Source organism: Arachis hypogaea, chromosome 19 (assembly GCF_003086295.3).
Source record: "Arachis hypogaea cultivar Tifrunner chromosome 19, arahy.Tifrunner.gnm2.J5K5, whole genome shotgun sequence".
In the NCBI taxonomy this organism is placed as follows: domain Eukaryota; kingdom Viridiplantae; phylum Streptophyta; class Magnoliopsida; order Fabales; family Fabaceae; genus Arachis; species Arachis hypogaea.
The window spans coordinates 2,914,601-3,058,779 of NC_092054.1; the positions used below are offsets into that span (position 1 = coordinate 2,914,601).

Sequence of the window (144,179 nt, forward strand, 5' to 3'; positions counted from 1 at the left end):
TGTACATAAAAAAATTAATCACTTATATAAATATACATATATTAAAAATGTATGAATTAATATATGTATATATATAAATAAATATATAAAATAATTTAATAAATAATTTTTAATATACACGTAATATTTTTATAAAAAGGGAAGAACAAACATATAAAAAGGAAAGGACAACCAACTTCACTATTTATTGGTACAAACTGATGGCGATACCCTTTTAAAGGTGTGTGGAATCATGTATGAATAATTTGACATTTCAATCATGTAAGAGTTGAATTTTGCTAGGAAAGTGTGTAAATTAAAGAATTGTGAATTTCAATTATATATGTACATGTAAATCAAGTTTTAAAAATATTTTATCACATCCAAATTATATAATTATATATATATTGAAATCTCTCTAATTATTCATACCTCCTGATCTCCAAATATTCAGGGGAAAAAAAACTATAACGACTATATATATAATATATATATATATATATATATTACTGGAATAACAAATTAAAATTGAGAGGGAATCTAGGAAATATATATGACGTAATAACAGTAATTATAAAATATTAAAATTTCAGTTTTCGTCTTCAAAAATTTTAGTTCCTTTTGTCTCTACTTTTTAAAAGTACTGAAATACTGAAATTTTAGAAATAGAGACTGAAATTTTAATATCAATCTCTAAATCAATAAACATAATACTGAACCTCAAAACAAACGTTACTTAAAAGAAAAAAATATAAATTCTATTGCAATAAAAATTACTTTTAGTGGCATTTAAATAATAATTATTATACGTTTTATTTAACTTATATTTTACAATATATAATTATATATTTATTATTATTATATATTATAATAATAATTATATTTTTTGTAATTATTAAAAAAATTTATTAATAATTATATAGTTATTACTAAAAAATTTTGATAACAAAATATAAGATTATTAATATATAATTATCGATAAATATATTAGCGATTATTTTATTATCGTTAAAAACAAAATAAATAACTAGTAAAAAATAATTTTTCCTTAGTAGCCCTACAAGCCTACACTAACACATGTGATGTGCCATTGTCTTGTCTTGAAGCTGAGGATAACATCAAAATCAAACCCTTCCACCAGCTCGGTTAATGGTTATGGTCACATTCATTCACTATAAGACAACATATCATAGGGCCATAATTTGCGTCACTATTGGCAAAATAATCAATAGCAACAACACACTATTTATCATATATATACAAATTATTACATTTTCCTCATTCGTTACACGTATATAATTCCATATAGGTAGGGTTTCGATGTGACATATTTAATTAGTACACCATTTTTTTTAAATTCTATTAGTCCCTTGGTATATTCAATAGCTGCACTACTTTTTACCACTTTTTAATTTAGATATTAAAGGAGAAGTGATGTAGAACACAGTTATGAAGTGTATAAGTATTTTATATAGTTGTGGTGTCAAAAGTAAATTGAATTCTTTGATTTATGTTAAAAAAATTAAAAAAATTTACAGTACATAAATCAGACCGCCCAATTTGTATTTTAGACAATTAAAAAAATTTAAATTTAAAATCAGACCATCCGATTTTTGTTTTCAAAATAAAAAAAATTAAAAGTACAAATCGGACCCTCCGATTTTTTCTCCTACATAAATCGGACATCCGATTTGTGTTCTTAATTTTTTTAATAAAAAATTGGACAGTTCGTTTTCTTCACTTCATAATTAAAAAAAATTATCTCCATATTTATGTCTAGCACCACCCACTTTTATCACCATACACAACACAGACAGAATTTACATATCCAAAAAATTGAGCCACTTTTTACCTACCAGAATGATGTGTACATGGAGCACTATATTTTCCAAATTAAACTTAATTGACTTATACGGGGATTAATCCAGTGACACATAAATATAGCTAGAGCAAGATGATAGGAAGCACCGACACGGATAAGAATATTTGAAATGAGAGTGCGATACTATATTTTTAAAATACCAAAATGGGAGGGGGTACCGACATATAGTGTGTAAATTAAATTAAATATTTTGGTTGCATATATAATTCTAATATTCTATATCTCAATCTCTTAATTTTGTCGAAGATAAAGTATTTTTAAAGAAGAGTTATTAAAAGTAAAAATCTTTGCGGCTTCACTTCGAATTTTGTTGAATTTGAGAAGTTTATTGTCAATACAATGATAAAATAAAAAATTTAGTTTGACACTATAACATACTCAAAGTAAAATATATACACTTTAAAGTTAGTGAAGATTTATTAGACTTTTTGATCCGACAAAAAAGTCAAAATTAAATATATAACTATGTATTTTTTGTGCATTGCAAAAGAAAAAAAAAAGAAGTACATAGTATACAAATAGTTAAGATAAAAAGCATACTTGTGAAAACTGATATATATGACGAAGATTAATTCTACTACTTTGAATTGAGTTTAGAGACAATTTTAAAGTTTTTAATGCTTCTTCATCAAAATTGAAGTCATTCAAAATTTCAAGGTGTGTTTTGTTGTGCAAAAAATTTGACACAAATGGTCGATATCAGAAAAAATTCGATAGTTGAAGCGCACCATAGTCGGAGAAAATAAAAATGAGTTAGATTTGGTGGTCAAGTTACTTTATTTATGTTTGGTGTCTAAATTTGCTTAAAGTCTAAGATTATTTGAAGTACAAAGTTATACCAATTAGTTTAGAATTTTTTCCTATAAATAAGATTAGTTTTAATAAATTTAAAGAATTTCTATTTATTTACACATTCGCTCGTTCTAAAAGTTCCTAATCACACTGACACATAAAAACATAAGTCATGAGTCCATATAAGTATTGAAAAGCTTAATTTTTATTTCAGTATTTTTAATTCTGTTTTTTATTTCTGTTATTTAATTTGTTTTCATTTAGACTCTTGTAAATTTTTGTATATTTTAATACAAGTCTTATAATTTTTAGTTATTTATTTTTTTATATTTATTTTTTTTATTTTTTACTTTTTATAATTATTGTTTTTTACACTTTTATCGGACACAATTTCTAAATCATAAAAATAATCAGAAAAAAGAATTGTATCTATTTTTTGAATTAAAATCATTGATACAAATTTAATCAACACCTCCGATCGAAATCTAAAATACAAAATCCACACGAAAGAATCATCCTTTTTTATTCTTTCTACTCTTTGTAATATAGCCAAAATTTAAAAAAGGGAGATATAACACATTATTTGATACTATAATTTAATATCGGTGAAAAGCTAAGAAAGGAAAGGAACATATAATTGTTTATATTATCATATATAGTAATAATTTGACTTTTGAAAGAGAAAAAAAAAATAAAGTTGATAAAATAGAAACACAGAGACCTCTAGAGAATTCAGTAATACTCGTTATGAATAGTTCGCTGCACTTTAGATTCGGCTGGTCGAATAATAATGGACAATAATGTTCTTGGAAAAATGGAAAATTTTGAATATAAATTTAAATCTAAATTAGAAATATTGTTGTCAACACCATGGTAGCTACTAGTTTTTGGAGGAGTTCCCTTGAGTTGTTCAGCATTTCACCTGACCCTGTTTTTACATACCAAAACTCCATCAATGCAATAATATTATATGGGTAAAGTATATTTTTTGTCCCTGAAATTTGGTAAAAGTTTCACAAATATCCCTAAGTTTTATTTGATTTCAATTTTGTCCCAAAAATTTTCGATTTGCATCAAATATACCCTTAACGGCTAAATTTTCAAAAAATTTAAGACCAATTTAACAATAATGCATGAAAATTATGCTTGATTTGTTTGTGTTGAGTGTTGTTCTTATGAAATTGTTGTTAAATTGGTCTTAAATTTTTTGAAAAATTAGCCGTCAAGGATATATTTAATGCAAATCGAAAACTTCTGGGACAAAATTGAAACAAAATAAAACTTAGGGGTATTTTTGAAACTTTTATCAAACTTTAGAGACAAAAAATATACTTTACCCTATATATATATATATATATATATATATATATATATATATATATATATATATATATATATATAACTTTAATCCAAAAATAATTCGAACAAAATTCAGTTTATTAGAGATTAAGCATTAATTAAATCCATTTAATTTTAATATTAAGTGTTAAACTTATAAATAGTGTCTCAAAAATTTAAATTGATAAAAAAATATATATAAATAATTATATTTTTAATATATATTTTTGCATAGGCTTTATTTTTACTATATGCAAATTTTTTTTTTAACAAAATTCGAATTCTAGATCTTTTAGTTATAATATTTTTAATATTATTTCATGAAATTATTTATCTTAAATATTTAAATTAATAGAATACATATAAATAAATATATTTTTAATAAACATATATATAACAATAATATTCTACTCAACCGTAATAACAACAAAATAAAGTGTTAGAAAATTTTGTGATGTTCTTGTTGCTTTTTATCAAATCCGTGTAATATATACATATATAATAATAATTTTAAGATTCATAAGTGACTATGGATACCAATTTATTGTTTTGTGCAAATAAATAAATAGATAAATACATAATCATCCCCTGCTTTTCCGAAAGAAAGTAAAAAAATCAAGAATTTTTTTATTCTTTTATTTTTTTAACTTGTTTGATAAAAGTGAAGTACTTACCGCCGGAAGTTGGAGGAGGAGGGGAGGCAGATTGTTGAGGTGGTGGTGATGGCGGTGGATCTCCGAAGCCAAGATCAACTCCATCACTACAATTTCCTTTCATAGCACCTACAACACATTCATCAGATCATAATGATAATTTTAGTGACGTAATTTTTTTGTAAAAGAAAAAAAAATCTTATTAAAATATAATTAATATTATTTTTAATTTGAATTTAATTTTAATGTATTAATAGTAGAAAATATTTTACACAATGAATTATATCTGTTTTTTTGGATGACTATTCATATGGTCAATAACAAGAATAGTTATTTTTAAAAGAGTCACTTAGATAAAGACGTGTAAAACGTTTTTTTTTAAAGATGTTTTTTAGTAATTAAAATTTAATATATATAATCAATTAAATCGTGTTATTTTTGTCAAAATTAGGCTAAACAAATTAATTTCACCAAAAAATGGTGAATCAAATCTTGAACCGAACTAAATTAATATTATTTTTTATAAAAAATAACTACAATATTCTTATTATAAAAAATGATTAAAATACTCCTATTATATATATATATATATATATATATATATATATATATATATATTGAAAACTCTAAATCCTAACCCTATAATGGCGGAGAAGTAAAGGACTAGAATTTAGGATTTTCGAAATTAATATTATATAATAAGAGATTTTGATTATTTTCTATAATAAGAATATTGTAGTTATTTTTTATAAAAAAAATAATATTAATTTAGATCAATTCAATATTTGATTTACTATTTTTTGTCAAATTAATTTGTCTGACCTAATTTTGATAAAAATAACACAGTTTAATTAATTATACGTATTAAATTTTAATTATTAAAAAATATCTTTAAAAAAAGATGTTTTAGACGTCTTTATCTGAGTGGCTCTCTATTTTTAATGATATAACGTTACGTGATTAGATATACGTGTAAAATTGCTTTATCTAAACAATACATCAAAATTAAATTATTTTAATTTTTGGACAAATATTTTAAAATAGAGAAAAGAATAAAAGAAAGTAATAATAAGTGTAGTGATAAATAAAAAAGTTACATTTGGGGAAGCAAGGGAAGAGTGGATTGTTGTGGAGATTGGCGGCACCATGATTGCAGTGACAAAGAGTGTTGTATAAGCCTTTTGCCTCACACTCTCCATCTCCACAAAATAAACAAGCTGTCATATAAAACAATTAATTAAAATAAACCTTCAAGTTTGATGATGATGAGAACTGAGAAGGGATTATGAACTTACATTCAGAGCGATCATGAAGCTGCGTTGGAGAGGGAGCTGGAGGAAATGGAAGAGGAACAGGTAGTATATGACATTGCCTATCAAAGGTACCTGCACCTAGGGGTGTAAGTTATCGAACCGAACTGAAATTTACCGCAAAATCAAGTCGAAATTTATAACAACCGAATAAAAAACCAAAAAAATTGATTTTTTTCGAATTAAACAGATCGGTTCGGTTCGGTTTTCGATTGGCTCGACAGAAATCGAATCGAACCGAACCGAATCGAAAAAGTGGCTTAGTAATGCATTGAAATGAAAATTTTAGACTTAACAAATGTGTTTGTTTTATGTTTAGTTGTTAGAATGAATTGAAATTGTGTTGAATTTGAATGTAATATAATGTTATTTCAGTTTATTGATTGTTTTGAACATCATTTTAATAAGATTAATTTTCTATTAGTTAGAATTTAAAAACCGAAAAACCGATCGAACCAAACCACTTTTGATTCGGTTCGATTGTTACACAAACAACAAACCAATTGATTAATATTCTGTAAAAACCAAATAAATCGATTCGATTAGTTTTTAATCTAAAATCAAACCAAACCGAACCGATAACACTGCACCTCTTATTATCCACATTAATATATTCACTATTTTGTTTTTTTATTTCATTACACCTATTAATCAATGCAAATTTGTATCTTTTTCGTCTTCTTCTAACCATATATTAGCTATATATAATCATATAAAATTATTTATTTTTGGTCAATTATTTAATATTGAATAATTGTTCTTTTTACTTTTTTTACTATAACAAAGTATCAACGTCTAATCAATTTCTAATCATCCAAATAATTAATCTAAGCGGTTCTTATTATTGGTCTAAGTCATTCCTATAAATAATAACTTGTTAATGTATTAGGAACTACTTAAACCAATAATAAAAGTGTCTAGACTAATTATTTAAATAATTAAAACCAATTAAAAAATTTTTGACTCGTAAAAAAATATTTTATTCTCTGAATAAATGATCAAAAATAAAAAGAGTACTTATTTTTTAATATTTGATACTTTTTTAGAAAATAAATATTTCATTACATGAAGAGGCGGGACTAAAGCAATTTTTAAGAAGAGACTAATACAAATATATAACTCTAAAATAAAATAAAATAAAATAAAGTTAATATAAAAATTAATGATCCTTATACATTAAAATTTTTAATTTGAGGGCCATTGCCTTCTTTTCCAATACTAACTTTCATCCCAGATAACATGTATATAGTATTGAAAGAGTTTTAAGTGTATCGAAAATACTGATATTTTAGTTGTTTTAATCGTTGATGTAAATTATAAAAAATATATATAATATATATTAATTGAAATCAACGATTAAAACAATTGGAACACCGATATTTTCGATACACTTAAAATTTTTCTCATAGTATTAGAGTTACAATGCTCTAATCCTTTTAATTTTTTATTATATCCATTCTCTTGTAGAGTAAATTTTAATTGAGGTGGATTTTTGGTTGGAGTGAAGTAGCCTTCACTAAAATTCATTCTGGAATCGCCTCAATTAACTCATCATATCGGTGATAAATACAAATTAAAGTGATAGAAATAATAGATGAGGTCGATGAAGATCTTACCAAAAAAAGGTTATATTGTAGGAATTTGTTAACAGAAATTTTAAATTTTTTTTATAAATTTAATTTTAAAAACAAAAAATTTTATCAACAGAAATTTTTATTTTAAATAGTAAAAGGATAAAAAACTATTGTAATTATTTTGCAAGATATTTAATTTCGTCGGGTTATTAAACTGTCGTAACGCAATTTACAAAAGTTAAAAACCGTCGCAAATTAAAAAAAGAAACCCGCAAAATTAACGTGTTTTTTTTTTTTTTTTTTTTTTTTTTGTAGTGAGACGAGAAACTCAAATTTTTTTTTTCCTTTCCTCGCTTTTATTTATTCACGTGGATTATATCTTTGCATCAACAATTTTAATGTGAGTGAGTCTTATAAAACGATTTAAGCGTGATATTTATATGATAGATTTTACAAATGCTAAACAATTCTCTTCTCACTATAAAATATATTAACAAAATATATAATTGTTTTATTAAAAGGGATATTAATTAAGAAGATGACTCACAGTTAGGAACAATGCAAGCAGATGAGATGGTAGGAAGAGTAATTTTCGACCAACCACGCTTACAATCGCATCTATAACCTGGAAATTCTCTTGTTTGATGGCATGTTCCCACCCCACAAAATATCACTTGGCATATATCTATATCTGCACACACCCACCAAAATAAATTACAATTATAATATATTTATACTAATATTTGGCTATTAATCAGTTATGTATAAAATAATTTATTTATACTCTGTATGTCGTTTTGCGACGGTTAAAAACTACCGCAAATTTCCAAAAAAACCGTCGCAATTTTCTGTGTGTTTTGTAGTGATATATATAACATTTTTTGTAAAATTGTATATTTGTTTTGGAAAAAAAACAAAGATATGTCATATGTGTACGTACTGTAAATTGAATTAAAATGATTTTTTTTTCTATCTATTATGTATGTTTTTTTTTAATTATATACAAAATAATAAAACAGCTCATAAGATAACTCACACTTCTAAATTTTTCAAAGACTTAATCTTTAAAATATGAGACTTAGCTTGTAATATAAGAATAAGTATAGGGAGCCAATGACCTAAGCGTCCAATGTGTACAATGGAGGTTTAGGAAGTATTAGAAATATGGCCATTAGTGTTATATTGTCCTGTCAGGTTATGCTTTTGGGATGAGTGGTTTTATGATATGGTATTAGAGTTCTAGATCCGAAAGGTCAAGAGTTCGATCATTGGTGAACCCTAAAATCAGCTTAAGCTTTTGGAATAAGTGATTTTATGACATGAGATGTTTATTATCCTTGGTATCCGAATGATTATTCTGGATAGTATGGGTGATGAACTACTATGCATATATAGAAACAAACCATTAAATTTTTTTTTGTGACTAAACAAACCATTAAATTAAAATAATTTGTATGTCTCCTTACACTATTAATCAAAATAACCAATTCAATTCCAACACCTATAAATAAATTAGACAAATACTATATATATGTTAAAATGTTAAGTATATGTATACCTTGGGATGTAGAAGAATGGTTGCAAGTGAAGAGAGTTACTAAGAAAACAACAGCCAAATCTCTGCATTTGAACGTTCTCATTGTTATTAGGAAGAAATTAAGGAAGGAGAGAAATATTATAGTTTGATGAGAGAAAATTATAATGTGTAAGCGATTTTATCTATCAAGAACTGTTTCAGCATTATGTATAGAGGGCTCTTAAATCTTAATCCATTTTTACAATATCAAGAAAAGTAATCTGAATATGTCAAACTAGATTATAATTAAATATAATTTGGAAACTATGAGAATATCCTTGACCGAACGCTCAGTTAAAAAACAAGAAAAAAATATCAGAAAATTTTGGAGCGAAAAAAATATTTATATTTGAAAGGATTTTGTATGCACAGAAATTAATTTTTAAATAATTTTTTATAGTTGATGTAATTTATGAAAATGGGTAGTTAGGATAATTTATATATATCTGGACTGGTCTATTTTTCGCATCGAACAAAAAGTTAGAAAGTCATATTTTTCGTAACTTGTGAAATAAAGAAATAGATAAAAAGAGATTCTTTTTCTCAATCCGTGAAAAATTCAAAAAATAATACGTATAACGGGTTACTTTTTGCAGTCTATAAAATGTGGCTCATATCAAATAAGGTTTTTTTTTTTTTGCAACAAAAATTATCTATATCAATATAATGAGCAATTTTTTTAGTAGATAGATCACATACAAAAAAATTGTCTAAAATTTGACCGTCCATATTAAATTTTTTAGATACGTCCTTGATAATTGTTTACAATAAAATAAATAAATAAAAAATGCAACTTCTTCAAGATGTCATTTGTCTTAGACGGTCTAAATTTGGATATTCCCATTCTTTTTCTTTTTATAGCTTTTCTGTTTGCAGCGAATAATAATGATTTTGATTAAGAATAGTGTTAAGCTCTTGACAAAAAATCAAAGATATGATTTTGCCTCTTTCAACCTTGTTGGATCACACCTTTCTCATATTCAGTCATAAGATTATTGAAACAAATGGAATTTTATTTTTACTAATTTATTTGTTAATACAAATTTAAATCCAATTTAGAAATATTGTTGCCAACACCATGGTAGTTAGTTTATGGAGTTCCCTTGAGCTGTTCGGCATTTCACCTGATCCTGTTGTTACATACCAAAACTCCATCAATGCAATAATATATATATATATATATATATATATATATATATATATATATATATATATATTCCAAAAATAATACGAATAAAATTCAATTTATTATAAGTATCTAATTTTTTTTGGGGAGGGGGTGTTTAATGCCTAAAATCTTGAATTATTTAGAGACTAATAACTGCTAACTAAGTCTATTCATTTTTAACACTGTGATAAACTAAACACATATATAATAATGTCAATGAGTAATAGCTCAAATGGCATAGACTCCCCATACTCAATTAAGAGGTTGCGGGTTCGAGTCTCCTATCTTTCCAAATTTTGAGCCAATGAGTAATAGCTCAAATGGCATAAACTTCCCATACTCATCTAAGAGGTTGCGGGTAGTAAAAAAAAAAACACATATATAATAATAAGTTTAATTAGTCTGTTGATCTCTATTGTTTTGCGAAATTTTTAATTAGATTTCTATACTTTTTTTCTTTTAATTGAGTTTTTACACCAATTTTTATTTTTAATCAGGTTCCTATACTTTTTTTTCCTTTTATTTGAATTCCTGTACCAATTTTTTTTAATTGGGTCCCTATATAATTAAACCAATTACTGTTAAGAAGGACCTAATTAAAAAAAATTAGTACATAGACCCAATTAAAAAAAAAGTATAGGGACCTAATTGAAAATTTCGCGAAACTATAGGACTAACAAAATAATTAACCGATAATAATATTCTCAACAGTTAAAACAACAAAATAATCTGTATGAAAGTTTTGTTATTTTCTTTCTTGTTTATATTGAATCCGTCTAATATATAATACATAATAATAATTTTAAGATTATTAAAGATATAATCATTTATGTATTTTTTTTATCAGATTAAAGTTTTTAGATAAATAATTTTATGACATAATATTAAAATTTTTATGATCTAAAGATTTAGAGTTCTTTTTTTATTAACCAAAAAATAAGTAGCATAAGACCAATAAAAAAAATTATGTAAAAAAATTCAGGTTCTTACCCAAGAGAATATATTAAAAATTATAAGAATTCATATATCTTCTCTTATCAACTTAATTTTTTAAAAGAAATAATTTTACGATAAAAATTAAAAAATTATACATCCCATCCGGGCGCATTACATTAAAAATATTAAAAGTAAATTTGGTATCAAAGTGAAGTGCTTACCGCCGGAAGATCTAGGGGAGCCAGATTGTTGTGGTGGTGGTGATGGTGGTGGATCACTTCCGAAGCCAAGATCAATTCCATCACTACAATTTGCTCTTATAGCACCTTCAACATATTTCATGTTAACTAATTAATGATATTTATCATAAAAATACATTGCAAAACTGTGTAGCCATATAATGATATATATTAGTAATATCTGTGTGGGAATTCATCATAAACCCTAAACCCTAATTAACGTCAAAAATAATTAATAATTTGCATTATTACCTTAGCTTGATATTACAAAAAAAAAAAAAAAAAAAACTTTGGATTTAGTACATGAATTATTGATTGATTTCCAGTGTAAAATTTATCATATCATCATCGTCATCTTGTTCAAAAATAAAAAACATACATACTAAGAAAATTAATAAATGTATATATAACATTATTAGTATATATATATATATATATATATTTTGTTAAAATTAAAGTCATACTCTTTTTATATGTTAGTAATATATATATTAAAAAGTATAGTGAAATTAAATAATAAAAAATATTTTATTTTAATTTTAATAATATTTTTTAAACTACTATAGTCATCGTAGCACAGTGTTATAGACATTTTAGAATATACCTATATATATAACTAATTTTATTTATTTCAAACAACTAAGTTAAAATTAATACTATTCTTTATTTGTGGACAAATATTTAAAAAAGGGGGAAAGTAATAAAAGAAAGTGATAATAAGTATAGTAAGAAATTGAAAAGCAGTAAATTAAATTGATTACATTTGGGAAAGCAAGGGAAGTGTGGATCGTTGAAGAGATTGGCGGCGCCTTCATTGCAATGACATACAACGTTTAATAACCCTTTTTCCTCACACGTTCCCTCTCCACAATAAAAACAACTAGCTGTCACATAAAACAATTGTTACCAAATCCGTTTCGAATGCTGCATGTATAAGGTGGGATTCAATCTCCGACATTTACTTAAACAGATAAGTGAGCTGAACACTTGACCAACTCAAGTTAGTTATGTGACATGTTACTTTATTATATACACAAAGAGACATTTAAATTTTTGAAAACTGTTTAAACAAACGGGTAAACTAAAACTCAGGTAATCTAAATTGGTTTAACAGTGAACATATATTATAATAATAATAATAATAATAATAATAATAATAATAATAATAATAATAATGTGTAGAATAAATATAAATAAATTGATTATGAACTTACATTCATCAGGAGGAGGAGGAGCAGGAGCTGGAGGAAGAAATGGAAGAGGTACATGACATTGGCTATCAAAGGTACCTGCACCTCTTATCCACATTAACATATTCACTAATTTGTTTATTTGTTTAATTACACCTAATAATTAATGCAAACTTTTAAACTTTTAAACTTTTTTTAACCATATATTAGGTATATATAATCATAATCATATAAAACTATTTATTTTGGATAGTTATTTAATTTAAATATGATTCGTTACATGTACATAGTATTAGAGTTGCAATACTCTAATCCTTTTAAACATTAATTTGATGGATATGTATAAATGTATAATGTGGACTATTATTGTATTAAAATAAATGAAATTTAGCTATATATTGTGTAAACTATAAATCCAACACAGAGAGACATTGAGACAATGCTAGCAGACAAGAAATAGAGAGAGAATGGTGATAAATACAAAGGTAGATGAGTCGATGAAGACGAGAAACTCAAATTTATTTATTTATTTATTTATTTATTTATTCCTTGGTTTTATCTGTTTACGTGGATTATATCTTTGCATTAATAATTTTAAGGTTTAATTACTCTGTTGGTCTCTATAATTTTGTAAAATTTTCAATTAGGTTTCTATATTTTTTTTTTCTTTTTAATTGGATCCCTGCACTATTTTTTTTTTTCAATTAAGTCCCTCTTAGTAATAATTAGCTTAATTTTATAGGGATCCAACTAAAAAAAAGAATTGGTATAGAGACTTAAATAAAAGGAAAAAGAAAAAAAAAGTGTAAAGACCCAATTAAAAAAAATTTTGATGCAAGAACTCAATTAAAAGGAAAAAAAGTATAGAGACTTAATTGAAAATTTCATGAAACTATAGGAACCAACAGAGTAATTAAACCTAATTTTAATATAGTGAATCTTATATAAAACGATTTAAAAGTGATATTTATTTGATAGATTTTATAAATGCTAAACAATTCTCTTCACTATTATTCATAACAAAAATTATCAAACTAGACATGTTAGTGAAATTTCTTTTCTTTTTTCAACTATATAATTGTTTTAAGTGGAAACTTAGGTGCAGTTAACTTCTTGTAAAGTTGATAGTTGAAAATCATTAAATAATTTGAGAGATTTGACTAAATTGTTATATGACTTTCAGTTATCAATTTCACACTGCACCCGAGTTTTTACCTTTGTTTTATTAAAAGGAATTAAATTAATTAATTAATTAAGAAAATGACTCACAATTAGGAATAACACAAGGAGATGAGAAAGGACCAAGTTGAATCTTCGACCAACCATGCTTACAATCGCATTCGAAACCTGCCCATGTTTCATGGCATGTTCCCATCCCACAAAATGCTGTTTTGCATTCATCTGCACGCAACCACCAAAAGAAATTACAACAATTATGTTTTATTTATACTAAAATTAGTTATTAATTACTCACATCTATAAAATAATTAGAATATAAAACATTATATTAATTTTTGGTGTAAAATATGATAGAAACTCAAGTGCATGGTGTAAAATATGATCGAAATTCAGGTGCAGTTAACTTCATGTGAAGTTGATAGTTGAGAGTTATTAAATGATTTGACAGGTTTGACTAAATTATTATCTAACGACTCTCAGTTATCAACTTCACATGAAGATATCTGCATGTGAATTTTCACCAAATACTATATATATATATATGTTATAATATTAAGTGTATGTATACCTTCCGAAGTAGAAGAATGGTTGCAAGTGAAGAGAGTTAATAAGAACAGATAAAATGGAGCAACAGAGAAAACTCTGCATTTGAATGTTCCCATTATTATTAGGAAGAAATTAAGGAAGAAGAGAAATATTATTGTAGTTTAATTTGATGAAAAAAACTTATAATTAGTATTCGGTTTCATCTATGAAGAATTGTTTCCATTATATATAGAGAGAGAGCTTAATCAGTGTTTACAATATCAAGGAAAGTAATCTTAATATGCCAAACTAGATTATAATTAAATATAATTTGGAGACTATGAGAATATCCTTGACTGAAAGCTCAATTCACAAAGAAGAAAATATCAGAAAACTTTGGAGTGAAAAAAAGAAAATATTTTTATTTAAGGTTAAAGTTCACTTTGGTTCCTCTAAATATACACATAAATTATATATTTTAATAATTATGTTTTATGTAATCTGAAATTTTCATTGTTTTTGAAACCAAACATTGATACTTCTTATAATCGAGTTTTGATGGTCAATAGTTTTATCTCCAATATTTTTTCCAACACAATAACTTGGAAAAAATAATAGAGTTTAATTTTGATGCATTGAATGTGCAATCACACCATTCACGTTATCAATGTAAAAGGTAGTAATTTTTCTTGATGTGACGATATATAATTAGATGTACGTGTAAAACTACTTTACACTATTAGTGCATCAAAATTACATTCAAAATAATAATAAATAGAAGGGAGATGAGCAATTAGACATTTGAATGTATGTAACAGAATTCAATGAGTACAAAAACAAGTGCATTGCATCTGCATATCTATGTTGAACTGAATCACTGTTTTTTAAAATCAAAATCAATACAAATATTAAATTTAAAAACCTTGCAAACCTACAAGGCTACAACCTTCTTATTCAAATTGCAGCAATTGCAAGCTTTTTGTTCCACTTGCAAAATGGACCTTTCTTCTTTCTTTCTTCTGTTTTCTCCTTTAGTATACATTTTCTTTCTTTCTTTTCTTTTTGTATAGAGATTTGCTACAAGTTTCACTCTTGCTCCTTCACCAAACCATGCTTAACCAATTCTTCCAACCCTCTCTTCAACCTTCCGGCCGCTTCTTTGCATTCGCTCTCTATCAAGCCGCCAAACGAGATTCTAAGATTACCGGGCGAACCGGAAGCACTTCCAGGGATCACGGCGACCCCATGTCTATTAGCTAGCCAGCGAACGACTTCAAAGTCATCGTAACCATGTCCTTCAGGAAGCTTCGCCCACAAGTAAATAGCACCTTCTCCTCCCTTCACAGAACCCTCTCCAAGAGGGGAGAGAGCTTCTAGGACTATTTCTCTGTTCTTAACAAGAGTCTTGACGCGTTCTGTGACCCACTCGGGTCCCATTTCTAAGGAGTGGAGGGCAAGGTGTTGCGAAATTATTGAAGCGCAGATGGGAATGTTGTCTTGTACTTTGAAAAGTTGATCAGCAAGTCCTTCTACTTCAGATGGATATGCTATCTACAACAGATAAAAGATAAAAATTAGTAGAGATTATAACTTTTTTTTGAAAAAAGATTAATGAGCAAAGTTAATGTAATATGCAATCAAAAATTTGTGTCAACTATAGGGAAAGGAACACAATCTAGACCAAAAAGAATTTTAAGGACTTGGGGAATCCTCTAAACATTTGTCACATTGCTCGATTAGGAGTACGCCTCGCTTGACAATGTACTCGGCCGTTAGGCCTTGTTTGGTAACTGTCTTAGGATAAGGAGACATAGAAAGACACCTAAATGTCTTCTTTGTCTTGAAAAAAACGACTATCTCCGTTACCAAACAAGCATCAACAAATATTCCAACTAGAGAGCACTGGTTATCTACATTTCTACAGCATCCGATGGTACAAGAATGAAGAGATTGAAAGAGTTTACTTACATATCCGACGCGCCATCCCATCATCCCATAAGCTTTTGAGAAAGAGAAAACATTAACAATGTGATTTCCCTCAACACAAGAGTGTTTCAGACCATCATACATGAAGTACCTGCATGTATATTTTATTTTAAACAAAATGAAGTACCATAAGGAAGACTAAGATCCATAAATACAATAAAATTTGTGCATGCCAAGTGCAGCCCCTCATGTTCTGTTCTGTCTTCTTCTATTCTTTACCCTATATTCTACTCCAATGGTACCAGGATCTTACATATTATTAATAAACAGAATATATCATAAACATATATCTGAGACTTCTTTCTTGTTTAATTTTCCTTTCATATATATGAAGGTGAAGATAACTTAAAAAACTTACTCATATGTGTTGTCAACAATAAGCCAAGAGCCAGCAGTCTTGCAGAGATCTGAAATCCTCTGGCCAATTCAAAAAGAAATACTGCTTGCTCAGAAATTTTCAGAAAAAGTAAAACAAATAATAATGATAGAAAATGAAACAACTTGTAGTTTTAAGATAATACAAAATATTCAAAGAGAGGTGGATTGCCTTCATAAGAGGAATGAAAAAGAGGCGGTAGAAATAAAACTTGAACATAAAATTCTTAAAAACAACATTGAGAGACAGAGAGAGACCTTAAGAAGAGACTCTGGAATATAGGTACCGGATGGATTGCCGGGATTTACAACGGTGACAAGCTTTGGGACAGGTTTAGTTTCTGATAAAATTCTTTCCAACCAATCTGAAAATCAACAAAATTAAAATAAATGGCCAAAACAAAGAAACCATTGAACTATTAAACAGGACAATGTTGTATGATATGCTTCAAGGATTTAGCAATAAATGTATTCCACAAAAACTTAAAACCAAAGTGGGATAATTATGCATGTGTGACATTTTAGCATATTGGTTCCTAGTTTGTCAATCTTTTCTAGAATTCAATTAATCCAGAGCTAGTCCATCAAATTACTGATTGGATCAATAATATAGTTAACAAAAAAACAAATTGCGGTAACTGGATCGTGCAGCATCTTACCTGCATCAGGATAAAGTGTTTCTGGTTTACCAGGACCAACTAGTATATTGGTAACGCCCGTCATCTGGAAGGACATGTATGAATTGAAGTAGTAAGGGGCAAACATAACCACCGAGTCCCCCGCATCACACAGTGTAAGAACTAGATTAACAAATGCCTGCACTGCATATGTTTGGAAATGAGTACCACAACACAATAGACAATACTGATTATGTAAACAAAATAAGACACCACATTGGAGCTAAGCCTAAGATTTACAAAACTCATAAAATTTTAGTCTATGCCAAGAAAGCTGCTAAATATAGGAATGGTGAAGTTTTAAAAGGAATATATAGATTAACAAATCAATTGGTTGGTCGGGATAGTATTGAATTGTCTCATCTGCAGTTTGCAAATGATACTATTCTATTCTGTCCCCAGGAGGAAGATACTATCAGGAACTATAAGTGGCTGTTGAGGTGCTTTGAGCTAATGTCTGGGTTGAGCATTAACTTTGAAAAATCAAGTTTGATTCCGATCAATTGTGAGCAAGGCTGGACTCGGAGGATGTGCAGGCTGTTGGGGTGCAAGGAAGATTCCCTACCAGTAAAATATCTTGGAATTTCCCTGGGTGCAAATCCTAGACTTGTCAAGACTTGGAAACCAGTGATAGACAAAGTAGAAGCAAAACTCAGTGTGTGGAAAGCAAAAACACTCAATAAGGCTGGTAAGCTAGTTCTGATTAAGTCTGTCCTTAATAGCTTGCCTGTGTATTATCTTAGCCTGTATAAAATGCCAAAGTCTATGGCGGAAAAGTTAATTTCCCTACAAAGGAGATTTTTTTGGAGTACTAAGAACGGAAAGGATGGGATGCCGCTGGTAAAGTGGGTCCTAGTGCAAGCTCCGAAAAGACAAGGTGGTCTGGGAGTGGGAGATGCAGTGATACGCAATACAGCCCTCTTGTTCAAATGGTGGTGGCGGTTTTTAAAAGAATACTGTCCGTTATAGAAGAAGATTGTGTGTTCGTGCAATAACTTGGATCCATCAGAGATGCTCGCTAGTCAACCTGTTCCTAAACAGGGTGGGCCTTGGAAGGATATTTGTCAGTTACAAATTACTAATCAATGTGTAAGGGAGAGGTTGATTCGGGGATTGAGTTGGGAGTTAGGTGATGGAAGGAGAGTTCGGTGTTGGAAGGACATCTGGCTACAAAGTGGTGCTTTGAAAGATATTTTTCCTAGACTTTTCTCGGTTTCAAACCAACGAGGATCTGTTATCGGGAATTGTGGTTTCTGGGACGGGTTAGAATGGATTTGGAATTTTCAATGGCGGAGGGAGTTGTTCCAATGGGAGTTGGGGTTACTTAATCAGCTCCATGAAACTTTACGGTTGGTCGAGCTAACTACTGTGAGGCAGGATCGAGTTATATGGAAGTTTGATAAAAAAGGCATTTTTTCTACTAACAACTTTGTGCAGATTATGCAGGCAGACATGCTCCCGGAGGAGATCACCATTTATAGTTTCATTAGCACTATTTGGAGAGGTTATGCTCCACCAAGAGTATAATTATTTGTGTGGTTTGTATTGGTAGGTAGGGTAAACACTAAAGAGAGATTGTGTCGTCTAGGAGTTATTGGGCAGGAAGATAATCTTTGTGTATTGTGTAAAAAAGAGGAAGAGCACATGGTTCACTTGTTTATTAGTTGTTAGTATTCGTGGCAGGTGTGGTGTGCCTGGTTGTTTGCGTCAGGTAGACTGTGGTCGGTCTCAGGAAATATTAAGCAACACTTTGAGAGTTGGATTGAAGCTCCAAAAGGGAATAGAGAGCACAAACGATGGTTGCTAAGTTTCTTTGCTATTATCTGAAATATTTGGCTTGAAAGAAATGACAGGATTTTTAAGAACAAGCACTTGGGTGTAGAGGATATCATCAAGAGAACGGTGAACAGCTACCAAGAATGGCAAGGTGTTGAGTCCAACAGTTGTTGATGGCTATGCCGGAGATGACTAGGTGTTAGAACTGTTTTATTTGTTATATGTTCATGCACTCCACCTTGTTGTGTTGAGTATTTACTTCAAAAAAAAAAAAAATCAAACAACCAATGGTAGTTGAAGAGAAGAGAAGCACCTTATACTATGGTAATTGTAGATAGTATTTTTACATGAAGGAAGAAGCATTTCAAATGCTTATACACATGAACATAAGGAATCAAATGGAAGCTGAAATGCTTATAAAGTGCACTGTTTTCACTAACTATGTGTGATTTTTTTTTTTGTCACGAAAAAATTATAAAAAACATTTATATTTCTGAGAAGTGATCACCTGATTGGCACCTGCAGTAACCATTACCGAGGACTTGTGCAAATTGTTTTCATCGCGCAACTGCCATCAAAAGCATAGGAGTTAATAGAAGGATCACCAATTCTCAAGAATTTCAGCTACTAAAAACAGTTCTAACTTAATATGCAGTTGACCCTTATTGAAATCCAAGTTTTATTCCAAAAAGAAGAAGTCGCAATCAGTTAAGACACATTTACATGTGGAAAGAAGATAGGGTCTAGATTGTTTCTGTTTACCTTTTTTATTAATGCCGCTCGAAGTTCAGGAAGACCATCATCGCCACCGTAACGACTAATAGAAGGTTCAAATACAAGTTTTTGCACCTTCTCCAAGGCTTCCTCCGGTGGTTTCCAATAAACCACACCCTTAAAAAGTTCAACAACCCCATCACGAATCACACGTTAAATAGAAGTAAGGATCAAATAAGATGTCGAGAGTTCATTAAATACCAATTAGTCAGATCATTAAAATCCAAAACATGATTAGTAAACTCCAAATTGAAATTTATAGCCTTTGGAAACGCAAAATTCTAGTCTCCAATGAGAAAAGCCATATGGAAATGCAAAACAAACAACCTTTCCAGATAATCAAAGTTTCAGCCTTCTCAACGGATTTACAATGCTGTGATCCCAAACCCTTTGCAATGACTGCCATTTTCGCAAACCCACACCAAACAGGCCTTTCAGTTTTAATAAGAGCTAAGAACACATGTCTGATATTCCATTTCTAGATACAAAAGGGGTCATATATGCATAGCTAAATTTGAAAAACACTTCCCAAAAGAACACTAGCATAAACCAATTCTCCTTGGAGTTCTAAGCTCTTTTTTAAAGAACAAGAACAGGAACATGAATGTTCTCTATGGTTTACATTTCCAACAAACACTCACACATTATCCAACTAAGCTTTAATAGAGTTTAGACCAATTTATAATTCAGACATTAAAAAAAAAAATAAATCAATAAAAAACACAGATCACATAAACCAAATACTAAAATAACACATACCTGAGCCAAAGACACACAATTCTTAGCTCCTCGGAGCAATTTCTGCATCTGCAAACACAAACAAGAACACACAAAACAAAACCTTGATTTCTGAAATCAAAAGTGTCAAACAAACAAACCAACAAAAAAAAAAAACACTCATTGAAAACTCATCAACATGCCGAATTCCAATGACACACAAACATAAAGAGCAAAGTAGAGAACATTTTGTAGAGTGAGTTGAGATTATTTACCCGAACCATTACCGGCATATCTGTTTCCAAAGCCCTCGTTGCTAGATTTCTGTTCGAACCCATCTCTCTCTCCTCTCTCTCAGGGACACAGACCCCAACTGATTCTTTCTCTCTCTCTTACCGAATCCTTTGCCTAGAAAGAGAGCTTCTAAATTCCAATTGGGCTTCGCAGTGAAACAGTGAATTCAATACACAAAACAAAACACAAAGTCACAACCAATAAGAAAATGAAACGTCAAAACTTGGACCCACCTAAAAAACAAAAAGAAAGTTAACTTTTCATGTGCCACGCAAGTTCACCGTTCACACTTCACAGTTCACACACCAACCCCTTATTTTCCAAAAGCCAAGGTACTTTTCTCTTAATTTGTAAAAATTAATTAACGAATTAATTATATATTATATATTATATGCATCTCTTTCTGTTGTTCTTCTTCACCAACCTTTCATCCAACTGATTGCATCACTGATCATTGATCAACAACCCCACAAAACTCTATGGTGATTTTTTTTTCGTGTTTGGTTTAAAGATTGAAACTTTGTCGTAAAAAAATGAACTTTGCAAGTGGGATATCAGGGAATCACTCTACCGACTCTTGTATTCAACGCAAGTTACCACAGATTAATGATTCTCTGAATTTCGATATTTTCCCGGAAAATTTTGCGCCTTTTTTCCCGGCTACACAATTATTGGCTACTGAAACAATAAACAACTACAACTTTGTATTAACTAATGAGATTTGAGAGAGAGGGGGATTTTGTTTTGTTCATCCTTCTTCAAAGTTCAAAGTTTCAAACAATGCAGCTATGTGGATTTGTTACTGTGTTAGCTTTGGTAAGAAATTACATAAATATATTAATAAATACAAGTAATACACTTCAAAAGAAATTCACTAATTCAGATAGTTCTTAATTAATTATACCTGTTTCACTAATATTATATTAAAATTAAAATTATATTTTTTGAAAAAAAAAGTGTTCCATATAATTGTATAAATAAATTACATAACAAATATTAATAAAAAAATTTTGTGTATTAGCATTATATTTAAATAATTTTAAATTTATTCATAATGGCGAAATGGTAAAAGTTTTAAGTATTGAAAAATAGATCCTATGAAAAGTTAAAAGTTGTAAGTATTTTTGGTGCATTATATAGGATAATAGAGAGATTTAGGATTCAAGTAGATTGGTTAAAATAATGGAATGCATCTGGTTTTATATGTGACAAAAAAATGCCTTTAAAACTTAAAGACAAATTCTATCGCACTGTTATCAGACCGACTATACTTTATGGTATCTAGTGTTTGACGGCCAAAGAGAAACACAAATATAAGTTAAATGTGACAAAGATGAAGATATTAAGATGGATGAATGGTCATACGCATTTGGATAGAATAAAGAATAAAGATATAAGAGAGTTGGAGTACCTATTGTGAAAAAAATGGTAGAATGTTTGGACATGTGAGAAGTAGATGGATAGAGCAATGAGTGGATGAGATGGAAGATGAACAAGGAGTGAAAGAAAGAAAAAAACCTAAAAAAATCATCCATGAGATGGTCAAACAATATCTATATATAGTCACAAAAAAAATAATATCTACATATAAACGGTCTCTCTATAAATATGGTATATGATAGAGTTCAATGGTATTGTTTGATCCATGTAGTCAACTTCACCCAATGAAACAAGGTTTTATTGTTGTTATTATTATAGCAGTATTCATAATAATTATAAATAATTATAAATTTTAGTTAAATGAAAAATAAGCACTATAAAAATATATGGTATATGATAGAGTTTAATAGTGTTGTTTGATCCATATAATTAACTTCACCTAATGAAATAAGGTTTTATTATTGTTGTTGTTATAGCAGTATTCATAATAATTATAAATAATTATAAATTTTAGTTAAGTGCAAAATAAGCAATATAAAAGTATACTTGTCCAACAAATAACACTAAACTCTGTGCTCATAATGTACGTGAAAAAAAAAAAAGAATTAATTCAGTTAATTATGTGAATGATTCAGTAAATTAGATTGGAGAACAAAAAATAACGTGAGTCTTTAAAGTTGTGCTGCCTCCAATAACATGGCCTTTTAGGATTGTATTGCGTCCAATCTCTATGTTTTGTGAGCCCACTATCTTTTAGGATTAGTCAAGACTCACGTGCATGGCTGGTTTCCCAATTAACTGGAGGGTTATTAGCGTTGTTCTTAAGTCTTAACTATAATTGTTTGGTGAATAATTAAGTAAATTAAATTGGAGAACAAAAAGTAATATTGATTTGTACTGCGCCCAATAACATGGCCTTTTAGGATTACATTACACACAATCTCTGTGTTTTGTCAGCCCACTACTTTTTAAGATTGGTCAAGACTCACGTGCATGGCTGGTTTCTAGGTAACTGGAGGATTATTAGCAATTTGCATTGCTCTTAAGTCTTAATCATAAGATGTGTGTTTGGATTACTTTGTAAACTGAAATTTGTATAAAATTGATTTTACAAAATTAATTTTGATTAAAAGTGAGTTGGTAGTAAAGTGGTTTATATTTGGTAATTTTTATTTAAAATGGATTATAATAAACTAAATATTATTTAGATTACATTATTTAAAATCACTTTTAGATGAAAAATTACAAAAAAAACATAAATTTAAATAATTATTTATATTATTTTATAATTTTATTTTAGATATTTAAATAAATTTTAATATTTTTGTAGTATTCTCAATACTCTTTAATACTCTAATAAAATTAATAGAATCATATTCAAAGTAAAAAAATATTCCATACAAAAAATAAAAATAGCGATAAAAATTTTATATAAATAAAAAATAATAAGAGTTTTATAAAAAAAATAAAAATATGCAAAATAAGCACTATAAAAGTATACTTTCCAACAAATAACATTAAACTCTCTGCTCATAATGTACGTGAATGTGTAAAAAAAAAAAAAGAATTAATTCAGTTAATTGTGTGAATAATTCAGTAAATTAAATTGGAGAATAAAAATTAACGTGAGTTTTTAGATCTGTGCTGCCCCCAATAATATGGCCTTCCAGGATTGTATTACGTCCAATCCCTGTGTTTTGTCAGCTCACTACCTTTTAGAATTGGTCAAGACTCACGTGCATGGCTGATTTCCCAAGTAACTGAAGGGTTATTAGCGCTGCTCTTATGTGGGCCTTTAGGTTTGTACTGCGCCCAATAACATGGTCTTTTAGGATTGCATTACGCCCAATCTCTGTGTTTGTTTTGTCAGCCCACTACCTTTTAAGATTGGTCAAGACTCACATGCATGGCTGGTTTTCTAGGTAACTGGAGGGTTATTAGCGATTTAGCATTGCTCTTAAGTCTTAATCATAAAGGAGTAGTAAACTGAGATTTGTATTGGTAATTTTTATTCAAAATGAATTATAATAAACTAAATATTATTTTATAATTTTATTTTAATATTTTTTTAATATTCTCAGTACTCTTTAGTACTCTGATAGAATTAATAGAATCATATTCAAAGCAAAAAAATATTCCATACAAAAAAATAAAAATAGAGGCAAAAAAATTATATAAATAAAAAATAAAAAAAGTTTTATAAAAAAAATAAAAATATGCATGAAAGAATATTAAAAAAGTAATATTATAAAAAAACAATAAAATTTATCATATAAATAATAAAGGACACAATTGATACATAGAAATAAATTTCACTCCAACATGAAAATTTAAATGCAAAAGCTAGAAATTGTAGTTTTTGGTAAACGTGGTTTGAAGGGTAGAATCAAAGTTTACGTTTAAAGAGATCATCCATGAAAACAATATCTATATATAGTCACAAAAAAAATAATATCTACATATAAACGGTTTCTCTATAAATATGGTATATGATAGAGTTCAATGATATTGTTTGATCCATGTAGTCAACTTCACCCAATGGAACAAGGTTTTATTGTTGTTATTATTATAGCAGTATTCATAATAATTATAAATAATTATAAATTTTAGTTAAATAAAAAATAAGCACTATAAAAATATATGGTATATGATAGAATTTAATAGTGTTGTTTGATCCATATAATTAACTTCACCTAATGAAATAAGGTTTTATTATTGTTGTTGTAGCACTATTCATAATAATTATAAATAATTATAATTTTTAGTTAAATGCAAAATAAGCACTATAAAAGTATACTTGTCCAACAAATAACACTAAACTCTGTGCTCATAATGTACGTGAAAAAAAAAGAATTAATTCAGTTAATTGTGTGAATGATTTAGTAAATTATATTGGAGAATAAAAAGTAACGTGAGTCTTTAAAGTTGTGCTGCCTCCAATAACATGGCCTTTTAGGATTGTATTGCGTCCAATCTCTATGTTTTGTCAGCCCACTACCTTTTAAGATTGGTCAAGACTCACGTGCATGGCTGGTTTCCCAATTAACTGGAGGGTTATTAGCGTTGTTCTTAAGTCTTAATTATAATTGTTTGATGAATAATTAAGTAAATTAAATTGGAGAACAAAAAGTAATATTGATTTGTACTGCGCCCAATAACATGGCCTTTTAGGATTGCATTACACCCAATCTCTATGTTTTGTCAGCCCACTACTTTTTAAGATTGGTCAAGACTCACGTGCATGGCTGGTTTCTAGGTAACTGGAGGGTTATTAGCAATTTGCATTGCTCTTAAGTCTTAATCATAAGATGTGTGTTTGGATTACTTTGTAAACTGAAATTTGTATAAAATTGATTTTACAAAATTAATTTTGATTAAAAGTGAGTTGGTAATAAAGTGGTTTATGTTTGGTAATTTTTATTTAAAATGGATTATAATAAATTAAATATTATTTTGATTACATTATTTAAAATCACTTTTAGATGAAAAATTACAAAAAAAAATATAAATTTAAATAATTATTTATATTATTTTATAATTTTATTTTAGATATTTAAATAAATTTTAATATTTTTGTAGTATTCTCAATACTCTTTAATACTCTAATAAGATTAATAGAATCATATTCAAAGCAAAAAAATATTCCATACAAAAAATAAAAATAGCGATAAAAATTTTATATAAATAAAAAATAATAAGAGTTTTATAAAAAAAATAAAAATATGCAAAATAAGCACTATAAAAGTATACTTGTCCAACAAATAACATTAAACTCTCTGCTCATAATGTACGTGAATGTGTAACAAAAAAAGAATTAATTTAGTTAATTGTGTGAATAATTCAGTAAATTAAATTGGAGAATAAAAATTAACGTGAGTTTTTAGGTTTGTGCTGCCCCTAATAATATGGCCTTCCAAGATTGTATTACGTCCAATGTGTTTTGTCAGTCCACTACTTTTTAGAATTGGTCAAGACTCACGTGCATGGCTGGTTTCCCAAGTAAGTGGAGGGTTATTAGCGCTGCTCTTAAGTCTTAACTATAATTGTTTGGTGAATAATTCAGTAAATTAAATTGGAGAACAAAAAGTAATGTGGGCCTTTAGGTTTGTACTGTGCCCAATAACATGGTCTTTTAGGATTGCATTACGCCCAATCTCTGTGTTTGCTTTGTCAGCCCACTACCTTTTAGGATTGGTCAAGACTCACGTGCATGGCTGGTTTTCTAGGTAACTGGAGGGTTATTAGCGATTTAGCATTGCTCTTAAGTCTTAATCATAAAGGAGTAGTAAACTGAGATTTGTATAAAATTAATTTTATAAAATTAATTTTGATTAAAAATAAGTTAACGGTAATATGGTTTATGTTTGGTAATTTTTATTCAAAATGAATTATAATAAACTAAATATTATTTAAATTACATTATTTAAAATTATTTTTAGATGAAAAATTATAAAAAAAAGACATAAATTTAAATAATTATGTTATATTATTTTATAATTTTATTTTAGATATTTAAATAAATTTTAATATTTTTTTAGTATTCTTAGTACTCTTTAGTACTCTGATAGAATTAATAGAATCATATTCAAAGCAAAAAAATATTCCATACAAAAAAATAAAAATAGCGACAAAAAAAAATTATATAAATAAAAAATAATAAAAGTTTTATAAAAAAAATAAAAATATGCATGAAAGAATATTAAAAAAGTAATATTATAAAAAAACAATAAAATTTATCATATAAATAATAAAGGACACAATTGATACATAGAAATAAATTTCACTCCAACTTAAAAATTTAAATGCAAAAGCTAGAAATGGTAATTTTTGGTAAACGTGTTTTGAAGGGTAGAATCAAAGTTTACGTTTAAAGAAAGAAAATACAGCCAAACAAAAAAGTGATCTTGTTTACGTGAGAGTTGGATTGAAGCTCCAAGGGGGAATAGAGAGCACAAACGATGGTTGCTAAGTTTCTTTGCTGTTATCTAAAATATTTGGCTTGAAAGAAATGACAGGATTTTTAAGAACAAGCACTTGGGTGTAGAGGATATCATCAAGAGAACGGTGAACAGCTACCAAGAATGGCAACGTGTTGAGTCCAACAGTTGTTGATGGCTATGCCAGAGATGACTAGGTGTTAGAACTGTTTTATTTGTTATATGTTCATGCACTCCACCTTGTTGTGTTGAGTATTTACTTCAAAAAAAAAAAAAATCAAACAACCAATGGTAGTTGAAGAGAAGAGAAGCACCTTATACTATGGTAATTGTAGATAGTATTTTTACATGAAGGAAGAAGCATTTCAAATGCTTATACACATGAACATAAGGAATCAAATGGAAGCTGAAATGCTTATAAAGTGCACTGTCTTCACTAACTATGTGTGATTTTTTTTTGTCACGAAAAAATTATAAAACACATTTATATTTCTGAGAAGTGATCACCTGATTGGCACCTGCAGTAACCATAACCGAGGACTTGTGCAAATTGTTTTCATCGCGCAACTGACATCGAAAGCATCGGAGTTAATAGAAGGATCACCAATTCTCAAGAATTTCAGCTACTAAAAACAGTTCTAACTTAATATGCACTTGACCCTTGTTGAAATCCAAGTTTTATTCCAAAGAGAAGAAGTCACAATCAGTTAAGACACATTTACATGTGGTAAGAAGAAGATAGAGTCTAGATTGTTTCTGTTTACCTTTTTTATTAATGCCGCTCGAAGTTCAGGAAGACCGTCATCGCCACCGTAACGACTAATAGAAGGTTCAAATACAAGTTTTTGCACCTTTTCCAAGGCTTCCTCCGGTGGTTTCCAATAAACCACACCCTTAAAAAGTTCAACAACCCCATCACGAATCACACGTTAAATAGAAGTAAGGATCAAATAAGATGTCAAGAGTTCATTAAATACCAATTAGTCAGATCATTAAAATCCAAAACATGATTAGTAAACTCCAAATTGAAATTTATAGCCTTTGGAAACGCAAAATTCTAGTCTCCAATGAGAAAAGCCATATGGAAATGCAAAACAAACAACCTTTCCAGATAATCAAAGTTTCAGCCTTCTCAACGGATTTACAATGCTGTGATCTCAAACCCTTTGCAATGACTGCCATTTTCGCAAACCCACACCAAACAGGCCTTTCAGTTTTAATAAGAGCTAAGAACACATGTCTGATATTCCATTTCTAGATACAAAAGGGGTCATATATGCATAGCTAAATTTGAAAAACACTTCCCAAAAGAACACTAGCATAAACCAATTCTCCTTGGGTTTCTAAGCTCTTCTTTAAAGAACAAGAACAGGAACATGAATGTTCTCTATGGTTTACATTTCCAACAAACACTCACACATTATCCAACTAAGCTTTAATAGAGTTTAGACCAATTTATAATTCAGACATTAAAAAAAAACAAATCAATAAAAAACACAGATCACATAAACCAAATACTAAAATAACACATACCTGAGCCAAAGACACACAATTCTTAGCTCCTCGGAGCAATTTCTGCATCTGCAAACACAAACAAGAACACACAAAACAAAACCTTGATTTCTGAAATCAAAAGCCAAACAAACAAACCAACAAAAAAAAAAAAAACACTCATTGAAAACTCATCAACATGCCGAATTCCAATGACACACAAACATAAAGAGCAAAGTAGAGAACATTTTGTAGAGTGAGTTGAGATTATTTACCCGAACCATTACCGGCATATCTGTTTCCAAAGCCCTCGTTGCTAGATTTCTGTTCGAACCCATCTCTCTCTCCTCTCTCTCAGGGACACAGACCCCAACTGATTCTTTCTCTCTCTCTTACCGAATCCTTTGCCTAGAAAGAGAGCTTCTAAATTCCAATTGGGCTTCGCAGTGAAACAGTGAATTCAATACACAAAACAAAACACAAAGTCACAACCAATAAGAAAATGAAACGTCAAAACTTGGACCCACCTAAAAAACAAAAAGAAAGTTAACTTTTCATGTGCCACGCAAGTTCACCGTTCACACTTCACAGTTCACACACCAACCCCTTTATTTTCCAAAAGCCAAGGTACTTTTCTCTTAATTTGTAAAAATTAATTAACGAATTAATTATATATATTATATTCACCAAACATGCTGAGACTCGTGCATCTCTTTCTGTTGTTCTTCTTCACCAACCTTTCATCCAACTAATTGCATCACTGATCATTGATCAACAACCCCACAAAACTCTATGGTGATTTTTTTTTCGTGTTTGGTTTAAAGATTGAAACTTTGTCGTAAAAAAATGAACTTTGCAAGTGGGATATCAGGGAATCACTCTACTGACTCTTGTATTCAACGCAAGTTACCACAGATTAATGATTCTCTGAATTTCGATATTTTCCAGGAAAATTTTGCGCCTTTTTTCCCGGCTACACAATTATTGGCTACTGAAACAATAAACAACTACAACTTATTTGTATTAACTATTGAGATTTGAGAGAGAGGGGGATTTTGTTTTGTTCATCCTTCTTCGAAGTTCAAAGTTTCAAACAATGCAGCTATATGTGGATTTGTTACTGTGTTAGCTTTGGTAAGAAATTACATAAATATATTAATAAATACAAGTAATACACTTCAAAAGAAATTCACTAATTCAGATAGTTCTTAATTAATTATACCTGTTTCACTAATATTATATTAAAATTAAAATTATATTTTTTGAAAAAAAAGTGTTCCATATAATTGTATAAATAAATTACATAAAAAATATTAATAAAAAATTTTTGTGTATTAGCATTATATTTAAATAATTTTAAATTTACTAATAAAACCATAGAAATTTGTGTGTATTAGCAGTATTCATAATGGCCAAATGGTAAAAGTTTTAAGTATTAAAAAATAGATCCTATGAAAAGTTAAAAGTGGTAAGTATTTTGGGTGCATTATATAGGATAATAGAGAGAGTTAGGATTCAAGCAGATTGGTTAAAATAACGGAATGCATCTAGTTTTATATGTGACAAAAAAATGTCTTTAAAATTTAAAGACAAATTCTATCGCACTGTTATCATCTATCGCACTGTTATCAGACCAACTATACTTTATGGTATTTAGTGTTGGACGGCCAAAGAGGAACACAAATATAAGTTAAATGTGACAGAGATGAAAATGTTGAGATGGATAAGTGATCATACGCATTTGGATAGAATAAAGAACAAAGATATAAAAGAGTTGGAGTACCTATTGTGAAAAAAATGGCAGAATGTTTGGACATGTGAAAAAAAGATTGATAGAGCAATCAGAGGGTGGATGAGATGGAAGATGAATAAGGAGTGAAAGAAAGAAAAAAAAACCTAAAAAAATCATTCACGAGATGGTCAAACAATATCTACATATAGTAAAAAAAAATAGTATCTACATATACGGTCTCTCTATAAATATGGTATATGATAGAGTTTAATGGTGTTGTTTGATCCATGTAGTTAACTTCACCCAAAAAACAAGGTTTTATTGTTGTTATTATTATAGCAATATTCATAATAATTATAAATAATTATAAATTTTAGTTAAATGAAAAATAAGCACTATAAAAATATATGATATATGATAGAGTTTAATAGTGTTGTTTGATCCATGTAATCAACTTCACCTAATGAAACAAAGTTTTATTATTGTTGTTGTTATAGCAGTATTCATAATAATTATAAATAATTATAAATTTTAGTTAAATGCAAAACAAGCACTATAAAAGTATATTTGTCCAACAAATAACACTAAACTCTGTGCTCATAATGTACGTGAGAAAAAAAAGAATTAATTCAGTTAATTGTGTGAATAATTCAGTAAATTAGATTGGAGAACAAAAAGTAACGTGAGCCTTTAAGGTTGTGCTGCCTCCAATAACATGGCCTTTTAGGATTGTATTGCGTCCAATCTCTGTGTTTTGTCAGTCCACTACTTTTTAGGATTGGTCAAGACTCACGTGCATGGCTGGTTTCCCAATTAACTGGAGGGTTATTAGCGTTGTTCTTAAGTCTTAACTATAATTGTTTGGTGAATAATTCAGTAAATTAAATTGGAGAACAAAAAGTAATATTGGCCTTTAGGTTTGTACTGCGCTCAATAACATGGTCTTTTAGAATTGCATTACGCCCAATCCCTGTGTTTTGTCAGTCCACTACCTTTTAAGATTGGTCAAGACTCACGTGCATGGCTGTTTTCTAGGTAACTGGAGAGTTATTAGCAATTTGCATTGCTCTTAAGTCTTAAATCTTAATCATAAGGTGTGTGTTTGGATTACTTTATAAACTGAAATTTGTATAAAATTAATTTTGATTAAAAGTGAGTTGGTAATAAGGTGGTTTATGTTTAGTAATTTTTATTTAAAATGGATTATAATAAACTAAATATTATTTAGATTATATTATTTAAAATCACTTTTAGATGAAAAATTAAAAAAAAAAACATAAATTTAAATAATTATTTTATATTATTTTATAATTTTATTTTAGATATTTAAATAAATTTTAATATTTTTGTAGTATTCTCAATACTCTTTAATACTCTAATAAGATTAATAGAATCATATTCAAAGCAAAAAAATATTCCATACAAAAAATAAAAATAACGATAAAAATTTTATATAAATAAAAAATAATAAGAGTTTTATAAAAAAATAAAAATATGCAAAATAAGCACTATAAAAGTATATTTGTCCAACAAATAATACATGTGTAAAAAAAAAGAATTAATTCAGTTAATTGTATGAATAATTCAGTAAATTAGATTGGAGAATAAAAAATAACGTGAGTTTTTAGGTTTGTGCTGTCCCCAATAATATGGCCTTCCAAGATTGTATTACGTCCAATCCCTGTGTTTTGTCAGCCCACTGCCTTTTAGGATTGGTCAAGACTCACGTGCATGGCTGGTTTCCCAAGTAATTGGAGGGTTATTAGCGTTGCTCTTAAGTCTTAACTATAATTATTTGGTGAATAATTCAGTAAATTAAATTGGAGAACAAAAAGTAATGTGGGCCTTTAGGTTTGTACTGCGCCCAATAACATGGTCTTTTAAGATTGCATTACGCCCAATCTCTCTGTTTGTTTTGTCAGCCCACTACCTTTTAAGATTGGTCAAGACTCACGTGCATGGCTGGTTTTCCAGGTAACTAGAGGGTTATTAGCAATTTAGCATTGTTCTTAAGTCTTAATCATAAAGGAGTAGTAAACTAAGATTTGTATAAAATTAATTTTGATTAAAAATAAGTTAGTAGTAACATGGTTTATGTTTGGTAATTTTTATTCAAAATGGATTATAATAAACTAAATATTATTTAGATTACATTATTTAAAATTATTTTTATATGAAAAATTATAAAAAAAGACATAAATTTAAATAATTATTTTATATTATTTTATAATTTTATTTTAGATATTTAAATAAATTTTAATATTTTTATAGTATTCTCAATACTCTTTAATACTCTAATAAGATTAATAGAATCATATTCAAAGCAAAAAAATATTCCATACAAAAAATAAAAATAACGATAAAAATTTTATATAAATAAAAAATAATAAAAGTTTTATAAAAAAATAAAAATATACAAAATAAGCACTATAAAAGTATACTTGTCCAACAAATAATACTAAACTCTCTGCTCATAATGTACGTGAATGTGTAAAAAAAAAGAATTAATTCAGTTAATTGTATGAATAATTCAGTAAATTAGATTGAAGAATAAAAAATAACGTGAGTTTTTAGGTTTGTGCTGTTCCCAATAATATGGCCTTCCAAGATTGTATTACGTCTAATCCCTGTGTTTTGTCAGTCCACTGCCTTTTAAGATTGGTCAAGACTCACGTGCATGGCTGGTTTCCCAAGTAACTGGAGGGTTATTAGCGTTGCTCTTAAGTCTTAACTATAATTGTTTGGTGAATAATTCAGTAAATTAAATTGGAGAACAAAAAGTAACGTGGGCCTTTAGGTTTGTACTGCGCCCAATAACATGGTCTTTTAGGATTGCATTACGCCCAATCTCTCTGTTTGTTTTGTCAGCCCACTACCTTTTAGGATTGGTCAAGACTCACGTGCATGGCTGGTTTTCCAGGTAACTGGAGGGTTATTAGCAATTTAGCATTGTTCTTAAGTCTTAATCATAAAGGAGTAGTAAACTGAGATTTGTATAAAATTAATTTTGATTAAAAATAAGTTAGTAGTAACATGGTTTATGTTTGGTAATTTTTATTCAAAATGGATTATAATAAACTAAATATTATTTAGATTACATTATTTAAAATTATTTTTATATGAAAAATTATAAAAAAAAGACATAAATTTAAATAATTATTTTATATTATTTTATAATTTTATTTTAGATATTTAAATAAATTTTAATATTTTTGTAGTATTCTCAATACTCTTTAATACTCTAATAAGATTAATAGAATCATATTCAAAACAAAAAAATATTCCATACAAAAAATAAAAATAACGATAAAAAATTTTATATAAATAAAAAATAATAAGAGTTTTATAAAAAAAATAAAAATATGCAAAATAAGCACTATAAAAGTATACTTTCCAACAAATAACATTAAACTCTCTACTCATAATGTACGTGAATGTGTAAAAAAAAAATTAATTCAGTTAATTGTGTGAATAATTCAGTAAATTAAATTGGAGAATAAAAATTAACGTAAGTTTTTAAGTTTGTGCTGCCCCCAATAATATGACCTTTCAGGATTGTATTACGTCCAATCCCTGTGTTTTGTCAGCCCACTACCTTTTAGAATTGGTCAAGACTTACGTGCATGGCTGGTTTCCCAAGTAACTGGAGGGTTATTAGCGCTGCTCTTAAGTCTTAACTATAATTGTTTGGTGAATAATTCAGTAAATTAAATTGGAGAACAAAAAGTAATGTGGGCCTTTAGGTTTGTACTGCGCCCAATAACATGGTCTTTTAGGATTGCATTACGCCCAATCTCTGTGTTTGTTTTGTCAGCCCACTACCTTTTAGGATTGGTCAAGACTCACGTGCATGGCTGGTTTTCTAGGTAACTGGAGGGTTATTAGCGATTTAGCATTGCTCTTAAGTCTTAATCATAAAGGAGTAATAAACTGAGATTTGTATAAAATTAATTTTATAAAATTAATTTTGATTAAAAATAAGTTAATAGTAACATGGTTTATGTTTGGTAATTTTTATTCAAAATGAATTATAATAAACTAAATATTATTTAAATTACATTATTTAAAATTATTTTTAGATGAAAAATTATAAAAAAATACATAAATTTAAATAATTATTTTATATTATTTTATAATTTTATTTTAGATATTTAAATAAATTTTAATATTTTTTTAATATTCTCAGTACTCTTTAGTACTTCTGATAGAATTAATAGAATCATATTCAAAGCAAAAAAATATTCCATACAAAAAAATAAAAATAGCAGCAAAAAAAATTATATAAATAAAAAATAATAAAAATTTTATAAAAAAAATATGCATGAAAGAATATTAAAAAAGTAATATTATAAAAAAACAATAAAATTTATCATATAAATAATAAAGGACACAATTGATATATAGAAATAAATTTCACTCCAACATGAAAATTTAAATGCAAAAGCTAGAAATGGTAGTTTTTGGTAAACGTGGTTTGAAGGGTAGAATCAAAGTTTACGTCTAAAGAAAGAAAAAACAGCCAAACAAAAAAGTGAAACTTTCAAAAAAACTAAAACTAACTTTTGATACTTCAAACACTAATTCAAACACATCCAAATGGATTGGTGAATAATTTAGTATTAAATTAGAGAACAAAAGGTAACATGGGCCTTTAGGTTTGTACCGCGCCCAATAACATGGCCTTTCAGGATTGATTGCATTACGCCCAATCCCTGTGTTTTGTTAGCCCACTACCTTTTAGGATTGGTCAAGACTCTTTCCCAACTAAATGGAGGGTTATTAGCAATGCTCTTAAGTCTTAATCATAAGGTGTGTGTTTGGATTACCGTTTGTAAACTTAGATTTGATTAAAAGTGAATTGGTTGTAACATAATTTATGTTTGGTAATTTTTATTTAAAATGAAATATAATAAACTAAATATTATTTAGATTATATTATTTAAAATCACTTTTAGATGAAAAATTACAGAAAAAAAACATGAATTTAAATAATTATTTTATATTATTTTATAATTTTATTTTAGATATTTAAATAAATTTTAATATTTTTTTAGTATTCTCAGTACTCTTTAGTACTCTAATAGGATTAATAGAATCATATTCAAAGTAAAAAAAATATTCCATACAAAAAAATAAAAATAGCGATAAAAAAATTTATATAAATAAAAAATAATAAGAGTTTTATAAAAATAAAATAGAGAAATAATATTATAAAAAAACCACAAAATTCATTGTATAAATAATAAAAGACACAATTGATACATAAAAATAAATTTCAGTTCAACCTAAAAAATTGAACGCAAAAGCTAGAAATTGTAATTTTTGGTAAATAGAATTTGAAGGGAAGAATCAAATTTACGTTCAGAGAAAGAAAAACAGCCAAACAAAAAAAATGAAGCTTTCAATAAAACTAAACGAACTTTTGATACTTCAAGCACTAATTCAAACATACCGCGGTCCATAGATCGAAACTGGCATTCTTCAGAAAAAAAAAAAAAAAAGACTCACGTGCATGAAAAAAATTGTTATAAGATAATTTAGTTAAATATATTAATAATTATATTATGTGCATACTAAAATTAATTATTAAAATTAGTTATCAGTATAAAATATATATTAAAATATAAATATACATTAAAAATAAATTAAACTACACATATATTTATATATAAATACATTAGTAACTAATTTTAGTATCCTAATAACATTTTTTATATACTAATCTAACGGCTCTCAAAAATATAAACACATAAGTTTTCACCTTTAAGTTTTCATATTTATGGCCCCAAAAACAAAAAGAAATAGCAATTAATTATTAAGAATATAACTAGAAAATTATTTTTTTAATCAATTTCAACTGATTTTTAGAATTTTATTTTTACCTTCGCATTCATGGCTTCTCGAAAACCCCGTATATGTAGTCGGATTTCCAACTTAAGTTTTATTTTTATTTTTCCATGATCTTATTAAAATCTCCAAATATAGTTACTTTTTAAGTTTTAATTACCCATTAAAACCTTATGCTCTCTAGGTTTGTCTACTCTCACCAATTTCAACATGCATATCTATACGGTTTTGGAACATAGATATATATTATGTTGATCTTTACTATATTGTTCCATTATTAGAGAGATTTTTATTCAAAAACACTATTCATGTTGTGATTTCATCAACGGCATAGAACGAAGAAGAGTAAATAAACTTGATGGTGAATTGGTGAATGAATATATACAAGTGAGTGAGATAATGCTATAGAATATAAATTTTAACTAACTAACTAACTAGGTGACTAAATTATTTTCTTAGGACCAAAATATAAAATAAATTGTTTTATTGATGAAAAATAACGATTTTGTTATTACTAAATCTTAAATTTTAAATTAATACGGAATAGTAAAACGTATATAGACAAATCCATCATTATTATTTTCCTCTTTTGTCATAAACTAATTATTTATTTTAGAAAAAAATGAGATTTATACATGGTAATATATCCAGTGGCATGTGATGTTTCATTTAATTTGAATGGAAAAAAAAATTAAAATGAGAAAATTAGTAAACTAATAAAATAATATTTTAATTACTAATAAATTTATAATTTAATTTTTATCATGAGTGAGTTAATTGTGAGGGTGCAGCAAGATCTGCTTATCTTGGACAAGACAACTAAATTCCTTTCCAATTATGAATAAACCGTCACTCACATTGCATGATGAGTATGTGAATAATACTTTGTATTTGAATATTATCGTGTTATGCATCTTAATCACTTGTTTGATTATCTAAAAAGGTTTCAATTGTTTATTTGGATTTGTTCCATAGAACTTAAATGATTTCACTTATATTATATTTAATTTGTATTATCGGTGAGACAATTATTTAAATTATCTATGTGCCAAGATATCACGGATTAATTTTGTTTTATTAGTTTTTCAACTTGATTTTTATTATCATCATCTAACAATACTTACTTGTGATATAAATGTTATTAAATGTTAATAAGCTATATTATATTTAGCTATTAGTATAAGATGTATATAATATTTTGAATAATATTAATTTTATATTTTATATTTAGTGCTTGTTTGGATGTTGTTATTTTGATGAAAAAAGATATTTTTTTTTTATTTTTTAGTGTGTTTGGTAAATTTTTAGTAATAAAAGTAAAAGTATTAGAAAAATAAAAAAAAAACTTTTTTAAAAAGCTGTAATTTACATTTTTTTTAAAAGATTTTTTTTAAAAAAAAAAAGATGTTTTTTATCTAATAAATAAACAAAAAAGTATTTTTATATCCTTATATCCAAACATAATTGTCACAAAAAAGTATCCAAACATAATTGATAAATAAAAAGATTTTTTTGCATACGATATTTAAATATAAAATTATTTTTATTATTTTATAAAAATATTAAAAAAAATAATTCGAAAAAAAATATTTTCTTAAAAGTTCACCCAAATAAACTGTTAGTGGTTAATTTTGATAGTTGATTTTAGTATGGATGTTGTTGAAAAAAATAAAAACCCTAAGCGTAACCTCAATTCAACAGAATCAGAATCCGATCAAAACCAGCATCATCGACCTCTTTGTTCATACGTTTCGGCGAGTCAAGTAAGTACTCCGCGGTCTCTTCTCCGATCCACATAATTTGTGATTTTGTGCGTCGTTGAATTCAAACTCCGCGTGTTTCTCTTCTGTTTCTGTGTTATTTATTGATTGATTCTGAAATCAGATTGGCCGTTAGAGAGAGATGGCTAGTGCTGGAGATAAAAGAGGTAGGGATGATGTGGATGATAAACTGAATAACACGGTGGGAGTAACTTCTTCTGATGAAGATGGCGACGACGATTGTGGTTCAGAACCAGCTGTAATCCGTCCCTATATGAAGAAACTCACTGAGGCTGAACTTTCTGAGTATTATAGCCGGTCCTTCAGGAGCCATGTGCACACAATTTACCTTATTTTTTTTTCTTTTTGTTCTGTTTTATTCCTTTTATATAATATAATAATCTAACCTTTTAGGGTTTTGAATTTTTCTACCTTGTTCACAGGGATTTGATGTTCCCGAGTTTGGATGTGCATTAGCTGGCGGAATTAGACCCATTAAGTTGAGTAAAAAATATGACGAACTCGTGAGCAATTTTGCTAAGCAAGCCTTGCAAGTCTACAATAACCAAAATGTATTGTCTATGATGGTTTTTGCTTTATCGATATTAGTTTAAGTTTATGTCTATAATCTCATTCACTAATGATTATTTTTATTATTATTTGTGTTGTTACCATGTAGAATGCGAAGTTTGAGTTTGATCATCTTGTCAAGGCTAATTGCCAAGCTGTTGCCGGCATTATGTATTACATTACTTTTACTGCACGCTCTGGGGATAATGCGCTTCAAACCTTTTGCTGCAAAGTATGGCAAAAAGTAATGAAAAAGGGAACAGAAGTTAAGTTTTGTGTGATGGCAACTGATTAAGCAAGGTACCATCATGATTTATCTGATCTTTTATGGTGTATCTTGGCATTGTTTTAGTTATGACTTTGTTGTTTGTGTGGGGAATGGGGATGCATTTGTACTTCTAAAATGTTTTGCTTTGTGATTACTTTATCATAAGATTTGCATACACTGTGACTTAGATAATTATTTGTGATTGTTAAATTCCTTGCATGAGTAATCATAGTTACTGCCTATTATAAAATTATCAATACTTAAGTGATATTGCTTCTATTTTTTACCTTGTCAAGATATCTCATTTGATTTTAGCATGATCTTCTTGTATATATTGATAATTGTTGACAAATAAAAATTAAATCATGTCATGGCTTCAAGTATTTCATAGTTCTGATTAAATATTTAAACATTTTCCCCTACTTTTCATGTGATTAGTCTATTTTTCTGCATTGATTATTTGCATTGGAGTTAATGTTAGCATGCTGAGATTCTATTTTAATTTATTTATACAGGAAGCTGTTACATATCAGGTGTAAGTCGCGGAGACCGAGTCTAGGACCCTGTTCTAGTTGTGTTTGATGGGTCCTTCCTTCAGGAAGGAAGACTCTCTAATACTTATGAAAGAGTCTAAGTCCCTGTTCTAGTTGTGTTTTATGGTTTGCTCCTTCAAGAAGGAAAAAACTCGGATGCTATTATATAATGTTAATACTGATGAAATAGAGTCTAGGTTGGACCCTTTATAAACCTGTTTAGAGCTCTAATCATACATAGGTTTTCAAATCCACGACAGTTTTAGCTGATAAATTTTATTGTGATCGGCAGAACTGCTTAGCAGCCTCTACATTCTTTTGCATTCAACTATACATTATTCCTTTGCATATGAAGTTTTCTTCACTTTGAATTCTGCCCCCATCTATTTCCATAGTTGCTTGTGCTTATGTATTCCTTTTCTGTTTCAAGCTCTCTGATTTCTTCTTCTCATTCTCATTCTAAGCCTTGTATTCATTCTTCATATCCCTGTTGGTGATTGTCTTGCATTGGTTTAGCTTTTTTTTTTTTTCTATTTAAATCCATTATTTGAGAGATTTTTATTTGAAAACACTATTCATGTTGTGATTTCATCAACGGCATAGAATGAAGAAGAGTAAATAAACTTGATGGTGAATTAGTGATGTTCTTTGTAATTGATGAATGAATATATACAAGTGAGTGAGATAATGCTATAGAATATAAATTTTAACTAACTAACCAGGTGACTAAATTATTTTCTTAGGACTAAAATATAAAATAAATTATTTTATTGATGAAAAATAACGATTTTGTTATTACTAAATCTTAAATTTTAAATTAATTTAGAATAGAATTGTCACTTTTTGTATATGGTTCTCAGGTTTGTGATTTTCAGAAAAATTAATATAATATTATTATTTATTAAAATATGATGGTCAGAATCATGGTTTTGAAAATTGGACCGGCCGATCGAACCGGTCTAACCGGGAACCGGCTATGAAAACAACTGTTGGAGAGAGAACTGTGTAGAAACTATCGAACCGGCTGAGAATTGGCCGGTTGGACCGGACTGGTAACCGGCCGATTCTAAGAAAACGACGCCCTTTTTTTTTATATAAAAAAAAAAACCAAACCATCTGTGAACCCCCCTTCTCCCAACACCCCCCCCCCCCCTTTCCATCATTCGTGAACTGAACTCAACATCCCCCTTTGAAGCAAAACCCTAGCCTTAGGTTCTTTGCCGCCGCCGCCCCCAGGTTTTTGGCGCCTCCGCTTCTTCCTCTTCTCCCTGTCCAGAACCCAGGTAGCTCGGCACATCGTCCTCATCCTCCCTGGCTTCCGCTTCTGGTTACTGTCTCTTCCTTTTAATTTTGCTCTGGTTACTGGCTCTGTTTAATTTCTAAATGCTCGGTTCTTTTTCTCTTAATTTCTGAAAATTTTGTTCAAAATTTCATTTTAATGTTTTGTGATTTTTTGTAATTGCTGGTTGCTGGCTCGGTTTTGTAATTCTGCTCTGGTTATTGGCTCTATTTCATAATGTACCAATGTTAGTGCAATTGCTGTTTTGTAATTGATGGTTGTTGGTTGCTGGCTCTGTTTTGTAATTTTACTCTGGTTACTGGCTCTATTTCAAAATGTACCAATGTTAGTATAATTGCTGTTTTGTAATTGATGGTTGCTGGTTGTTGGCTCTGTTTTGTAATTTTGCTCTGATTACTGGCTTTGTTTCATAATTTACCAATGTTAGTGTAATTACTGTTTTGTAATTCATGGTTGCTGGTTGCTGGCTCTGTTTTGTAATTTTGCTCTGGTTACTGGCTCTGTTTCATAATGTGCCAATGTTAGTGTAATTACTGTTTTGTAATTGCTGGTTAATGGTTAATCTTTGGTGAAAGGTTTAGTGTGATTAGTACTGAATGGCGAATGCTTATTGTTGAGTTCAGTTATGGTCTTGTTGATAATTATTTGATTTTTCACTGTGCTGCTGCTGTTTTTAATTTCGTGAATGATTTATGCTGCATCTCTTGATTTTTCTACTCAAGACACAAGAGGGTGGAAATAAAGGTGAAGATGATCCGACCGAAGCAAATTTGCAACAAGTTCTTGTGAATTTTGATGATTGATAAATCTTTATGTTAGCATTTAATATTTAGATTTTTTTTTGTATTTTAATAAGATCATATGGATTTGGTTGATGATATTTTATGTAATTTTTTAAAATTTGAAAATATTTTAAGATTTATATTAGATTATAATTATATTTTAGGATGTTTATTTATAATTTATTTATTATTCTATTTTTAAACGAATTTTTTCGATTAAACCGTCAGTTGAATCGGTTGGATCAATAAACAAATGATTAGAGTGATTTGATGATTGATCCAATTTTCAGAACCTTGATCAGAATTCATATTGGTGTACTGTATTTTTAAAAATTTTAGAATAATAAAAAGGAATTGTATTTTTAAAATATAAAAAAAAAAGATAATTCGCTATGGGCAAATTCATTTTTTGTTAAAAAAAAAAAGAATCGGCGAATTCACTTCTAAATTTTTGGCGTTTATTTGTTCTCATAATTTTAAAAATTACCAACCGTTTTTATTTTTTGAAATTTCGCCTCTCAAAAAATCATATAAAATTTTTTTTCTTAGAGTTGCGTGTATTTATTTTATTTTATTTTATTTTTAAATGATAAAGTGTTACTATTATTTATTAATTTATTAATTTTATCTTATTACATAGTTGTCTTGTCTGCCCGTGAAGCATTGAATCCGTGAAGCATTGAATGTTTAATTATTTTGTTAATCTCTATAATTTTATAAAATTTTTAATTAAGTTATTATATATTTTTTTAATTAAGTCTTTTTACTATATCAAATTTTGTCTTTATGCAGAATATTCAATCAAGTGTTAAGAATATTTGTTCTGTTTAATAGAATATTCTGTTAATTCTAATATTTTTGTCACGACAGAAACTTAATTATAAAATTTGATATGGTATAGAGACTCAATTGAAAAAAAATATAAAAATTTAATTAAAAATTTAATAAAATTATAGAGATTTATCGAATAATTAAACCTTAAAAAATTTACTATAAGCTATAAATTAGAGGTTGACATTAATATACATACAAAAAATTAAAAAATAACTGAAAATATAAATTTTATTTTTCTTGGGACTAATAATTCTGCATGCAGAATTGCAGATTATACCTTTTTTCTTAACTATTAAATTTAAACCTAATGCTGAAATCGAACATAGAAACAGATTTTTCTCACTAATTTGGTTTAACATATAAAGTGTAAATGTGTCTTATAATATTTTATATAATTTTAACATTCGAATTCAAGAACAATAAAAAAGAAATAAAGATTTAAAACAAAAATAGAACATACAGAAAATAAAATTGCATATTGTATCTGGTACACTACAGTAATTAAATAATATAGTTTCTAAAAAAAAAATCAAAATAAAACACTATTAAAGGAGCGAAAAAGAGAATAATCATTTAACTCGGATAAAATATAAAAATAAACCAAATCATAAAAAAATTACACAATTAGTCCAAACCTAAAAAAGTTACATAGATTTCTCTAATTTACGTTTTAAGTAAATCGAACGAGTCTAATTCAATTTAGCAACTCTCGTACTAAATTGAATCAGCCTAACTCAAATTACTAAAAAAACATGCAAATCAAAATTGACTGAGTCGATTTATGCTTGTATAGAACATATCCTAATAAATCGAATCACTATATATAATTCGATGTATGCTAAGCTATTATTTTGAGAATTATATCATATTTTTTTACAAAGAATTAACCTTAGGATACCCTATTAATTACACTATAGTATTTATATACAAAATTATCTATTAATATTCAATAGACAATATAGTTAGAATATTAGCAAATAAGATATAACTTAAATGACATAGTCTCTCCATATTTATTTAAGAGGTGGCGAATTCGAGTCTCTCTATTTTCGGTTAAAAAAATATTAGCAAATAAGATATAATAAATATGAATATTATACTAATAATTAGTATTAAATTTCTAATAAAAAAAATCAAAATATTAATAGTAAAATTTATATTACCCGTTAACATTATGTACTCCTGATGTACTCCTGTTATAATTAATTGTTATTAATATTAAACAAATAAAAAAAATTATCTAAGCAACTATTAATATAAAAATTTTGATTTTTTTAATTTAATATTTTTTATTTGTACTTTTTATTTTTAATTTTCAACCAAATTCTAAAAACTGAAAAATATGTAAAATCCAAAAATAAAAGATACAAACCGAATGCAATATATGGAATAAAAGTAGGGTAAAAATGCGAGGCTTACCTTCCCATACCCACCATCCCCCAATCTATCTCCAAAAATTCTTTACGACATAATACTCTTCCAACCCGTCCCCCAACCGGCTTGGTAACACGCCCACGTCCAACAATCAAAACCACATGTCTCACCCTAATCTTATGTAAATCAGATGGATGGACTAACATATATGTCATTCTACACGATAACAAAATAAAAATCAGCCATCTAAAATAATAAGAATAAAATAATAAGAATATTTTGTACAATAAAAAAATAATAATTAGGGTCTAAATTTTCGAATTCAGGTGTTACCATTTACCATCACATCAGCAACTATGGGCTGATTTACAGCTCTTCCCACATATCTTTTGGAGCCACTGGTTTAAGGGTTTCAAACTTAAACATGGGCTGTATATATAAATATAAAGAGTACGTATAAGATTATATAACATGTGAAAAGAAAAAAAATAATAAAACATGTAAAAAATATCAAATTAATACCTCTTGCTAATTGAGTTAGGTTGCCATCTTCCTACAAATAAGCATTTCTCCTCAATCATTCTCACGTACCCACTTTTTTTTTTTTGGACATGGTGAGTACCGGAAAACCCGGCCACACCAAAGAGGAACCAAACCCAATACCCACCAAAACCCACTCTCACGTACCCACTTTAAAACCATATAACTTGAAGCTCCATCACAATCTTTAAGATCCAATCCAGTAACTCCTAGATGCTCCAGACATTTTGGATCATTTCTCAGTCATTCAACTTCTTGATCAGTCAAATAGTTATTAATTAAATCTTGTGGTGAAATAATTATGTTTTCACCACCAGATTTTTGTAGTGCATTATAACACATCTCTAAAACACCCGCAACTGTTATAGTCTGTTCTAAACTATCAAGCTGTAATGTTGATAGTTCGATAAACTAGAAGGACAGAGAGGGAAAAAAATAAGTTCTTCTCATTTTAAAAAGAATGAAAAATTTCTTAAAGAATATTCGTTGAGTTATTACATCTTATGTACTATGTACTCTTTATGTACTCTCACTAAAAAAATTACAACAAGTAAACCTACATCTACTATTGATAAAAAAAATCTAGATAACATCCAACAATAACCTAGTTTTTTTTTTAAAAAATATTTAGATTAATATTATTTCACTGTCTTTACAGGTGATCTAATAAATATACACTTTTTATTCATATTAAAATAGGTAAAAAATCACAGAAGTTGAAAAATAATCTAATTATTTTAATTAGTTAATTAATTCTAATTAACAAATTTTTATATACTCTAATAATATTGACTAGTTAATTAATTCTAATTATTTTGACTAATTAATTAATTTTTATTACTATTATATTGATCTCCCTTCATTTTGAATCTATCCTCAATTCTAAAAATATAAAAATATGTGTATAATGAACTAATATGTTATAGGTAATTTAGGGTGATTAACAACAATAACAAAAATATTAATTCTGTTTTTATCAAAAAGCTGAAAACTTCTAATTATAATTTTTATTCCTATTGTAAAACTAAAATTAAGAAAATAGTAGTTCTTTATCAGTTTTCACGTTATAATTAAGTATAAGATTTTACCATATTCACACTGATTTCTGGTCCTGTTTCAAAAGTCTCCTAGTCAATGTCCTGTCACAAAAGTAAAAGTGTTGAAAAAAAAAATAAAAATTCTATAGAATAAATTTTTAAAATTTTAAATATAGGATAATTTTAGTTGTTTTTTTTTTCTCTTTTGTGAGATTTAAATCTAACTTTTTGGGAGTGTATTCTTGTACCTTTGTGCCTCTACCCTAATTAAATTTTGAGGTCAATTTTGAGTGAGAAAATATAGCCACCAAGGTGAGAGATAAGAGGGAAAACAGAATTTCCATTTTTATGCAAAGCAGTAAATTTCAAATGACAGTTTCTCATTCATTCACCGTTGGACCGGCTTAAAATTTGAACTACATGTTCTTCTCATCTTGTTCTTCGTTCTGTTCAGTGGAGATGTTGATTGGAGGTTTTCAGTGGGAGAAATTGGCTTCGCAAGAGAGAAAATAGGTTTCTCATTTTTACACAGAGCAGCAATATTTGAACAGCAGTTTCTCATTATTTTACCGTTGGATCGATGTGGAATTCGGACTTCAGATTCTTCTCATTTTTTTCTTCATTCTGAACGGTGGAGATTTCAATTGGTAGTCTACAGAGAGAGAAATAGGCTTCGAACAACAGTTCTATTTTTGGGTATTTTTCATCTTCTTCCTTCTCATTTGTAAATTTTGGTGCTTTGATGATTTGGCTGGTTATATACACGTTTTTGTGCTTTGTTTGAGACTCTCTTGTACCTTATTTGATTATAGTGAAGCTATTTCATTGGTTTGGACGACTCGTGATTTTTACCTCTCACATTGAGGGAGTTTTCCACGTTAAAATCTCGGTGTGTTCTTGTTATTACTTTACTTACTATATTTGCTTGTTCATAATTGCTGCCATATTGTATTGTAAGTGCTTCCATATTATTCTTGTATTGGATATTTGTATTGTTTTCGTTGCTAGGCTCTTTCATACTGGCATTAGAGCTTGTTGATATTTTTCTAGGCTTGTGATTCTGTGAACAATGGAAGCTAATACTAATACTAGTAGGATAATTACTCTTAATAGTCCTAATTATGATTTGTGGAAGTCAAAGATGGAAGATTTACTTTATGTCAAGAATTTTCATCAACCAGTTTTTGGTATAGAGAAGCCTAATAATAAATCTGATGACGATTGGACTTTGTTGCATAGACAAGTTTGTAGATATATTAGGCAGTAGATTGCCGATAATGTGTTGAACCATATTATTGGAGAGACACATGCTTGGACCCTTTGGATTAAACTTGATTAGTTATATGCTCGAAAAACTGGAAATAACAAGATGTTTTTGATCAAGCAGTTGTTGGCTTTGAAGTATACAGATGGGACATCAATGACAGATCACTTGAATAACTTCCAAAGAATTATGAATCAGTTATCTTCCATGGGTATTAAGTTTGATGAAGAGGTTCAAGGATTGTTATGTCTTGGCTCTTTACTAGACTCGTAGAAAATTCTCAGAATGTCATTGTCCAATTCTGCTCCTGATGGTGTAATCTCTATGGATCTTGCCAAGAGCAGTATTTTGAATAAAGAAATGAGAAGAAAGTCATAAGGTACATCGACTACACATTCAGATGTTCTTGTTTCTAAGTCTAGGAAAAAGTCGAGGTCCTAAAAGTAGAGATCAAAGCAGAAGCAAGTCTCGAGTAAAGTATAAAAATATTAAGTGTCATCATTGTGGTCAAAAGAGACATGTGAAGAAATTTTGTTGGCAGCTAAAGAAGGAGAAAGTCTAGGCAAGTAAAGACAAGAGCACAAATAAAGATGATGGTAGCAACGAAGACAAGGTTAATGTAACTCATGATGATTTTCTTCTTGTTGAGGAGTTTGAATTTGTTAACCTTATTGATAATAGCACTAGTTGGGTGATTGATAGTGGTGTTTCTATTCATGTTACATCTAGGAGGGATCTGTTTACATCTTATACTCCTGGTGATTTTGTTGATATGAAAATGGCTCATCAAGATGTTGTAAAATGTGCCGGTGTTGAACAAGTTTGCTTAAAAACATCCAACTGTACCAAGTTGACTTTGAAGAGTGTGAAGTATGTTCCAGATATTCGGTTGAACTTACTTTCTGTTGGTAAGTTCTGTGATGAAGACTTGGATAGCTCATTCTCTCGTGATAGTTGGAAGCTCATCAAGGGTTCCATGGTTGTTGCTAGAGGTACACGATATTCTACTCTTTATTTAACTCCAACAAAGATTGTGAAAGATGTTATTAATGCTGCTGAGTTTGTTGATGGAATTGATTTATGGCATAAGAAATTATGTCATATTAGTGAGAAAGTCATGAATATGTTATCCAACGGGAATCTTTTATCTGGTTGCAAGGTTGCTTTGCAAAAGTGCAACCATTGCTTTGCTGGAAAATAAAACAAGGTTTCTTTCAAGAGCTATCCACCTTCAAGGAAGCCGGAGATACTTGACTTCGTGCATTCTGATGTATGTGGGCCAATGAAGACAAGAAAACTTGGAAGGTCTATCTATTTTGTAATCTTTATTGATGATCATTCTAGAAAATTATGGTTTTACACTTTGAAGACCAAAGATCAAGTTTTGAATGTGTTCAAGCAATTTCAAGCTTCTGTTGAAAGAGAAACTGGAAAGAAATTGAAATGCATTCGTACTGATAATGGTGGAAGCTTGATGTATGCTATGGTGTGTACTAGACCATACATTTCTCATGCGGTTGGTACTGTGAGTCGTTTTCTCTCTATTCCAAGTAAAGAACATTGGAATACTGTTAAATGGATTATGAGATATCTGAAAGGTACAACTAACTTGAGTTTGAGTTTTGGTGGTGAGAAACCTTTGCTTGTTGACTTTACTGATGCAGACATGGTAGGAGATATTGATTTTCGAAAGTCTACTTCAGGTTATTTGGTCAAGTTTGCAGGAGGAGCTATTTCATGGCAGTAAAGGTTACAGAAGTGTGTTGTACTTTCTACCATAGAGGCAGAGTTTGTTGCAGCAACTGAAGCATATAAAGAGTTGTTGTGGATGAAGAATTTTCTTGTAGCACTTGGTTTCAAGCAAGACCGTTATGTATTGTTGTGTGATAGTAAAAGTGCTATTCATCTTGCCAAGAATTCTACTTGTCATGCAAGATCTAAACATATTGATGTTAGGTATCACTGGATATGGGATGTGTTAGACTCCAAGTTGTTGGAACTTGAGAAAGTTTACACTGATGACAATGGTGCTGATATGATGACAAAAGCATTGTCAAGAGATAAGCTTGAAACATGTTGTTTGATCGTCGGAATGGCGAGGGCCTCCACCTAGTCGAGAAGGGGGAGATTTGTTGGGTTTTTTTTCTCTCCTTTGTGAGGCCCAAACCCAAATTTTTGGGGGTGTATTCTTGCACCCTTGTGTCTCTATCCTAATCATATTTTGGGGTCAATATTGAGTGAGAGAGTATAGCCACCAAAATAAGAGAGAAGAGGGAAAACAGAATTCCCATTTTTATGCAAAGTAGTAAATTTCAAATGGCAGTTTCGCATTCATTCACCGATGGATCGGCATGAAATTTGAACTGCATGTTTCTCTCATTTTGTTCTTCATTCTGGTCGGTGGAGATGTTGATTAAAGGTTTGCAGTGGGAGAAATTAGCTTCGCAAGAGAGAAAATAGGTTTCCCATTTTTACACAGAGCAGCAATATTTGAACAGAAGTTTCTCATTATTTCACCATTGGATCGACGTGAAATTTAGACTGCAGATTCTTCTCATTTTTTTCTTCATTCTGAACGGTAAAGATTTAATTAGTGAGCTGCAGAGGGAGAAATAGGCTTTGAATAGCAGCTCTATTTTTCGGTATTTTTCATCTTCTTGCTTCTCATTTGTAAGCTTTGGTGCTTTGATGATTTGGCTGGTTATATGCACGTTTTTGTGCTTTGTTTGAGACTCTCTTGCACTTCATTTGATTATAGTGGAGCTATTTCATTGGTCTGGATGACTTGTGATTTTTACCTCTTACATTGAGGGGGTTTTCCTTGTTAAAATCTCGGTGTGTTCTTATTATTGCTTTAGTTGCTATATTTTCTTATTCATAGTTGCTGCCATATTGTGTTGTGAGTGCTTTCATATTGTTCTTGTGTTGGATATTTATATTGTTTCCGCTGCTAGGTATAACACCGTACCACACAAAGCTTTACGCTTAAGTCGTAAAACAGAGGTGGTGTGGTATTACGACCTCTAAAATAATATATATATATATATATATATATATATATAGAAAGTAAGAATAGAGGATCAAGATACAAAATATCAAGCTCCGAACTCATCCGGCGAAGCTAAGACTGGCCAGAGAATAGTTACATACGTATATATATAATTCATAACCCAAAATACATAAAAGCAACCCTAGTTCTCCATAAACCTCTATGAGGTGTAAAAGTAAAACATATATACAAGGGAGAATCTATACATATATGGCCACGTCTCTGGTGGCCACAATTTCGGTGACTAGTGGTGGCTATCCATTGACCATCCAATGAGAAGATGACAAGTGGCATCATAGTTAGTTAGGTTAATCTTTGTTTAAGAAATTAACTACGGTAACTCTTGTCTCTTCTACCAGGGGTATTAGGTTGCGGCGGACGTCGTTCCAGAAAATGAGCTCGAAAGTTGATGAAGCAATATTGGTTTTGTATCGATGATGTTGGATCTATTATTGGCCGGAGGCATGGTAGAATGCGAAATGATGATTTTGAAGTTATTGGCGTGTTTAATGGTAAAGACTGAAGATGAGACTAAGGCAACATTGATGCTTGCGTCAAGGATGTTTGATAATGTCATTCATTACAGGACCCGTTTATTATAGTCATTAGGTTTGCTTCAGCCTCCGGAGCACAAGGTAGTAACTTGGATGAGGCGCTCCTCCCCCAGCGATGTATGAAGGGAACACCAACTTGTTCCACCGACAACATTCCATTCATGGTTTCGGAGATACTCTCCACGAATACTAGCGACGTTACACTATCAACGACATTTTTTTCACCACATGGTCACCAAGTCGTTCACAGAAAAGGACCCCTCCTGTGATAGACTTAGAAAGAGCACACAACAGAAGCATAATTTATTTTTTCCCAAATCAAATACTGAATAAAAATTTAATTTTCTTTTAATTTTTTTTGGGTGAAATTTTTGTTAATTCAGTTTTAACCATAGAAACATATATTTATTGTGTTTCATTAACAATTTTACCATCATTGCCATAGTGAACCCGAGAGTCAAGCGACCTCCAAACTCCCTAGGTGTCAGGCACTGGTTGGTTCAGCCGGCTTAGCCATTTGAGGCATTGAACCTTTACTGCCACCATAGATAGCACCTATATATATATATATATATATATATATATATATATATATATATATATATATATATATATATATATATATATATATATATATATATATATATATATATATAACCAAACACAACAAAAGTATAATCCCAAAAAGCCCACTTTGCTGCGGAGAGCTCCAGATGCCTAGCGAGGTGCCTCTCTGCCTGCATCTGAAAAACACAAATATCGTATGGGATGAGAACCAGGAGTTCTCAGCATGGTAAATGTGCCACGTACATAAGATATAAGGTCCTGGGAATGCCAGAGGCAATCCTAGAATGCCGACACTCATATTATAAAACTTAAGAGTTAAAACTGAAACCATAAATAAGGTGGTTTTCTAAGGATTCCTAAACTTAACCAAATACTATCCAAAACCCTCAATTCTCCGCCTTTCCTCCAATCCTCCAACTCCGGTGAAACCATAGACAGACAAACGGGCAAAGCAAGCACATGTAGGATACAAATACAGCAGGTAACAATTTAGCAAGTAAGCAAAATAATCACATAGACAAGCCTAATTAATGCACAAGCAATCAAAACACACAAATGCATATGATGCATGTCTGTCCTATGGCTAATGATATCATCTATCGGTTATATAGCCAATCCGACACGTCCTGGGAGCTAACCATGGACTCAAACACCCATTGCAGAGCAAGTGAGTTTGAACTACAACACCCTTGCTACTACCTGCTTAACCCAGAGCTAGTGGAATAACCACTACTACGGCTACTATCCAGGCGGGTGTTTAAGAGCTCAACTTGGAGCAAGTGGGACAAACCACAATCCTTGCTACTGCCCAGGCGTCACAATCACTGACCTGGAGCAAGCAGAACGAACCACCATCCTTGTTACTACCCAGGTATCTCAAGCATTGACCTGGAGCAAGCGGGACGAACCACAACCTTTGTTACTGTCCAGGTATCTCAAACATACATTCATTTATTACTCCATAGTTAAATTCATTTCTTCATAACTCTTCCTCTCTCTCTCATATCCGGAGCAAGTGGACATCGCCACTGCCTATTACCTGGGTCACAATCACATTTATTTACAAACCAGCATCTCCGTTAAACTTTTCAACTTACATCACCTCTTTACAATCTTTCTTCACTCGTAAGTTATTATCCTCTCAATGTTCAACTCCTTTTCTATAATTTATTTAAGTTTAGGACACTGGAGAGCAAAAATAGAGGTTTACAAGTTTGAAATTTAGCTTTAAAACACAAAAAGTAGGTTGCTGAAACAGGGGCCACACGTACGCGTAGGCCACGCGTACGCGTGGGAGTGCATTACTGAGACGTCACGCGTAGGCGTGGGCGTACATTTTTCCATGCTCACGTACGCAAGCTCCTTGCTCGCGTATGCGAGATTCTCAACCCGAAAAGGTTGGTCGCATTGTGTACAGGTGGTCGTGTACGCAAGACATGCAGATCAACAAAATGCTGAATGCTGCAGAATTTTTAGTTTTGCCCTCCAAACTTTCGACGTGTATAACTTTTTCATTTTAAAACATTTTTCATCCATTCTTTGAACGGTGTAAACTTTACGGATCCAATTTTCATATGAAATAAGTTTGAAATAAATTGGGAGTCCGGAAGCCGAGTTATGGCTCGCCAAAATTCGGCCAAAAATCATATTTTCACAAAATCTTCCAAACCTCTATTTTCACAAAACTTAACTCGTTAACCATATTCACCCAACATTACCCTGCACCAAAACATACCGAAATCATAACAACATAGTCCCACACCCTACCATAACTAATCATACCTCAATTATACATACATTTCCTTCCAACATTTTCAATCATAACATCAAAATCATTAATCCTTTTACCACATCAACTATACTCATATCATAAAATCATTAACGTTTCCATGCATTATCAACAAATCATTGAATTTATTATGCATTATCAACTCAACATACCATGTCAACTAAATTACCAATCAATCTCCAAAAATTCATAATTTTCACTACATCATCAACTACCAACCATAAGCAACAATCGTCAACCCATTATCATACTAATTCAACATCCTTTATAAACTTTACTAAGCATTTAACACAAGCATACAATTCTAACCTATCCTATGATCATCTAGCCTAAGTTTTCACAAAACATTATATATTAAATACGAGAAACCTAAATCATACCTTAGTTGATTTTCTCGTATAACCCGAAACACCACCAAAAGGTACCAAACACAGCCCCAAGGATCCAAAATCTCCAAAACAATGACACCTAAACTCCACCAAATCTCCAATATTTGCAACCAAGCTTCAATTCACACACAAAATTTAATATCCAACACAAAAAATCAAAGAATTAGCTAAGGTTCTAGAATTTTCACCTTACCCAAGTACCAAATAAGCAAGAGTGAATATTTTTCTCAAGCTAATTCGAGCCTAAACTCCAGAATTAAACACTTTTCAACATAATTACTCATAATTTTCAAAATTAGAAAGGAAAAAATTAGAACACAGAAGTAATTTTCTTACCTAATTATTGATTGGGCTTTGTAGAACTCGACGCTTCGGTCACGTGGCCACAAACGGTGCGATGATCGGAGCTCAGAGCGAAAAGTTATTTGAGATTGAATTAGATGTTGGAAGCTCTCTTCCCTTACTCTCCCCTCCATGAACGTGTTTCATGTGATTTGGGAAAAAATGAGCTGATGCTCATGTGGCTTAGTGAAGTTGGGTTGGTTCTTGGGCTTAATATGGGTCTGGTCCGATCGGTGAGCGACGGCAGAGCAGAGGCAGACTAGAGGCGTAGGCGACGAAGCTTTGAGCAGGAAGTAGTGAGTGACGCAGTTAAAGGAAGAAGGTGAACGGTAGCGGCTCTCCTCTGACAGCGATGAAGGACGACTCTTCTCTGGATGGCGACGAAGGCAGCTCTCCTATGAACGGCGACGATGAAAACTGTGATGGTTCTCCTCAGGCGCGCGGCGTGAAGACGGCTCTCCTCTTTTCTGGACGCAAAGGCATGGCTGGAGCAGCTTCGTCTTCGCGGAGTAGAGGCGACAATGCGGGTGCAGGCGGCGCTAACACTGTGTGAGGCAAGCACAAACTGATTCTCACCAGTTCTTTTTCTTATACGATTAGATACACCAATTGGACTGGCCATGTGATCAGTTTATTAGTTTTTTAGTTGAACCGACTGATCTGGTCCAGTTCTGACAACTATAATGGGAAGGTGAGGCTAGGCTAGATTTTCGGTTTTTACCAAATTTTAAAAAGAGAACGACACCGTTTTTTAAATTTAAAAATAAAAATATTAAGCATGACCCGTTCGAATTATATAAATCGACCGGGTCACTAGAACAGGATGAGTTGAACTTTCAACCGAACCTGATGCTTGACCGGTCCAAAGAATGGCTCAATTCAACCAGGTGATCGAGTTTTTAGTCAAACTGGACATGTCGAGTCGGGTTTAATAACTATAATTCCAATATAAACAACTTAGAATAAAAAAAATTCTAGCATAAACAATACAATAAAACACTGCACCATAGCACCATCAACCACTCACAATAAAAAAAAATCAGCATAAACAACTTAGAATCAGAATCATAACATAAACAACTCAGAATAAAAAAATCCAGCATAAACAATGCAGTGAAGCACTGCATCATAGCACCATCAACAACTCACAAGTAGAAAAATCAGCAACTTGCAACTCAGAAATCAGAATAAATAAAATTAACAAAATAACAAAAAAATAACTAGAGGCGGCAATGCTACCGGTAGCGAGGGAAGAAGAGATGTGACAGTGCGGTGCATACTCAATAGCAGAGAGAGAGAGAGAGAGAGAGAGAGAGAGAGAGAGAGAGAGAGAGAGAGAGAGAGAGAGAGAGAGAGAGAGAGAGAGAGAGAGAGAGAGAGAGAGAGAGAGAGAGAGAGAGAGAGAGAGAGAGAGAGAGAGAGAGAGCAAACATTTGCGATGGCGATGCCCCAAGCTCAACACAGACCTTTGTGCGACAATGTTGAGAAGAGAAACAATGAGAATCGAGAAGAGGAGAAGAGATCGGCAGTACCCACAATCTATTTCCGCTGGCGGTGACAACACCTTCTATTGGAAGAGAAGAGTTTGGCGATGGAATGGTGGTTGGGTTTTTCCATGAAGAGGGTTATGATTGGGTGAGGAAGTATGAAAGAGAAAAGGGGCGGGGTCGGGACGTTTAGGCCTTTAGTTTTTTTTTTTAATGAAACGACGTTGGTTCGACTGATTTTTTTGTCGATTTTTTACAAGGCAATTTTATGCATCGATTGGATTGGGCAGGAGATCAATTCGGTCCAATTTTCATGACACTGATTGAACGCATTGACATATTTTATCAATTATTTAATTATATATATTATTCAAATCTAAAAATATAAAATTATAATAATTACTTCCATTGAAATAAACTTAACACAAAAGATCTTATAACATTTTCATGACATTTTCTATCTTCTTACACAACATGTAATACTTTTTTTTTCTCTCGTATTAGTAGAGGTCTATTTTATATTGATTAGAGGTCTATTTTATACTCGTTAATTGTGAAATTTTCACATTTAATATGCTTATTAATATGTAAAAAACTAGCTAGAATTAGTATCAACCACAAAACTGAAGTAAACAAGAAGTATGAATGAAATCTAACATCCCCCGAATATAAAACAAATACAATTTTATTATGTAACTAACAAGAATTTAACTAATTTCTACCAATTTTAATTGAATTGGACTCCAAAATCCATTTCATTTAAAAAGTTACATTCCTAATTACCCAAAGTTAATTCTAGTGTCTCATATTTATTATTGTAAACTTAATTTACCCAAAACTTTTACCGTGCAGCCATATCCTCTACTTTATTTTTAATAGATATGTATCTTCTGTTGTATGTGTCTTCTGTTTAAAACTTGTTTGAATGTGTCTTCTATTAAAAGTGTCTTCAATGAATATGTCTTCTATTGGAAGTGTCTTTAATAAATATGTCTTTTATTAGAAGTGTCTTTAATGAATGTATCCTCTGTTACGTTTCACACTTCTTTAAATGTGTCTTTAATGGATATGTCTTTTATTTAAAACTTACTCGGATATATCTTTTATAGATGTGTCTTTAATGGATTTGTCTTCTATTTAAAACTTGTTTGAATGTGTCTTTATTAAATGTATTATTAATTTCAATCATTCCTACAATCTTAAATTATTTCTAAGCAACGTATATAAATACAGGTTACTAAACATATATAATAATAATAATAATAATAATAATAATAATAATAATAATAATAATTCAAAACTGTAACAAGAACTAACTTAACGTTTTGTATATGCTCCAGTTACAAGGCTCATACTTTACTAATGTAACATACAAAATGTTACTGGTCCATAATTCATAACTCACCCCAAGCGGATCTATGCAATAATTTAGAGCATATCCATTAAGGTTTGGCATAAAATTGAATTTAAATAATAATAATAAGATAAAAGATCCATTATCTCCATCACAGATGAGTAATATCCTGAATTAACTATCTTTTATTCATTTTCTTAGCCTCTACATAATAAACCCTTTTTAATGGCCATACATCAGCAAGAAAAAACCAAATCATTTACACACTTGCATAAGAATCAAACTAAATGAATTTATTTTCATTTTTGACTACCAACTATAAAAAAATTGAAGTATGTTCAGTTGTTTTGATCCTTCTTTTTACTCATGTTTGTTACCTTCTATTCTTGCACCAATTCAGTAACAGCATCATCTCCAAAAGCTTTATCCACAACATCATCAAAACCATAAGCAACAATCAGACCACAAAATCCCACAAATCAATAGAATAAGAATAATCTTCATTAGCAACAAAGGATGTTATAAACATTACCATAATAAATGCAGAAAATTATTATTGTGATTACATATTCTCAAAATCATTTTTTATTTTCAACTTTAAAATCTTGAGATCATTAAAAAACACAGGATGTTACAAGTATTATCACACTAAATGTAGAAAATTACTAAATCAACAAAACAAGAATAATCTTCGTTAGCAACAAAAGAACACAAACCCCCAAAATTAACAAACACTGCAAATTCCACAAGGACCCACAATTTGTATATTAATGTACAAAGTCACAACTCATAATCTCAGATAAAATTAATATATATGTGCTACAACAAAACAAGAAAATGTATCAAAAATACAAAATTTGGATAGTACATACTTGACTAAAATTTCTCCCAAGTTTCTAGTAAATTATCCCTCAATGTATTCTTTAATGTTAACAAGCTACAAAAAGATTCATAAAAAAAAAAATAATGTTAGTAGCTAAGAACTAAGAACCATAGTTGTAAGAATCGGACCGGTGATCAAACCGGTCAGGTTACTGGTTCACTGGTTTATTGGTTCAACCGATAAACCGCTGGTTGAACCGATAAAACCGGTTTCACATGAATAAAAAATATAAAATAGTCAAAAACTTAAAATTAAAATTTGAAATACATATTTTTACTAACATTTTAAGAACAGTTAAGTCAAATTCTATAAATAACTAATACAAATATAAACATATAATTAGTTCATACTACTATATAGTATCTTAATTAGATACAATAAGAATAACAATCTATGAATTATATCCAAAAAATAATTTCAAGGTCTAAATATTTTTATATAATTAAATAATTATATAATTTTTTTTTTTTCAGAATAAGTAATTTTTATTTTATTTTTTTATTCATTATCATTTTTATTTTAAAATTAATTAATTTATACTTCAATTAAAAAATGAGTTAAGTATTTTCATGTTTATATATATATATATATATATATTAGTTAGAAAGAATTGATATATATATTTTAAAAAGCATTTAAAACGCCAAGGAAATGGGTTAGTCTAGTGGTTGTTAACTTGGTCTTCATTCCAAAAGAGCCAAGTTCGACTCCCATTGCTTACAATGCCTTTTTTCTGATTTCACAACCCGCATGCTGACGTCAGCATGACGTCATCGGCACGCAGGTTGACCATTGACCACTTGTTGACCGGACCGGTTTGATCGGTTTGTATCGATTTTGACCGGTTCATTTTCTTAAGCGATCAGAATACTAAACCGGACCGGTATAAGGTCCGGTTCACCAATTTTCCGGTCAAACCGACCGGTCCGGTCCGGTTTTTACAACTATGCTAAGAACCCTAACATGAGTAAACTATACAATAGCAAACAAATAGGGAATGATTCAGAATATGCACCTACAAATTCGTATAGGAATCAACTGAGACAAGATAATCTGGAGAAAAAAAATATCATAAACACTAGATGATTAAAATCATACTTTAACAGTAAACCAACATTTTCTCCTTGTTTCGTTTAAGGGGAGGAGAAGGAGGGTTGTGGTGGTGGTGGGGAGGAGGGCTGCGGTGGTGATCTATGAACCATGAGGGGAAGAGGGTTGTGGAGGTGATCTGCAAACCCCAAGGGGAGGAGGGTTGCGGCACCAAGAATCTCGCCGACAAGAACTATGAGTGTTTATAGATCGGATTCGATCTGCAAATCCGCGGTGTTTATCCGAATCCGATCCGAAAATTGCGGATATGGATTGGATCGGATCTGATCCGCAAATTAATAGGATCAGATTGCGGGTTTTGTGTAGGAATCCGCATATCCATGTATCCGCAAAAATAAAGAAATAAATAAGTAAATATTCTTTTTATGTTTTATTTCAACTAATAATTATCATATATGTTATATTATTTTAATTTATTATTTAAGAAAAGTATATTTAATATTATTTTAAGAGTAAACATATTAAAAGAATAAAAAAATAAATTTTATTGATATTTTTTAATAAAAATAAGCTTTTAAAAATATTTTTTGTGTTTTGCGGATATATCTGATATCCGATCCAATCCGTAAATGTGCGGATCGGATCCAAACTTAAAAACTGCGGATATTAGATCCGATCCGATAATTTTAGTCCGGATCGGTTCGAAAGTTTGATTATACCTAATCCGTGTTCAACCCTAACAAGAACAACGATGATGTGCTGGCAGGGCTACGAATTGCAACGAGGATGGTGCCGTGGTGGTCGACGGCGCTTCGAATTGCGAGAGAGGCACTACGGTGGTTGGAGGCAATACAAAATGTGAGGGAAGAAAACACTCTCAAGGGACGACGACGGCGAGAGTGGTTTGAGTGAGGGTAGGGCGCGATCAGGAGAGGGTTATCGCGATGGAAAAGAGGAGAATACGGAATTATGGATTGGAGGGTTGTTTTACTAATCCTTATAATTCAAAATGGTTATTAATGCTGATTATTTATTTTTATTTTTAAAATATAAAAAAAATAATAATTAATTATTGTTGTCAAAAGTTGGCAAATAATCTTTTGGTATCCAATACTTTTCCAAAAAAAAATAATAGTCTTGGTAAAGTACCCGTTAAAAAAAAAATCAAAATTGAATAGATGTAAAAAACAAAACATTAAATAAAAAAGAATAGTAGGATAGAATTCCTCATAAAAAGGGGAGCTAGAGCAACAACATTCTCCACCAAGAATGGACATCGTACTGAATAAAATAAGGTTGGTATGTAATTAGTATTTAATTAATCCTTCTTGAATGGTAACGTGTATATATATCATATCATGCATGGAAAATTTTCATAGCACTCACATATTTGGTTTAATTAAGGGACAATACATGCATGAACCCTTAATTTAGTTACACGGTTGCTACTATATGCCAAGAAGAAAGCATAATCCACTTATCAAGGCTACTTTAGTTTGCATTAAATTGAATAAAATTTGGTCCATATAGTTGAAATAACATACATAATAGGTGCATATATAGAAAAGTAGTTTTTCATTCCAGAAATATTGTTTACACTTGACACTTTGTGTTAGAGAGATATTAACCGGTACAGAGGAGGAGAACAAAGCTGATTTGAGTAGCACCAGGGATAAAAAAACACCAAAGACTCAATCTTTTAAAGGTGATGCAACTCTTTTTATTTTCCCCTCCCCTGCATCCTTTGTTAATTGTTATCTTTATTAGGAAACAAAAATGAGTTTGATGCTTCAATAAGGCTAATTAGTTTATTAACATTTGAGAAACTCTGGTGACAAATTTCCACAGAGAAGAAAAAGGGATCAAGTTGGTTGCAGAGACAATTTTCAAGGAAAATAAGTCATGATTATGAGTCAACTGTGGATGGTTCAACAGCTCCTTTCTTCCTTAATCTTGTAGCCCATGAGATGTGGCCTAATCTTGGCAACAACTTCGAGAGTAGCTCATTTATAGTGTTTATGAACTCGGGTGTGTTTGGGGTTCACGTTGGAGAAGAGAGAAGTCCATTTGAGTGTCTTGAACGTCCCATTTTTATGTTTGGCAATTTGTTGGAATTCTGAACCCAGAAGTGCTTTCACCTCTGAACGTACGTTCAAGCTAAAATTTCTAGCTTCTGCGTTCACGTTGAGAAAGTTGTTTAATAAGATGGATACTATTCTGGTGTCTGAGACGCCATTGTTCGCTCACATCAGAGACCAAATCCATATGCATTTTGAATCCAAGAGAGGTAAGATCAAGGTTCTAAGTTTGATGGGAGAGGCCTATAACACTTTTTTTTCTGCTCGCCATGGACCATCATTGCCTTACTGGCTGCCACACTTGGCCTTGTTCTTACATTTATCCAAACATACATGATCCTAAATCATCATAAATCATAACATCACTTAACAAAGAAAGCTGTTATATTTTTTCTTACTTATTACTTGTTCCTTTCTCTCCTTAGCCGGGTGATTATGCTTGAATGAGTTTGTTTCTAATCTGCTGTAGGATACAACGAATTACGTACTAATCGTAAATTACGATAGGCTATCATGATTTACATAAAAATTAATTTAGGATACGAATATAACTTATTTTAAAAAGTTATATTTATATAATTTTTTTAAAATATTTTATTTATGTAAATAGCCTTTAACATGAGCATTGTATTTTACACATCATTTGATTCAATATACCTTTTATTTTTTATTTATACATTACGAAAAATTGGCTTCGTCCCAAAAAAAATATCGTAATTCTCGAATCCAAATGTCAAACAAACGGTTTCCAATGTCCGTTTTTGTAGCTGTTATCAAAGGATAGGATTGGTCGTTTCATGTGAAAAATAATTTATAAAAGAGCCCAACGTATAAGCCCAATAAACAAAACTTACCTCCGTCAATCCAAGGTGACACACTAAGTTGGCAAGGAAATACTAATTAAAGCAGTCGTGCAAGCTATACCAGTCTACGCTATGAACGCGATAAAATTTTTCAAGCAGTTTTGCAAGAGAATTAATTCAAGAGTAGTGCGATTTTGGTGGGTGACATTCAAAAAGAAGAGAGGTATTTATTGGAAGAATTGGAACATAATAACAAAGAGTAAGATTGAAGGCGAATTAGGCTTCAAGGACTTGAAATGTAGAATATAGCTCATCTTCATGAAAAGCTTTAAAAAATCCAAATGCAATTTGGATAAAAATCCTACAAGCTGTCTATCACCCGGATGGCAATTTCTGGGAGGCACAGGTTGGAAAGAATTCTTTGTAGATATGGAAAAGCATTTTACATGGGCAAAAATTGTTAAGGAGAAAAGGAAAGTGGGGTGTTGAAAATAGTTAGAAAATTAATATATGGAGGGATAATTGGTTAGCTGAAGTAGGTAGGGTGCTGGAGAATGGTAGACAAGATCATCAGAAAGTTGAAGAGCTCATTAAAGTGGGAAGAGGTTGGAATGAAAGCAAAATCAGAAGCATGTTTTCGCCAGAAATTTGTGATGCTATTATTAGAACCCCAATTAATTTTATGAATAGGGAGGATAATTTATACTAGCCTGCAAGAGAAGATGGTATATATACCATAAAGACAGGTTATTTCGCAGCAAAAAGAGAATTTCAATCACAAGGTTATGGAACCCATCCACAAGTGATGCTAGGAGGGAGTTATGGAAAGAAATTTAAAAAATGGAAGTTCCTCCAAAATCAGATCATTTTTGTGGAAGGTAGCCCATGATATCGTGCCGGTAAATTCAAAGTTGTACAAGAAGAGAATTGCTGAGAGTCCTATATGTCAGATTTGTACTAAAGAGGTGGAGACAACAGAACATGCATTATTGCTATGTGAGTAGACAAGGGCTGCATGGTTCGAAACTGATTGTCAATGTATTCCAACAACAGAAACAGATACTAAGTTTGGAGACTAGTTTATTACTATCATACAAAAAATCAAATCAATAAGGGTGAGGAGGAAAATATAAGAATTAGTAAAATAGAATTTCTAGTGTGGGAGATATGGAAGACTAGAAATCAGAAAGTGTACCAGCAGCAAGAATTGATCATAATTGGACTATAAAGAGGGCTAAACTAATGAAAAATCTGTTTTGGAGAATAGCGAAAAAGTAGATAAATATAAAAGAAAAACAGGTTCAAAAAAGAACGAGAGAGAGACTCGTTGGAGGCCACCCCTACTGATTGGATCAAGGCAAATGTGGATGCTTCTTTCAAAAAGAATACAGGCAAAGGAGCTATAGGAGTGGTGTATAGAGACAACAGAGGGAAGATTTTATTAGGTTTTACGGATTAATTCAAGCAAACTCAGTCACAATAGCAGAAGTTTTAGCAATCGGACAAGCTCTAATCATTGCAAATAATTTGTTCATGGAAAAAGTTCTCAGATAATTTAAAAATCATACAAGCAATCAAATCCAAGAGTCCAATAAGAGAAGTATGGACAATTATTCAAGACATATTCAGTTGTTATTGGAACAATTACTGGTAGGGGCATAATTTGAACTCCTAGAGAAGGAAATATTCTTGCACATAAGGTGGGCAGAGAAGCAAAATTAGGGAACCTTCATTTAAATTGGAGCATGCAACAATCTTTAAAAATTCTGCGTATTATCCGTAATGAAAGTAAGAATCAATAGAATGAACAAAATATGTTAAGAGACAAGCTACCAAGATAGAAATCATCACCTGTTGCAATATTTCATTGATTATACAAAGAAAGCGTTTGTTAGCCAGATCAATTATGATCTGAGGCAAAGGCTCTAAGTGTAACCCAAAGTGACTCGGTCTTTACAAGATTGGTTTGAGAAAAAATAATGTGCTTTGGCTGAGAATTGAGAAATTCCACAGTGACGATGATTGAGAGGGCGGCTATCTAATTTGAATTCCTCCCAGGTAAGAGCCAGGGTGTTCAAATTCAAACCGATCCAAATTAAATGGTTCATTCAATCCGATCCAAATCGAAAACCGATTAAAACAGCACTAATTCGGATTTGATTGGATTCTATTTTTTGCAAACCACTGGATTGTATCGGATTTCGGATCTACTTTTCATAACCGATCCAATTCAATCCAAACCACACAATGTGCTATAATATTATTATTTATTATTATATTTACAATTATACTTATAATATGTTCAATTTGTTATACATTTTTCTATTATTCATGTATTATTATTAAATATTTTATGTTCAAAATGTTATTTATTTATTTATTTTAACTAACCTATAATTTTATTTCTATTGTTATGTTATCGTTAACTTTTTAAGATATTGTTAAAACTTGTTATATCATTGTTGATTATTTAAAATTTGATGTTGAGACTTGTTATATGTATTTAATTTTTTTTATTTAAAAAACCGCAAATCTAAATCGATCCAAACCACTTGTCATCTAATCGGATCGGATCGGATTTCCAAAAAAATTTCATCCAATTCAAACCGCATTGCACATAAATTAAGCATTCGAATGACTTTTTCTCTTAAAACCAAACCAAACCAAACCGTACCGCACCGCGAACACCCATAATAAGAGCATGTCATCTTGGAAAGAATACATAGAGCCAAAAGGAGAAAAAAAAAAGTGTGGGATACGCAAGTTTGAATGCCGGGTCGGGGTCGGGGTTGGGGCATGGGCTTCTGTTTTCGGTCTGGGCCACATTGGTGGCCCGAGTCCCTGACCAAAAAAAATCCAAGGTGACACCAATTCAACAGAATCAGAATCCGATCAAAACCAGCATCATCGACCTCTTTGTTCATACGTTCCGGCGAGTTAAGTAAGTACTCCGCCATCTCTTCTCCGATCCACATAATTTGTGATTTTGTGCGTCGTTGAATTGAAACTCCGCGTGTTTCTCTTCTGTTTCTGTGTTATTTATTGATTGATTCTGAAATCAGATTGGCCGTTAGAGAGAGATGGCTAGTGCTGGAGAAAAAAGAGGAAGGGATGATGTGGATGATAAACTGAATAACACGGTGGAAGTAACTTCTTCTGATGAAGATGACGACGACGATTGCGATTCAGAACCAGTTTTTATGCGTCTCTTTAGTAAGCAACTCACTGAGGCTGAACTTTCTGAGTATTATAGCCGGTCCTTCAGCAGCAATGTGCACACAATTTACCTTCTTTTTTTTTTCTTTTTGTTCTGTTTTATTCCTTTTATATAATATAATAATCTAACCTTTTAAGGTTTTGAATTTTCTACCTTGTTTACAGGGATTTGATGTTCCCGAGTTTGGATGTGCATTAGCTGGCGGAATTAGACCCATGAAGCTGGGTGGAAGATATGACGAACTTGTGTGCAATTTTGCTAAGCAAGCCTTGCAAGTCTACAATAACCAAAATGTATTGTCTATGATGGTTTTTGCTTTATTGATATTAGTTTAAGTCTATAATCTCGTTAACTAATGATTATTGTTATTATTATTTGTGTTGTTACCATGTAGAATGCGAATTTTGAGTTTGATCATCTTGTCAAGGCTAATATCCAAGCTGTTTCCGGCTTTATGTATTACATTACTTTTACTGCACGCTCTGGGGATAATGCGCCTCAAACCTTTTGCACCAAAGTATGGCAAAAAGTAATGAATAAGGGAACAGAAGTTAAGTTTTGTGTGATGGCAACTGTTAAGCAGGTATCTGATCTTTTATGGTGTATCTTGGCATATTGTTTGATTTAGTTATGATTTTGTTGTTTGTGTGGGGATGCATTTGTATTTCTATAATGTTTTGCTTTGTAATTACTTTATCATAAGATTTGCATACATTGTGACTTAGATAATTATTTGTGATTGTTAAATTCCTTACCTGAGTAATCATAGTTACTGCCTATTATAAAATCATCAATACTTAAGTGATATTGCTTCTATTTTTTACCTTGTCAAGATATCTCATTTGATTTTAGCATGATCTTCTTGTATATATTGATAATTGTTGACAAATAAAAATTAAATCATGTCATGGCTTCAAGTATTTCATAGTTTTGATTTAATATTTAAATATTTCCCCCTACTTTTCATGTGATTGGTCTATTTTTCTGCATTTGATTATTTGCATTGGATTTAATGTTAGCATGCTGAGATTCAATTTTAATTTATTTATACAGGAAGCTGGTACATATCAGGTGTCAGTCGCGGAGACGAGTCTAGGACCCTGTTCTAGTTGTGTTTGATGGGTCCTTCCTTCAGGAAGGAAAACTCTTTATGGAAGAGTCTAAGTCCCTGTTCTAGTTGTTTGATGGTTTGCTCCTTCAAGAAGGAAAAAACTCTGATGCTTTTATATAATTTTCATACTGATGAAATAGAGTCTAGGTCATGTTCTAGTTGTGTTTTATGGTTTGCTCTTTCAAGAACGAAAACAATCTAAAATGAAATTATATAATTTTAATACTTATGAAACAGATTATAGGTCCCTTGTGTTTTAAACTTTGGCTATGTTGATCTTTACTATATTGTCCCATAAAAAAACAAGGTTAGACCCTTTATAAACCTGTTTAGAGCTCTAATTATACACAGGTTTTTTCAAATCCACGACAGTTTTAGCTGATAAATTTTATTGTGATCAGCAGAACTGCTTAGCAGCCTCTACATTCTTTTGCATTCAACTATACATTATTCCTTTGCATATGAAGTTTTCTTCACTTTGAATTCTGCCCCCATCTATTTCCATAGTTGCCTGTGCTTATGTATTCCTTTTCTGGTTCAAGCTCTCTTGGTTTCTTCTTCTCATTCTCATTCTAAGCCTTGTATTCGTTCTTCATATCCCTGTTGGTGATTGTCTTGCATTGGTTTGTTTTTTTTTTTTTTAATCCATTATTAGAGAGATTTTTATTTGAAAACACTATTCATGTTTTGATTTCATCAACGGCATAGAATGAAGGAGTGTAAATAAACTTGATGGTGAATTAGTGATGTTCTTTGTAATTGATGAATGAATATATACAAGTGAATGAGATAATGCATAGAATATAAATTTTAACTACGATTATACTATATGTACACTAAAATCAATTACCAGTATAAAATATTTGTTGAAATACAAAATATATATTAAAAATAAACTAAATTTACAACACATATTTATACACAAATACATGGTGGGGTGACTAATTTTAGTGTATAAATAATATTTTTGTTTTAACTAACTAATTGAGTAATTAGGTGACTAAATAATTTTTTCAGAACAAAAATATAAAATAAATTATTTTATTGATGAAAAATAACGATTTCGTTATTTTTAGATCTTAAATTTTAAATTGATATGGAATAGACGAATAGTAAAACCTAGATAGATAAATCCATCATTATTATTATCCTCTTTTGTCCTAAACCAATTATTTATTTTCGAGAAAATGAGATTTATACGTGCTAATATATCCAGTGGCATGTAATGTTTCATTTAATCCGAATGAAAAAAAGTTAAAATAAAAAAAATTAGTAAACTAATAAAATAATATTTTAATCACTAATAAATTTATAATTTTTATCATGTGTGAGTTCTATTATCAAAGTATTATTTTATTATATTATCAATTTTTTATTTTAAAAAAGTTTAATCCAAAATAAAATTTGAACTCACATGACATAAACAACCTTCTAAAGGCTAAATTTATAAATTATATTATCAATTTGACATAACTAATATTTATCAGCCGCTTACCCTATGGATTAGATGTATCTCAATTTACTTTTAGTAAATAAACTATGAATAAGAATAATTAAGTATCAATCCTGCTTTAATTAACAAAATATTGCTTTAACCATGTGAGTCTCATTGGAAATAAAGCTATGTTTTTACTTTCTTCACCTAAAAGCTAAAAACTAAAAAGGGGAAACTACTACAGAGAGAATTGTAGTGTACTAGTTTTGGATCTTAGTTGACTTAAACACATTTACCATCTTAGCTTATCATGGACCACCTTGGTGAATGATTCTATTGGTCTACATTTAAATTTAAATAAATTGGATTTAAATAGTAATGCATACATATTTAGCTATTCTAAAACTTAGGACTAAAAAATTAACAATAAGTGTAGCTAGAACTAATGAGAATATTCAAAGGGGTTTGGTTATATATCTTCTATCATAAAGTTGCTAAGTCACGTGCTAATGATATCAAATTATTGTTCCCGTGTTCCTTAATCTTCCTTATCTTATACATGTTCCAAAAAAATTCAAAATTTTTTGAAATGTTTCAATTCAATTGCTTTGTCTTTTACTATTTTAACACACTTCCATGCATCTAGCTACCATAACTAACTCTCTCTTGTGCCTTTGGTGCTATAGTGTGTGTATTAACTATTAAGACATTTGAATATTTGGGATGTTTCAACTTTCAAGTTATTAGTTATCTCACCCCTTCACCTAACATTTCACATTGTGAATTGACAATACAAGAAGGGGAAATATCTTGAAAAAAAAAAAAAAAAAACTAATATCAATAGTTGAACTAAAAATATATATATTTGGAAGTTCACCATATTCACCAAATTGCAAATTCTATCACCAAGAACTATATATAGTATACTAATTCTAACTCAATTTGCATGTATGGAAGGTTTTGCCGTTTTAGAAGTGTCAATAAATTTCTAAAATAATAACAAAAAAATTTGTATTGCTAATAAAATTAATTCAAAAAAACAAACAATGAATAAATCTAAAAAAAAAATTAAATGTCATAAAAATAATAAAAAATATATTTTTATAAGTGACACATGTTTTTAATATTTGACAAACAATTTATGTGTTTGATCCAAATTTTTATGAAAATATTAGTAACTATTTAGAAGGTATATACTAAAAATCAAAACAAAAATTGATATCTATATTTTTTATTTTTTAAAATTTTTTGTGGCTATTTACAAAATATTAAAAAAAAATCACTTGACATAAAATCAGCAAATTTTTAAAATAAAAATGTCTTATTTTTTTAATCATACTTACAAATAAGTATTGATATAAATTACATTCCAATGACTAACATGACTTTAGTTTTGTAAAATAAATTGATTCATATTTACTGTAAGAATTCTTTGATTTACAGGAGCATATGCTAGCTATATGTGTTCTCGATACTTCTGTAAGAGTCCTCCGACTTACAAAATAGCATTATAGCTAACTATCTCAGGTAGGAGTGGAAAAAGGCCAGGCGGCTTGCCAGGGGCCTGTAGCCTGGCCTGTGTTTGGCCTGGCCTGGCCTGGCCTGTTATAAAATAGGTACAGGCCTAGGCTCTTTTAAAAGCCTTAATACATTAATAGGCCAGGCCCAGGTTCACTAATTAGCCTTATAGGCCTGTCAGGCCTGTCTGGGCCTGTTAAAATATAATTAAATATATAAATAATTATTTATTATTAATAAAATTATGAGATATTTTAAATTTATTATATTTTATTATAAATATTTTTATATATTTTAAATATCTTAAAAGTTTAAATTTTTTTTACAAATATTAAATATATGACATATTACATATAACTATTTTTATTAAAAAATAATTTTTTTAAATAATATTTTTATTTTTGTAAAAAAAAATTAGCAGGCCTTTTAACAGGCTTCAGGCCAGGCCAGGTTGAATAATAGGTCAGGCCTAGTACTTTATAAAAAGCCTATAACAGGCTGCAGGCCAGGCTCAGGTCAATCAACTGTATGACAGGCCAGGCCTGTTAAGAGCAAAACCTGGCCTGGCCTGGCCTGTTTCCACCCCTAATCTCAGGGAAACATTCTCGGTGGTCGCACCACCATCTATCTGACTGTCTTCTTGCATAAATTGATTCATAATAAATAATATAAGAGAATAATAAAATAAAAATTCATTTATAATTTTGAGAATCAATAAATTCAGTTTTTTCAATTGAACCTTTATTTTATAAAACATACATAGGAATCACTTTGAAAATTACTTGAAACATAAAATAAAAAGCTGCATGCATATATATTCAAAACAACTAGTATGTAGTACTAGATCTTACCCTAATCTTACTGCAAATCCTACCATAAATTAAATTACTTGTCTGTTACATTCTGAATGAACTGTCTTAGTCAAACAAATGGTCAACAACTGCCACTGTGTCCCCTTTTTATTATATTATTATTTCAATAACAAATTATTTTTCTTTTTCTCTTTCTATTAAGTTCTCTTTCATTCTCCACCATTGTTTTGGACAAGATTTTTAAACATCCACATCCCGCTCAGTCTCTTCCCATTCCAAAAGCTTCTTCTTTCAAAGAAAAAAGAGAAGAAAGAAAAGAACTTTGGAGCTTTCTCTCTCTGAGCTCCTACCTCTATCTCTCTTCAATGGAGGTGGTGGTAATGGAGCTTTCAAGATATAGATAGACCCAGGTCCTTATACTTCATCATTTGCATTATCTCTCAACTCAAGCTGAAAAAAATGATTAAAAAAAGTTTTTTTTTTCTGGGTTATTAATTTTGTAAGGGTAAAGCCTTTGGATTTGAAGTAAAATGAAGAATCTTGAAGTGAGTTTGTGGTTAATGTTGGCTAATTTTGATTTTTGCTACATAGGTTTGATAGAAAATAGTCAAAATGCTACAAAAGTCAAGAAATGAATAGAAAGTTGGGGTTTTTTTAGATGATTTTTTCACTATCTGAAGATGTAAGAACAATGTGGCTTAAGTAAGAGTGTGTAAGAGTATTCATTTGAATGTGGTTGAGATGAAATATTTAAAGATAACATTTTAGCATTTTATTTCTTACTGCTTCTTAATGTTTAACCTTTTTTATTTTTGTCTTTTATTTTATTTAATTTTTTTTTTCATGTAGCTGTTACATTGCACAAGAGCTTGATTTTTTCATTGGATGAGAATTGTTTAATTTCTTTGTTCTTTAACTTCTTTTACATGTATAATTTTTTAATTAGGCATCTTTTTTATTTTTCTTTCAAATAAACTTATGTTATTGACAAGACATTCTCAATGGAACTCACCCCACAAAAATATTCATGATAGATTTATTATTTTTTGTTTGTTTAGAAGAATTTTCATTGTCCATAAAATCTTAATCATTCTTTTTCAAGTATATGAATATTTTGCTGCAATTAGGCCTTATCTTGATCTGCTTTCTATTGTAATAAAAGAGTCTCTGTGTCTTTGTCTCTTTCTATAGTTATGCTTAATGTTTGTTGTTTAGGGATAAATTGAATTATGTTGTGATTCAAACAGTTATGATATGCTTGGTTTTGATCTACATACTTACTCACTTTCTGAATTTCAAAACATAGAGCAAGAAAAGCTTAAGTTGATGCAGGTGCTTGATAGTTCTTAGTGAATTGGTGTTGCTTTGAGGTTGTTTTGTTGATCCACTTAAAACCTCTAACCACTTAAAAATTATATTGTTTTCTTACTTAGAATATAATGCATTCTGGTTGCAGGATTATTCTTACATCAAGATTTAGTGTCTGCACTGTTTTCTGTTGTGGAACAGAATCTTTGCAGACATGAAAGAAAATAGTGTCACTTTGAAAGCTGGAGAGCTCCCTTGTCGATTGACTCGTGCTCGAGCTGCTGCATTTCGTGCATCAGGACAGCTTCCACCACTGAAGGAACCAGCAAAGCAGAAGAATCAGAAGCAGCCGCAGCTGCGAGCCAATCCAAAAAGAGCAGTTTCTGATAATGCTTGTCTTCAGCGCAAGAAGAGAGCTGTTCTTCAGGATGTTACTAATGTTTTCTGTGAGAATACATACAGGAGCTGTTTCAATTCAACTAAAATTCAGGTTCTTAACAAAAGTATTTTCTTGTTGGTTGATTGATACTGCATTCATGGAAGGTTTCTCACTATCATTGTCCTTGCTGAAGAGTGATGTTTGTGACTACTGCCAGGGTAAGAAGAGCAAGCTGGCAAAGGCTAGTCGAATCAATGTTTCCAAAGTGGCGCCTTCTGCTGCTGCGCAGCAACATGTTCGAGTTCACTGCAAAACAAAGAGTTTTCCGGAGCCAGGTCTTAAATCAGAAGATGCATCTTGTTCAATTAATTCAGAAAACAATGCACTCATTAGGCTAAGTGTGAAAGAGAGTGGCAAGGATGATAAAACTCATGTATCAGGAATCTCTCCTCTGCCTTTGATTTCGCAGAAGAAAGGTTTTTGCTGTTTTTTTTTTATCACAGCCCAAGTCTGCAATGTTTATATGTTACCCTGCATATTAAGTAGGGTGTATGCAATTCTTAAAATTTAAATACTCTAACTTTTGTGATTTTAGTTACCATATTGAATATTGTCTTTTTCAAAAATAGATCATGATGTATATAAAGTGATATTTGTTTTATTAACAATAAAGTGATAGAAAGTGGGTTGGCAAATGTGATTTGAAAATCATATACATAAAACATCTTTGTTGATGTTGTTATGATATATCTCTTCACAAGTACCAAGTTCTATGAAGTGCAAATTCTCATTGGTGATAACATAGCTGACATATATTTGGAAACAATTGAACTTTTATTTGTATCCTGGTTAATGATTTTTGGAAGCATATTGTACTGATCATGGTTAGTCATTATGCATTCAATTGACAATTTTCATTGGGATGTTGAGTTATGAGTTTTTTGTGCCATAACAAAGTGAATAACTTTCACTATTGACATTTTTTCATGTCTTTTTCTCTGTTGTATACTTTTACTGACATGCAGTACTTTGAAATTTTTGCAGCCAAGAAGTGTAGCCCTTTTCCAATTGCATTAAGGGATCCAGAGATTGCTAACATAGATGATGATAATGAAGATCCTCAGTTGTGCAGCCTCTATGCTGCTGATATCTATAACACCTTGCGAGTTTATGAGGTTTGTGTTATAAATTTCATGCCACCATGTGCAGCACTCTTCTGCTTTGTGATCATTACTAATTACCTTGGTGTTCTCATTTCTCTGTACATTGCATACCAAATTTTCTGAAGGAATGCTTGTAATTTAATCTCAAAAAGGTAGTGAATTGTGTATCGAAACAAACCTTGTACCCATCTTTGTACCAGCTTACTAGGAACTATGCATCTTATTGCCTCTATCACCCTAAGAAACCTTGCTCTTAATAAGCAGAAGATAGTTATAAACTTTATAATTGGCATGATGAGTCTTATAACATTATGAGGTTCCTGAATTCTAATAGTTTCATACAACTGGAATAATTAGCATAATTATTCTGTCATATCATATGCTTTTCTTATATATTTTGTTGTCTTGAACTTGTTTGTGTAATGTATTTTTCTTTTCCAGCTCGCAAGAAGGCCGAATCCTAACTTTATGGACACAAAGCAGCACGACATCACTCAAAGCATGCGCGGGATACTGGTCGATTGGCTTGTAGAGGTTTGCATAATTTAATTTTTCTCAAATAATACAATGATGGAATGTAAAGTGTAGCTAAAGATACTAGTGTTACAGATATCATAATGCCACGAAAATAATGTGAAAATATCATAGAGATTCCATGAGTACAATGGAGATTTTAATTTACTGAGGAGACATGTAACTTAACAAATTTATGAGAAAAAGCAAAAGAAATGGAAACTTTTTCTTTGTATTACATAAGCCAAATTGTGTTTTTTACTCCTTCCAATGTTACTTTTTCAGGTTTCTGAGGAATACAGATTGGGACTAGACACTCTTTATCTCACTGTGTATCTCATAGATTGGTTTCTCTCCAGAAATTACATAGAAAGACAGAGACTTCAGCTACTTGGGATCACATGCATGTTAATCGCCTCGTGAGTTCTCGAATTCAATGAAGACTTTTCATGAATTTGCATTCATATTCTTCAAATGAGCCCTTTTATCAGGATATTAAAATTGAGTTTTTCATTTAAGTTGATGCTGCTGTGATTCCAAATTTAGCCATTGGTGAAACATGCTTCTTATGCTAATTGACATCAATTATAACAAGTATTCTTAGTACTCTTATTTTTAAGAACTTTTATCAGTCATTTTAATGTATTTGAAGATGTCAATTTCTGTTTTCTGTGATTGAAGGAAGTATGAAGAAATTAATGCCCCACGAATCGAAGATTTTTGCTACATCACAGACAACACATACACGAAAGCAGAGGTATGTCCATTGCAAAACTCTTTTACACTGATAGTGCATAATAATTAAACTAATTAGAAATTAATGACTGCAGTTTCTTTTACATATATATACACATGATTATGCATAGATTTTGGAACCATTTGCAATGTATAGTTATTGTAAACTGCAGGTACTGAAAATGGAGAGCCAAGTGTTGAAATCTTCTGGATATCAGCTTTTTGCTCCCACTACAATAAGTTTCCTCAGGTAATAATTTTTCATATCCCTATGATAAAGGGAATTTCAAAATGTGATTTTGAAGATCCTTAATGCAATTTCCTTGCTACATTCTTGGTTTTTTTAGGAGGTTTCTTCAAGCTGCTCAAGCATCATCTAAGGTGAAAAATAACATTTTCTTTAACATTTTATTATAATATTTGTTCATAATCATTTATAAACTTGTCATATTTTCGTATCATATAGTATCATATTTGATTCTCAATCCATACTGTGAAAAGTAGGCTTTAAGAGTTAGTTTTCGCAAAACTCATCTTCCGAAAATTTTCGCAGAGTCCGAGCCTTGAATTGGAGTACTTGGCCAACTATCTAGCTGAACTAACATTGATGGAATATAGTTTCTTGAATTTCCTTCCATCTACCATTGCTGCATCAGCTGTGTTCCTTGCCAAATGGACATTGGATCAGTCAAAACATCCATGGGTTAGTACTGTCTCTAATTCATGTCTTCTTTACTTGCATGTGAAGCAAAGTAAAAAAACAAAAAACCATTGTTTATGAAACAGAGTCCAACTCTTCAGCACTATGCTTGTTACAAAGCATCAGATTTGAAAACCACAGTTCTTGCATTACAAGATCTGCAGTTGAATATCAATGGATGCCCTCTAACTGCGATTCGCTCGAAGTACAGTCAAGACAAGGTACAACTTTTGTGCATTATTTGGTTCATATTTTTAGTTTCAGTGTTTTCTATTTTCATAACTTCGCGAAGAAGCAACTAAAAACAACATTTGATTTTGTGTTTTCAGTTTAAATATGTAGGGTCCTTGTCTCCACCAAAACTACCTGAAACTATGTTCTGAAGAATGAAGATTTATCAATGATTGAGATTGACAATTAAATGCAAAAAGGGACTCCTAAGTTATATGTACACTACTCATCACAGAAAATCTTGTTTCTAATCTAATCTTTCCATTCATTTTTTTTATCCTATTCTTTTCTGAATATCTTTGTAAATACATTATTTCATCATTTTGGCTAGGGTTCATGCTGAGTTGTTTGAGATAGAACCACAAAGCCAAGATTAGGCACCTTCTTGCCTTGGATAATTTCTTAACAAAATGCAACATCTTATGCACTGTTGTGACATTTCTCAAACTCAAATGTGATGAATATTATTATTGTTCAGTGGGGATGTAACAAAATGACAAGATCTTAGGCCTTTGGAACATCTTTTGAACTCAAAAGTTGCATGGTTTTAATTATTTAGTGGGGTGTAACAAAATGACATTATCTTTATGCCTTGGATATTTTTGAATTTTTGTGTATCAAAATGACACTATCTTATGCTTTGGACAATTGGGTTCTTATAGCATGTTCTGCTTTTATAGTTTTACTTTGCTATCAATTATCCATTGTTTGGAACTGATAATGTTTTATCTTCAATTATTTTAGATTTTATTTGTAGCACAACTCTCTTAATGTATGTTTATTTTAAAATAATAATAATAATTAAAAAAAAAAATTTTCATTCTGCTTGACTATGATGTTGTGTTTAGTTTCTTGGTATGAGATTATTTGGAAAATTTATCTAAAGATTTTTCCTTTCTTAGTTGATCATTTTCCAAAGCATCATTTAAAAAAAAGTAAAGTTATTTTACATTTAATTATAATTATAATACTAAAATATTTTATTTCACCTTCAAACACTTTATGAAAAAATAGAAAATCGTAACATCTCAATTTTTTTATATAAATTTACTAAAAACAATTTCTCAAACATACTAAAATTCTTAAAAACTGTTTTTTTATTACAAAAAATCCTCCTTCCACTTTTAGACAAGATAATTGCTAAAGACCAATATAACAATATTATTAGTATTAAAAATAAAAAATATTACTATCATTAACTCAAATTACACGACTAATATTAAAAAACTAATTTTCACATAATATTTTTTATTCTATTTATTGTTATTATTATTATTATTTAATCGAAATCACGAATTTTACCTTTCATAGCAATAACTAATTTGCTTCTCAACTCTGAACTCTTTTCGAAGAAGTAAACAATTGAAAAAGATTCCATTTTCATGGGTGAAAATCGAACCTTCAATCACACCGTCACAGAACAAGGTGAGCATTTTCACTGCCATGATAAAATTTCTCATGAATTTTGTCTAAATCAACCTAAAAGATTTCTTTTTTCTCTTTTTTGGGGTTTGAATTTTTATGGTTCTCCTGACCCAATCATCATCATCGTGATCATGATCATGTGCTTATGAATGAACAAGAGTTCCTCAATGGGTCAACGACAAAACCTGATTTTTCAACTCTGCGGCTAACACTCCTTCATTTCTCTCTCTCTCTCTCTCTCTCTCTTTCTCTCTCTCTCTTAGAGAGAAGAAGAAGAAGAAGAAGAAGAGTCACAGAGAAACATGGCTTCTTCTCTGAATGTGTTATCTCAACCATGCCACCCAACAATTTTGCCATCTTTCACTTGTTCTTCTTCTTCTTCTAACACTAACAACATCAACATTCCTTCTTCTAACAATCTCAAATTGCATTTCTCTTCTTCTAAGCTCTCTCACTTCCTAACCCACTCTTCAAAGTCAGGTACTTTTTCTTTTTTCCCCTATCCACTTCCTTCAATTTTCACTCATTTCTACTTGTTTAACTATCTTATCATATTGATTAAAGAAGTTCTCTTTATTTTGTTTAATTAAAACAGTGGTGTTGGTGTATCTTTACTCTGTTATTTTGAGATTTTTTCTTATAAATTTGGAGATTGAAGACTGTGACTCTAACGAATAGCTTAAACTTTTAGGATAAGTGTTTATATGATAAGGTATCGGAGTTTCTATAATCTAAGGTCTATGCAAAACTCATAGCCTGTTAGAAAAAATTGGGATTGCATGTTGGATTATTAGGTCTTGTGTTATGCTAGAGTTTCAACTTTCAACCATAATCTAACTTCTTTCATTCAGAAACAGGATAAGAAATTATGAAAAGAACAGTGACTATTTGTGTTGTGTTTATGATGACTGTGACTGTTTTGATACAATCACTTGCAACATTAAAGACAGCTAGAAGTATTTGATTTTTGTAATATAGACCTCAATGTATGATTGATTGACAACTTGACATTACACTATAACTGTGTCGAAATTCATATCTTCTTTGAAATAGCTGTTAATCTTTTGTTGCGAAAAATTAGCTACCATTTATGATTCCAATTGCTTCCTGTAGGCAGTGGAAATTCATGGCTCCAACACGGTTTTAATTCAACAAATACTGCTGGCATCAATGAATACAGGCAAGGTCCTTTATATTCCGTATTCCCTACGAAACCGGCTCAAGTTTCCTCTGTGCAGGACCTTTTTGAGTTTATATGCTCAGGGCCTTTGCTAGAAAAAATAGGTGTGACTGCAGAGATGGTTGCAGAGTCCATAGATAAGTGGTTGTTATACGGTCGGCTGCTATCTCAATTGTTTCAGTTGAACGAGTTGTACTTAACGGTGCCTCAAAAAGCTAGGATCTATCACTATTATATACCGGTCTTCCTCTGGTGTGAAGATCAGATTAAGCAACATCGGTCGACATTCAAAAATGAAGAAGATATACCTCCTTTAGTGGTGTGTATTGCACACTTCTCTCTTTCCTTATAATGTTTCATTTTCTTTTATGCAGCTTACTATTAATTTCCTTCATCTATACCGAATATTAGTGATGATCAATTAATCATAAATATTTCTGCACTATTGCTCAGATTGGATTTAGTGCTCCCCAAGGTTGTGGAAAGACGACCCTTGTCTTTGCTCTTGATTATCTTTTTCAGAAGACTGGCAGGTTTGCTTTAAACTTTGAAGCAATCGTGTATATTTATTATCCTTTGTTGTACTAATTACTGTCTGAAAGTGAAGTCTGAAGTGTGCTAACATATGACTGATACATCATATGGTGAAATTCTCAGGAAGTCGGCAACAATATCTATAGATGACTTTTATTTGACGGCTGAAGGTCAGGTATAAGAAAATCGCAATCACCTCGTGCCTTTTCCATTAGTGCCACCATCTTGATCTTTTTTTGTTTTGTTTTGCTGACAAATTATGTATTTTGGTTGCAGGGTAAACTAAGAGAAGCTAATCCAGGAAATGCCCTTCTTGAGGTAGTTATCCACATGATTTGTCGAAGAGTAGCAAGTGATTAGTATTGTGCGGAGATATTTTTTGATTGCTTAGAATTTTTTTTTGCCTTGTTGCTTCCCAGTTCCGAGGAAATGCAGGAAGCCACGATCTTCCTTTGTCTGTTGAAACCTTAACAGCTCTGTCCAAATTGACAAGAGAAGGTTTGGACAAAATTTAGTTGTTTATTTTTTTTATTTTTTCTTCAAGTATTTTATTCATAATTCATTGTCATTTGAAGTTTTCAGGTATGAAGATAAAGCCACCTCGATATGACAAAGTAAGGGCTTAGCTTAGACATATTTTCATTATTTTGATACATTTTTGCTTCATTGTTGCTGATGCTTATTTCTCTGCCTCTGCAGTCTGCATTCAACGGAAGAGGCGACCGTGCTGATCCTTCAACTTGGCCAGAGGTCGAAGGACCCCTTACGGTAACATATTATCTATTGTAATTCTTAATCCCTTTCTTTTTTTTCCTTTTTTCCTGACAGATTAATTTCACGTTGTAACCGATGAAGTAAAGGCAAACGGACCAAATCTTACTGATGTCGATTAACATGAATTCTTTATAAGGCTCTAAGGTTGGTGATATCCAGCTTTGGAAAAAAAGAAAAATGGTTTTCTGGCTGAACTAAACTTAAGAGTATAATGAAATTTTTGGGGGTAGCCTTGCCATGAAACAAATACAGATGTCGAGTTTTTAATACTTCAATTATTGTGCATGAATGACTGTCTAGGTTGTGTTATTTGAGGGTTGGATGCTCGGCTTCAAGCCTCTTCCTATGGAAGTTGTGAAGGCTGTTGATCCTCAGGTCAGAACTTGAAATTCATATTTAGTTTGCTTATAGAGCTGTTGATATTGAATATCCGAAGATGCGATCTATGTAGGTTATGTTCTAAATGCTTGTTTTTTCAGCTAGAAACTGTGAATAAAAACCTTGAAGGTTATTATGATGCATGGGACAAATTCATAAAATCATGGATAGTCATCAAGATTAAGGATCCAAGTTGTGTCTACCAATGGCGTTTGCAGGTAGCTCTGCTTTTTGACACCCCTTTACTAAATTGTACAATGTTTATATTCGGAACCTAGTCGTAACACATACGTCTCTGTTGCATGTTGTCCAAATTCGCAGGCTGAGATTGCGATGAGAGAGGCTGGAAAACCTGGAATGTCTGATGATGAGGTCCGTTTATTATTACTCCCTCCATCAATTTAATGACAAATTGATGCCTAAATATAATATCAGAGGACTAAACTACTATCTGATTTAAAATTTGAGGAACCAAATCTATGTTTGAAACCTTTAGAATACTAACTCCACATCCTTATTTATGTTTGCATGATTAATTCAATTGTTTACCAATGACCAATGACCAATGATGTCTTTTCATGACCTTAACACAAGATTGTTTTCTTCATGGTTTGCACTGTGCAGGTGAGAGATTTCGTTTCTCGCTACCTGCCGGCGTACAACGCTTACCTTCCGACGCTTTACTTGGAGGGTCCAAACGGGTCGGATCCGAAGCATCTACTAACTATTGAGATAGATGAAGGAAGAAACCCCATCTTGGCTACTTAGGTTCCCTTATATGAGAATATATTGCTGGCTTTTAAGATTTTGGAGAGAACTCAGAGTGGAAATAAGCCAACCTAGATGCATCATTTTTCCTTGAAATGTACAGTTTTTTTTTCCTCCTTTTTTTTATTGTTTTTTCTTCCCTTCTATAAATACATCACAGCTATTACATTCTAGTGTTCCTGTGTGAAGAATGAATAAAGGAAGGAATTGTGTCCACAATGTGGCCATTTGTTTTTGGCAATCAGCCTTCAAGATAATTAGTCATTTATTTTACGAGTTTCATATTTTTTTTTTGCTCAAGAGAGTTTAGTTTTTTACTTGTCTATAATATCCTTTTTTTTTAAGGATCAATATATATTCCTCATAATGGGTCCTCCTTAGTTGTTAGGAACCATACACACCTATTTGTGCTTTTTTCTTAAGGAATCCTACCTCCTATTCACTGCTTGACATTCGTTAAAATTCAAACCTGCATACAGCATATTAAAAGACACATGATTTACCACTTGAGTTAAAGTCTCGGCAGTCCAGTAGACTAAGGACTAATTCATCGTGGATTGGAGCTCTATTAAAGGGTATGCAATTGGCCAATGAATTATTGCATGCATAAGAAAAGATTCGAATTTTCGATACTTATCTAAGCAGATTAGTGAGCTAACCAATGGACCGACTCAAATTTGGTTAAAGCCTCACCATCTATTTGTGCTTTTTTTTTGGTAAACATAGAGGGCCTAAGCCCAAAGAAAAGAAAATTACAAGTTTATCAAACTACAAGAAGTTTGTATCTCTGCAGCTATTTGTGCTTTACTTTGTAGAATCACAAAATCATCACAGGCCTTCTTTGTTGGGTCTTTCCTCCTAAACGTTTTATATCTAATAAGGTGTTATATTATGACCCAGCCCAAAAAATAGTTTTCTATTATGACAAAGAGGAAAATTCTATTGATTGCGAGAAATGTGGGTGTGCTGTGTATTTAAAATTGGGAGTTGTCCAATCTATCTGGGATACTTAAAATTAAGAGTTGTCTAATCTATTAACCAAAAAACCTCTGCTATAACAAAAACAATTCTGCACTATAAGACATTCGTTTTGACAAAAAAAAAAATTTGAAATAGTTCAGAACAAGAAAAGAATTTGAAATAGTTAGTTCGGGATTGAGTTATTTATTCTTTTTCATGAATTATTAATAGTTTTACCATTCACAGATGAGTAAAGAGAGAATTATTAATTCACCTGATATATGTTATGTTATGATAAATCTCCTCTTTTAATTTGAGGACATTTCATATAACATTTATAGTTTATCTTTTTTCTTAATAAATTATTATATTAACATATCATAGTGTATACCAAGTTACCAACTAAGTATATTTCCTACATACCACATATTTATTAACAGTAACGTCATATGTATGTGCATCTAAGAAGCTATTTCAGAATATTATATAATATATATGCTTTATAAAACTTGTAATTTCTTTTCCCAATAAACATACTCATATCATATAATACAAAAAATTGCTTCAATCATTAGAATACTCTTATCTCTAAATTTTTTATTTTTTTTTATAAAAAAGAGAGCGACTCGAACCCGCGACCTCTTAGATAAATATGAGAAGACTATACCATTTGAGTTATTGCTCGTTTGCAAGATTCGATTTTTCTTACTTGTACAATCATTTTCTTACTAGCTGCCAAATACCAAAAAGTATTGCCAACTATAATAATTCATATATGAATTCTATAGATTACATAATTGGAAAAACTTTTAAATATATCGGTAGTATTTCAGTAAATTTTAACCGTTGATTTTAATTATATATTATATATATTTTTTATAATTAAAATTAACAGTTAAAAGTTACTGAAACATCAGTATACTGATATATTTAAAAAAAAATTATAATTTAAACTTTTAGCAATGAATTGATTGATAGAAACAAGTTTAACAACCAAAACAAAATGGAAGGTGCATTGTCAAGGAAATCCAAATCCTTAACAAAAACTCAAAAGCAAAAAGGAAGAATAACAAAATAACAAATGAATGCTTCCACCTCCATCACACTCACTCTTGGACAAAACATAAGGTTATTGTCATCTCTTCTTATTTCCTAAAGTAGTGGCAAACCATGGCAACATGGACCCCTATTTCTCATATATATATTAATTAATTTAAAAAGATAATAATAATTTGACTAAATGACACACATACATAACCGAGCACTTTTAATATTTTTCGAGGGCATCTAAGATTTTTTTTACAAAAGAACAAACTTTTATTTATAGAAATTTTCAAGTAACATGTGTATATCCAGGAGGAAATATATGATTTATATCTAAAAAAAATGATAAATATCTTGTATATTAAACTATAAATTAAAACTATACGTAATATTCGATTAAAAATAAAAATATTAATTGAAATGTTTTTAATTTTTAAAATTATATAAATTTGCTGCAATACAATAGAGTATGATATATTTTCTTTTTCTTTGAATAGGAGAAGAAGAAACTTAATATACTATAGAAATTTAAGAGTATAGAATTAAGAGTAAAATTTTTTTTTGGTTCTTGACTTTTTTTATTTAGACAACCTATACATTAACGATTGAAAAATGACAATCTTCAATCTACTTCCTATCTTTTTTTTTTGTTAGACGTATGAGTTTTTCTATGAGAATTTTGATAAAAAGTAACAGAAAATACTTACATATGACAATTAGCTTGTATGATATGACTTGTCTTTCCTGTATTGATGATAACCATTTGATTGTGACTGTTTATTTTCTATATAGTCATCAAAATAATGCTGGAGAGAGATAATAACCATTTGATTAGGACATTGTTTTGATGATTATGTAGGAGTTAAGCAGTTTCAATCGAATGGTTATCATTCACGTAGGATTGATGAAGGTTAGGTCATACAAGTTACGACACACGTAAACATTTTTTGTTATCTTTTGTCAAAAATTCTTACAGAAGGACTCATGCGTCTAATGAAAAAGAATGATATAAGGACTTATGCGTCTAATAAAAAAAAGATAAGGGACAAATTGTACGTCATTTTTCAATCGTTAAGGTACAAATTATCTAAATTGAAAAAATATATGAGTCAAAAAGAGGTTTTACTCTAAAATTAAAATAGTGGTTCAATTGATGGCCATGCTAAATTTCATTATCATCACATACATGGGTGGTCTTTACAAAAACCACATAAGCTTTATGGTTGTATCCTATGTTGACATGATTTATGGTGAGAAGAGAAGTTCGATTTTATCATGTCTTGGCTTTATTTAGCTTTAAATTTTTAAATAACATTTTTGGCAATTTATCATCATCATATATATATCTTTTATTTGAAGCCTATAGCCATATATATAGCTATGACCCCGCTCTATGTATTGAATAATTGTATTTTCTTTTCATTTCTTCCCTTTCTTCATTTGAGAAAACACAACTTTTTCATCAATTTCAAATCTTTTCTTCTTTTTGTCACCTTAGAGAAGAGATTGATTTTCTTTCTTTCAACAAGGTTGGGAAAATTTTCACAATGACATTATATATATTGAATCAAATATCATAAGTTATGATATGATATGATTGTTGGTGCACTGTAATGGAAATATTGCAAAAGCATACCGAGTACTTGTTTCGTCTGAATGTAGAAATAGAATAGTATCAATAGAAGTTGGCCATAATTAGCCTAATATAAAATAGAAAAATTTTAGCAAATCTTACAAAGCTGGAAAAATTGTCAAAACTAATCAATCAGATTGATTAGTGAGTTCCCCCGATCAGTAATAGAAGAAAAGGGCGTTTAAAAAGAGATAAGATTCTCGATCGATTTGATCGAATTTTGAAAAGTATTTCTCTCCCTGCCAAGTTTACTACCCGCTAACGGATCCGATAAGAGATTCCAATAGCGTCAGTACTCTTCGCTACCGGTACCGGAAAATAAGGCACAGAGCAAGGGCTCTCTGCTCTATTTGCTTGCAATGCGTTTACCTATCAAAGTTGGCGAACGCTTTTGTAACCTTAGACTCGTTACGCTGTTCGCCCACTTACTTAAAAACTCTCAAATCAGGTTCCCCCTCTTTCGTCAATTAGTTGATCGAGAAACCTCTGCCCAATAGAGCAACGCCAAGAGTGGTCCGAAATGGGCCGATGAGACTAGTCAAGATTCTCCTATAGGTATAATCCTTGTCTTTGTTCTTTTTTCAATGCTTGAGGGACTTCTGCCAATGCTCCGGGTGCAAAGCCCTCAATCAAGACTTGAAAAATTGCATCTATCACAATGCAAGTCAAGAACCGGAAAAGAAGGGAAGCTAGCCACCCCGATGCCTTCTTACTTAACTTTAGGCAGTGCCCATACGTTTCGACGTGGCGCAAGAGAAAGAAAGAGTGATCGAATCGGACGCTGTGCCATTGATTGAATTTCAATAGGCTCTTAGGTGGGCTTGTTGAGATAGGTCAGAATGAAGCAAATGCCCCTAGTGGAAGCAAGTGTACGATCATATTGGTGTTTCAGTTATTTTTAACCGTTGATCTTAATTATAAAAAAAATATATAATATATATAATTAAGGTCAGGAACATTGCAAAAGCATACCGAGTACTTGACGCATTTTGACGAGCGAGTGTGGGAGGCTTCGGCTATCATCCTTATCGTCAAAGGTAAAACCGTGAGGCCTTGTGTGCCAAAGCGGATAATATCGTGCTAGCGGGTGGTCTGGGCTGTTACAGATGGTATCAGAGCCAGAACCCGGATCGATGTGCCAACGAGGACGCTGGACTCCCTTAGGGGGTTGATTGTAAGGTCCCACATCGGTTGGGGAGGAGACCGAAGCATGCCTTATAAGGGTGTGGATACCTCACCCTAGCATGACGCGTTTTGACGAGTGAGTGTGGGGGACTTCGGCTATCATCCCTATCGTCAAAGGCAAAACTGTGAGGCCTTGTGTGCCAAAGCAGATAATATCGTGCTAGCGGGTGGTCTGGGCTGTTACAGATGGTATCAGAGGCAGAACCTGGATCGATGTGCCAGCGAGGGCACTGGACTCCCTTAGGGGGTGGATTATAAGGTCCCATATCGGTTGGGGAGGAGAACGAAGCATGCCTTATAAGGGTGTGGATACTTCTCCATAGCATGACGCGTTTTAACGAGTGAGTGTGGGGGGTTTCGGCTATCATCCCTATCGTCAAAGGCAAAACTGTGAGGCCTTGTGTGCCAAAGCAGATAATATCGTGCTAGCGGATGGTCTGGGCTATTACAGATGGTATCAGAGCCAGAACCTGGATCGATGTGCCAGCGAGGGCGCTGGACTCCCTTAGGGGGTGGATTGTAAGGTCCCATATCGGTTGGGGAGGAGAACGAAGCATGCCTTATAAGGGTGTGGATACCTCTCCATAGCATAACGCGTTTTGACGAGTGAGTGTGGGGGGCTTCGGCTATCATCTCTATCGTCAAAGGCAAAACTGTGAGGCCTTGTGTGCCAAAGCGGACAATATCGTGCTAGCGGATGGTCTGGGCTGTTACAGATGGTATCAGAGCCAGAACCCAGATCGATGTGCCAGCGAGGGCGCTGGACTCCTTTAGGGGGTGGATTGTAAGGTCCCACATCAGTTGGGGAGGAGAACAAAGCATGCCTTATAAGGGTGTGGATACCTCTTCCTAGCATGACGCGTTTTGACGAGTGAGTGTGGGGGGCTTCGGCTATCATCCCTATCGTCAAAGGCAAAGCCGTGAGGCCTTGTGTGCCAAAGCGGACAATATATTGTAAGGTCCCACATCGGTTAGGGAGGAGAACGAAGCATGCCTTATAAGGGTGTGGATACCTCTCCCTAGCATGACGCGTTTTGACGAGTGAGTGTGGGGGGCTTCGACTATCATCCCTATCGTCAAATGCAAAACCGTGAGGCCTTGTGTGGAAAAGCGGACAATATCGTGCTAGCGGATGGTCTGGGCTGTTACAGATGGTATCAGAGCCAGAACCTGGATCGATGTGCCAGTGAGGGCGCTGGACTCCCTTAGGGGAGTGGATTGTAAGGTCCCACACCGGTTGGGGAGGAGAACGAAGCATGCCTTATAAGGGTGTGGATACCTCTCCCTAGCATGACGTGTTTTGACGAGTGAGTGTGGGGGGCTTCGGCTATCATCCCTATCGTCAAAAGGCAAAACCTTGAGGCCTTGTGTTCCAAAGCGGACAATATCGTACTAGCGGGTGGTCTGGGCTGTTACAGATAGTATCAGAGCCAGAACCCGGATCGATGTGCCAGTGAGGGCGCTGGACTCTCTTAGGGGGGTGGATTGTAAGGTCCCACATCGGTTGGAGAGGAGAACGAAGCATGCCTTATAAGGGTGTAGATATCTCTCCCTAGCATGACGCGTTTTGACGAGTGAGTGTGGGGGGGTTTCGGCTATCATCCCTATCATCAAAGGCAAAACTGTGAGGCCTTGTGTGCAAAAGCGGACAATATCGTGCTAGTGGATGGTCTGGGCTGTTACATATATAGCTATGGCCCCACCCTATGTATTGAATAATTGTATTTTCTTTTTATTTTTCCCTTTTTTCATTTGAGAGAACACAACTTTTTCATCAATTTCAAATCTTTTCTTCTTTTTGTCACCTTAGAGAAGAGATTGATTTTCTTTCTTTCAACAAGGTTGGAGAAGTTTCCACAATGACATTATATATATTGAATCAAATATCATAAGTTGTGATATGATATGATTGTTGGTGCACTGTAATGGAAACATTGCAAAAGCATACCGAGTACTTGTTTCGTCTGAATATAGAAATAGAATAGTTTCGATAGAAGTTGGCCATAATTAGCCTAATATAAAATAGAAAAATTTTCAGGTGTACGGTCATATCGGGGTTTCAGTTATTTTTAACCGTTGATCTTAATTATTTAAGATCAGGAACATTGCAAAAGCATACCGAGTACTTGTTTCGTCTGAATATAGAAATAGAATAGTTTCAATAGAAGTTGGCCATAATTAGCCTAATATAAAATAGAAAAATTTTCAAGTGTACGGTCATATCGGTGTTTCAATTATTTTTAACCGTTGATCTTAATTATAAAGAAGGATATAAGGACTCATGTGTCAAATAAAATAGAAAGATAAGGAACGAATTGTCATTTTTCAATCGTTAAAGTACAAGTTATCTAAATTGAAAAAGAATATGGGCCAGAAAGAGGTTTTAATCTAAAATTAAAGTAGTGGTTCAATTGATGACCATGCCAAATTTCATTATCACATACATGGGTGGTCTTAACAAAAACCACATAGGCTTTATAGTTGTATCCTATGTTAACATGATTTATGGTGAGAAGAGAAGTTTGATTTTATCATGTCTTGGCTATATTTAGCTTTAAATTTTTAAATAACATTTTTGGCAATTTATCATCATATATATATATATATATATATATATATATATATATATATCTTTTATTTGAAGCCTATAGCCATATATATAGCTATGCCCCGCTCTATGTATTGAATAATTGTATTTTCTTTTCATTTATTTCCTTTCTTCATTTGAGAGAACACAACTTTTTCATCAATTTCAAATCTTTTCTTCTTTTTGTCACCTTAGAGAAGAGATTGATTTTCTTTCTTTCAACAAGGTTGGGGAAGTTTCCACAATGACATTATATATATTGAATCAAATATCATAAGTTGTGATATGATATAATTGTTGGTGCACTGTAATGAGAACATTGCAAAAGCATACCGAGTATTTGTTTCGTCTGAATATAGAAATAGAATAGTTTCAATAGAAGTTGGCCATAATTAACCTAATATAAAATATCTCAATTCAACTTAATTTTATATTATTATTAGGTAAATTTTATCAAAATATCTTTTAAATAAAGGATAAGTTACCTCTTATATGACATATTTAATAACTATTAGACGAAATGAATTATGTCATCATAGTTAACATTAACTCTTAATTTAACTTGAATTTTGACAATTAAATTAAATTAATTAAATATTAAAAATTTTGTAAATTATAAAAGTTACAAAAGATATCTTATTTTATAATTTTTTTAAACCACACATATATTAATTAGATCTAACAATACAAAAAAAACCTAAAAAAACAATAAAAAAATCAAAAGGTCAAATCACAAATTTAAAATAATAAAAAGTAAAATTAATTGAGTAAGAGTGAATTTTATAATTGTTAATGGAGTTGATATAAGAATTGTATAATTTTATAGGTATAAAGTTCAAGTGGTTTTACTATAATAATTAGTTTAGTTATCAAAATTTAAGTTAAATTAAGAATTAATATTAATAATCTTGATAATATAATTCATTTCATTTAATAACTATTGAATTTGTCATAAAGGTAACTTACCTTTTATTTAAGAGAGAGTTGGATATAATTTTTTTTTTTTTTTTTTATTATTATTATTATTATTATTATTATTATTATTATTATTATTATTGTCGTTGTAAAAAGATGCATGTTATGGTGAGTGATTATTTATGGTGGTTACAATAACTATATAACTTTGGCAACGCTTAAAAATATATATTACTAAAATTAAAATAATAATTTTAATATTTGAAAATATTTTTTATTTAAAAATAAGAATAATTATTACAAAAATATAAAAAGTATAACCTTAATTTTAACATTTTAAATGTTGCTAAAGTTGTATAACCAAACCACGATATAACTACCGTAACAATATTCATCATAGTCTTCATTTTATAAAATCAATTTATTACTTGTATAAAAAGAAAAAGGTTAGATAAACACGTTATTTTTATAATTAAATCTAATAATTAATTCTAATAAAATCTTTTTTTATTCTTTTTATGTGTATTTTTATTAATTTATTTTTATTATACTAATAAATTATTGAATCAATTAAATTTAATTTAATTTCTAAAATAACTTGTTCATATAGTATTATCGATATATAAAAAGGAATTGATGACTTTGGATTCACTGATTCAGTAACCATTTTGGTCTCACAAAAATTTTCTATAAATAATTCAAGAATAGTTATTATAAAATGTTGAATACAATCCCTTTAAATTATACTCCTTATTATTATGTAACCACTAAATTATAATTATTTTTGTGTTTAATATATTATGGGAAAATTAAAAAACCACCATTACCTGTGGGGACGGTGGTTATTATTACATGAGAAATAAAAGATTGTTGGTTTAATTTATTGAACCTACCATTCTGAGAATGTGACCCCAATAATAATAACCATGCCCACACATACAGTTCAATACTTTTCTATACTAACAATAATTTAAGTGGACCTTACCTTATACAATGAATTGAACCATTGGATGTATATGAACACATGAAGTTGCTTCTGTAATGTTTTATTTTGATCCACATTTAGCTCAATAAACATGTGTTTTTGAATATGTAATATCATCATTTTTAAATATAGGTTAAATTACACAGTTGGTCCCTACATTTTTAGTGAAATTACAAATTGGTCCCTATACTTTAAAAGTTTATAATTGGATCCCTAAAGAGAATTAAAATTTGCAATTTAGTCTCCGTCAGTCTCAGAATATGTTGAGAATATTCTGTTAAAATAGAGAATATACTAAGAATATTTTGTTAAATCAAACATTTTTTGAACGACGGAGACTAAATTACAAATTTTAGTTATCTTTAAGGACTCAATTACAAATTTTTAAAATATAGGGATCAATCTGCAATTTCATTAAAAATATAGGGATCAACTGTGTAATTTAACCTTAAATATATAATTAAAAGAGTAGGGTCAATAATACATGTTAAACAAACAATTAGTAGTTTACACTTATTTTCAATTTAATTAAGTAGGAATTGAATAACGCTATGGGTTAATTAGTTAGTAATTATTAGAACTATGGGTAATTAAGTATTAATGGGAACATAGACAAGATTCTGTACCTAGAATTAAGAATTTAGGATAGAGCTTGGTTTGTGTGCTCTTATCATGTGCATCTCAGTTGTCAGAAACAAAAAATACACAGAGTTCATGAATCAGAATTATTCTTTCATAATGTATTACATGTTATGATGTCTATTGTTACTGTGGTTATGGAAGTTATGCATCTTTAGTCACATCTAAAAAGTGTTGTTATTAAGGTAATAATTATGGTCACGTATATTTTTTTGTCCCTAAAATTTGATAAAAGTTTTAAAAATATCTCTAAGTTTTATTTTGTTTTAATTTTATTTCAAAAGTTTTTTATTTGTATCAAATATACCCCTCATGGCTAATTTTTCAAAAAATTTAAAACTGATTTAACAACAATTTCATAAAAACAACCCCTCAACACAAACAAATCAAGCATAATTTTCATGCATTATTATTAGATTGATTTTAAATTTTTTAAAAATTTAGCTGTCGATGATATATTTGATGCAAATCGAAAACTTTTTAGACAAAATTGAAATAAAATAAAATTTACGGATATTTTTGAAACTTTTGACAAACTTTAAAGACAAAAAGTATAATTTATCTTAATAATTATTTATTATTTAAAAATATTTTTTAGCTTAAAAAAATTATTAAATAATAAAAAATTATCAAAATTGCATAGTCAATGTAATCATTGTAATGATAGCCAATATAAAGAGAAAAACAATTTTATGTTATGTGTACCAAAAATTAATTACCATATTAAATATATATATATATATATATATATAATATTTAATTTATGATTAATTTTTAGTATGTATATGATATTTTTGTTCGTAAAAATTATGATAAATTTCACTAAATTTAAAGGAATGTGGCTCTAGTTTGTCACACACTATTAAATCACTACAGATGTTTGATTAATTATAATGTAAATTTGTCTTTAATTATAATTATTTTAAATCTAATTTATTAAAATGCATCATTCATTTTTGTGTTTGTTCTTTTTCACCTTGTTTTTCTTTTTATAATGATCAAAGCAGTTTCATAATCATAATCAACGCGAATTTACATTTATAATAAAATATTGATAATTGTTGATAATAATCAATTTTGAGGCATATTCATGTAGTACTATACTGTGTATATAATTTTTTCTTTTAACAAAAATATTTTTAACACTTTCTTTTTTACTTTTTAAATGATGATATGTACCCTCTTAATAATAATTACATATATGCATATATAGATATGGAGAAAACCACTTAATTCTCCTCTACATCATATGGTCTAGACTTTTTGAATTTTCTTATAATTAATTATATTTCTATCACGTTTTTTTATTTAAGATTTTTTTTTTGAATTTGTATAAATCTTTATACAATTTTTTTATTCATCATCTTATGTTAATTTTTTTTAAAGTCAATGACGGTTGAATTTTAAATATTTTAATTATGAAATCTTTGATACTATATTATTATATTATTTTTAAAAAATTTAAACTAATAAAAAAATACACAAATAATTACATCTCTAACACCTCTACTAAAAATGGTTAGTTTGATAATATAAAGGATAATTCTCCACATACAAGCGTTTTTTTGTACAAGTCTTTACAAGTCATTTATACTAACGCGCTTCGAACCGTTCTTCTTCCTCTTCCTCTTCTTATTCTTTTCTTCTTCTTCTTTATTTACGTGCTTTTCTCTCTATTTTCTTTCTTCGTTATTCTTAATTTCCATTGTTTTTTTACATCAAGCTCTGAAATCGTTTTTGAAGAAGAAGAAGCAGCAGAAGATGAGGAGGAGAAAGAGAAAGAGTTCTGAATTATGCATAAGGTGTACTTCAACGAATTTTGGGTGTATTTCTTAAATCTTTTTGGTGTATTTCTGTAATCCTTTGGGTGTATTTCTATAATCATTTGGGTGAATTCCTGTAACCGTTTGGGTGTATTTCTGTAATTTTTTGGTGTATTTTTGTAATCGTTTGAGTGTATTTCTGAAGTTCCATTATCTTCAAATTTGGCAAAAAAATCGTTTTCATGGAGGAAAAAGAAGAAGAGTCGTTCATAATACATGGTGAGTAGCGCGCTTTGGAAACAGGAAGTGGTTGAATAACGTGCGCTTATTTATTCTTGAATGTGAGAGTGTAGTACGTGTGTTTTATTATACTTGTGCCAACTTATAAGACTTGTAAACCAAAAAGACTTATATGTGTAACAAGCCTCGTAAATATGTTTACATACAATTACAAAGACAACAGAATCTTAGTTATAATGAATATCATATAAGCAAATTAAAGGATATAATCAAGTGAAAAAGATGATCATAACCCTTAATGAAGATTATAAAACAAAAAAACATGGCACAACAATAACATTAATAATCTAGCTAAAACGACGAGTTTCCTATTTAATTAAGTACATATAATTAATTAAGTCTTAATACATAAACAGAATTTGATTCATAGTCGTACATCAATTCAAGCTATATATATAAAAATATATAAAGGCATGCTTAATTTCCTCAATATAATATAAAAGAAACGAAAACACAAATATAAAATAATAATAAAATAATAATAATAATAATCATAATCATCAAAACGTGCACAACAACATTAATTAATTAGAAGACTACTAAACATTTTTTTCCTTAATTTCATCTATCTCTATATATGTCCTTTCAATTTGCCACGCATCTGATCTCTTCATAATCCTAAGCCTCTTGCATGATTCCATAAACATTCTGCAAAATTAAATTACCTCCATGATTAATATAATCACATTATTTTTTCAATACTATATATTTTCATAAAATAATTTTAACATATGAAAAAGGAATAATATTATTGTTACAACTTCAAACAAAAATGAACATAATAAATAATTATAATAATCATAAGAGAAAAATTCAAAATAGTTCCTCACAATTATCTCAAAAGATAACGAGACTCTTGACAAAAAAAAAATACCAACACGGCCCCTAAGATTTACTTTTATGGGACTAATTAGTCTGTGTCAAAAAAAGTCAATGTTATTTTTTTTTTGGCACAGAGACTAATCAATCCAAAAAAAAAGATCAGGGACCGAGTTGAATATTTTTTTTTGACCTCGTTGTCCTTTCGAGATAATTGTCAGAAATCGGTTGGATATTCACTCTAATCATAATGATTATTTAGGAATACTTATTTATGTTTAATTTGTTGGTTTTTGAAAAGTCCATATAATTATTGATGGAGACAATTATTATTCTTGGAAATGTGGCCAACTAAGAAGCTTTATTTAAATATTCTCTTTATTACTTTGGTGCATCCAATCTAAAAATAATGGCTATGGCTTTTTCAGAGTACCCCATTATGAATGATTGTTTCTCCATTCTCAATTTGATGTATTCAACATTATAACGAGGGATTATTCACGCATGTCGGTTATATGGGGTCCAAGATATATTGTCGGTTAAAATAAATAAATAAATAAATATTCATAAAAATTTTCTACTACTCTCAAGCTTAAAAAATGGGGAAGGGGAAGGGGGAAGTTTAATTTGAAAGTTTTAAAAGTTGTTCAATTTTCAGTTTTTAAAAAAGTTGTTGAATTTTTCAGTTCAAAAAAGGTTGTTTTTATTTTGGTTCGTTTTCTGTTTTTTCTTTTTCAGATTAATTTTTTTTTCTAATTTTAATTTCATTCTTTCATTCTAAATCTGAAAAATATTAATAAATGTATAAAATTTTTTGAATTTGAAATCATGTGAAATTATTTGGGGTTTTTCTAACTATTATTAATTATTAAAATTTTAAGAGAGAATTTGTTTTCAAAGTTAAAAAATATATTCCGAAAATGTTATTTTCGACTATTATAAAAAAGATTTGTTTGTTTAATAGTACAAATTATTGGAAATTGTTTTTAATATTTCCAATAACAAATTACAATTTTGTTTGTTTTATTATACATATTTTTAGGAATAGATCTTTAATTCTCAAAATACCCCATATCAATAAATAGAAGAATTCTTTTTTTAGAAATATAACAGTCAAGAAATATATTAGTAATTTTATATGCTAACATAAACTCTCAAATATTCATTTTTTTTGGATGACGATAACAATTTCGAGTTTTGACAATAAATTTTTTTTAGAGATAAATTATTTATAAAAATTAAAACAAACATAGAAATAATATATTCATGGACAATTTTCAAAAATAAATTAAAATTTCTTATAACAAATGCCAACTAAAATTTTATTCTCTGTTTTCATGACATGGAAATAGAAAACATAAGAACTACACAATCCTATGATTTTTGCTACAAAATGATTTTGGCAAACTCATCTTTTTGAGTTAAATACAGTTTTGAACAAATTGGATATCATGCTATATATTTAACTAATCAGTAATACTAAGGAGACAAAAAAAAAGATTAAAATTTATTTTATTTAGTATTTATTAATAATTATTTTTAACTAATAATCTTGGGACAAATAGCTTAGTTGATGATTGATTAGGTTGTAATCAAACAGGCATGCATGTTTAATTAGTAGTTGAGTAATTAAACCTAATTAAGCACCACCAATAACACAATAATGGCAATTGACCAAATTAAAAAAAAAAAAGAAGCTAGACATCAGAATTAAGTAACCGAAATTTATATTCTAATTTCTAAATAGCAAATAGAATGATTGAATTCAAGAAATGGAACATAGTTGTTGGTATTAGTGGATGATTATTGAAGCTGACTCTATAACAGTAGACAAAATATTTTGGTGGTTTACTTGGCTAGTATCTTTCAAGATTATCACTTGTCTCAGACATACTTAGATTCCTCCACCCAAAATTCGGGAAATTGTTCCATTTTTTGTGTGCTTTTTAGGATAATTTGAACCCTCTCTATAATATATTTTTAATCAATGTATTTAAATTAAATATATTATCTAAGTATATTAATTTATAACCTATAACAAGTGTTCTTAAAAATTAAAATACTAATTAGTCAAACCCCTCTATTATTATCCCATAAGAAAAAAATACAATATATAATACTATTTTTTTAAAAAATAAATATTAAATAAATAAAAATGTAAATGAAGTAATATATGCATGTTTTGAAATCTTGAAAATAATTTTCCTTTTGTTTAGCAAGTGGTAGAACGCTTATAAAAAATTTGATTAAGAGAATAATTTTTTTTATTTTTATGTTTAGTCTTTAATTTATTTCATATCGTATATCAAAAGTATATAGATCACATATTATTTCATGAAATAAAAATAAAAATATTTGATAACAAAAAAAATTAGCTAAAAATAATTAAAATTTATCTTATTTAATATTTATTATTTTAATAATAATTAAAAATATTAAATAAAATAAATTTTGAATTTTTTTCTTTTCTAATATTATCATAATAAAAAATATATTTATATTTGTTTGGTATTGCAATATAATAAATAAAAGGTTAAATTACACAGTTGGTCCCTATACTTTCAGTGAAATGACAAATTAGTTCCTACACTTTAAAAATTTATAATTGGGTCCTAAAGAGAATTAAAATTTACAATTTAATCCCCATCGTTCAAAAAGTGTTTAAATTAATAGAATATTCTTAACATATTCTCTATTTTAATAGAATATTCTTAGTATATTCTGAGAATATTTTGTTAAATCAACACTTTTTGACCGGCGGGAACTAAATTACAAATTTTAATTCTCGTTAGAGATCCAATTACAAACTTTTAAAATATAGGAACCAATTTACAATTTTACTAAAAATATAAGAACTAATTATATAATTTAACCTAAATAAAAATAACAGATCTAACAATATAGATATAACAAAATAAAATTAGAAGGAAGCTAATTAAATTAAGGGTGATAATAATTAGGGACTTACTCCCAAGGAACATCTCCAACAAGCATCCAATCACCCTCTTTGTCCTCATAAATGGGAACGTGTTCACAGTTCTCTGGATCCTTCAATGCTTCCCCTGCCGACATATATAATCATTTAATTTAATTTTTTTTTCATAAACCAAAATGTTTAATTGTGTCATTATTCTATATATATGCTTTTTGATGTGTTTATATGTTTGGTTCCCTTATTACCTTTAATCACATTCTAATTGAGTGCTTATGAATAGTTAATTAGTATTAGTATCATTATTATATACAACATAATCCAGTGTGCATAAATTCTTTTGTCTATGAGATGATTACTTGCCAGTTCAGCTTTATATATATATATGCACGCCATCACCTAATTATAAGGAGAATGTCTAATTATTATTAAACATACTAATTATAATTGTTGTCCCACTTTTGTCCCTTTTTAATTATAATGTTATTTATACCCTAAAATCAGCTATTAAAATTAATCATGATGTAATTTTATATAAATATATATAATTTAATTTATATTTAATATATATTTTATATTTTAATAAATATTTTATACTGATAATTAATTTTAGTGTATATCTAACTGGTTATTGATCTATGTATAATCTTTTAAATTATTTTGCTATTACTAATTAATTATATTCTTTCTATTTTTTTTAAATTAGGAGTGAAATTGCCAACGAGCTATAACTTAAATGACATAATTTTTTTATATTCACGTAGAGATCGCAGGTTCGAATATAAAGAAATTATGACATTTAAACTAGGTAAAAACTCATGTGGAGTCGACTTCATATGAAGTTGATATCTGAGAGCCATTAAATGATTTAACTAATTTGACTAAATTTTCATTTAACGATTCTCAAATATCAACTTCACGTGAAGTTGACTTCACCTGAGTTTTTACCTTTAAACTATAACTCGACACAATTATATTTTTTTCTATGCTTATTATTAACATTACACAAAATATTCTTCAAGATCCTTATGTTTGTATTCCATAATAATATATGCCGGTCAATATAGATTTGACTTATATAATTAGCATAATCTACCCTGAAGTTATATATGTCGACTTACATATATAGAATACACGTAACGCTTTAAGAATAACTAAAAAGCCTTTTATTCTATTATGTATATTACATAGTACTAAAGGATTAATGGAAAGTGTTACTTATAGTCCTTCTCGTGTTGCTAATTACCCTTACTAATATAGTAATTAGTATAAGGTCCACGATCTATGCCTATGTGGTCCTCATCATCATGATCAACATAAAGAAACTAAGATATATATATATATATATATTGGAAAAATATTGTAAGTAGTTTACACTAGTTTCTTTCTATCTAGTTAAGGCAAGATCACGGGATATGTTAAATTTTTAACTTATTTAAATCTCATATATTTAAAAAAATCACCATTATATAGTTCAAGCGTGCACTCCATATAATATTACAGTCAGTGTTTTTATTATCTGTTCCCTTTTTTTTTCTTATCTATTTTATTTTTAAAATTTTACGAAAGAAATAATAAAAAAAGCCCAGAACATTATTCTCTCTTTAAAAAAAAAAAGCTCTTTTTAATTTTTTTATATATGAATTCCGAAAAAAAAAATAAATAAAGGAAAACTAGAAATTAAGGTAGAAACTGAAAAAAAAAAACCCAGTTTTTTATAAAATTAAATATATATACTACCTAATCCTCCTCTATATATATTTTTGCATGTCTTGATTATTACTTAAGCATGTTTAACCTATTTTTATACCATGAAAATTGAAAACATCATGTAATGTAACAAACAATAAGAAAGCTATATATATAACAGTTCAAGAAAAAATAATGTAATGATAATGCAAATTAAAATAAAAACTCACCCATTCCATAGCAACCAAAGAGCTTCTCCAAGGCCAAGGCTAACTCAGAGTATCCCTTATGCATTCCCAAATCAATTTTCCTCAAGAAAGGAGCACCATCCATGCTAACCTTCACATACATCTTTGTAGCCTCATTCATGCTGTTCTTCTTCCGGTACGAGCACACTGGAGGCCACCCTACGACCTGAGCCTTCGACTCAGTAGTCTTCAGGTTGCCTCCAGTGTTACTCTTCTTCTCGTTGTCACCATTGCCATCAATCTCCGAAAACATTCTCTTCTTCTCATTCTTATTAGTACTCACCAAACTTTTAGGCTCGCCGGGTAAACCTAACCTTAGCTCCGTGATTTCAAATCCGAGACTTTCTCTCGCCATAGTCGATCAGTATATCAAAATTAAATTCTTTTGTAATTTGAGAATGATTTTTTTTTTCTCCCCTCTTGTTTTGATAAGAAAATATGGTGAAGAAACAATGCTTTTTGCCTAAGAATGAAGAAAGAACTTAGTGTTATATATATATGATATAAATTAACATAAGCTAAGTGATTGTATATATAAAATGAGAAAGGAAAGGACATAGTGGGAGCAAAGACAGGTCAAGGAATGGGAAATTGTCGGTCACATGAGAAACAAGTGTGGGGACAGATTGTTCCCTAAACAAAACCAAACCCAATACAGGCCAGCACTAATTAAATTGGATACATAGGACACATCTAACGGCTGTTGATGATTTGTGATTAATTGCGATTCGATCGTGGCCGTTCGATTAGATGACTAGGAACATGCCATGTGATTTGCTTCATTGAGGGGGTTCTGTGCAATAAATTATTACCTTTAGGGAGGGTTACATGAAGAAGGTGCATCATGTATATAGAATCCCTTATATATGTATGTTTATGTGTAATATCAATATCTAGATTTTTTCTTTTTTTTTTTTTAAATTATTTTCATTTAGTCAGAAAACTATATATATATATATATATATATATATATTATTTCCATAATTTTTCTTTTCTTTTTTCTTTAATGAAATTTGTTGATGTTATATTATATGGACTTTAGCTCCTATGCAAATCATCAACCATTATTTAAAGAAAAATAGCTCATACTTAAGATAATTTAGGAAATTAAATTATCAATTAAAATGGGGGTATTTAGTGGTTATTCAAATTAATTAGTATAGAGTTCAATTAACAACTTGATTTTTTCAACTAACATCAATTAATTTTTAAAAATATTTTTTATCATACATTCTAAATTCTAAATTTTAATCACTAAACGCTAAACTCTAAATTCTAAATTTCAACTAGTATTATCGTTCTTTTATATAGTAAAATGCACATAGAGAAATTCATGTCAATTTTCAGTATTTTTTAAAATGCAACATTAAAGTGCACATGATAACACTTAAGTAATTAACCTTTAACATGTTATGTTAACTACTTTTTCTAAAAATTTAAACTAATAAAAAGAGTTACATAAATGATTGTATTTTTGACATATCCCCTCATTTTTTCTTTTTATTTGACTTATTTTAAAAAAAAATATTTTAGGGTTAACAAAGATCGCAAACTTTAAATTTTTAGGTGATAAAAATTCTTATATAATATTATGTAACCATTTCTCTAAAATATTTAACCTAATAAAAAAGGTCATAAATTATTATATTTTTAACCACGTATATAATATTATATACAAACACAAAAAAATATGAGAAAATACTCAGTTTAGTCCCTGAAGTTACACTCGGGCCTCAATTTAGTCTTTGAAGTTTCAATTGCCTCAATTTAGTCCCTAAACTTTTCAAATTTTAATCACGTTAGTCCCTACAGTGGTTTCCGTCATAGAGTCAATTGAAAAGTTTGGGAATTAAATTGAGGCAATTAAAATTTTAAGTACTAAATTGAGGCTCGAGTGTAATTTCAGGTACCAAATTGAATATTATCTCAATATATATATATATATATATATATATATATATATATATATATATATATATATATATATATATATATATATATATATTATACAGAATTACAGATACACATACACATACATACATATACAATTGCATGGCAACATTATTATCATACATATTAATGCATGTGGGATGTGATATATATATATATATATGTATGATATATAGCAGGTAGCATGCATATGTAGATATAAAGTAGTTGATGAAGGTGTGAGGGAGCAAGGAAATGAAATGACGAAAGAAGTAGGGTATCTCTCATCAGTATTATGAACTGTTGTGAAGAATCATCACTCAAAAACACAGCAAATTTCAACATATATGAGTCAAACTATACAAAATTAATTACTTGGGTCCAGGGGAAAACCGTACCATGGGGACACTTTATTCTAAATACTAACTCCCACGGATATGCCATTTCCAAGGTTAGCTATTTATCACAAATTCATTCAAATTTTAGAATAACTTGAAAGGAAAATTTTCAAGTATACTTGTATACTGGTATATTGATATACTGGTATTTCAGTGATTTTTAACCGTTGATCTTAATTATAAGAAATATATATAATATATATAATTAAGATCAACGGTTAAAAATCACTGAAACACCAATATACCGGTATACTTAAAAACTTTTCAACTTCAAAACTTGCACCTTCATGCATCATTTTCTGTTACTTCGAAAATAATAGAGGTGTATAATTATAGCGGGTAAGTTATTATATATTTAAATAAAGAAAAAGTATATTTAAAATTATTCAAATATAATAAATAAGAATTGATTATATTTGGGTCCTGTATCAATTTTAATTTATATAAATCGCTACAACTTATAAAGAGGTTTAACAATTTTTATGTAAACCTTTCTAACTCATCGTGAATTACGTTAAAGCATGAAAAACTCATAAATCACTACGTACGTTAGCACGATTTATGAAGAAGAAAAAGTGAAGAATAAAATTTTGCAACTCACATCGGTTTCTGTAGGAATTTTTTTTATTTCCAATCCAAATTATATCTAAAAGAAAAAAAATAGTTTATAGGAAATAATAACATTACTTCTATTTTGACAATGTCACTCATTTTTTATTAATTTTTACAAAATATAATAAAAAAATCATATAGAATATAACATTATCAAAATAGGAATTTCATCATTAATTTTCTTGATATGTAATTTTAAATAAATAGTAGATATATGACGAGCATGCTAACTGCAATTCTGATAGGAGCAAGGCTATTCTAATTTTTGGATATGATTAATTTACCTAATTAAACATAGAATTATCGCATCTCTAATTTGTAGATAACACAATTTTATTTTGTTCACAGAAAATAAAGACGCTTGTGAATTATAAGAGACTTTTGCGTTGTTTTGAGTTGATATCTGGCCTGAATATTAACTTTAATAAGTCAAGCTTGATCTCAGTCAACTGTAAAAAGGAATGGGTGACGAATATGTATGGTTTGCTAGGATGTGCTGAAGCTGCTTTATCTGTCAGATATCTAGGAATTTCTCTAAGTGCGAATCTTCGGTTGGTGAAGATCTGGAAATCAATCATTGACAAAGCGAAAGATAACATGAACTTACGAAAAGCTAAATTCCTCAACAAAGCTGGTAAGTTAGTTCTCATAAAATTGGTTCTTAATAGCCTGCCGGTTTACTACTTAAACTTGTATAAGATACCAAAGGCGATTGTACAAAAGATAATTGGGTTACAAAGAAAGTTCTTGTGAAGTAAAAAATATGGGAATAATGGTATTCCACTTGTGAAATGGGAGGTGGTTCAAGCTCCGAAAAAGTTAGGTGGTTTGGGGGTGGGAGATGTATTAATCAGAAATGCGTCGCTTTTGTCCAAGTGGTGGTGGCGCTTCTCAAAGGAGGACTGCCCGTTGTGAAAAAAGGTTATATGTTCTTCTAATCATTTGAACCCAATTGTAATGTTGTCAAAACAACCTTTATCGTCGAGATGTGGCCCGTGGAAAGATCTACCAGCTTAATATTAAGGAGCAACAGGTAAGAGATATGATGATCAGTGGTTTGTCTATGGAGGTAAAAAATGGCAGACGTATTCGTTTTTGGGAGGATGATTGGTTACAAAGTGGCTCTTTGAAAGATAACTTTCTGAGACTCTTCTCTGTTTCAGATCAACAAGAATCAATAGGGGACTGTGGGTTCTGGGATGGGTTAGAATGGATTTGGAACTTTCAGTGGAGGAGAGAGCTATTCCAATGGAAGTTAGAGTTGCTCAATCAACTTCATGACCAGTTATGGATTGTAAGATTATCGGTTGGTAGAGAGAATACAGTTGTATGAAAATTTGACAAAACATGTGTTTTTTCCACTAATTCATTTGTACAGGTATTGCAGAAAGAGACTCTCTCGAAAGACATCATCACAAGTTACAGCTTCACTAGCACCATATAGAGAGGCTTGGTTTCTCCAAGAGTTAAACTATTTGCATAATTTGTCTTAGTAGGTAAGGTCAACACGAAAGAGGACCGAATAGGCTCAGGATTATTCATCATAATGATAATATTTGTGTTTTGTATAAAAAGGATATAGAATTTGTGCATCATTTGTTTTTTGGCTGTGAATTTACGTGGCAGGTATAGTGCGCTTAGTTGACGTGTGCTGATAAAGTTTTGGCTATTCCGGAGAATGTTAAAGATTTTTTTTAGAGTTAGATTGGAGTACCTGGATGTAAGTCTGAGCAAAAGAAGTGGCTGATAGGATTTTTTGCGATTACTTGAAACATTTAGTTAGAACGAAATAACAAAGTGTTCCAGAGTTCAGAGACAGGTATTGAAGGAATCAAGAATAAGTCGTTTTTGAGTTACAGAGATTGATGCGGTGTTGATCTGTTTGATTGTTAATGGCAATGTCAGAAATAACAATGGAGTATGTCCTATTTTATTGTATTTGTTATCCTGTGTTTTTGTTGTATTTTTTGCTCCTATATATTCCACTTTAGTGTGTTAAGTTCTTTTTGTTTCAAAAAAAAATATATATATATATAAAAATCTTAAATTTTAAACTTTAAATATTAATTTATAATTTTTAAATTTTAATAATACAAAAATAAAATATTAATTTAAAATATTAGCTAATATGAAAACAACTAACATCAACCATGGCAGAAGAGATTGTTCTGTTGGACACATGGGCAAGCATGTTTGGTATGAGGGTGAGGATTGCATTGTTGCATTTAAAATTACAATTAGTATGTCTACTATTTATCTACTATATTCATTCCAAATTTATTACGTGGGACATCTAGCTACTTTCATAACAATTTTTTTTTAAGGTGTACAGGGATCGAGTTTGTTTGGATTTAAAATAAAATAAGAGTCAAAATAATTAAATTTTAATTGATTTGGATTAGTTTGATTTTAAAATTTTTTGTAAGTGAACCTAAATCATTCTAAACTGATTAAATTCAAATTAAATTGGTCCGAGTAATTGATACCCAATTAAAAATGAAATTCATAAAAAAATTTAAAAACTTATCTAAATACTATAACTATGTAATAATAATAATAATAATAATAATAATAATAATAAAAATAAAATATGACATACATGATTAATTTAAATTTAAATAATTATTATAATTAAAAGACTTTTAGATTAAGAGATAAAGATGTATATATATTATTAGATTTTATTTATTTTTAATTAATATTAAATTAATTAGAATTGATTCAGATTTCGCCATCCCAAAATCAATATCTAAATTAATTAAGACCGAATTTAATCGAGTATGATTCAATTATACTCGATTATCTATTAAATCTATAATCAATATAATCAAATTAGATGACAGATAATGGTACCATAAATCTCTCTGATTCTTTCTTTATTCAAAATTCTTCTCTTTATATTAGTACTTTTATTAAACATCATATCAAATTATTAGGGGTGGCAAAACGAGTTAAATCTATCAGGTCGACCCGCTAAAAAGGACGGGTCGGTCTAGGATTTAGAGTCCGCCAAATTAAAAAAATTCGCCAAATTCGCACTGCCAAATTAGCGGGACGGACCGGTCTGCCAGACCGAAAATTTTTATTTTTATTTTTTATTAAATAAAAAAGTGATTACTATTATAAAATTAATAATTATAGAATTTTCAAACATTTTTTTTGTTTTTATTTTTATTCTTCTTGTAGTTATTAACTTTATTTATTTTATTTTACAATTTCGTATATTTGTTCAAATTTTGTGACTTGTTTTTTAAAATAAAGATAGTTTTATTGATAAATATTATTTTGAACAATTTTATTGAAATTAAAAATAAAAAAAATAGTAAAAAAATTATATTATAATTTGACTATTTTTTATTTGTATTTAATTTTTTAATTAATTTTAATTAATTTTATTTTAAAAAAAAAAGAGTCAAACGGATTAGCCCGCCGACCCGCCAATCCGCCATAGATGGACTAACATTTTGAACCCATTTTAATTGGCGGAGTGGGTCTAAGTGGGATGGGGCGGGTTGGGCGGGCCGCTACAAATTATCAAGGTGATTCCCCATACTCTTTCTGGAATCAGATTCAACCATGATGATTCTTCTCCTTATTTAAACGCTTAAAACGCTTGGATTAAATTGAATGAAGTAAATATATAGTAATATTAGTTATTACGTATTGCAGAAGAAAAAAAAATGACATTAATCGTGAGTATACCAAATTCTCTTGTTGGTAAGATAGCCAGATAGGGATGGTGGAGATTAAATTTCTTATCCACTCGTGCATGGCCTTAATATGCGTATACCCATTAATGCAAAAGATTCTATCACATTTGACCAGACAAAAGAATTAACCAAGTTGAACCAACGCTTTCTTAATTCAGGTCACAAATTTTGCAAATCACACTTTATACTAATGTCAATGTGCACATCCATGTGATTATTCTTTAATTTCGATGTTAACCACTTACTCCCCTCCTTCTTTCTAAAATATATTTTTTTAAGATTATTACAAATTTAATATATTTAAATAATCTCAAATCTAAATATGTTAGTTTTTTTTTAATAAATCTATAAATACATAAAGAAAACTTATTTTAAACAAGATTGAATATAAAATATAGAAAAGACTTATAAAATGACGATATATATATTCAAGTTGTGTAGAATGATATATAACAATATAAAAAATTTTACAAATTAAAGGAAAAATAAATTCGAACTTTTTTATAATAGGTAATAATTGTAATTCTAGAATTACGTGACATTCAAAAGAGTGCCCTTGAGTTATTGCCACGTACAAATAAATACTATATGTTGAATCATATATGGAATATTTGGGAACTTCACATAATAGTAGAAAACTACTTTGTAAGACTGGAAAATTCATTTTTGGTGAAAGTTTATATAAAATAACGGTCCGCTACTTACCAACAGTATATCTGCCAACTTCTGCTAACTCTTATTTATAACTGTATTTTATAGAAGTGTCTTTGTAGATGTGTCTAATAAAATGTCTTTTTTATGATTGTGTTTAATAGAAATGTCTTTATAAATATATTTTCTGGATGTGTCTCTTTATATATATATTTAAAATATAATAATTAATTATTGTTAGCAATAAGTTGGCAGATAATATGTTGGTACCTATACTTTTCCATAAAATAATTACATAATAGGTAAGAAGGGATTTTCAAACTCATTAAGACATCACACGTGTCTATTTTAATATATATAGTACATTGTTTCTAGGGCAATTTACGCATCTAAATTGTTTGACTCCCAATATTACGCAAATATATTGTTTCCAAATTTAATACGCAAATGCATTGTTTCACTATTTTATGTAAACTGCTACTGGCAGTAGCGGTTTACAGGTGTGCATAAACCGCTACAACCAGCCGCGGTTTATGTGTGTGAGTGTGTGAGTGTAAACCGCTGCTGGCAGCAGCGGTTTACGTGCGCGTGTGTTAGTGTAAACCGCTACTAGCAGTAGCGGTTTACGTGTGTGTGTGAGTGTAAACCGCTACTGGCAGTAGCGGTTTACGTGTATGTGTGTGTGTGTGTAAACCGCTACTGCCAGTAGCGGTTTACGTGTGATGGGCTGAATGTGGCTGCCTATATAAACCATAGAGGGGCCAAATATGGAGAGGTAGAGTGTTATTCACAAATGGAGGGGGAGGATAGCTTTGTGGCTCTGGTTCACTGCTCTGGAAAAATTCAAAAGAGCAAAAGGCATGGTGTAAAATTCACAGATAGAGAACCGCTTAGTGTTTTTATCCGATCGTCGAATACGTTGGCGGAGATTAAGCAAAGCATATTACGAAAGCTCGGTACGTGTGGGACGAAGTGGGTAAAAAAATTATTTTACAAGATTTCCATTGACGTTGTCTCAACTGGTGTGAGATATGAGACCTTCGTGATCGGGTCGGATGAAGACTTGCAGGTCTTGTTTCACTGCAGGCGTAGTTTTTCGGAGGTGAGGATAACTGAGCTGTTTGCGAAGTTGGAAGATGGTGTGGATAGCTCTGGAGCATCGGCACCTAATCCTCAGTCGACCCCAGCTGGTGGTGCATCAACATCGATGCCTGTGGTAGCAGTGGCCTTTCCGAATGCGGAGCCCGAACGTGCTGGGGCTGTTCATGCATATATTGGTCATGTTGTTCCTGATTTTGAATGCGATGCCGGACCGGATCGAGTTAAGAATGCACTGTTTGACGATGATTCAGATGAGGAGCCTGTCAATATTGGTGGGGATAGTGATGATGATATTCCAAGAGGTGGATGTTCAGCCCATGGAGGTTCCGGTTCTGCAACACAAGAGTACCCTCCCCACCTCTCTTCTTTGAACTTGGAAGTCGTCGGCCAACAGCAGAATGTAGATGCAACATTCAATGGGCAGGGCATGCATGATGGGACACCTATGACTGAATTTCAGATTGGCCAATCTTTCCAGAGTAAAGAGGAAGCCGTGTTGAGTGTAAAAGATTACAGTATTCGGCGTGGAGTTGAGTACAAGGTTATGGAGTCCGACAATCTGAAATACCAAGGGAGATGTAAAGAGTTTGGTAACGGGTGCACGTGGTTGATTCGGATAGTCATGCGAAAAAGGAAGAGCACATGGGAAGTTAGGAGGTACAACGGTCCGCACACGTGTATGGCCACATCGATATCAAGCGACCACAAGCAACTTGATTATCATGTCATTTGTGCGAGAATCTATCCGTTGGTTCGAGCTGATGCGTCGGTGTCGATCAAGGTGTTGCAAGAGGCAACGGAGGCGACTTATGGATTCCGGCCTAGTTATCGGAAGGCTGCGCATACATGTGAGAGCTGGGCTCTGACATCGGAGAGTAAGATCTGCTGGTAAATGTCCCCCTCCAGCCTGACTCGCTGCGGTCCCACTAACTCCACCACCAAACTGTGTAGGATCCACTGTTCTCCCGCGTCTGGCACTAGACCGACGAACACGGTGATCGACCTCAGCTCTAGCCTCTCCGCCTGCATCATCCTCCTGCATCGCATCATGTAACCATCGCCACATTTCTGTTCGCTACCCGACACATGCATCGGTACAGCCATGCCAGAGCGGCCGACCCCTAGCTATACCTCCCCATGTCATCAAGGTTTGCCACAAATGGCAACCACCGTATATGTACCCGGTTCGCACTCTTGTCCCCAAATAACTGAGTCGATAACAGCATCATGATGTAGGCCCGTGCGTAGATGCGGACAGTAGCGGTTTGCTCTTACCTCTCTCTAGAATTTTCTCTCTCTAAAAAACTCCACAAACCATCTAAATGCATAATCCGCGACTACAACCACGATTTATATAGGCAAAGCAGCACACGTAAACCGCTAGGTTTACACACACACACACACACACACACACACACGTAAACCGCTACTGCCAGTAGCGGTTTACACTCACACACACACGCACGTAAACCGCTGCTGCCAGCAGTAGTTTACACTCACACACTCACACACATAAACCGCGGCTGGTTGTAACGGTTTATGCACACCTGTAAACTGCTACTGCCAGTAGCGGTTTACATAAAATAGTGAAACAATGCATTTGCGTATTAAATTTGGAAACAATGTATTTGCGTAATATTGGAGATCAAACAATTTACTAACGTAAATTGCCCTTGTTTCTATTTTGAGTAATAAAATAAGTAGACTTTTGAGAAAATTTTTTAGTAGATTTATGGATTTATAAGAAAAAAATACTACTTCATAAGTATTTGAAAAATTATAACATCAAAATTATAGATCTTGGTACTGTGTTAATTAACAATATAATTTTCAGGAACCTATAAACTCAGACTCAATTTTTTATGGACTTATTTGGTTTTGTTTTTTAAATTTATAACTTTATTTAATTATGTTACATATAGATAAAAATCAGTCACTCTTATTGAAATATAAAATATGTATTAAAAATAAGTTAAATAATATATATTTATTTTTTTAGTCTTTAAATACATGTATTTATACATAAATATATAGTAATTAATTTAATAATTAATTTTGTGTACATATAATATTTTAAAAATTTATTACAAAATTTTTCAGCAATTATTTGATACTTTATTTTACTTATAAATCTATAAATTAATTACAAAATTTTTCGAAACCTACTTATCTTATCATTCTTCTAGTGGTTTTTTTTTAAACCAAAACTTTAGAACATACCTAACATGCTTGCGAATGTTAGGATTAGTATGTTAGGATTAGTATGTTACAACCCAATTAAAAAATTATACTATAAATAGAAATATAATATAATAATATAATAATACATAATATAATTAGAAATCCTATTTTTTCTTTTTGACATTAATTTTAAAAATTTTTATTCTATTTTCTTTTATTTCTACCTAATTCTCTATTTTTTTACACAAATTCGTATCAAATGGGATTTTCATTGAATACCATGTCAAATTTCTATAGTAATTTTCATTGATTTGGAATTAGATTTAAATTAGCTTACAATATTTGAATTTAAATTATCAAAAATAAAACAAGATACATGAAGAAATTAAAAAAATTTGTGCCAAAATTTATGCAACCATAAACTAGATGATTTAAGAAGAAGCAAATTGTGTAACATCAGCAAGTCCAGAACCAAGTTCATCAAGAGACAATCCAAATCCAAACATTCAGGCCATTTTCAGAGGCAGATTTTCAACTACTCAACAACGATTCACCAAATCTAAAAGCAGAAAAGTTATTAATCGCATATCTACAATTACAGAATTCGAATTTCAAATATAAAGATGTATCATTTGAGAATGCAGAAATAAAAATTCCAGAATTCAAAAATAATGCAGACACACAAAAACAAAAAATCATCATCATATTTCAAGTTTGAATTTCAAACACAACAGACAAAATCAAGAAATCTAGATACAGAAAATTTAGAAGCAGAAAATTCAACCAAACTCTAGAAGCAAATTCAACAACTCTCTGATGCAGAATTCAAGCATGCAACAATAACAATTTCAGACTTAGCAATAACTTCTGCACACATAGAACAAAAAGCAATAGATTTCAATTTTCAATTTCAACCTCACCAACAATAAGTAGAATCAATAAGAAGTGTAAATCAAGCAAAAATTCAAAATTTCAGACCCAAAAATTTAATCAAACTTTCAAGATTCAATTTTAAAAATTTCATATCGATCAACAAAACAGCAATTATCGATGTCAATTAGTAATTACAATACCACAGCAACACAATGCTAGCAATAATGAAAAAGTTCTATTAAGATAGAGGCATAACGTGGAACTTCATTCTATCAACTTGATTAAGAAAATGTTATGTATAAAAACGAAAATAAAATTTTTAAGGCAATAAAAATTTCATATGCTTTATTGTGGGGTGAAATCTCAAAAAATTAAATGAGAATTTTTGGTGATTTTAAAAAATATGAAAACAAATAGAAATTCACCTTTAGAGAATTGTAAATTCTAATTTAAAAAATGTTAAAAAGTGAATTTGTCGATAGCATATTGTCAAATAAACTTCATAAACCAACAATAATAGATATTACATATATACCACCACGTAAAATACCATGTTGCATTGCATTGATTATTTCCATAACAGTTTCTAAAGATTAACCCTCAAATTGATCTCTAACCATTTTTGTATTGGATAATTTAGTCTTTAACAAAATAAATAGACAAATTTATCCCTTATTTTTTAAAATTTTATACATTTTAATTCCTCAATCATATTATTTTTATAAAAATTAAATTTGGTCACTTTAAAAAAAAAACTACTAAGAACTAATTTGTCTAATATTCTAAAATTTGGGACGAATGTATAAAAAAAAAATAATATTCAATTTGGTTTCTGAACTTGCATGTAAGTCTCAATTTAGTCCCTAAAGTTTTAATTGCCTTTATTTAGTCCCCAAACTTTGTAAATATAATAACTCATATTATTCCTTGAAACAATTTTTAACGTACAAACGTTAACGGAACACTGTCGTGAACAGTCGGATGCCACATTAAACTTTGTAAAATGATGTCGTTTTAGTTTTGGCACTCAAATAACTCAAAAACAACATCGTAAATGGTGTTTATTAAAATTTTACCTAACAAAATAAGTAATATGATGTTGTTTTTGAGCTATTTAAATGCCAAAATCAATACTGCATTATTTTACAAGTTTTACTGTAACATCTGATAGTCTATAACAGCGCTCCATTAACGTTTTTATACTAAAAATAGTCTCAGGGACTAATATGAGGCACATTTATAAATTTTGGGGACTAAATAGAGGCAATTGAAACCTTAGAGACTAAATTGAGACTTGCGTGTAACTTCAGGAACCAAATTGAGTATTAACTAAAAAAAAGTGGAACTAATTTGTCTAATAATACCAAAATCGCTAGGAACTAATTAATTTGGGGGTATTATTATTTGTTCTAAGTTCAGATTGTTCAATATTTCAATATAGCTTGTAAATATTGATGTCAACCATTAGGGAGCCCACAAAATGTGAATTGAGATACCTTGTAGTAGAAGGAGTAGACAAAACAGTATAAAACAAGATATCTAAGTATTATTTTTGAATCTTTAATAACTGAAATATCATTTTCATGCTTTCATTTAAGGGCTTAAAGTCCTATATCCATGCACAAACCCTAATAATGGTTGCAATAAGAAAGAAACAATGTATCTTTAGTGATTGGCACATATTTAATATATCGGAAATGTTTGGTAACCAAAGAAAATCAGCCAAAAACAGCCATAACTTGCCTTGTTTAGTATTTATTAATTATTACGACAATTAATAAATACTAAATAAGACAAGTTTTAGCTGTTTTTTTTTGTCTTCTTAGCATGTTGATTGAGGAATATATGATAATTTTGTCTTCCACTTAATTAACTAAAATTAATTAAACAATAAGAATAAAAATATGTTTCCAGATAAATAGTGATTGATGTACTAGTTATTTTGAACAGATAGATCCATATAATACATTGCTAACGACTCCATTATGAATTGAAATTCTATTGAAGACAAATAATCTAACTTGTTCTTTGGATTGAAACAATCGATATATTCCTTGAATTATGCAAAGGACAATAATTAATTTTAGTTAATAACCTTAATTTATTTAATTTAAAGTCTAATTAATAATTCATGGTGTTGTTACATGATTGATGTTTCACCAAGTACAAGCAATAAATCAAGCGTATACAAATTTCAATACGCCCACATGACATAATACCTACATGCATGAGTGCAAGTGGATATGAATCTTTATTGATATATTACAGTGTAATATAATAATAGTAATAATAACAATAATAATAAAGTTTAGGAAACATTTCAAGTGCATGGAGAGTATCGATGTTTCAGTTGTTTTAACCGTTGATCTGAATTATAAAAAATATATATAATATATATTAATTGATATCAACGGTTAAAATAACTGGTGCACCAGTACTCCGAGTGCACTTAAAATGTTTCTTTAAGGTTATTTTATTTTACATAACTGAACAATGTGTGAGTATATATATATATATGTCAGAGAGGAAGTGATCTTAAAGAAACCAAGTTGGTTGGTAGAAGATATATATTGTCTTATGGGATTATATTTAATTAATTGGTTTCCAAATCTTATTATCAAGAGGAGACAATGTCTAGTAATGGTTAGGGATATAACAAGAATATTTTTTTTTTTATACCTTAGCACATGTTTTCACTTTTTTTTTTTTTTTTTTTGAAGTCAACAACACTAATAATTCTGTTGTTTATTTCTAAGAATAATTTAATTGTTATACAGTGAACTTATATTGTTAACTTAAAGGATACTTGTATTTACAATTTTTTTTAATATAATGACTAATTGAGTAAAATATACCTTTATTAGCATAAAAGAAATGTTTGGTAATTAAAAAAAATTATAAAAAATAATTATAATTTATTTTATTAAATATTTATTAATTGTTGTAATAATTAATAAATATTAAATAAGATAAATTTTGATAATTTTATTTATAATCTCGCTAACATTACCATTAACATAAATATATTTATATAAACATCAATGTGAAATCGATTAATAGTACAAAAATTTAGGAGTATTAATATTTTGTCTTAACTATTTACTTATCCATCATGTTAGATTAGTCGAATTCCTAGTAATAAGACTAAGACTTGTTTAGGTGTACTAATTCACCCAAAAAAATACTTATAAAAAATTATCTTACATTATTGATAATAGATATAATTTAGGAAATTATTATGATACCTTATATAATTACAAGGTACCAATCTTATTATAAAATAAAATATTGTTAGATATTTAAGTATTTTTGTTAACTAAATTCAATTAAATTGACATAAATTAAACCTAACAAAAATTACTCATATGAGATGTGCGTGAATCATGCACTTATTCACATTTTTTCATTTGAATCATGCACTTATTCACATTTTTTCATTCTTTTTCGCGTGTGCTTTATATAACATATTTTGGTATCATTTTTTTTCTATGTTTTATTTAAAAAATTTCGATATCATTCTTTTTCTTCATCATTATCATCATCATTTTTTGTGATATGTTTTTTTTCTTTATTTTTTTCCTTCATAAACTTTTTAAAAATACAAAAAAAAAAATAATTAAGAACAAAAAACACATATAAAAAGAAGAAGAAAACGATATCACTGATAATGACATCGATAATAACGACGATGATGACAATGATGAAAAAGGAGAAAAATCAAATGAGAGAAAAAAAAAAGACTAAAAAAAAAAGAAGGGGGGAAAGAAAATAAATTAAAAAAAAAGTAAATATATATCATAATTTGGTTGAACTTAATTATGTAAAATACTTGGTTGTTTAAAATTATGGTATAGAATATGTAACTAAAAAGTAAAACTTGTTATGTATCTTGGTAACAGAAGTTATTTTCTTAATTATTTTTAAAATTAAAAATAAATTTTAAAACTATTGATTTAAATTAAAGATACAAGTACCCTTATTTATATATATATATAAAGAAGAATACCACAACAAATTAAATCCCTATAAACTAACCCCCCCCCCAAATAGCACATGTTTCCATCAGTGTTATATAGTTTTCAGTTGTATGTGGTGGTTGGTAATCTCAAGAATAGGAATTTGGATCCTCTAAAGTTTGAATTTTACTTTAGAGAGTAAAATGTGATCTTCTACCCTTGAATAGTTTCTCTTTCATATTTATTATTGGTCCCACCTATGAAATCAATGGTGAGAGATCACACTTTACTCTCTAAAGTAAAATTCAAACTTTAGAGAATCCAAATCCCAAGAATAGATCTCAAAGAAAAAACCATAATCTTTTTAATATATAGTCGCTGATAATTAATAGCCATAGCACACCATAAGTAATTAGCGAGTGATAATCAAGTAAATTAATTAATTAATGATTCGTATCATCCAACAAATTGGAGAATAATAATGGCTTCCTCTTTTGTCAAGTTCACATGCTATCCAATTCGAGACTTGTTCATGAATTTGTGGACCGAATTACTGGTTTTAGCATTAAAATTATAATTTAAGTACATCAATTGCTGAAAGAACGCAATGTAATCTATTATAGTGTGTATGTTTTAATTATTAAGGGTAATACTAGGTAAATAAAAAAAAAAACAGCCAGAACTTGTCTTATTTAGCATTTATTAATTGTCACAACAATTAATGAATACTAAATAAGGCAAGTTATGGCTGTTTTTGATTGATTTTCTTTGATTATCAAACATTTTCGTTGAATTATATTATAAATTAGGAGAAGAAAGAGTCAATTCTGTTATATTCTATTATATTTTATTATTTTTAAATTATTCTAATCTTTTACTTATTCTTTCATCACTTTTATTCTGTTTAATGACTAATTTAATACAAATTTATATTTAATTTAAAAATTAATTGTTTGTTAATAAATTATCTGATATTCGAGTATTACTATTAAATACTTGACGAACTCGACTTAATCATAATGAATTAGATATCACAATAATTATTTTTTCTTTAATTTTTTTATTTTTACCTTTTAGGGTGGAGGGGACTAGGCCTGCTTTTATTTGTTAATAAGTAATGTAATTGGAGATATCATATAAAATAAAAAAAAAAACACTCATATATATCTCAGTTGTTTAAACTATAATTGTAAAAACTGAATCAGACCAATCAATTTAATCGAAAAACCAGTGAATCAAATTATAAACTGGTTTAATTTATTTTTAGACCGTATAAGGATAAAAATTGATATAAACCGATAAAAATCGAAAAAAACCGATCAAATTTGATAAAAATTGACAGAAATCGATTTAACCGATTCGGTTGTCACTTTATGGTACTCCATAGTAGCGCATCTTGACTTGTGATCCACTGCGATGTACGATCCTCAGTGTGCCACTTGTCAACCTATTAGCATGTGTTAGTTTGGAGAAGTCCAAAATGTTAGCCCTAGAGTTCCAACAAGAGACCTATTGGTTATGCTTCTTCCTTGTTGCCACTTTGTCATTGTGGTTCTTAAGATTTTAAACGACAAAAACTAATTATATAGTAACTCTTGAATTAAATAATTTTATAAATATCTAATTTAATTTTAATTTTATATTCTCTATTTTTTGAATTAATTATATTTTTAACTATGTACTATTATTAATAGAAATATAAACTTTACTAAAAATTTATTAATTTACTTTATCTATTTCAATATTAATGTTAATTAAAGTTATCTTATTTGATACTAGTATTGAAATTTACTGATATTATGGATTGTTATTCTTATTATATCAAATTAAGATACTAGTGTAATAGTACTAACTAATTTAATATCTATCTTTGTATTAGTTGTTTATTTTATATTTTTTATTTACATAGGACCGATTTTACCGGTTCAACCAGTAATTTATCAGTTAAACTAATAAACCAATGAATCAATAGTCTGAGCAGTTTGATCATCGATTCGATTCTTTCAACTATGATTTAAACAAAAAAAAAGTTGTAACAAGTTTTTTTTTATTGTTCACGGAATTTCTCAATTTGGTAAATCAAAGATTAATTCGTCATGAATCGAAATTCTATGTAAAAGTTTGTCGTTGGCCAATAAATTACTACATATACAAAGCGGAATTCAAATTCCAACACCTATTTAAACAAACTAATGAACTAAATACTAGACTAATTTAAATGGATTAACAAAATAATTGTAACACGTTATTATTGCATATGTTGTTATAGCATTTAAATATTATGAACAATAGAATTCAACCAATAGTTGAATTAATGCATACAAAACTAATAACCAATATGCATACATCAATTCATCTCCTCTATCAGACTATCACTACTACTTGCTGAATTCTATTGTCCACAAATATCCCCAACTTAAAGTTTGTTTGTTTTTTTGTAGACCAGGAACCACAGAGCCAGCCTTATAGGAGGGAGCACTTACCCCTAGTCCCTACATACAAATATCTGCAATATACATAACAAATGTTTTGGGTAAAATTTTTTTTATGAATAATATATCTTGTACACTTTACGATTGAAATAAATCTAACGAATACTTGAATATATAATTTTTTTTATAACCCATAAACTAATCAATTTATATAATTTTTTGTACAATAAATTATTCTAGCCTTAAATTATATAAAATATTATTCTATATCAAAAAACAATAATAATAATTTTATCCATGTCTCCTGTATTAAAATTTTCTGAGTCCAGCATTAGCCTAGTAAGTAAATTATTTTCCTAAATTGCCAGATAGTGAATGATGTAATTTAGAAATTGATGATGACCCACTAGCTAGCTAACGGTATTAATACTAAGGTCCAAAAATGATGAGTGTATACACATCGAACGTTAACTGATGACAGAATTCAAGAAATACCATCCATAGTCCATAGACATTCTACAACCATTTTATACAATTCAAAGATAAGAGTGTAACAAACATATAGCTGGGGTCACTTCAAAGAGACATGGTTGTTAATTGTTGTGTTGCATTGCTAGCTATATTTGAGTCCTTCTTATTCATGTGGTTAAAATCTTTTGTCCCTACCTCTTGTCTCCTTTCTTGTCTTTTAACAACTTTTGATATTTGAAATAATGTATAATACGGACATTTTGTCGAGTTATTGTGTTTGTATATTATATCTATTTTAGATATGATATTTATCAATATTCGTCTGATATGCATATATTTTTTGTATCATTAAAAATAAATGATTTTTCCTAATACGGTTGGATATATTTAAATATCATCACATATTAACGTATATAATTTTATTTTAATATGTATTTTTGAAATAAATTTTAGAAAATAAAGTAGTATGTGTTATTATTTATTAAACAAAAAGATTTTAAATATTTTATATAATTAAAAAAATTAAAATTAATTTATATTTTAATATTAATAAAATATTAAAATATTATTACAGTTTATTTAAAAAATATTTTATATTATATATATACATTATGTTCTCATGTCTTATTATATATTATAAGAATTTAAAATTTATGTACCCACATATTTCATATCGTGCCATGTCCTGTTAGTATCCGTGCATAATAAAAAATAACACAATTAATGAATTACACACATGTATAAATGATGGATTTCAACAAATTAAAATTCTCATTCAGATGTTCACCAATTTAGGGATTTTAAAAATGGGGTAAGACTGAGAAGTAATTCCTCACTTTATTATACTCCTTGCTTTAAGTGTTAACTCGCTTGTCATTAGACTTATAATAAAAAAAAATGGAAAATTAAAATAAAAGAATACATTCTCTATGTATGAAAATTTTACATCACATTATCATACCTAATTTTTTTGTTATCATTGATCCGAAAATTGAAAAGTAGGGCTATAACTAGAATTAGTTAATTACTCCAAACTAAAATTTCAACCAAAATATATAAATAAAGCTTTGATATAAATGGACAATGTTGAAGATATAGAGTAGGATGCAGAAGCATTTGTCTCCGGAAAGTGCTAGGTGAAGATTGGAACACACAAAGCAATTAAAAGCTACATGAATTGGAACTTTGTTTATTAAAAGTTTATGTCTGATGTCTCTTCCCAACCGAGCAAGTTTTAGTTGCAATGGAACATTAAGATTCAAAGAGAGAGTTCCACACGTCATGCTTCTTTGCCTTGTGTCCTCTTGGCACATCACTGCAGGAATCAAAGTTTTCACATCTTGCTTCATTCAAAACCCTAATAATTTGTTTGTCAATTAAAAGCAAAAAAAAATTGGGTGTTTAGAAAATGGTAAGAATTTCTTGTAGTAATTGCGCGCAAAATAAGATAAAGTGATACTATATGTTTAGAAAAAAACTACTTTTAAATAGAAAAGTCGAACAAGTCGATTTATCTAAGTTTGTGGGTTAAAACGGTTTGGACTAATCATATATTGAGGATATTTTAGAGTCTAAAGTAAGAGGTTTGACTCATAAAAAAATAACATGTTTGATGTACACTAAAATTAATTACTAAAATCAGTCATTAATATATATTATAATTAGAATATAAAATATACATTAAAAATAAAATAAATAAAATATATATTTATACATAAATATATAATAACTAATTTTTATGGTTAATTTTGATAAGCAAAATCCAATCCATCAAAGTAATACGTTAATTAGTTTTTTTTTTTTCAAACTAAATTGAATTTTTTTAATAATATCCCAAAATAATCAATTTTTGAGTTAGATACCAAACTTTGGACGACATTTCTTTTCTTGCAATTGGGTTATTGAGTTTGGAGTTTAGTATCTGGGTTGAATTGTAAAATAATTGAAATTTTCAAAAATAAATAAAATAAATGAGATAATTCATTCGACTCGTTGACCAGCTTCTTTATTTTTCAAATTAATCAAACTAAATTCATTCAGCATTTTATTTTTATTAGTATTTTTGAGATTATAAAGTTGCCTATTTTAAAAAATAAACAAAATAGTTTGATAGATTTGGATATCATTTTGATGACCCTATTCACTATATCGGTTATGTTCACATTTTTTCGTCAAATTTATAAATTTAGTGTATTTAGTTTTAATTTCAGTATATACTTCATTTATTTCAGGATCTTTGGAGCAATTTAAATATTTAATAATTTCACAAATATATGCATCTATTTTTAGCAGGGGTATTTCGGAAATGGTGCATTCTTTTTTGGTAAAGAAATATGATCTAATATTCCCTTTTTTATATTTTTCAACGGCCCAGAAGCTAACTTAAGCTAACTTACTTCCTTTGTGTGCTGTTTAGTTTTGCGCTTCAGTCCTTTACCAAGATTTAGGACCAAAAAATTTAAGCCCAAATATCAATCCAGTTCAACTTGGCAAGCTGCTCCTATTCATTTATTTATGGAAAAATAGATAAAAATACACCCGAATTTTCACACGGTCGACAGATGTACTCCTAAATTTTTTAATGAGTCATTTGTACACACTAAAATAAAATTTCGTTGTCAATTTTATCCTTCCATGGCCTGAGTAATTTTTTCGACGATGGTGGAGGCCAGGTGGCATGGTATTATCTGATGTGGCCAATTTGGGGTGACACAGTAGAAAATAGAATAATTACATTATTAAATTTGTTGAAATAAATATAAAAAATGGCATAATGGAACAACTGTTCATCCTCTTTCTTCTCCAATTCCTTCAAATCCTAAGAATCTTAATACAGGGTGAAAAAAATTCTTTCTAAGCATACATAATGCATCCATTTTCTAATGCCATCATTATCTGCAACATTTTCTTCATTTTTTCTTCTACCTTCTAGTTACTTTCTTCTGCAGATCTCCATTTGCTTTCTTCATTCTGCTCCTGAATCCCACAATCTCTTCCAGCATCAACAACTTTATCAGCCCAAATAAAATAATCACACCTCAATTCAACCTTCTGCATCATGAATTTGACGACAATTTTAACAATTTCACATAAGATTCACATCATTTGTCATAATAAACAAAATCAAAATTTACATACCTCCCATAACAGACAACCAAAAAACAATCTTCCAGGGTTCCACTATGTAGTAGACTCAAGAACCATTGTGTCAAGTCCATGCAGACATTTGTCATTATTGTAGTCGAACTTCTGTTTCTTCCTATTTTTTGGCGCAAAAGACGAGTCACCACAACTACTGGCACAAGCATGAGGTATATTCTTACTTCGTTGAGAGTGTGACATTTTAATACATTAGAGTTTTCAAATTCCTATTACGACAAACATGAAGATGTACAGAGAAAAATGAAGAGAATGAAGGAAATTTTTTTTCACCTTGTGTTAGGGTTCTTAGGGTTCGAAGGAATTGGAGAAGAAAGAGGATGAACAGTGGTTCCATTATGCCTTTTTTATATTTATTTCAACAAATTTAATAATATAATAATTCTATTTTTTATTGTGTCACCCAAATTGGCCACATCATATAATACCGTGCCACCTGGCCTCTATTACTGCAAGAAAAATTACTCAGGTCACGGAAGGGTAAAATTGACAATAAAATTTTATTTTTGTGTGTACAAATGATTCATTAAAAAATTTAAAAATACATCTGTCCACCGTGTGAAAATTTGAGTATATTTTTATCTATTTTAATGTGATAGAATCACAATATCACATTCTTATAAAATACGTATTAAGTTTTGATCGCATGTATTAACCATCTTTAATAATGTGATATTTTGTTATTAATTAAGTGGTTGAGATTAAAAAAAGGAGAGAATTTGACAGAAAATTAAAGAAATGTGTTTAGCTTTAAATCCTTATCTCATATCAATCAATAAGTCAATTAACTAGTTTACGTACTTATGGGAGAGAGATATGAGCGACAAAGGGGTGAGCGAGGATGAAAGTGGCCGTGAGAGTGGAAAACACGGTGAGGCAACCGGCTCCGCCGACGGAAGTAACGAAGGAGAGAGTGTGAGAGGGGTTGTATCTAGCGACATGGAGGATTCCAGAGGGATGAGAGTCTCCTTTATGGATAAAGTGGTTGGCATGTCTAATCCTAAACCTTTTGTAGTTGATGATTCACTGGACGGTGATAGTCTAGCCATTGTGACAGGTAAATAAGGAGATCCAAACCCGCGGACCATTACATTCTCGGAAGAGACAAGGCGAGCTTTATCTACATCGTATGAGGGTTTCATTGTCATTAAAGTGCTTGAAAAGTATGTGAGTTATACAGCCATATGGTTTGTCATTTCAGAAGCATTTGTCGAGTGTGCGCATGTTATGAGGATAGAGATAGGATCCTCCTGGGTGGTCCGTGGAGGCTAGGAGGGCACTATCTGGCGGTCAAGCCTTGGACATCTGACTTTTGCCCTTGTGAGGAGTTTTTTGGATCAACTCTTGTGTGGGTGCGTGGGGTTGAATATATGGTACCATCAAGAAAGAGCAATGAAGAGAATTGTTGTAGCCATTGGCAGTTTGGCACACCCATGAAGGTAGATGTGGCAGCAAAGGAGGCAGAACGCGAAAAATTTGCTAGAGTTTGCATGCAGATTAACATGGGACTGCCAGTGGTGACAGAAATCATCGTTGACGGAAACAAATACCAGGTGCAATATGAGAACTTAGAATTAGTATGCGAACAGTGCAAGTGTTTTAGGCATGAGAGAGCAGTTTGTACAAAAAAACAGGCAGAACAAACTGTGATAGGGACGGCCAATGATGGAATGCTGAGTGAAGAGGTGGCACCGCCGACGCAAATAGTGAAAGTTTCAGAGGGTAAAGAGGGCACGGTTCAAATTCAAAATTAAAAAATATTGTTTGAATTTGGAAGGGAACAAGTTGTTAATGAACCAAATAAGGAATGGGAGGATTTCCCGTATAAGACGTTGCATGGGAGTGAAGAGATCAAGCAAGATAATCATACAAAAGAGGAGTGGATCCAGGTGAATAGAAAAAAAAATAAAGATTAGTGGTCAAGGGGCTGAAGAGGAGAGTTCTGGACTAAAAACAAACAAGCCCAATGTTACAAAAGGGTTTGTAATTCATGGTGGGCCAAAGACAATGAATGGGTTGGCAACGTATGGTTTGAATAAAAGGAATAAGGCTTTGACTTTTTTGAGAAAGGGAGGCATAAATAATTCAAATAGAGCATATGGTCATCATGAGGCTGGGAGCATTGATGTAAAGACTCCGAATTTTGCTTCTAATAGAAAACGCATAAGGCCCAATTCCCTCCAAAATTCACCTACTGACATTGGGACCAGGAAATGTGGTGAAGTTGGAATGGAGGCCTCCCAACAGTTGGGGGAGGTGGCGACAGTGGTATAATTTTAATGGGTAGATCATTCTAAGCCATGATGTTGGTATACTCTATCCTCATCTTTATTATTCATGTTTATTTTATGGATAGTTGTGATTTTAATATTTTAGCTTGGAATATTAGAGGAGCCTCTAATAAGATGTCTCGTGTTCACTGTAAAGAGCTTGTTCGCAAATATCACCCATTCTTTATTTGTTTGTTGGAAACACATATTATTTTTTGAAAAACTGAGAACTTTTTGGAGTGGTTTGGGTTTCAGCTATAGCCATCTCTGAAGCGTAAGGTCAAAGAGGTGGTATTTGATTTTTATCCGCTGTCCTAGTTAATCATTGCAAAGTGATCAGTATCATGGAGCAATACATTATGGTGGAAATATCTTTAGGAAGTAAATTATGGTTGTGTAGTGCTATCTATGGGAGTCCTAACATAGGAATTAGACAGAATTTGTGGGCTCACCTGATAGGTTTAGCTAAGCAAATTCAAAATTATGGTTAACAGTGGGGGATTTTAATGAGATTATGCACTCTACTGAGGTGAGACAGGGTTTCTTTGATAGTGGAAGGGCAGATAGATTTGCTGAAACTCTAGACATGTGTGGCCTCATTGACATTGGTTCCTCTGAAAGAGCTTATACTTTGTATAGAAGGGTTTCTGGTGGCAGGGATGTGGCTAAGAGATTGGATAGGGCTTGTGCAAATCAACAATGGTGTTAGAGTTTTCCAGAAGCATATTCAGAGACTCTGTACAGGCTTCATTCAGATCATTGCCATCTTTTTATTCGGTATAAGCGACCTAATCGCTTCAAGCATAAACAGAAACCGTTCCGTTTTCAAGCTGCCTAGACAAATCACCCTACTTTTTTTGGTATAGTTAAAGATGCATGGAACAAGAAGACTCCTAATGTGATTGCCAGTCTCAAGAAGGTGCAAAAGGAGTCTATTAAATTTAATAAAGAGGTGTTTGGTAATATTTTTGTAAAGAAACAGCATCTAGAAGATCAGATCAGTAAGCTTCAATTGGTTTTGAAATCCTCAGATCACTCATATCTCTTGGTAAAGGAGAAAGAGCTGAATGATGAGTATAACACTGTTCTCCTGCAAGAAGAACTTCTGTGGTACCAAAAATCTAGAGATCAGTGGATTAGGAGGTTAAGAAGGTAGTTATGGGAATGAACTCATTCAAGGCACCAGGTCCTGATGGCTTCCAGGCATACTTTTTCAAGGAGTATTGGAAATACATTGGGAAAAATGTCCATAATTTTGTGAGCCTGGCATTTTCGGGGGACATATGGATGCGTCAATTTTTGAAACTTTCATTGTACTTATTTCAAAGGTTGGGACACCCACATCTTTTAAAGACTTCAGACCTATCAGTTTATGTAATGTAATATACAAGATTATTACTAAAGTTCTTGTGAATCGTCTTCGGCCTTTTTTTTCTGACATCATTGGTCCACTTCAGGGAGGATTTATTTCAGGTAGGGGAGCAACAGATAATATTGTCATAGCTCAGGAGATTCTTCATTTTATGAGAAAGACGAAATCCAATAAAGGAACTTTAGCTTTCAAGATTGACTTAGAAAAAGCGTATGACAGAATTGACTGGAGGTTCTTGGAGCATTCTCTTCGTAATTTTGGTTTTCCTAGCAGTATAACCAGGTTGATTGTGAATTATGTGATTTCTTCTTCTTTATCTATTTTGTGGAATGGTGGTAAGCTTGAGAGCTTTAGTCCAGATAGGGGACTAAGGCAAGGAGATTTAATGTCGCCTTATTTGTTTGTTTTATGCATGGAGAGATTAGCCTGCTACATTTCACATAAGGTGAATGAAGGGGAGTGAGAATCAGTTTTTATATCCAGAGGGGGCCCAAAATTTCTCATCTTATGTTTGTGGATGATCTCCTACTTTTCTGCAAAGCTAAGAAGAGACAGGTTATTATGGTCATAGAAGTCCTAAACACTTTTTGCAAAGCATCTGGATTGAAAGTTAACTTTGAGAAGTCAAAAGCAATATGCTCAAAAAATGTTTCCAATATAAGGAAGAGTTGTTTACTGGGCTATCATCTATCTATTTTACTCAAAACTTAGGTAAATACTTAAGTGTTAACTTGGAGCACCCGAGAGTAACTCGGTCTGTGCTATAGAGATTATTGACAAAATTCAGAAACGTCTGGCATCATGGAAAGGGAGACTATGAAATAGAGTTGGGAGATTATGTCTTATTAAATGGGTCATATCAGTTATTCCTATTTATCAGATGCAATGCTTTCTTCTTCCAGTTTATGCTTGTGAAAAGATTAATTCTCTCATCCGACAATTCTTTTAGAAGGGTAATACTGACGAGAGATATCTCTCTCTCATCAATTGGAAAACATTAATTACTCCAAAAAATTTTGGTGATCTAGGCATTCAAGATTCTGCTCTAGTTAACGTGGCAATGATTGGAAAGTTAGTTTGGCAGATGCTAAACTGCCATGACAAATTGTGGGTTCAAATTATGCTCAACAAATATCTCAAAAATTCCTTGAACTTAGAATTTTCTGTTCCAAAGACTGAATCTATTTGCTGGAGGGGCATTGGGAAAGTAATGCAGCTTCTGCAAGAGGGTTTGGCTTGGAGCCCTGGTAACTTGGACTAATCAGTTTGGTTTGATGCTTGGCATCAAGGAGGTAAAATCTGCGGTTATCTCCCTTTTATCCATATCTCCGATACTCAATTGACTATCAGGGATGTTTGGAGCGAGAATGGTTGGCGTTTGGAGCAAATTGCGACACCCTTCTCAGAGTTAGTTCTCCATATGATGCAATCTTCCAACTGATTTTGGCAACGCACAGTTGAACCTAGATGGATTTAGACAGCAAATATTAGTAAAGGTTATTCAACTAAAGAGGGATATGCATGGTTACTGAAGAGGAGGATTCAGTGAAATGAGGGGCGAAGTTAGAAATGGCTGTGGCGGGCGAATGCCCCAGAGAAAGCAAAACTCCTGGCATTGTTTGCCATTCATGATTCTCTACCAATAGAGGCTTTCCGACACTAGAGTGGACTCTCTAAGTCGAACATGTGCCCTCGATGTGGCGAAGAGACAGAATCGGCGATGCATTGCTTGCTACGTTATCGACAGGCGCAAGACATTTGGATGAGATTGGATCCATCAATTCTTCAGGTCAATGCGGATATATTTTCTTTGATGTGAGCTGCTGTTTTGGAACAAAAAACCTATTTTTTTCTGGCATTTCATGGATCTAATGGTATCGAAATCAGAAAAATCTTTAATCCATATGAAGTTTGGATACAACATAAAATAGTGATCTTGGCTAGAAGATGGAAGATGGAGTTAAAACAGACTCGGATTTAACCTCGTCAGTTATCTTTGTTCAATAATGTGAATTGGAAACTTTCTCAGCTTGATTTTTTAAAAGTCAACTATGATGCTAGCATTTTTTTTGAAGCTCAAAACTCAGATTTTGGGTCGGTGATTAGAAATAATGAAGGTGATTGAATAAAAGGTTGTTTGGGGAGAATTCCAATTTGGAACATAAAAAGATCCGAACTCTTTGCAATATGGAAAAAGATGGTTTTAGCGTGGGAATCTGGTTTAAAGAAGATTGTGTGCGAAACAGATTTAAGTGAAGCATTCATTGCTACTCAGAGTGAGCCTGCTTCAGAAGATAGGAAAGATGGGGATCTGGTGGTGCGTATTCATAAAATGCTTAACAGGAAGTGGGAGGTTCATTTTAATCTAGCGCTTCAAGAAGGAAATAGGGTGGCCGATCTGATGACAAAATTCGGAGTTCGAAATCAGAATGAGTACGTTGAGGGATTTGATCCTCCTCTTAAAATTGTTAAAACTCTGCTTTAAAATCGAGATGTTGCTTGAGTTATAGAGGTCTTCTGTGTATCTTTTTTTTCTGTTTAATTTCTTTAATTTTTGTTAAGACAAAAAAAAAAATTAATAATTCAATTAAATAAAAAGTAAATTTGTCTTCATTTTTTTTCGTTCTCCATACCAGACGGTGTCTCTAGTTTATATAAATGTAATGACTAAAGTTTTAACTTTCTCAAGCTTTTATGATATATTGTTATCGTTGTCCTCATATCTTATACGCATGACTTTAAAATTATTAAAAGATGCATTTAAATTACTTTGTTTTTATTTATGAATTAGAGAAGAATCCCACATATATATGAGATCTTTATTTACTTACGTGTGTGATATCATTGTGAAAGTAGAAAAGATTAATGAAAAGTTTTCAAGTCATCCTTCGTTATAATATTTTGGTGAATTCTATCGTATTCTCTCTAAAATAAAAGATATATTATCCTTTGTGATATATATATATATATATATATATATATATATATATATATAAAGTAATTTACCAGATAAATTTTATGAAATGGAAGAGATCTTTACAAATGTAATTAATGTACTTGAAAATAGAGAAGAATTTATGGTCCGTGATGATAGAAGTCATAAAAATATTTGAAAAGATTCTCCAGATCCTCAAGTTATAAATACAGTTAAAGACATTGTTGTTGATGATGTCAAATACAAGTTTTAAGAAATGGTAGATTCGGATCCTCATGAGATTAAAAATACTATTGTCGATGAGGTGGAGATAAAGTCGAATTCAATTGCAGACAATAAGATCTACAAGATGAGATGACAATTATGCACAAAAATTTAATCACTTTTATGAGACAAAAGTTTTGCGGATAGTGAACTTCGAGAATGTTATCACCATATAAAGAGGGTGGAAGAGGCACAGTGGGTGTAGGCAGAAGTTGGGAAGGAGTTGTGTCTATGTAGTAGAAATTTTTCGTACTTCAGTAGCACAAATGTTGTCACGTGTAACGAGCTGAATACGTATGCACCTTATTGATGAATTTGTGAGTTCACTGCAAAGAGATTTCTCCGGCATTGACAACCACCACCACCATAAATTAGTGGTGTTAAACTAAATTTAAATAATCATAAAAGAGAGAAAAAAAAATAGAGAACATATACCTAACTAATTATTATAGTTAATATTCAATTTAATTGTAATTATAAACACTATATATACCACAAAGAATAATTTACCTTTTATTTTATTTTAGAAAAAGTACTATAACATTCACCTGCAAAGAATTCTTACTTACCCTTGACTCTACATAATTTGCAGGTTTTGGGGGTGCATAATTATTTCACCAAGTTACCAAGGTTTGCACGTGTGTTACCTTGTTAGACAATAAGTTAATAATTATAATAATCCGACATGTATTCATCAGGATTTTATTTTAAAGTTATTTTAGTTTGTCAATCATCAACTCTTTATTTTTATCTTTTTCATATGTTGAATTGAGTTGTGGTAAAAATGTGTTGTTGGAATCGTAAACTATAGTTAAAGTTATTTTTATTATGTAACAATATATTATAATAATTTTATATTAGTAATATATATATACACACGTCCTTTCTTATTTTTTCGTTGAAATAATAATTTCCATTACGTTGCTTTTACACTATAATAATTAAAAAAAACACTAATGTAAAAATATTTTTTATTAAAAAGTGTAGATGTAGCAGGATTCTTTATGAATTTAGTGCATTTAGTTTCAATTTCAGTACATCTTTCATTTCATGATCCTTGGAGCAATTTAAATATTTAATACATTCACAAATATATGTATCTACTTTTAGATGGAGTATTTTGAAAGGAGGAATGGTAAAGGATTATTAAAATTTATTATTTTTATTAACTTGTTACCAATGTTTAAAAATATAGATAAAATATGTTGTTAAATCGTTAAAAACATTAAATTTTGATGACTTCTTAGTATTTTTTTTTGAAAAATGATGAGTTTTTTTTTTGGCCAATGATATGATCGAATATTCTCTCTTTTCTTTTTGTTAAGAAAAAAGGCCCGGAAGATAACTTATTCCTTTATTTGGGTCAGAATAACTTACTACTTTGAGTACTGGACTTTTGGGCTTTAATTTACTAAGATTTAGGCCCAAATGAATTTAAGCCCAAATATCAATCCAATCCTACTTGGCAAGCTGCTTCTATTTATTTATTCTTTTCAGGAAATGTGTAGAGAAACTTTGTGAGAGTTTGACATTACTTATAAGGTGCAGTCGACTTCACATAAAGTTAATAGCTGAGGGCCGTTAAATGAAAATTTAATCAAATCAGTGAAATCATCTAACAACTCTCAGTTATCAACTTCACGTGAAGTCGACTGCAACTAAGTTTTCACCTACTCGCAATGAGTGCGTATAAAGATCACTTACAAATTATTCTAAAAGAGCTCTCGTAATAGTAATAAGGACCAGAATCATGTTCTTATAAAATACGAATTGAGCTTTTGTCGCGTGTATTAATCTTCTTTAATAATGTATTGCTTTGTTATTAATTTGTTGATATTAAATTTGTAACATAATATATAGAGAACATGAATGAAAATTAAAGAAGTGTGTTCAGCATTGAATCCTTCTCTCATATTAAATTGAGAGGATCCATTCCAAGTTTATATAATAATGACTAAACTTGTTTTGACTTTCTCAAGCTTCCATCATATATTGTTGTTATCTTTGCCCTCCTATCTTAAACACAAGACTTTGAAATGATTAAAAGATGCATCAAAATTGATGTTTTCATTTATGAATTGGAGTGTGTGATATCATTGTGGAGGTGGAAGAGATTAATACGATGTTTCACAGTCATCCTTCAATTCATGTATAATTTAATTTCACTTCTCAAATCTATCTATTACTTTCAATATTTTTTTTTTATTGTACAAGTTGTACTAAGATTTAAGCTATTGATAACCACCATTATCATGTCACATTGACATAGTCCATGAATGGAGAAAAATGGGACTTTCGGCATTAGTTAACGAAGGTAAAATAAAAAGTTTTAACATTTTTCCATACATTTTTATCATATTGAAAATTTTTAAAAAGTAATATTATTGTTTATTAAAATTTTTATTTGTGACATCTATCCTTAACATTTTTTTTTTCTTTATATTAGAATTGAGATTGAACTAGTCTAACTCAACTCAAAAAACTAATTCAAAGTGTGAGGAACGACTAACACTTATAAACCCATAAAGAATAAAGTATTGTTTTTGTCCCCAACGTTTGGTGTAAGTCCAAAGTTGTTCCTAACGTTTTAAAACGGACTCAATGTTGTCCTGCCGTTAGGGATCCGTTAACAGAATTGACGGCAGGATAAAATTGAGACGATTTTGAAACATTAAGGACTTAAATAGAACGAAAACATTGGGGACAAGAACGATACATAGAAATAAATTTTAATTTAATTATATCTTTCAATAATATTAATTTTTTACTGTACATAGTATTCAATTATTTTTTAATTACATCTAAATAAATTACACTTAATCACATTATTTTTATTTTATTTAATTACATCTAAATAAATTACACTTAATCACATTATTTTTATTTAATTTATTTAATTACATCTAAATAAAATATATATTTATATATAAATATATAATAGCTAATTTTTATGGTTGATTTTGATAAGCTAAATCCAATCCATCAAAGTAATACGTTAATTAGTTTTTTTTTTTTTCAAACTAAATTGAATTTTTTTAATAATATCCCAAAATAATCAATTTTTGAGTTAGATACCAAACTTTGGACGACATTTCTTTTCTTGCAATTGGGTTATTGAGTTTGGAGTTTAGTATCTGGGTTGAATCGTAAAATAATTGAAATTTTCAAAAATAAATAAAATAAACGAGCTAATTCATTCGACTCATTGACCAGCTTCTTTATTTTTCAAATTAATCAAACTAAATTCATTCAACATTTTAATTTTATGAGTATTTTTGAGATTATAAAGTTGCCTATTTTAAAAAATAAACAAAATAGTTTGATAGATTTGGATATCATTTTGATGACCCTATTCACTATATCGGTTATGTTCACATTTTTTCGTCAAATTTATAAATTCAGTGTATTTAGTTTTAATTTCAGTATATACTTCATTTATTTCAGGATCCTTGGAGCAATTTAAATATTTAATAATTTTATAAATATATGCATCTATTTTCAGATTCTATGGATTATTCAGCTCTGATACCATGTAAGGTATCAGAAACGGTTGAAGAAGAGCAAATGGAGGTAGAAGAGAGAGAATGAAGAATTTTTGGTTAGTGATTATAGTTTCATATAACAATAATAGCATGGAGATATTTACGTACAGGTCATTTATACACAGTTACTACACTTGATGAGCTGGATAGTTAGTTACAATAAGTGCAGTAAATTTCTAACAGAAAGTTTTTACACTCTTCTAATTTCTAACGGCAGCTTCTAGATGCTTTGCTAAGTCAACATATTATACAATTCTTTCATACTTCTCTAACTGTACAATTTCAGAGAATAAAATATAAAAATAATAATTACTTATTCACCTTCAAAAGTTACAACCTATGCTAAATTAGTTATATTATTTTGATATAGAATAATATTATATATTGTTAAAAACATTTGTTACAAAACATCAAAATATGCATAGGGAAAAATATAAGAGTGGTAAAGTAATTATACATCAAAACAACAACATAAAAATATTTAAATGTCCAAAAATAAAAATTAAAAAAATTATCATAACAACAAAGAGTATGTGACAAGAGAACAACAAATATAACCAAAATAAATATTCTCATTGGGCCACAATGACGAAACTTTTGATACGAGAATTGTAAGTTAATTTTTTTTAAAAGTTGTTTTAAAATTTAAATTGATAGGTATAAAAAATTATTTATTAGTTAGTTAATTTTTTATTATAAAATTATTCTTTTAATTCTATTAGAGTTCAAAATTTCTAATTTAATAAAATATTTTGATTAATATTGAAAAGAAGTTACCTCTCTCTAAATTGGATTCATTTAAATTATAATTCGGTACCAATTTCTTGAAAAAAAAAATTAGTTTTCAAGTGAGAAAAATAATTCTAATTATTGGACTTGACCATTCAAAAGAATTAGTCCAACAAGATATAGTTCTAAATTTCTTAGACCCCGTCAATATTAGTATTTGTCTAGCTGTTAAGCAAATATACATATGTTTTTTGCTAGATGGTCCGAGGGATGTTAATGGGGCGGGACGGGGCAAAGCGGGGGATGCCTCCCTGCTCTTCGTCCTCGCCCCCAGAATTAATCCCTGTCCCCATCCCATTCTCCGCCATGGAAGAATAATTGTCTCCATCACCATTTTGCGCGTTCCCTACATTTTTCGCGGGGCACCATTCCCCATCTCCCTATGTTTAACCTTCATATGGAAATTATAATAAAAAATATAAAAAAATAAAAAAAACAAACTACAAAATATTATTACAAATACACAAACATATCTTATCTAATATTATAAGTCCAGAAATATAATATAACAAATCATAGTCCATAAAATAAAATTTTGAATAGGATTAGGGTTTTCAAGGAGTGAAATTACTAAAAAAACTCCTATATTAGAGATAAAGTAAATGTTATTAAACAAGTTCACAACATTCAGGGAATTATCGGAAATGGACGGGAATCCCCGTTCGAGTCCCCGCACCTGTCTCGGAGAAATTTTGCTCCCCATCTCTATCCTACAAATTTTTTTTTATCATTAGAGCCCCATTCAGAGCGGCCCCCGCGGAAATTCCCACCTCTTGGAAATTTTTGACACCGCTAGATGATCCCAACGCTATATATGTCAAGTTGATATAAAGCATATATACTTTGACGTGAAAAATTCCTCAATAATTCTCACCAATTCATAATGGAGAAATGGCTTTTTGCTACTCTAAAAATAAAGAAAATATTTATAAATTAACATTTAATTAAAACTTTTGCATTAAAAATTGTTTCTACAAACACTAACTTTATATTTTGAAATGCATTATAAACCATGGTTTAATTACTCTCTTGATCATTGTAATTTTATTAAACTTTTAATTAATTTTTTATAATTTTTTTAGTTATATCTCTATACTATTTTAAATTTTATAATTAGATTCTTTTCATATAAAAAATGTTAAAATTAATATAATATTTTTTTAAAAATACATATGATCAAATATTTAATTAAATTTTTAATTATGGATACCTTCAATTTGTGAAAAAATATTAGTTAACTCTAATATTTTTTATATTAGAAAAAATTAATTATAAAATTAAAAATAGTGTATAGAATAAATTAAAAGAAAAAAATAAAAATTTAATTATAAATTTGATAAAACTATAAAAATAAATAAAATAATTAGACTTAAAGAAATTTATAAAAAAATTAGACATCTGCAATATATACATTATTAATATAAAATATAAATAAAAATATAAAATATATATTAAAAAATAAATTAAATTATATATATTTATGTACAAGTATATATAACTAATTTTGATAGTTAATTTTTGATGTATATATATATGATCAAGTTGTGTAAGATCATATTCAAGGGTGTCTGAATCCATCTGCGAATCTAAGTTAAATTGGACTAAATCTTCACTAAAATTGACAGCGGATATATATAGTGTGGGGACTAAATCTTTACTAACTCTGTGTCTCATGCACAAAAATTGCGTTTATTATTTTTTGTGTGGGGGAGAGCTGAGTGCATCTCACAATGATGGGAGAAGAGATGAGTTTTTTGTTGTTATGGTGTGAACAAATGGGTTCCTCCAATTTGTTTCATTTTTAAAATCAACAATCACAAATCAGATGGTCCGATTTGTGTTTTTAAAAATAAAAAAATTTTTACTGTTGAAATCGGACGGTCCGATTTCTATTTAAAAAAATAAAAAAAAATAAAAAATACAAAACGGACCATGCGATTTGTAGTTTTTTTTATCAAACAAATCGGAGAGTCCGATTTGTACTTTACTTTTTTTTTCAAATAAATCGGACCGTCAAATTTGAATAAAACACCATATAAAAAAAACACTTAATCTTCCCAAAACAGTGTATTACACATATATTTATACAATATAAAAAAAAATTAGCCCAAAAATTGACAGCATGTGACTCAGTTTAATATACCAAGCTAGCTATCTCCTCTCTACCGGCCTTTTTCCCCCTTTCCCCAATCCTATCTCCTCTCTCGACTCTCTTTTTCAGTTTCTAGTCACTCTCTCCCACGAGCTCAAGCTCTCGTCAGATCGTCTCATCTCCGGTCTCTCACCTCTCGTCTCCGGTCTGTCAAGCTCTCCCTTCTCTGCACTCGCTTCGCCGGCGGCAGAAGCAGACGGAACCGCATCTGGTCCCTCGGGTGGTGGTGGTTGTCGTCGTCTTCTTGCTTCTCACAGTCTCTGTCTCGCACCTGGTCTCGATCTCTCCCTTCTCTGCGCTCTTCGTCGCCGGTTGCAGATGCAACAGATCCCGGTGAGCTGGTCTTGGTTGTCGTCTTCTTTGCTTCGAGCCTTGCCGTCAGCTTCTCTCTTGCCATTAGCTTCTCCTTTGCCGTCAGCTTCCTTCGTGCAACCCAATTCGGTGAGTTCCCCTTGTACTTTCTGTTTCAATTTTGTTGCTACATCACTGCACTTGATTTTGTTGTTGAAAGTAATTTGTTGCTGAAATTTGTTAGCGATTATCATGAACCTTGAATTTGTTATTGACTTGTCAAAATAATCACTTAGCTTCACTTGTATTAAGTTTGTTAGTTGCCGAAAATCATTACTTAGTTTATTAAACCTTGTACTTGATTTTGTTGTTGAAAGTAATTTGTTGTTGAAATTTGTTAGGGATTATCATGAACCTTGAATTTGTTATTGGCTTGTCAAAATAATCACTTAGCTTCACTTGTATTAAGTTTGTTAGTTGCCGAAAATCATTACTTAGTTTATTAAACCTTGAATTTGGTGCTGTTTTGCTGAATAATCACTTAGTTAAATTTTTTGTTGTTGTAAATCGGTAAATCATGTTGGATTTGTTACTTATTATCCTCACTTAAGATTGAATCTATTGTTGTCTTGCTGAAATAATCACTTATCTAGATTTTTTGTTGGTGTAAACATATAAATCATCTCTCGAGATGAATCTTTTGTTGCTAAAAATTATTATAGTTGAATTTGTTGTTGAAAATGAGGTTCATGCTCTGTGCAATTGTTCAGTTAAATTGTTGTCCCATACTTTCTGTTTCTATTATTATGAATTATTTTTGGTATTGATTTGTGAAAGATACACAAATGTAGATATAGATGCAAATCAAAATGAAGGAAATGTTGGTCAAGCTTTAAATTTGTTTTATGAAGATATAGATGCCGACTTGAATTTGATTTATTGATTGTGTTATTTTTAGTTTTTTCTTGTTTTTTAAATCGAGAAAGTATTTTGTATTATTGACTAGTTTATTATTATTTTTCTTGCATTATTTGTTATGTCTAAGAATTGATAGTTGATTGTTATTAATATATTTATGAAGACATATACATTTTAAGTTTCAATTTTATTTTTATAATTTTATATTTTTATTTAATTATGACCGGGTCAACCGGGTGAATTAGCGATCCACCGGTTGAACTAGTGACCCGGTGACCCGGTTGTATGACCGGGTCAATTACCGATTCGGTTCTGATAACTATGCTCGAGAGGCAGAGCCTCCTTCTCACTCTCACACTCACAAATCTGCTACCGCCCACCGCCACCGCATGATTTCTTCCACGTCGCCGGCTCCTTTGCGCCACGTCCTGGCTCCTGTGCATCTCCGGCACTGCGTCATCACCTCCGTCCATGAGTCGCCTTCACTGTGTCGTCGCGTATTCTTTCTCCTGTGCCGTTGTGCGTCTCTTGCCCTGGTCACTTCCTCATCCGGTAGGGCTCGGGTTGCTGCTGCCTCCCTTGAGTATGGCTCGTTGCTTACCTTTGCTTCTCTTGATTTGGTTTTGCCTGTCTTGAATTTGAGTTGGATATTGATTGAATTCGAATTTGCTCCCTTAATTCTTTACGTTTAATTGATAGATTTTTACATTTACATGTGGTTTATATTTTTCATTGTTGAGACATATTAAGTTGTGTGATTTATTACAGATATGACACATTCATACAAGAATCTTTTACAAGAACTGGTTCAAAAGGAAGGATTTAGCCTATCTTCTTATATTACAAAAAGTTCAGGCAAGGATCATAATCCGACATTTGTTGCATGGGTGAAAGTTAAAGGGGAGGTTTTCCCTGGAAAAGAAGCCAACCAAGAAACAGGCAGAGATGAATGCAGCAAAGGTGGCTCTTTCATTCTTAAAAGAACAAAAAGGTAGTTTCATAGTTTTCTATTTTATAATATGTCAATAAATATAGATGCTGAGAACTGATCATCGTTGAAATGCAGTAAGCGAACTTCTGCACAACTTAGGGATAAATTCTTTTTCAGAATTCCTACTATTGTTGTTGGTAGTGGTGGTATTGTTCTAAATGGAAATTTATTGCATTAATCTTTGAAGTAGGTACCTAATTCATTGTTTCCCTGCTAGATCTTCCGAAGACGGCGAAGAGGCCTGAGTCAGAGAGGAATTAGCAGCATTCTCTCCTGCATCTCTTATTGGTCTAGAGCAACTCTTTAATTGGCAGATTCTTGCATTTACATGTGGTTTATATTTTTTATTGTTGGGACATGTTAAGTTGTGTGATTTATTACAGGTATGACACACTCATACAAAAAACTTTTACAAGAACTGGTTCAAAAGGAAGGATGTAGCCTGCCTTCTTATATTACAAAAAGTTCAAGCAATGATCATAATTCGACATTTGTCGTACGAGTGAAAGTTAAAGGGGAGGTTTTCCCTGGAGAAGAAGCCAAAACCAAGAAACAAGCAGAGATAAATGCGGCAAAGGTTGCTGTTACAATCTTAAATGAACAAAAAGGTAGTTTCATAGTTTTTCATTTTATAATATGTCAATAAATATAGATGCTGAGAACTGATCATCGTTGAAATGCAATAAGCGAATTTATAAATTCTTCTTCAGAGTTCCTACTATTGTTGTTGGTAGTGGTGGTATTGTTCTAAATGGAAATTTACTGCATTAATCTTTGAAGTAGTGACCTAATTCATTGTTTCCCTGACAGACCTTCTGAAGACGGCGAAGAGGGCCGAGTTAGATAAATTAGCAGCGTTTTCTCCTGCATCTCTTGCTGGTCTAGAGCAACTCCTTAATGACACTTATGTTAATCAGATCCAAGAACCAATTGATTATCACAAGAGAGTCGATCTAGTTCACAAATTCAATATGATTTCTCGGAAAATTTATGGTAACTATTTGTTCATTACTTCCTTCTTTGATAATTTGTTTGGATATTTCATAGGAGTTGCGCAGCATGACTGTATTTCCACATTCCCACATGAATGGATGTAATGCTACTAATTATGTAATCTTTCTTTAACTTAAGTATCAATTTTCTTCACAATTGTGGAATTGAATACTATTTTACTTTTTTTTTTATTAAAAAAGCAACATAGGAAAAACAAGTAGTTCTTCGTATAGACCATTGAGGCATTGACTCTAAACCTTCATGATTCTTTTGCCATTTTGATTCACTTTAGCTCATTTATTTTTTTTTTGTTCTAAGGATGTTATTTTGGAAAAGAAGCATCTTTTGCATTTAAATCTAATAGTTTCAATGTTAAGAGAATTGTGAAAACGCCATTTCTTGTACATCAATCATTTCACAAATTGAATGCTATTATCCGAGACGGATAATCCCCTTATTCCAAAAACAGAAAAAATGACCGTAATTCAAATTAATATGACCTTCTAGTTCTTGGTATACTTTCGCTTATTCTTTCTTCTATTATTGGTTGATTCAATGTTGGTTAGTTTCTAGTCTTTTTATAAAAATTGTCTCTCTAACTAAGATTCAGTCAATTTAGTGGTAACATCTCTACTACAATATACCAACTTCATTCTCTCAAGATATTGGATCTTTTAAAAAACATATTATTGGGATCAGTACCAAATTATTTTGGCAGGCATGCTTTCTAAAATTGAATCATTTGATTCATTCCATGTTCTCATTCCTATGGTTAGCTTCGCATTTGGGTTCAGTATTAATCTTATATATGTTACTTATTAAGAACTTTAAGTTGAACTATACACACTCCATGTGTGTTATTGACCTTTTATATAATAATTTATTCGAACCAGTGCCATCAGAGTTATTTATACTATTAGATTGCTGTCTTTAAATCTATCCCACAATTAATTGATGGAAAAGATTTTACAAGATATTAACAACTTGACACTGTTGGAATCTCTTGATCTTTAACCAACTTGGGTTGGTCGAGTGGTCAGCTCACTCGTCCGCTTAAGTAAGTGTTGGAGGTTCAAATTCCGCCGCATGCAGCAACCCATTAGACCCTTAAATAGAGTTCAGATCCGCAACGAATTAGTACTTGACCTGTCGGGTTGGGAGATACCATAGGCAACAACAAAAAAATCTCTTAATCTTTCAAACAACTTATTTTCAGGACAAATTTTTCAATTCATATCTACTTTTTTTTTTTTTTTGAAGTTTTGAACCTCTCATGCAATAATTTTAAAGGCAAAGTTTTACGGAGACCCAACTTCAAAGTTTCACAAACTTTAGTTATGTGAAAAATTTAAAATTTTGTAGATTACACTCACAAAGATGTCTATAAGATGAGAAATCACACTAAATAAAAAACAAACAAGAGAAGATGATGACGATGATGTTTGCGACAAATTTTTGGATAGTGTTAATTGCAGTTTTCTTTAGTAGAAGATTTCGGCATTCATATTTCAAATGTTTAGGAAAATTCTATGACGTGGTGATCCAAAAGTTCAACTTTACTTTCTAAAGTATACATCATCAAAAGCTCTCGTAGTGGCAATCGTAAGTAACTTAACTAATTTTTATTCAAATTTTTAAATTCGGTGTAATATCTTTAATTCTCTATGGATATATTTTCTTCTATTCTTTGCATGCCAAAGGTTTATTCTTGTACTTAAAGGGTAATTTTAAAAAAACAAAAACACAATTTTTATTCACCTATGCCAACACTCAAAACATACACTTCTTGTATAGCTCACTTGCACCTTTGCTTCTCTCTCACTTAGGCTTGGTTTGGTAAAGCTTTTGTTTTTTAAAAGTAACTTATAAAAGCTGTCTTTTAAAAGATAGCTTTTTAAAAGCTGCAGCACTTGCATTTGGTAAAATCAAATTAAAAATAACTTTTAATAAGTACAAGCACTATAATTATGTTTGGTAAAACAACTTTTAAAAGTTGAAAAAATTATAATAAACATATTTATAACAAAAAATAATTTTTTTCAAATTTTTTAAAAATTTATATAATATTTTAAAATAAAATAATGTTAAAATAAAAAATTCATAATAAACATAAATATAATAAATAAATTCTTTTATTTTTTAACTTTAAAATTTTATATAAGTATCATAAAAATTTATTTTATCCTAAATATCATTACTAAAAATAAAAAATAAAAAATATATGAAGATTAGGTTGAAAAATAAAAAATATATGAAGATTGTGTTAGAATTTGTGAAGGTTAGGATGAGAAGTTAGAAATATACGAGGATTTCAATGGCAATATAATAGTTAAAAAAATTTGGTAAGCATAAGTCAGCTTTGAAAAGCTCCCTCTTAGGTGCTTTCAAAAGCACTCCTAACTTTTAAAAGCTATAAGTACAAGCACTTGAGCTTTTTAATTTACCAAACGCAAAATGACATGCTTGTGCTTTTAAAAAGCACAAACACCTCTTAAAAAGGCTTTACCAAACTCAGCCTTAATTTTCACACTACACTATACAAGGAATTCTGAAGCATATTTCGGCTATCAAATCTCATTAAGCAAACTGTAGAAGAAGGTACTAAACTTTTAATCCTTCTAGAATTAGTGTTGATATTTCTTTCGTATACCTATTGTTCAAGGTAGGGTTAAGTATCCATTTTAAAGTATATATACACGTATAATGATGATAATAGCCAATTTAAAAATGCACCAAAATATTTATAAAGACCAAAATCATAAATCCATGCACTAGCTAGTTAATGAAATGCAAGTATAGACTGAGTTCTGACCATATATATATATATACTAAATTACTAATACTCAAGTAAATTTGCAAGGAATTCTTATTTATCTTTGACTCTCTACATAATTTGCAGGATTTGGGGGTGCATAATTATTTCGCTAAGTTACCAAGGTTTTCCACGTGTGTTATCTTTTTTTTTTTTTTTTATAAGTTAGGAGTGAGATTTAAATTCTAAATTTTTAAGTGAAAATAAAAAAATTATGTCATTTAAACTATAAATTATTAGTTATAATAACCAGACATGTATTCACCAGAATTTTATTTTAAAGTTATTTTAATTATTTGTCAATCATAAACACTTTATTTTTATCTTTTTCATATGTTAAATTGAGTTGTGATAAAAATGTGTTGTTGGAATCGTAAATTAAGTTAAAGTTGTTTTTATTATTTAACAATATATAATAATTTTATATTAGCAATATATATAGCTTTTTTTAATTATTATAGTGTAAATTATTATTGTTTTCCAATACGTTGCTTTTACACTATAATAATTAAAAAAAAAAAGCACTAATGCCCAATTTTATTTCTTTTTAAAACAGTGTAGATAGATGTAGCAGGATTCTTTATGAATTTAGTGCACTTAGTTTCAATTTCATTACATACTTCTTTCATTTTAAGATCCTTGAAGCAATTTAAATATTTAATACATTCACAATTATATGTATCTATAATCTACTTTTAGATGGAGTATTTTAAAAAGGAAAATACTAAAAGATTATTAAAATTTATTGTTTTTGGTTATTTTAGTTAATTTTTTATTAATATTTAAAAGTATAAGATAAAGTATATTATTATATTAGTAGACTAAAGAAATTAGACTAAACAAATTGAATTGATAATTAAGTAATAGTTAAAAATACTAAATTCTGAGTTTTGATGATTTCCTAGTATTTTTCTTTTAGAAATGATGATTTTTTATTTTTTTGGTGTAGAATGATGAATTCCTTGTTGGCAGATGATATGATCGAATATTCTCTTTTTCTTTGTTAAGAAAAAAAAGGCCCGGAATATAACTTATTCCTCTCAGTATTGGATTTTGGGCTTTAATAAACTAAGATTTAGGCCCAAATGAATTTAAGCTCAAATATCAATCTAATCCTACTTGGCAAGCTGCTTCTATATATTTATTATGTGTAGAGAAACTTAATTTGCGAGAGTTTGACATTACTTACAATGAGTGCGTATAAAGATCACTTACAAATTATTTTAAAAGAGCTCTCGTAATAGTAATAAGGACCAGAATCATGTTCTTATAAAATACGAATTGAGCTTTTATCGCGTGTATTAATCTTCTTTAATAATGTATTGCTTTGTTATTAATTTGTTGATATTAAATTTGTAACATAATAGAGAACTTGAATGAAAATTAAAGAAATGTGTTTAGCTTTGAATCCTTCTCTCATATTAAATTGGGAGGATTCATTCCAAGTTTATATAATAATGACTAAACTTGTTTTGACTTTCTCAAGCTTCCATCATATATTGTTGTTATCTTTGCCCTCCTATCTTAAACACAGGACTTTGAAATTATTAAAAGATGCATCAAAATTGATGTTTTTATTTATGAATTGGAGTGTGTGATATCATTGTGGAGGTGGAAGAGATTAATAAGATGTTTCAGAGTCATCCTTCAATTCATGTATAATTTAATTTCACTTCTCAAATCTATCTATTACTTTCAATATTTTTTTTATTGTACAAGTTGTACTAAGATTTAAGCTATTGATAATCACCATTATCATGTCACATTGACATAGTCCATGAATGGAGAAAAATGGGGTTGGACTTTCGGCATTATTAGTTAACAAAGGTAAAATAAAAGGTTTTTAGCATTTTTTCATACATTTTTATTATATTGAAAATTTTTAAAAAGTAATATTATTGTTTATTAAAATTTTTATTTGTGACATCCTTAACATTTTTTTCTTTATATTAGAATTGAGATTGAACGAGTCTAACTCAACTCAAAAAACTAATTTAAAGTGTGAGGAACGACTAACACTTATAAATCTATTTAGGTAGCGTTTGTTTTAAGGTACTGAGACAGAGACTGAGAGACTAAGACTCAGTATTATGTTTGTTGGTTTAGAGACTGGTATTAAAACTTTTGTCTCTGTCCCTAAAATTTCAGTATTTCAGTACATCCAAAAAGTAGGACACAGTGGACTAAAATTTTTAGAGATGGAGACTGAAACTTTAATAACATTTTATACCTAAAATATCTTCATTTCAATTAATTAATTCTAATTTTACCCTTTGTACAAATTAAATTAGAATTTCATTCTTGTTTCAATTTCTGTCTCACTTTGCACCAAACAGAATATTGAGATTTGTTTCAATTTCTGTCTCTTAATCTCTGTTTCTCAGTCTCAATCTTTCCGTCTCTATCTCTCCATCAAACGCTACCTTAAAGATTATACCATTCATATTTCATAGTCTTGTTAAAATTCACCTTGGAATAAATACGAGACTAGCCATAAAACCTGTGCATACACGCCACGCTAATAATATAATAGGTTGATAGATAATATTATGTCTTTAATACTCTTAAGAAATGAAAGAATTTGAGGCTACAAGTATATAAATATGGACACATGGTCATGGATATAGTTGAAGAAGTTAAATGAATTTTTCATATTGCACTTGTTTCACACTCTTAAAATAAATTCTCTGTAGAGAAAACTTTTGATACATATTTCCACTCATCACCAAAATCTTTTTGTTGTAAAACTAATATGGCTACTTCCTCTTTCTTTCAATACCATATTCAAATTTTTTTGCTTTCTTTATTATTGTGTAAAATTATGTGCACTTCCAAAATTATTCAGTGCGACGACAAGGACAAGAGCACATTGCTCAAGTTCAAATATGGAATCACTGATCCCTCTGGTGTACTTTCTTTATGGTCCATTAAGGAAACAAATTGTTGCCAATGGAAAGGAGTTCATTGTGATAACATCACTGGCAGAGTCACAAAGCTCAATCTTCATTGTCCAGAAATTTACTCTGATTACGGTCATAATCTTGACAAATCCCAGTGTCTAACAGGTGAACTCGACATGTCTTGTTTGTTTGATCTTGAATTTCTTAGTTATTTGGATTTGAGCAACAATGACTTCAACACCATCCAATATCATGGTCAGTGTAAAAACTCTTCCAACAATATCTACTATCTTAATTTATCAGATAATGATAATCTTCAAGCTGATAATATACTCCATTGGATTTCTAATCTTTCTTTTTTACACTATCTCGATCTCAGTGGCATTAATCTTCAAAAAGAAACTAATTGGCTTCAGTTAGTGACTATGCTTCCTTCACTTTCAGAGTTATATTTGGAGGATTGTAGACTTCAGAACATCTATCCATCCCTTCAATATGCCAATTTCACTGCGCTTAAAGTTCTTGATCTTTCTTACAATGAGTTTGTGTCTGAGCTACCAAGTTGGGTTTTCAATCTTAGTTCTAGTATCTCAATTGTAGAACTTTCCAATAATTTCATACATGGCCAACTTCCTCAAACACTACCACACTTTCAAAGCCTTGAAACCTTGTCTTTGTATAACAATGATCTCAATGGACTCATTCCAAATTGGGTGGGTCAACTTGAACAATTAAAAAGACTTGATCTTTCTGATAATTCATTCTCTGGTTCTATTTCTACAAGTTTAGGAAATCTGTCATCCTTAACTTACTTGAATTTGGCATTCAATGGTTTAACAGGAATTGTTTCTGAACAAAATTTTCTTTCCCTTTCAAAATTAAACCATTTAGTTTTGGGTTCACAATATTTGATCTTTGACTTTGATTCTGAATGGATCCCTCCTTTTCAACTTCAGTTTTTAGAATTGACTTATTTGACTTCTAATAAACTTCCATCATGGATATATACACAGAATTCTCTGACCCTTTTGGCGATTGTAAATTCAAGAATTCCATTGGAACTACCTAATAAGTTCTGGAAGTTTGTTTCTGATCAAGTTGAATATCTTGATTTATCAAATAATTCAATCAATGTTGACATGTCAAATGTCTTGCTTAATTCCAAAGTGGTAGTGTTAGGCGAGAACAATTTGAGAGGTGGTGTGCCACAAGTATCACCAAACGTCACTCTTTTACGTTTGGCTAACAATTTCTTGTCAGGATCCATTTCTTCTTTCTTATGCCATAAGACAAAAGAAAAAAATAATTTGAAGTATGTGGATATTTCTCATAATCTTTTATCAGGAGAGATTTCGGATTGTTGGATGTATTGGAGATCATTACTTTATGTTAATTTGGAAAGCAATAATTTGGTAGGCAAAATTCCTCACTCAATGAGCTCTTTGTCTAACTTAATTGCATTGAATCTATACAATAACATGTTATCTGGAGAAGTGCCTCTCTCATTGAAAAATTGTAAGAAGCTTCGTCTCCTTAATCTAGGTGAAAATGAGTTTTCTGGAGCTATATCAAACTGGGTGGGAGAAAGTGTAATTGGTCTCAAACTAAGATCCAATCAATTTAGTGGTAATATCTCTACTACAATATGTCAGCTTCATTCTCTCAAGATATTGGATCTTTCAAATAATAGATTATCAGGGCCAATACCAAGTTGTGTTCGCAACATGACAGGCATGATTTCTAAAAATGAATCATTTGATTCATTTGATGTTACCATTCCTACGATAGACCATGTCAATTTTGAATTCAATATCAATCTCATGTTGCTTATTAAGGGCATTAAGTTAAATTATACACACTCGATACTTGTTATTGATCTTTCATGTAACAATCTATCTGAAACGTTGCCATCAGAGTTATTCATGCTTACTGGATTGAAGTCTTTAAATCTATCCCACAATCAATTCGTGGGAAAGATTCCACAAGATATTAGCAAGTTGATACAGTTGGAGTCTCTTGATCTCTCAAGTAACTTATTTTCAGGACAAATTCCTGAAAGCATGTCTGCTTTGTCTTTTCTTGAAGTCTTGAATCTCTCATGCAACAATTTTGAAGGAAAAATTCCATCAGGAACCCAACTTCAAGGTTTCACAAACCTTAGCTATATGGGAAATCCAAAACTCTGTGGACCTCCACTCACAAAGATTTGTCCGCAAGATGAAAAACTACCAAATGAAAAACAAATGAAAGAAGATGATGATGACAACGACAACTCTCAAGTTCGTTCATGGTTCTATATGGGCTTAGGAATTGGATTTGCCACAAGTTTTTGGGCAGTGTTAATTGCAGTTTTTTTCAATAGAAGATTCAGAAATTTTTATTTCAAATGTTTGGACCGACTCTATGACATGGTGATCTAAAATTTTAACTCTATTATATCATCAGAAGCTCTCATAGTGGTAACAAGTAAGTAAACTAATATTTTTCAATCAGATTTTTTAATTTTGGTATGATACTTTTATGGATATATTTTCTTGTATTCTATGCATGCCAAGGTTTATTCTTGGATTTTCAATCCTGATCATAATTGTAATTTATTGGCTTAAATGGTAATTATATTTAGAAAGAACACAAATCATTTGATTTGCAATCTTCACACACAAGTATTATTAGCTAGAAGTTGAACACCTAATTCATATTTAGTTAGCTATATTCTTTTTTGTATGTATAGCATTTTAATTATTTAGTTAGCTATATTCTTTTTTGTATATATAGCATTTTAATTATTTATGTACAAATATATATATTGATAATATTGTTATAACAAGGAAGAATGGAAATGAAATCTATGCATTGGTTAGAACTTTTTGATAACTCAACTTTATATCAGTCCATCATTGGAAGCTATAATACATGTATCAGAATGATTCCATTGCTCAGGTTTTCGGAAAAGAGAAACCGGGTAGAGTACATGTTGTGGGTTTTGGACCGACTCCTAATCAGCTCTTCGGGCCAAATTTACATGGGCATGGCAACGGAGTCCAACTAGAGGAGACTCAGAGGAAGCTGCTTGAACTGGAGGCACAGCTGGAAGGCGAGAAGTTGAAGAGGAAGGCGATGGAAGATGAGGCAGCAGCAGATAAGAAAAAGATGAAGGCGATGGAGAGTGCTTTTTGATTTATCTGTTTCAACGGCAGGGTGAGGAGCTGCCACCAGACATCGCTGCAGGAATGCGTTTCGTGGAATGATAGAGTGAATACTAGAATATTAGGATTGGAGATATATTGCATTGAAGCAAACATTTTATTGAATTAGACTGAGCAACTCTTTGAAAGAGATTTCTTTTTGTTCGTATTTTCATGGATATATATATTTCCTGTTTTGCTTATATCTCGATTTTGTTTTTGATATAAGTTTAGATTCTAAGGTTAAAAATATTCAAACTTTAAAATAATAAAAAATATAAGAAGAATTATAAAAAATCATTAAATAATATTTTGAACCAATTTGGCGTTATTTTTTGAAAGAGCCAATTTTTTATTTTTTTTTAAATTTCTGTTTACATAGCGGCGGTTTTAAACCGCCTCTATTTTGGTTCAATGAGTGTAAAAACTTTTATATCTAGCGGCAGTTTGTAACCGCCGGCATCTCTGACAGAAACTA

At 30.2% G+C, this 144,179-nt stretch overlaps 9 protein-coding genes across 27 annotated transcripts; 5 read left to right on the forward strand and 4 right to left on the reverse strand.

The window, feature by feature from the left end:
* Window positions 1–10,789: 10,789 nt before the first annotated feature.
* Window positions 10,790–14,032, reverse strand: LOC140182471 (uncharacterized). Its single transcript, XM_072228866.1, has 4 exons — window positions 13,907–14,032; window positions 12,662–12,736; window positions 12,209–12,331; window positions 10,790–11,534 (listed from the first exon to the last, which is right to left on the reverse strand). The coding sequence occupies exons 1-4, from the start codon at window positions 14,010–14,012 to the stop codon at window positions 11,380–11,382; spliced, it is 459 nt and encodes a 152-aa protein (XP_072084967.1). The 5' UTR covers window positions 14,013–14,032; the 3' UTR covers window positions 10,790–11,379.
* A 1,095-nt stretch (window positions 14,033–15,127) lies between these two features.
* On the reverse strand, window positions 15,128–21,608 carry LOC112777275 (aromatic aminotransferase ISS1). The gene is made up of 10 exons (XM_025821611.2): window positions 21,174–21,608; window positions 20,922–21,085; window positions 20,689–20,736; window positions 19,918–20,046; window positions 19,664–19,723; window positions 17,362–17,518; window positions 16,961–17,067; window positions 16,686–16,744; window positions 16,310–16,418; window positions 15,128–15,892 (listed from the first exon to the last, which is right to left on the reverse strand). The coding sequence occupies exons 2-10, from the start codon at window positions 20,982–20,984 to the stop codon at window positions 15,428–15,430; spliced, it is 1,197 nt and encodes a 398-aa protein (XP_025677396.1). The 5' UTR covers window positions 20,985–21,085; window positions 21,174–21,608; the 3' UTR covers window positions 15,128–15,427.
* Window positions 21,609–27,009: 5,401 nt separating this feature from the next.
* On the reverse strand, window positions 27,010–29,253 carry LOC140182472 (aromatic aminotransferase ISS1-like). Of its 2 annotated transcripts, none has more exons than XM_072228867.1 (5): window positions 29,024–29,253; window positions 28,791–28,838; window positions 28,022–28,150; window positions 27,765–27,824; window positions 27,010–27,435 (listed from the first exon to the last, which is right to left on the reverse strand). In XM_072228867.1, the coding sequence occupies exons 1-5, from the start codon at window positions 29,084–29,086 to the stop codon at window positions 27,286–27,288; spliced, it is 450 nt and encodes a 149-aa protein (XP_072084968.1). In that variant the 5' UTR covers window positions 29,087–29,253; the 3' UTR covers window positions 27,010–27,285. The 2 variants fall into 2 exon arrangements, with proteins under 2 accessions (XP_072084968.1, XP_072084969.1); XM_072228868.1 differs by having other exon boundaries at window positions 27,010–27,516.
* Window positions 29,254–37,964: 8,711 nt separating this feature from the next.
* Window positions 37,965–65,509, forward strand: LOC112776221 (uncharacterized). Of its 4 annotated transcripts, none has more exons than XM_025820285.3 (5): window positions 37,965–38,090; window positions 38,212–38,421; window positions 64,316–64,444; window positions 64,546–64,734; window positions 65,205–65,509. In XM_025820285.3, exons 2-5 carry the CDS (start codon window positions 38,230–38,232, stop codon window positions 65,268–65,270), a joined length of 576 nt encoding a protein of 191 aa, XP_025676070.1. In that variant the 5' UTR covers window positions 37,965–38,090; window positions 38,212–38,229; the 3' UTR covers window positions 65,271–65,509. The 4 variants fall into 4 exon arrangements, with proteins under 4 accessions (XP_025676070.1, XP_025676073.1, XP_025676072.1 ...); XM_025820288.3 differs by lacking the exons at window positions 64,316–64,444; window positions 64,546–64,734; window positions 65,205–65,509 and adding exons at window positions 38,531–38,659; window positions 38,767–38,957; window positions 41,481–41,719; XM_025820287.3 differs by lacking the exons at window positions 64,316–64,444; window positions 64,546–64,734; window positions 65,205–65,509 and adding exons at window positions 38,531–38,659; window positions 38,767–38,957; window positions 39,441–39,829.
* A 3,739-nt stretch (window positions 65,510–69,248) lies between these two features.
* On the forward strand, window positions 69,249–74,533 carry LOC112779475 (cyclin-A2-4). 6 transcript variants are annotated; one of them, XR_003190719.3, is made up of 13 exons: window positions 69,249–69,437; window positions 70,484–70,825; window positions 70,932–71,190; window positions 71,759–71,889; window positions 72,319–72,411; window positions 72,676–72,809; window positions 73,072–73,147; window positions 73,299–73,375; window positions 73,473–73,506; window positions 73,679–73,828; window positions 73,912–74,046; window positions 74,155–74,273; window positions 74,388–74,533. XR_003190719.3 is itself a non-coding variant. In XM_025823760.3 (12 exons), exons 2-12 carry the CDS (start codon window positions 70,550–70,552, stop codon window positions 74,206–74,208), a joined length of 1,419 nt encoding a protein of 472 aa, XP_025679545.1. In that variant the 5' UTR covers window positions 69,249–69,437; window positions 70,484–70,549; the 3' UTR covers window positions 74,209–74,533. The 6 variants fall into 6 exon arrangements, 4 of the variants coding, with proteins under 4 accessions (XP_025679545.1, XP_025679546.1, XP_072084970.1 ...); XR_011878106.1 differs by having other exon boundaries at window positions 69,256–69,437; window positions 70,932–71,049; XM_025823760.3 differs by having other exon boundaries at window positions 74,155–74,533.
* Window positions 74,534–75,516: 983 nt separating this feature from the next.
* LOC112776881 (D-glycerate 3-kinase, chloroplastic) lies at window positions 75,517–79,356 on the forward strand. Its single transcript, XM_025821154.3, has 12 exons — window positions 75,517–75,961; window positions 76,595–76,980; window positions 77,115–77,194; window positions 77,319–77,370; window positions 77,472–77,513; window positions 77,615–77,693; window positions 77,778–77,809; window positions 77,895–77,963; window positions 78,270–78,344; window positions 78,449–78,565; window positions 78,669–78,719; window positions 78,972–79,356. The coding sequence occupies exons 1-12, from the start codon at window positions 75,784–75,786 to the stop codon at window positions 79,113–79,115; spliced, it is 1,305 nt and encodes a 434-aa protein (XP_025676939.1). The 5' UTR covers window positions 75,517–75,783; the 3' UTR covers window positions 79,116–79,356.
* Window positions 79,357–91,430: 12,074 nt separating this feature from the next.
* LOC112779296 (auxin-induced protein AUX22) lies at window positions 91,431–97,644 on the reverse strand. The gene is made up of 3 exons (XM_025823545.3): window positions 96,797–97,644; window positions 94,914–95,007; window positions 91,431–91,774 (listed from the first exon to the last, which is right to left on the reverse strand). The coding sequence occupies exons 1-3, from the start codon at window positions 97,167–97,169 to the stop codon at window positions 91,666–91,668; spliced, it is 576 nt and encodes a 191-aa protein (XP_025679330.1). The 5' UTR covers window positions 97,170–97,644; the 3' UTR covers window positions 91,431–91,665.
* A 33,924-nt stretch (window positions 97,645–131,568) lies between these two features.
* Window positions 131,569–134,960, forward strand: LOC112775984 (uncharacterized). Of its 9 annotated transcripts, none has more exons than XR_003815869.2 (6): window positions 131,582–132,052; window positions 133,066–133,403; window positions 133,589–133,811; window positions 134,029–134,099; window positions 134,195–134,419; window positions 134,622–134,960. XR_003815869.2 is itself a non-coding variant. In XM_029295532.2 (5 exons), the coding sequence occupies exons 3-5, from the start codon at window positions 133,766–133,768 to the stop codon at window positions 134,906–134,908; spliced, it is 558 nt and encodes a 185-aa protein (XP_029151365.1). In that variant the 5' UTR covers window positions 131,627–132,052; window positions 133,066–133,403; window positions 133,589–133,765; the 3' UTR covers window positions 134,909–134,960. The 9 variants fall into 9 exon arrangements, 2 of the variants coding, with proteins under 2 accessions (XP_029151366.1, XP_029151365.1); XR_011878108.1 differs by having other exon boundaries at window positions 131,588–132,052; window positions 133,157–133,403; XR_003815870.2 differs by lacking the exon at window positions 133,066–133,403 and having other exon boundaries at window positions 131,569–132,052.
* Window positions 134,961–140,231: 5,271 nt separating this feature from the next.
* Window positions 140,232–143,903, forward strand: LOC112775987 (receptor-like protein EIX2). 2 transcript variants are annotated; one of them, XM_072228871.1, is made up of 2 exons: window positions 140,232–142,982; window positions 143,457–143,903. In XM_072228871.1, exon 1 carries the CDS (start codon window positions 140,369–140,371, stop codon window positions 142,934–142,936), a length of 2,568 nt encoding a protein of 855 aa, XP_072084972.1. In that variant the 5' UTR covers window positions 140,232–140,368; the 3' UTR covers window positions 142,937–142,982; window positions 143,457–143,903. The 2 variants fall into 2 exon arrangements, with proteins under 2 accessions (XP_072084972.1, XP_072084973.1); XM_072228872.1 differs by having other exon boundaries at window positions 140,246–142,982; window positions 143,439–143,903.
* The last annotated feature ends 276 nt before the right edge of the window (window positions 143,904–144,179 follow it).

Bases quoted from the DNA above. Each gene is read 5' to 3' on its own strand.
- LOC112776881 (XM_025821154.3), top strand. From the start codon at position 75,784: ATGGCTTCTTCTCTGAATGTGTTATCTCAACCATGCCACCCAACAATT. The intron at 77,195-77,318 runs GTTTGCTTTAAA...TGAAATTCTCAG, and splicing joins CTTTTTCAGAAGACTGGCAG to GAAGTCGGCAACAATATCTA. The intron at 77,964-78,269 runs GTAACATATTAT...ATGACTGTCTAG, and splicing joins AGGTCGAAGGACCCCTTACG to GTTGTGTTATTTGAGGGTTG.
- LOC112775984 (XM_029295533.2), top strand. From the start codon at position 133,766: ATGAATGCAGCAAAGGTGGCTCTTTCATTCTTAAAAGAACAAAAAG. The intron at 133,812-134,194 runs GTAGTTTCATAG...GATTTATTACAG, and splicing joins ATTCTTAAAAGAACAAAAAG to GTATGACACACTCATACAAA. The intron at 134,420-134,621 runs GTAGTTTCATAG...TTTCCCTGACAG, and splicing joins AATCTTAAATGAACAAAAAG to ACCTTCTGAAGACGGCGAAG.
- LOC140182471 (XM_072228866.1), bottom strand. From the start codon at position 14,012: ATGGGAACATGCCATGAAACATGGGCAGGTTTCGAATGCGATTGTAAG. The intron at 12,737-13,906 runs GTGAGTCATTTT...TAAGAGGTGCAG, and splicing joins TCCTTGTGTTATTCCTAATT to GTACCTTTGATAGCCAATGT. The intron at 12,332-12,661 runs GTAAGTTCATAA...TTTATGTGACAG, and splicing joins TCCTCCTCCTCCTGATGAAT to CTAGTTGTTTTTATTGTGGA.
- LOC112779475 (XM_025823760.3), top strand. From the start codon at position 70,550: ATGAAAGAAAATAGTGTCACTTTGAAAGCTGGAGAGCTCCCTTGTCGA. The intron at 72,412-72,675 runs GTTTGCATAATT...TTACTTTTTCAG, and splicing joins TGGTCGATTGGCTTGTAGAG to GTTTCTGAGGAATACAGATT. The intron at 73,507-73,678 runs GTGAAAAATAAC...AAATTTTCGCAG, and splicing joins CTGCTCAAGCATCATCTAAG to AGTCCGAGCCTTGAATTGGA.
- LOC112775987 (XM_072228871.1), top strand. From the start codon at position 140,369: ATGGCTACTTCCTCTTTCTTTCAATACCATATTCAAATTTTTTTGCTT.
- LOC112779296 (XM_025823545.3), bottom strand. From the start codon at position 97,169: ATGGCGAGAGAAAGTCTCGGATTTGAAATCACGGAGCTAAGGTTAGGT. The intron at 95,008-96,796 runs GTGAGTTTTTAT...ATATGTCGGCAG, and splicing joins CTTTGGTTGCTATGGAATGG to GGGAAGCATTGAAGGATCCA. The intron at 91,775-94,913 runs GTAAGTCCCTAA...TTAATTTTGCAG, and splicing joins GTTGGAGATGTTCCTTGGGA to AATGTTTATGGAATCATGCA.
- LOC112776221 (XM_025820285.3), top strand. From the start codon at position 38,230: ATGGCTAGTGCTGGAGATAAAAGAGGTAGGGATGATGTGGATGATAAA. The intron at 38,422-64,315 runs GTGCACACAATT...CCTTGTTTACAG, and splicing joins GCCGGTCCTTCAGGAGCCAT to GGATTTGATGTTCCCGAGTT. The intron at 64,735-65,204 runs GTATCTGATCTT...TTATTTATACAG, and splicing joins TGATGGCAACTGTTAAGCAG to GAAGCTGGTACATATCAGGT.
- LOC112777275 (XM_025821611.2), bottom strand. From the start codon at position 20,984: ATGGGTTCGAACAGAAATCTAGCAACGAGGGCTTTGGAAACAGATATG. The intron at 17,519-19,663 runs GTGATCACTTCT...TATGCAGTGCAG, and splicing joins TTACTGCAGGTGCCAATCAG to GCATTTGTTAATCTAGTTCT. The intron at 17,068-17,361 runs GTAAGATGCTGC...GTTGATTTTCAG, and splicing joins AACACTTTATCCTGATGCAG to ATTGGTTGGAAAGAATTTTA.
- LOC140182472 (XM_072228867.1), bottom strand. From the start codon at position 29,086: ATGGGTTCGAACAGAAATCTAGCAACGAGGGCTTTGGAAACAGATATG. The intron at 28,151-28,790 runs GTATGTGTTATT...GAACTTTTTAAG, and splicing joins ATTGTGTGTCTTTGGCTCAG to GGTGTGGTTTATTGGAAACC. The intron at 27,436-27,764 runs GTGATCACTTCT...TCTCTGGCATAG, and splicing joins TTACTGCAGGTGCCAATCAG to CCATCAACAACTGTTGGACT.